The 144,179-nt window shown below is 47.3% G+C and overlaps 3 protein-coding genes and 1 pseudogene across 6 annotated transcripts; 1 reads left to right on the top strand and 3 right to left on the bottom strand.

Moving 5' to 3' along the window:
- The first annotated feature begins 67,363 nt into the window (after positions 1 to 67,363).
- LOC308256446 (ran-binding protein 3-like) lies at positions 67,364 to 69,131 on the top strand (annotated as a pseudogene). Its single transcript has one exon. The product of its transcript is annotated as a ran-binding protein 3-like (transcript).
- A 7,279-nt stretch (positions 69,132 to 76,410) lies between these two features.
- Positions 76,411 to 83,035, bottom strand: CHCHD5 (coiled-coil-helix-coiled-coil-helix domain containing 5). The gene is made up of 4 exons (XM_080684761.1): positions 82,218 to 83,035; positions 81,495 to 81,635; positions 81,090 to 81,255; positions 76,411 to 76,589 (listed from the first exon to the last, which is right to left on the bottom strand). Coding segments are annotated over exons 1-4 (333 nt in total). The 5' UTR covers positions 82,220 to 83,035; the 3' UTR covers positions 76,411 to 76,565.
- A 2,150-nt stretch (positions 83,036 to 85,185) lies between these two features.
- Positions 85,186 to 113,681, bottom strand: POLR1B (RNA polymerase I subunit B). 2 transcript variants are annotated; one of them, XR_013961439.1, is made up of 16 exons: positions 113,409 to 113,681; positions 112,254 to 112,421; positions 111,646 to 111,792; positions 110,452 to 110,584; positions 109,795 to 109,931; positions 108,822 to 109,045; positions 107,921 to 108,092; positions 106,475 to 106,646; positions 105,202 to 105,483; positions 103,489 to 103,622; positions 98,109 to 98,279; positions 96,847 to 97,003; positions 90,464 to 90,660; positions 89,774 to 90,027; positions 86,295 to 87,697; positions 85,925 to 86,221 (listed from the first exon to the last, which is right to left on the bottom strand). XR_013961439.1 is itself a non-coding variant. In XM_080684497.1 (15 exons), exons 1-15 carry the CDS (start codon positions 113,583 to 113,585, stop codon positions 86,815 to 86,817), a joined length of 3,408 nt encoding a protein of 1,135 aa, XP_080540623.1. In that variant the 5' UTR covers positions 113,586 to 113,681; the 3' UTR covers positions 85,186 to 86,814. The 2 variants fall into 2 exon arrangements, 1 of the variants encoding a protein (XP_080540623.1); XM_080684497.1 differs by having other exon boundaries at positions 85,186 to 87,697.
- A 5,699-nt stretch (positions 113,682 to 119,380) lies between these two features.
- TTL (tubulin tyrosine ligase) lies at positions 119,381 to 143,559 on the bottom strand. 2 transcript variants are annotated; one of them, XM_080684514.1, is made up of 7 exons: positions 143,266 to 143,559; positions 140,431 to 140,509; positions 133,016 to 133,248; positions 130,625 to 130,760; positions 128,974 to 129,243; positions 124,874 to 125,017; positions 119,381 to 122,809 (listed from the first exon to the last, which is right to left on the bottom strand). In XM_080684514.1, exons 1-7 carry the CDS (start codon positions 143,420 to 143,422, stop codon positions 122,695 to 122,697), a joined length of 1,134 nt encoding a protein of 377 aa, XP_080540640.1. In that variant the 5' UTR covers positions 143,423 to 143,559; the 3' UTR covers positions 119,381 to 122,694. The 2 variants fall into 2 exon arrangements, with proteins under 2 accessions (XP_080540640.1, XP_080540641.1); XM_080684515.1 differs by having other exon boundaries at positions 119,393 to 122,809; positions 128,974 to 129,240; positions 143,266 to 143,546.
- Positions 143,560 to 144,179: the final 620 nt, after the last annotated feature.

Genomic DNA, 144,179 nt, shown 5'->3' with positions numbered 1-144,179 from the left:
TGGCTCAGTACCCACTCTGTCTCTGCAGAGCTCCCAGGAGGACATCATTGAGGTGCTGGCCCAGGGACCCGACTACACCACCTACGGGGTCAGGGTGCAGGTGCACCAGGCTGAAGACACAGTCCAGTGCCTGTCAGAGGTGAGAGCTGGCCTCGAGGATCTCTACACCCACAACCCCAAGACGACCTGGCAGTGCCCAGACACACACTCAAATCTGCGGAATCCCCGGGGTCCCTCCCAGGGCTCCCCCTAGACTGACCCACAGCCCCATGACAATGGAATCCGACCCCCACTCCTCCCTCCAGCTACGTGGGAGGGTAGAAGGACACTCCTCACATATTTGTAGAAATAGGAGAGAGAGAAATGTGGTTTGACTTCACAGTAGACTCCATGAGCGCTTGGGCATTTCGCTGATTTTGTTGTTTAAACTACCCTTGCCACTTAGCTCCACAGTCCTTGCAGACCTTGTCCAATAGCGGATGTCCTCCCCGCAGCGCTGCAGCCCTTCAGTGCTGTTGGACATGGGCCTGATTCAGTGCAGCTGCCATGTCAGCAGGGCTGCGTGGAACACTGAAGTGTGTGGGAATGGACTGTGTTAGGTTGCTCGGGCTGCCATAACATAGGACCACACTGGGTGGTGTCAGCAGCAGACATTCCTTTCCTCACTATTCCGGCGGCTAGGCGTGAGAGAGGAGGCAGTCAGCAGGGCTGGTTTCTCCTGAGGGGTCTCTCCTCAGCTTCTAGATGGCCGTCTTCTCTCTGTGTGTCACATGGACTCCCCTCTGCACTGCCATGTGTCCTCCCCTCCTCTTCTAAGGACACTGGTCAGATTAGATTGAGACCCACACCACTCAATTCACTTTACCTTGATTACTTGCTTGAAGACTAACACTCAAATGCGGACACATAATGAAGTTCTAGGGGTTGCAAAGTCATGGGGTCAGGGGATCACAATTCAGACCACGGTACATGTAATGTCCTCAGCTGGAGATGGACGCCCACGGCTGGTGGAAGGACGTGCACATGTAAAATTTTAACGGCTGCAGGCAGATTCCAAACCCAAAGGGCTGTAGCAGGGACATAGCCAAAAGCAGTTTCTGATGATGGCTGCTGCCTTGCTCCCAGCCTGGCCCGGGGATTTCTCACTCATTGAAATTTTCACCTGTCCGCTGTCAGGTTGTCCAACTCAATCACAGTGTTCCTCCATTGGCAATTGCCTCATGGGTACTTTGAGTCACCTGTCACTTTTCAGCCACCACATACATTTGCTCCTTCCCGAGTCCTCTGCTCAGATTACTGCCTGGTGATCACCTTGCTCCAGTCTGCAGTCTTCAAGCATTTGCCACCTTGCGGAATCTGGGATCTCCATAATGAGGGTCTTAAAATGCCCTTTAATGTAAAAGGATGAAACATAACTTTCTCCTTTGAAGTCAATGGTTTTCATAGGCCATGTCTACCGTGTACACTGTTCCCACGCTGGGGAGGGACAAGGTTCCCACACCCTCTCCACCCATGTCGGGAGCAGATAAGTCTCCAGTACCTGAGAGGGAATGTCATGCAGGACAGTTCCCAGTTCTGACCTGCATGCCCTTCACCAGACATTTGATATCCCTCGGCCTCTGTGTTCTCATCTCTATAACGGGGAGGTTTCTAGAGGACTCACAGGGCCCGTGCTCTTCATATACACTGTTCCTACGAGGGGGTTTGTTGTTCCTCAGCTAAGAAAAAGAAGGAGAAAATATGGTGAAAATTGTATGAACATGCACAGAACTTCAGTGGCACTTTGAAGACCTAGAACCTCGTTCAGCTTGGGCACTCCTGTCCCTCCTCTTGCACACGTCCCTGTGGGGCTGGGACCTCCCAAATGGGCTCCTGACCTCAATCCTTGTGGGATTCACGGTCATGCCACTGAATGGATATCCTTCTTTGTCCCACCCAGTGCACGGCTGAGGTAACTGGTAACCTACCTGAGTCCTGCAGGATGCAGGACCTCCATGAAGGCACCTTGGAGCAAGTGGCCACATCCATGGTCCCAGCTTTCCCGGGGGGAAACGTCCCCCATGTCTCCACCCTGGCCTTCTCCAGAGCCCAAGAGTTCCTAGACGAGCTGTTAACTAGGTGAGCACACACTTGTGACTCTCCTGACTGCTAACTGTGAGTCTTGAAAATGTCACCACATCTTTCTGAGTCTCAGTATGCTCCTCTGAAAAGTGGGGTGCTTGGGGAGAAACCTCATAGCACTGCTGCGGGGACAAGCCATGGCAGGTCCTACCTGCTCCCTGGCTCTTCGCACAGGGTTGCTGGCCTGCGCCGGTTGTTTGTGGCAATTATTTCACTCTGTCCCATGGAAAGAACGCTGACTCACCCCATCAGCGGCCTGTGGCATCGGAGTTAGGAAAAGCACATGGAAAGCAACCTGTCAAGCAGTTGGAGATTTCACCTCGCTGCTCCTAGGCCTTGGTGTAGCCACATTGGGTATCTCCGGTGGGTAGCAGGGACCCCGAGCCCACTCAGATGTATGGGATGGTGCTGGCTGGAGTTTATTTACTCGACAATGTGTATTAAGCTCCTACTACAGGCAGGCACGTTTGGAGACACTTAGCCTGACTCAAGGAATGAAGCAGACACAATCCCTGGGCCTCAGTTCTAGGCAGTGGGTCCAGCAGTCACGCTGTCCATCATTCACAGGGCCTGTCCACCATCCATCAGAGCCGAGGCCATCAAGGTGTTTGCTACATCTGGAGGCACACCTCCTTATAAGGACCGGGGTGACACACCGCAGGACCAAGCAATAAAGTGAGTGGTCTCTGCGTCCAGAAGGAGGGCCCCCTGTGTCAGCAGAGTAGGGACTGTGAGTTGGGGGAGTGCCTTGCAGAACCCTGACCTTACACATCTTCTGATTCCCAAGAAAGGCCCGAGCTCCAGTGGCTTCTATGCCAGGAGGACATGAGTCAAAGAGGACAGAGGATGGGGTCCCTGGTCTTGTAGACCCAGAGTGGAGGCTGGGCTGAGTTGTCCCTCAGAGTCTCCTTCCCCCCAAGACCCATCGCGCTCTGCCTGCCCCTCTCTCCATCCACCTCCCCTGACCACTGTGGCCAGGCTCAAACAGGATTGTGGTGAGCAGGCTGCTCAGGAGTCTGTCTCAGTCCTCAGCCCAGATGCCCAGGGGCATGGAGGGCTGGGGTGGGCAGTGTACACGACCTTCAGGAGAGCTGCCAGTGGGAAGAAGATTCTCACACAGACTCCGTGTTAAACCTGCCAGATCCCACACCTGCTACAAACAGAACAGCCACACAGGGGCTGGGGGTGGCGTGGGGCTGTCCCCTGGATGTGGAGGGGACTGCACAGAGGCTCAGTCCCAAACGAGAGTGCCATGGGAGGGCAGAGTGGAAGGAAAGACCGGGACTCTGACTTTACTGCCCACCTGCCTCTCCCCAGGGCCATTGCTTCGATGGTGGGGACCTGGCTGGACCAGGTCCAGGGTTTTGGGCAGCCCCTTCCTGTTGCCTGGTTCAAGGTGGAGCAGGCCTTGGTGCCCATCAACTACCCTCCCTCACACCTGGAGGGCCACGCCCAAAATCTATGGGTACAGCTGGAGCATCTTGAGCCCACCGAGGCAACTCAGGAAGGTGAGGGGCACTGATAACCTGGGCAGATAATCTGGGGAGGGCAGGCTCATGGGCTAGAGTTCCCTTACAGGCAGAGGCATCTTTCCTGTCTGTGGAAAGTCACAGGAAAGCCAGGTGTGTGAGTAAATCTATCTCCTTCTCCTGTTCCAGGTCCACACCCAGAGCTCCAGAGCTCTCCAGAGCCAGAGGAAGGGCCTGCTCAGGGGCCAGAGCCTGGTCCGGCGAGGGGCCCCGCCCTGGCCTGGCCTGGCCTGAGGCAGTACCTGAAGCCATTATGGAGCCAGCTGCTGGCGGCGCTGGGAGCCTTCTCTGGTGCTGTCCTAAGAGTTCTAGGCGATTATCTTAAATAACTAAGAGGAATACACCCCAACTGTATATTTATAATAGTAAATAATGATAATTTCCAATAATATCTAGCTATTTATGTAGGCAATAATCCATTAAGTTAAATACTCTTTTGAATAAATAGAAATAAAGTTGTTGATTAAAAACACGTGTAGACCTTATCTATTCATGTACATATACATAAATTCATATATATATATATATATATATATATATATATACACACACACACACACTCACACACACACATACACAAACATACATATGTACACATATATGCTGACATGGAAGGATGCTCGCTGTATAATACAGTTTTAAAATAATTTCTGAAACATTTAATTTTTTCTGATAATTAAGTATAAACTGAGAAAACGGAGAAATAAAAAATGGAAATATATGCATCAAAATGTGAACACTAGTGAACTGGAGGAAGTGAAACTACTAGAAGTGACAGTTTCTTCTCATTTTCTTATGTATAGTTCCTGGTTTTACACAAGGATCATATATCCAAAATATATTAACATACAGTAGAGAGAGGAATGGGGAGGCAGAGAAACAGCGATGAAAGGTGGATCGGCTGCCTCCTCCCCATCCCCGAATGGAACTGACCGCAAAACCCTGCCAAGCGCCCTAACTGGGAACTGATCCGGAAACCTTTCAGTGCAAGGGGAGATGCCCATCCAAATGAGCCACATCAGCAAGGGCTAGACTAAATATGCATTTTAAGAAACATACTTTGATTGATTTCAGGGAGGGCGAAGGAGAGAGACAGAAACATAAATGATGAGAGAGAATCATTGATCGGCTGCCTCCTTCACGACCCCTATTGGATATGATCCAGTCTGCAACCCGGGCATGTGCCCTGACCCGGAATCAAACCAAGCATGAACTCCTGCCTGGTTCACAGGCGATCGCTCGACCACTGTGCAACACTGGCCAGACTCAATAATATCTTTCCAAACTTTCCCAAGTGCCAATTTATATCTTGAAATGCTCTCATTAAAAGCCAAAATTACTTAATGGGCTGCATTCCACTTCCCTCAGTGTTTAGCTTGATCTGCTATTTGAGCAGCAACAACCACCAGGCTAGCTGTTAACAATATTTAAAAGCACTGGGGATAGAAAGAGCATTGCTTTGGTTGCAACAGGAATGATTCAAAACAACTCCCTCGCTGAACACTTCCTTAATCATTTTCCTTCCCCAGTGAGCCCAGAATTTCACTCACCAGTCAAACTCATCTTAGCAAGAGGCAATGGTTCCACTGGCACAGGACGGTACAGAAACAAGGTACACAGCCCTGCTTTCTACCGGAAGGGCCATAGTTCACTGTCACCACTGGAACAATCTATAATTAAAATTAAAACCATTATGTCAAAAAGTTTTAAGCAGAAAAGGAAAAAGGAATGCCATTAGTAGGTGAGTATTTCAAAAGGAGGCATGCCTTGCAAGAGGGATCCATGCAGTGCTGTGGCCCCATCATCCAAAGCTCATCATTCTCACGTGAACACTCTTGCTCTGAGGGGAGACACATTCCCTTTCTTTCATTTCACACTTGCTTTCAAGGGAAACCAGCTCGTCTATACACCAAGCCAACACTCCTCCGTGGGTATCCAACAGGAGAAACCTAAACGTCTACGTGAATTTTAATTTTTACTTAATTTGAATTAATAAAAGTTTAATTTTAAAAAGTTATGTGTGGCGGCCAGGCTGGTGTGGCTCAGTGGTTGAGCGTCAACCCCTGAACCAGGAGGTCCCAGTTTCATTCCCAGTCAGGGCACATACCTGGGTTGCAGTCTAGGGGCTTATGTGATCAATGAGGCTCTCTCATCATTGATGTTTCTCTCTCCCCCCACCCGCCTCTCTCTCCCTTCTGTTTCCCCTCCGCCCTCTGAGATCAATAAAAACATGTATTTTTAAAAAGTTACATATGGATAATATGGGCCCTATTAGACAGAATACTTCAAGACACTAGGAAACAGACTTGAAACAGTCATCCCTGAATCTCGGGACACCTTTCCTCCACACGTCCACACAGAAGAAATGTATGGGGCCATTAGTGTTCACAGCAGAAACAGGAAACTCACCATCAGACACTTCCCAACTGCCCTTCCCCTCACCTCCTCCTCCTCCTGGGCTGAGGCACCTCCTTCAGGAGCAGTCTGCCACTAAACTACCCCATGTCCCTTGCAATTTGGCCTGTTCTGGCCAAGGGCTCACGCAAGAGTCTCATAATTGATTTCTGAGACACTATTTTCCTCCCTGATAAAAAGCACAATAGCCAAGAGAGAACTTTTTTCCTCTCTTCGATGCCGGGAGCTGATGCCGCCACTTCGTTGCTGGCAGCTTACCCTGATATCATCGAGCAGCTGAACCCAATATTGGATCCACCTACCTGTGGATTGGTTTTTTGGTGAGAAAAACAAATCCCTACTGTTAGTTTCATCAGTATTCTGCTGCTTATAATTCTCAGCTTCCACACTGAATGAGATCCTTAAAACTCCTGAGGGTGGACAAGGTTGTAGCATTTCACGGTACAGCAAAAAAAAAGCATGGAAGCAGAGAGGAGGACAGAGGAAACATTGGAGATGCCTGAAAGAACACCAGTCTTCCAACGACTCCAGAGGGAAACGCTGGGACACGGGGCATGGCACAGCTCTAAGCTGGGCTGGGAGAGTGTGATGCCAATGAGGATCTCCAAAGGGTGACCAGAGAAAAAGGGTGAGGGGGAGACAAGCCTGGAAAAGAGGCTAAGGTCACATGATGGAGGGCCCGGACGGACACACTAAGGATTCTGGACTTATTTCTAAAGGCCATAGGAAACCAGTGTTAGTTTCCATAAGAGACGTGATCACATTTACATTTTCAAAAGATCCTTCGGGCTGCCGGTTGAGAATGGTTAGGGACCCAGCGATACTAGAGGTTGACAGGTCAGAGAGAACACATGGTATCAAGAGGCTCTGAGGCCAATGGGGCTTAGTACTCTCGGTGCTAACCCTGATGGCTTCACACTAGAATCCTTGTATCAGGAATGTCAAGGTTGGACGCTACCACACTCGTGGGACTTGACAGGTTATGTCTAGAAGTTATCATAAAGTAGCAAAATATGCCGTATCTGTTCTCAGACCAAGAGACTCTGAGAACAAAGGGGAGAACTTAGCAAAACCAAGATTTACGAAAGTGGTAAGGAAAAGGGTGTGGACTCAGTTTAAAGACAGAACAATAGTCCAGTGGCACAGACAGAGACGCACGTACAGAGAGAAAGTGAGAGAGAGGCTGAGAGGAAGGAAGGGACGGACCTCAAGAATGAGAGCACGAGAGAAGTGACAGGACCTGACATCCCATCACCTGGGCTGTACGCTATGTTGTTCAGAAGCCAGTTAATGAGCTCTCAGCGGACACACAAGGCTGTTCCTACCAGGAGGCTGGACTCACTCGAAGCCTCTGTGAAGGCTCCTTAACACCTGGGCACACATAAGGCACTGGGTCTGATGCTACGTGTAAAAAGACACCACTGCGAGGTTTTAGGCCAGTGAGTGACAATATCTGAATTTCCTGTCATTTCAAACCCTTAAAGGTGCAGACTTGAAAATGAGGCCGACATGAGCAGTGACTTCCCTGAGATCTCAGGCTGGACCTCAGGCCTGTTTTGTCTAGTGTTCCATGCTGTGTCCCACTCATGCTTGTCACGCTTCCACCTCTACGTTTGTTCATCAGATTCATGGGACACCAGCCCACAGGGGTTAGGGGCCTTGTCTCATCCACACCTGATGACTTCCTATGGAAATGGTGTCTAGCATCATCCTCATTGGGCAGCTCGGCAGACTGGGGGACACCCTGGGAGGCACAGGGGCTTCCTCAGGGCAAAGAACAAGTAAGAAAAAGGAGGTGTGAACACAGCTTTCTCTCCCAAGCCGGGGTGCCTCACACATTCCCAGAGAGCTGGGGAGAGGGCTGTGTTGGATACTGATGTACAGGTATGGAGATAACATGGGCCAAGAGGGTGAGAGGCCAACAGCCCACATGGTCCTTTGGGTGCCTCTGATTGGAGGAAGGGGCACAGGTCATGGAACGTTGAAGGGGTGACCTCACTTCCTTGGTGAGAGAAACTGGAACCGTGGTAACCAGGTACCCACATTCTAGAGACAACTGCCTTTCCAGCTCACTTGAGTGGAGGGGGTCAGGAGACGAGGATGTCTCTGTGTTGCTTCCCGTTCTTCCGAGGCTCTGGGCAGAAGAAAGCCCAGGCTGAGAGATGTTTCTGTTGCTGTAGAAATAGGCGCAAGCGCCACCACCGATACCCCTCGCCCTCTGGCAGGAGGCACCCACAGGTAACCGAGGGCAGCCCAGGCCAGGCCCATCCAGGCCAGGCGCCAGCTGGGGTCACACCTGGGGAGCCCCACACCTCTTGCCCCTCATCCCGGGTATGTGTGTGTGTCCGGGATGGTGAGGGACAGCGTGGGATGAGGGACGCACATCCTGTGCAGGAGCAGGTTGGTGGGTGTCAGAAGCCTGGAGGGTGTGTCATGTGAGTGCTGGGGTCGGAGACCTGCTACCCGCTTGTTAGGGTGGGGCGGGGGTACTCAAGGGGTCATCAACTTCACTCCCTGCATGGAGGTCTTTGCAGATGCCCCTCTCTGCCTGATCTGGGGAGCAGAATGGGTGGCGGGCATCTCCCCCACTGGCACTGCACAGGCAGGCCCCTGATGCCTCCCGGTCCGGTAGCGGGCTCTGTCTTTGCAGAGCTCCAACAAGGACATCCTAGAGGAGCTGCCTGACAGGTTCACTTATGCCATCAACGGGTACAAAGGACAAGTGCGGCAGGCCAGGAAAACCGTCCAGTGCCAAACGGAGGTGAGAGCTGGCCCACACCCAGGACCCTGAGGTGACTGGGGTGGGACCAGAAGTCAGACTCCAATCAGGGGCCTCAAAGATCTCACAGACCCACTCCCAACGAAACCTGTACCTTCAATGCTCCCGACCGGGTCCCTGGTACGGTAGAAAAGCAATCTTTCTTCATCTGTTTGTTGGGATCATAGAGAAAGCATTTGTTGCTGTCTTTGCCTTATGCTCCTTTCAAGTGATTAACTCCCTGCCCCAAGTAACCTGTGGACCAGACCCAGCTCCACTGTCCTTGTAGACCTTCCCCAAGCCTTAAACATCATCCCACTTGATTGTGCTGTGTATTATAAAAAAATAAAAAATAAAAAATAGCGTTGGGGGTAAGGGAGGGATTAAGGTCCTGAATACTGTTCTCTGCGACCTATCATCTCACAGAGGACGACAAACCATCGCAGTGCGGCCAGGTCAGGAGCTGTGGCCTTTCCCAACTCCATATCATCCCAACAAGGGCACAGTTTTCATCAGTGATTCAGGCTTTCACTGTTGCTAGACCTTGACACAAATCAATGCTTGCTGGCTCAGCAGGGCTGCCAGGAACATCCTCACTGTGTCCTGATAGATGAGGCCTGCCATGACACAGGACCCCAGATTGGGTGGAAGGTTCCTGGTGCCTCCTGGCTCAGTACCCACTCTGTCTCTGCAGAGCTCCCAGGAGGACATCATTGAGGTGCTGGCCCAGGGACCCGACTACACCACCTACAGGGTCAGGGTGCAGGTGCACCAAGCTGACGACACAGTCCAGTGCCTGTCAGAGGTGAGAGCTGGCCTCGAGGATCTCTACAACCACAACCCCAAGACGACCTGGCAGTGCCCAGACACACACTCAAATCTGCGGAATCCCCGGGGACCCTCCCAGGGCTCCCCCTAGACTGTCCCACAGCCCCATGACAATGGAATCCGACCCCCACTCCTCCCTCCAGCTACGTGGGAGGGTAGAAGGACACTCCTCACATATTTGTAGAAATAGGAGAGAGAGAAATGTGGTTTGACTTCACAGTAGACTCCATGAGCGCTTGGGCATTTCGCTGATTTTGTTGTTTAAACTACCCTTGCCACTCAGCTCCACAGTCCTTGCAGACCTTGTCCAATAGCGGATGTCCTCCCCCAAGCGCTGCAGCCCTTCAGTGCTGTTGGACATGGGCCTGATTCAGTGCAGCTGCCATGTCAGCAGGGCTGCGTGGAACACTGAAGTGTGTGGGAATGGACTGTGTTAGGTTGCTCGGGCTGCCATAACATAGGACCACACTGGGTAGTGTCAGCAGCAGACATTCCATTCCTCACTATTCCGGCGGCTAGGAGTGAGAGAGGAGGCAGTCAGCAGGGCTGGTTTCTACTGAGGGGTCTCTCCTCAGCTTCTAGATGGCCGTCTTCTCTCTGTGTGTCACATGGACTCCCCTCTGCACTGCCATGTGTCCTCCCCTCCTCTTCTAAGGACACTGGTCAGATTAGATTGAGACCCACACCACTCAATTCACTTTACCTTGATTACTTGCTTGAAGACTAACACTCAAATGCGGACACATAATGAAGTTCTAGGGGTTGCAAAGTCATGGGATCAGGGGATCACAATTCAGACCACGGTACATGTAATGTCCTCAGCTGGAGATGGACGCCCACGGCTGGTGGAAGGACGTGCACATGTAAAATTTTAACGGCTGCAGGCAGATTCCAAACCCAAAGGGCTGTAGCAGGGACATAGCCAAAAGCAGTTTCTGATGATGGCTGCTGCCTTGCTCCCAGCCTGGCCCGGGGATTTCTCACTCATTGAAATTTTCACCTGTCCGCTGTCAGGTTGTCCAACTCAATCACAGTGTTCCTTCATTGGCAATTGCCTCATGGGTACTTTGAGTCACCTGTCACTTTTCAGCCACCACATACATTTGCTCCTTCCCGAGTCCTCTGCTCAGATTACTGCCTGGTGATCACCTTGCTCCAGTCTGCAGTCTTCAAGCATTTGCCACCTTGCGGAATCTGGGATCTCCATAATGAGGGTCTTAAAATGCCCTTTAATGTAAAAGGATGAAACATAACTTTCTCCTTTGAAGTCAATGGTTTTCATAGGCCATGTCTACCGTGTACACTGTTCCCACGCTGGGGAGGGACAAGGTTCCCACACCCTCTCCACCCATGTCGGGAGCAGATAAGTCTCCAGTACCTGAGAGGGAATGTCATGCAGGACAGTTCCCAGTTCTGACCTGCATGCCCTTCACCAGACATTTGATATCCCTCGGCCTCTGTGTTCTCATCTCTATAACGGGGAGGTTTCTAGAGGACTCACAGGGCCCGTGCTCTTCATATACACTGTTCCTACGAGGGGGTTTGTTGTTCCTCAGCTAAGAAAAAGAAGGGGAAAAAATGGTGAAAATTGTATGAACATGCATGGAACTTCAGTGGCACTTTGAAGACCTAGAACCTCGTTCAGCTTGGGCACTCCTGTCCCTCCTCTTGCACACGTCCCTGTGGGGCTGGGACCTCCCAAATGGGCTACAGAACTCAATCCTTGTGGGATTCACGGTCATGCCACTGAATGGATATCCTTCCTTGTCCCACCCAGTGCACGGCTGAGGTAACTGGTAACCTACCTGAGTCCTGCAGGATGCAGGACCTCCATGAAGGCACCTTGGAGCAAGTGGCCACATCCATGGTCCCAGCTTTCCCGGGGGGAAACGTCCCCCATGTCTCCACCCTGGCCTTCTCCAGAGCCCAAGAGTTCCTGGACGAGCTGTTAACTAGGTGAGCACACACTTGTGACTCTCCTGACTGCTAGCTGTGAGTCTTGAAAATGTCACCACATCTTTCTGAGTCTCAGTATGCTCCTCTGAAAAGTGGGGTGCTTGGGGAGAAACCTCATAGCACTGCTGCAGGGACAAGCCATGGCAGGTCCTACCTGCTCCATGGCTCTTCGCACAGGGTTGCTGGCGTGCGCTGGTTGTTTGTGGCAATTATTTCACTCTGTCCCATGGAAAGAACGCTGACTCACCCCATCAGCGGCCTGTGGCATCGGAGTTAGGAAAAGCACATGGAAAGCAACCTGTCAAGCAGTTGGAGATTTCACCTCGCTTCTCCTAGGCCTTGGTGTAGCCACATTGGGGATCTCCCGTGGGTAGCAGGGGCCCCGAACCCACTCAGATGTATGGGATGGTGCTGGCTGGAGTTTATTTACTCGACAATGTGTATTAAGCTCCTACTACAGGCAGGCACGTTTGGAGACACTTAGCCTGACTCAAGGAATGAAGCAGACACAATCCCTGGGCCTCAGTTCTAGGCAGTGGGTCCAGCAGTCACGCTGTCCATCATTCACAGGGCCTGTCCACCATCCATCAGAGCCGATGCCATCAAGGTGTTTGCTACATCTGGAGGCACACCTCCTTATAAGGACCGGGGTGACACACCGCAGGACCAAGCAATAAAGTGAGTGGTCTCTGCGTCCAGAAGGAGGGCCCCCTGTGTCAGCAGAGTAGGGACTGTGAGTTGGGGGAGTGCCTTGCAGAACCCTGACCTTACACATCTTCTGATTCCCAAGAAAGGCCCGAGCTCCAGTGGCTTCTTTGCCAGGAGGACATGAGTCAAAGAGGACAGAGGATGGGGTCCCTGGTCTTGTAGACCCAGAGGGGAGGCTGGGCTGAGTTGTCCCTCAGAGTCTCCTTCCCCCCAAGACCCATCGCGCTCTGCCTGCCCCTCTCTCCATCCACCTCCCCTGACCACTGTGGCCGGGCTCAAACAGGATTGTGGTGAGCAGGCTGATCAGGAGTCTGTCTCAGTCCTCAGCCCAGATGCCCCGGGGCATGGAGGGCTGGGGTGGGCAGTGTACAGGACCTTAGGAGAGCTGCCAGTGGGAAGAAGAGTCTCACACAGACTCTGTGTTAAACCTGCCAGATCCCACACCTGCTACAAACAGAACAGCCACACAGGGGCTGGGGGTGGCGTGGGGCTGTCCCCTGGATGTGGAGGGGACTGCACAGAGGCTCAGTCCCAAACGAGAGTGCCATGGGAGGGCAGAGTGGAAGGAAAGACCGGGACTCTGACTTTACTGCCCACCTGCCTCTCCCCAGGGCCATTGCTTCGATGGTGGGGACCTGGCTGGACCAGGTCCAGGGTTTTGGGCAGCCCCTTCCTTTTGCCTGGTTCGAGGTGGAGCAGGCCTTGGTGCCCATCAACTACCCTGCCTCACACCTGGTGGGCCACGCCCAAAATCTATGGGTACAGCTGGAGCATCTTGAGCCCACCGAGGCAACTCAGGAAGGTGAGGGGCACTGATAACCTGGGCAGATAATCTGGGGAGGGCAGGCTCATGGGCTAGAGTTCCCTTACAGGCAGAGGCATCTTTCCTGTCTGTGGAAAGTCACAGGAAAGCCAGGTGTGTGAGTAAATCTGTCTCCTTCTCCTGCTCCAGGTCCACACCCAGAGCTCCAGAGCTCTCCAGAGCCAGAGGAAGGGCCTGCTCAGGGGCCAGAGCCTGGTCTGGCGAGGGGCCCCGCCCTGGCCTGGCCTGGCCTGAGGCAGTACCTGAAGCCATTATGGAGCCAGCTGCTGGCGGCACTGGGAGCCTTCTCTGGTGCTGTCCTAAGAGTTCTTGGGGATTATCTTAAATAACTAAGAGGAATACACCCCAAATGTATATTTATAATAGTAAATAATGATAATTTCCAATAATACCTAGCTATTTATGTAGGCAATAATCCATTAAGTTAAATACTCTTTTGAATAAATAGAAATAAAGTTGTTGATTAACAACACGTGTAGACCTTATCTATTCATGTACATATACATAATTTCATATATATATATATATATGTATACACACACACACACACATACACAAACATACATATGTACACATATATGCTGACATGGAAGGATGCTCGCTGTATAATACAGTTTCAAAATAATTTCTGAAACATTTAATTTTTTCTGATAATTAAGTATTAACTGATAAAACGGAGAAATAAAAAATGGAAATATATGCATCAAAAAGTGAACACTAGTGAACTGGAGGAAGTGAAACTACTAGAAGTGACAGTTTCTTCTCATTTTCTTATGTATAGTTCCTGGTTTTACACAAGGATCATATATCCAAAATATATTAACATACAGTAGAGAGAGGAATGGGGAGGCAGAGAAACAGCGATGAAAGGTGGATCGGCTGCCTCCTCCCCATCCCCGAATGGAACTGACCGCAAAACCCTGCCAAGCGCCCTAACTGGGAACTGATCCGGAAACCTTTCAGTGCAAGGGGAGATGCCCATCCAAATGAGCCACATCAGCAAGGGCTAGACTAAATATGCATTTTAAGAAACATACTTTGATTGATTTCAGGGAGGGCGAAGGAGAGAGACAGAAACATAAATGATGAGAGAGAATCATTGATCGGCTGCCTCCTTCACGACCCCTATTGGATATGATCCAGTCTGCAACCCGGGCATGTGCCCTGACCCGGAATCAAACCAAGCATGAACTCCTGCCTGGTTCACAGGCGATCGCTCGACCACTGTGCAACACTGGCCAGACTCAATAATATCTTTCCAAACTTTCCCAAGTGCCAATTTATATCTTGAAATGCTCTCATTAAAAGCCAAAATTACTTAATGGGCTGCATTCCACTTCCCTCAGTGTTTAGCTTGATCTGCTATTTGAGCAGCAACAACCACCAGGCTAGCTGTTAACAATATTTAAAAGCACTGGGGATAGAAAGAGCATTGCTTTGGTTGCAACAGGAATGATTCAAAACAACTCCCTCGCTGAACACTTCCTTAATCATTTTCCTTCCCCAGTGAGCCCAGAATTTCACTCACCAGTCAAACTCATCTTAGCAAGAGGCAATGGTTCCACTGGCACAGGACGGTACAGAAACAAGGTACACAGCCCTGCTTCTACCGGAAGGGCCATAGTTCACTGTCACCACTGGAACAATCTATAATTAAAATTAAAACCATTATGTCAAAAAGTTTTAAGCAGAAAAGGAAAAAGGAATGCCATTAGTAGGTGAGTATTTCAAAAGGAGGCATGCTGTGCAAGAGGGATCCATGCAGTGCTGTGGCCCCATCATCCAAAGCTCATCATTCTCACGTGAACACTCTTGCTCTGAGGGGAGACACATTCCCTTTCTTTCATTTCACACTTGCTTTCAAGGGAAACCAGCTGGTCTATACACCAAGCCAACACTCCTCCGTGGGTATCCAACAGGAGAAACCTAAACGTCTACGTGAATTTTACTTTTTACTTAATTTGAATTAATAAAAGTTTAATTTTAAAAAGTTATGTGTGGCGGCCAGGCTGGTGTGGCTCAGTGGTTGAGCGTCAACCCCTGAACCAGGAGGTCCCAGTTTCATTCCCAGTCAGGGCACATACCTGGGTTGCAGTCTAGGGGCTATGTGATCAATGAGGCTCTCTCATCATTGATGTTTCTCTCTCCCCCCACCCGCCTCTCTCTCCCTTCTGTTTCCCCTCCGCCCTCTGAGATCAATAAAAACATGTATTTTTAAAAAGTTACATATGGATAATATGGGCCCTATTAGACAGAATACTTCAAGACACTAGGAAACAGACTTGAAACAGTCATCCCTGAATCTCGGGACACCTTTCCTCCACACGTCCACACAGAAGAAATGTATGGGGCCATTAGTGTTCACAGCAGAAACAGGAAACTCACCATCAGACACTTCCCAACTGCCCTTCCCCTCACCTCCTCCTCCTCCTGGGCTGAGGCACCTCCTTCAGGAGCAGTCTGCCACTAAACTACCCCATGTCCCTTGCAATTTGGCCTGTTCTGGCCAAGGGCTCACGCAAGAGTCTCATAATTGATTTCTGAGACACTATTTTCCTCCCTGATAAAAAGCACAATAGCCAAGAGAGAACTTTTTTCCTCTCTTCGATGCCGGGAGCTGATGCCGCCACTTCGTTGCTGGCAGCTTACCCTGATATCATCGAGCAGCTGAACCCAATATTGGATCCACCTACCTGTGGATTGGTTTTTTGGTGAGAAAAACAAATCCCTACTGTTAGTTTCATCAGTATTCTGCTGCTTATGCTTCTCAGCTTCCACACTGAATGAGATCCTTAAAACTCCTGAGGGTGGACAAGGTTGTAGCATTTCACGGTACAGCAAAAAAAAAGCATGGAAGCAGAGAGGAGGACAGAGGAAACATTGGAGATGCCTGAAAGAACACCAGTCTTCCAACGACTCCAGAGGGAAACGCTGGGACACGGGGCATGGCACAGCTCTAAGCTGGGCTGGGAGAGTGTGATGCCAATGAGGATCTCCAAAGGGTGACCAGAGAAAAAGGGTGAGGGGGAGACAAGCCTGGAAAAGAGGCTAAGGTCACATGATGGAGGGCCCGGACGGACACACTAAGGATTCTGGACTTATTTCTAAAGGCCATAGGAAACCAGTGTTAGTTTCCATAAGAGACGTGATCACATTTACATTTTCAAAAGATCCTTCGGGCTGCCGGTTGAGAATGGTTAGGGACCCAGCGATACTAGAGGTTGACAGGTCAGAGAGAACACATGGTATCAAGAGGCTCTGAGGCCAATGGGGCTTAGTACTCTCGGTGCTAACCCTGATGGCTTCACACTAGAATCCTTGTATCAGGAATGTCAAGGTTGGACGCTACCACACTCGTGGGACTTGACAGGTTATGTCTAGAAGTTATCATAAAGTAGCAAAATATGCCGTATCTGTTCTCAGACCAAGAGACTCTGAGAACAAAGGGGAGAACTTAGCAAAACCAAGATTTACGAAAGTGGTAAGGAAAAGGGTGTGGACTCAGTTTAAAGACAGAACAATAGTCCAGTGGCACAGACAGAGACGCACGTACAGAGAGAAAGTGAGAGAGAGGCTGAGAGGAAGGAAGGGACGGACCTCAAGAATGAGAGCACGAGAGAAGTGACAGGACCTGACATCCCATCACCTGGGCTGTACGCTATGTTGTTCAGAAGCCAGTTAATGAGCTCTCAGCGGACACACAAGGCTGTTCCTACCAGGAGGCTGGACTCACTCGAAGCCTCTGTGAAGGCTCCTAACACCTGGGCACACATAAGGCACTGGGTCTGATGCTACGTGTAAAAAGACACCACTGCGAGGTTTTAGGCCAGTGAGTGACAATATCTGAATTTCCTGTCATTTCAAACCCTTAAAGGTGCAGACTTGAAAATGAGGCCGACATGAGCAGTGACTTCCCTGAGATCTCAGGCTGGACCTCAGGCCTGTTTTGTCTAGTGTTCCATGCTGTGTCCCACTCATGCTTGTCACGCTTCCACCTCTACGTTTGTTCATCAGATTCATGGGACACCAGCCCACAGGGGTTAGGGGCCTTGTCTCATCCACACCTGATGACTTCCTATGGAAATGGTGTCTAGCATCATCCTCATTGGGCAGCTCGGCAGACTGGGGGACACCCTGGGAGGCACAGGGGCTTCCTCAGGGCACAGAACAAGTAAGAAAAAGGAGGTGTGAACACAGCTTTCTCTCCCAAGCCGGGGTGCCTCACACATTCCCAGAGAGCTGGGGAGAGGGCTGTGTTGGATACTGATGTACAGGTATGGAGATAACATGGGCCAGGAGGGTGAGAGGCCAACAGCCCACACGGGCCTTTGGGTGCCTCTGATTAGAGGAAGGGGCACAGGTCATGGAACGTTGAAGGGGTGACCTCACTTCCTTGGTGAGAGAAACTGGAACCGTGGTAACCAGGTACCCACATTCTAGAGACAACTGCCTTTCCAGCTCACTTGAGTGGAGGGGGTCAGGAGACGAGGATGTCTCTGTGTTGCTTCCCGTTCTTCCGAGGCTCTGGGCAGAAGAAAGCCCAGGCTGAGAGATGTTTCTGTTGCTGTAGAAATAGGCGCAAGCGCCACCACCGATACCCCTCGCCCTCTGGCAGGAGGCACCCACAGGTAACCGAGGGCAGCCCAGGCCAGGCCCATCCAGGCCAGGCGCCAGCTGGGGTCACACCTGGGGAGCCCCACACCTCTTGCACCTCATCCCGGGTATGTGTGTGTGTCCGGGATGGTGAGGGACAGCGTGGGATGAGGGACGCACATCCTGTGCAGGAGCAGGTTGGTGGGTGTCAGAAGCCTGGAGGGTGTGTCATGTGAGTGCTGGGGTCGGAGACCTGCTACCCGCTTGTTAGGGTGGGGCGGGGGTACTCAAGGGGTCATCAACTTCACTCCCTGCATGGAGGTCTTTGCAGATGCCCCTCTCTGCCTGATCTGGGGAGCAGAATGGGTGGCGGGCATCTCCCCCACTGGCACTGCACAGGCAGGCCCCTGATGCCTCCCGGTCCGGTAGCGGGCTCTGTCTTTGCAGAGCTCCAACAAGGACATCCTAGAGGAGCTGCCTGACAGGTTCACTTATGCCATCAACGGGTACAAAGGACAAGTGCGGCAGGCCAGGAAAACCGTCCAGTGCCAAACGGAGGTGAGAGCTGGCCCACACCCAGGACCCTGAGGTGACTGGGGTGGGACCAGAAGTCAGACTCCAATCAGGGGCCTCAAAGATCTCACAGACCCACTCCCAACGAAACCTGTACCTTCAATGCTCCCGACCGGGTCCCTGGTACGGTAGAAAAGCAATCTTTCTTCATCTGTTTGTTGGGATCATAGAGAAAGCATTTGTTGCTGTCTTTGCCTTATGCTCCTTTCAAGTGACTAACTCCCTGCCCCAAGTAACCTGTGGACCAGACCCAGCTCCACTGTCCTTGTAGACCTTCCCCAAGCCTTAAACATCATCCCACTTGATTGTGCTGTGTATTATAAAAAAATAAAAAAAAAATAGTGTTGGGGGTAAGGGAGGGATTAAGGTCCTGAATACTGTTCTCTGCGACCTATCATCTCACAGCGGACGACAAACCATCGCAGTGCGGCCAGGTCAGGAGCTGTGGCCTTTCCCAACTCCATATCATCCCAACAAGGGCACAGTTTTCATCAGTGATTCAGGCTTTCACTGTTGCTAGACCTTGACACAAATCAATGCTTGCTGGCTCAGCAGGGCTGCCAGGAACATCCTCACTGTGTCCTGATAGACGAGGCCTGCCATGACACAGGACCCCAGATTGGGTGGAAGGTTCCTGGTGCCTCCTGGCTCAGTACCCACTCTGTCTCTGCAGAGCTCCCAGGAGGACATCATTGAGGTGCTGGCCCAGGGACCCGACTACACCACCTACAGGGTCAGGGTGCAGGTGCACCAGGCTGACGACACAGTCCAGTGCCTGTCAGAGGTGAGAGCTGGCCTCGAGGATCTCTACACCCACAACCCCAAGACGACCTGGCAGTGCCCAGACACACACTCAAATCTGCGGAATCCCCGGGGACCCTCCCAGGGCTCCCCCTAGACTGTCCCACAGCCCCATGACAATGGAATCCGAACCCACTCCTCCCTCCAGCTACGTGGGAGGGTAGAAGGACACTCCTCACATATTTGTAGAAATAGGAGAGAGAGAAATGTGGTTTGACTTCACAGTAGACTCCATGAGCGCTTGGGCATTTCGCTGATTTTGTTGTTTAAACTACCCTTGCCACTCAGCTCCACAGTCCTTGCAGACCTTGTCCAATAGCGGATGTCCTCCCCTCAGCGCTGCAGCCCTTCAGTGCTGTTGGACATGGGCCTGATTCAGTGCAGCTGCCATGTCAGCAGGGCTGCGTGGAACACTGAAGTGTGTGGGAATGGACTGTGTTAGGTTGCTCGGGCTGCCATAACATAGGACCACACTGGGTGGTGTCAGCAGCAGACATTCCTTTCCTCACTATTCCAGCGGCTAAGAGTGAGAGAGGAGGCAGTCAGCAGGACTGGTTTCTCCTGAGGGGTCTCTCCTCAGCTTCTAGATGGCCGTCTTCTCTCTGTGTGTCACATGGACTCCCCTCTGCACTGCCATGTGTCCTCCCCTCCTCTTCTAAGGACACTGGTCAGATTAGATTGAGACCCACACCACTCAATTCACTTTACCTTGATTACTTGCTTGAAGACTAACACTCAAATGCGGACACATAATGAAGTTCTAGGGGTTGCAAAGTCATGGGATCAGGGGATCACAATTCAGACCACGGTACATGTAATGTCCTCAGCTGGAGATGGACGCCCACGGCTGGTGGAAGGACGTGCACATGTAAAATTTTAACGGCTGCAGGCAGATTCCAAACCCAAAGGGCTGTAGCAGGGACATAGCCAAAAGCAGTTTCTGATGATGGCTGCTGCCTTGCTCCCAGCCTGGCCCGGGGATTTCTCACTCATTGAAATTTTCACCTGTCCGCTGTCAGGTTGTCCAACTCAATCACAGTGTTCCTTCATTGGCAATTGCCTCATGGGTACTTTGAGTCACCTGTCACTTTTCAGCCACCACATACATTTGCTCCTTCCCGAGTCCTCTGCTCAGATTACTGCCTGGTGATCACCTTGCTCCAGTCTGCAGTCTTCAAGCATTTGCCACCTTGCGGAATCTGGGATCTCCATAATGAGGGTCTTAAAATGCCCTTTAATGTAAAAGGATGAAACATAACTTTCTCCTTTGAAGTCAATGGTTTTCATAGGCCATGTCTACCGTGTACACTGTTCCCACGCTGGGGAGGGACAAGGTTCCCACACCCTCTCCACCCATGTTGGGAGCAGATAAGTCTCCAGTACCTGAGAGGGAATGTCATGCAGGACAGTTCCCAGTTCTGACCTGCATGCCCTTCACCAGACATTTGATATCCCTCGGACTCTGTGTTCTCATCTCTATAACGGGGAGGTTTCTAGAGGACTCACAGGGCCCGTGCTCATCATATACACTGTTCCTACGAGGGGGTTTGTTGTTCCTCAGCTAAGAAAAAGAAGGGGAAAAAATGGTGAAAATTGTATGAACATGCACGGAACTTCAGTGGCACTTTGAAGACCTAGAACCTCGTTCAGCTTGGGCACTCCTGTCCCTCCTCTTGCACACGTCCCTGTGGGGCTGGGACCTCCCAAATGGGCTCCAGACCTCAATCCTTGTGGGATTCACAGTCATGCCACTGAATGGATATCCTTCCTTGTCCCACCCAGTGCACGGCTGAGGTAACTGGTAACCTACCTGAGTCCTGCAGGATGCAGGACCTCCATGAAGGCACCTTGGAGCAAGTGGCCACATCCATGGTCCCAGCTTTCCCGGGGGGAAACGTCCCCCATGTCTCCACCCTGGCCTTCTCCAGAGCCCAAGAGTTCCTGGACGAGCTGTTAACTAGGTGAGCACACACATGTGACTCTCCTGACTGCTAGCTGTGAGTCTTGAAAATGTCACCACATCTTTCTGAGTCTCAGTATGCTCCTCTGAAAAGTGGGGTGCTTGGGGAGAAACCTCATAGCACTGCTGCGGGGACAAGCCATGGCAGGTCCTACCTGCTCCCTGGCTCTTCGCACAGGGTTGCTGGCCTGCGCCGGTTGTTTGTGGCAATTATTTCACTCTGTCCCATGGAAAGAACGCTGACTCACCCCATCAGCGGCCTGTGGCATCGGAGTTAGGAAAAGCACATGGAAAGCAACCTGTCAAGCAGTTGGAGATTTCACCTCGCTGCTCCTAGGCCTTGGTGTAGCCACATTGGGGATCTCCGGTGGGTAGCAGGGGCCCCGAGCCCACTCAGATGTATGGGATGGTGCTGGCTGGAGTTTATTTACTCGACAATGTGTATTAAGCTCCTACTACAGGCAGGCACGTTTGGAGACACTTAGCCTGACTCAAGGAATGAAGCAGACACAATCCCTGGGTCTCAGTTCTAGGCAGTGGGTCCAGCAGTCACGCTGTCCATCATTCACAGGGCCTGTCCACCATCCATCAGAGCCGATGCCATCAAGGTGTTTGCTACATCTGGAGGCACACCTCCTTATAAGGACCGGGGTGACACACCGCAGGACCAAGCAATAAAGTGAGTGGTCTCTGCGTCCAGAAGGAGGGCCCCCTGTGTCAGCAGAGTAGGGACTGTGAGTTGGGGGAGTGCCTTGCAGAACCCTGACCTTACACATCTTCTGATTCCCAAGAAAGGCCCGAGCTCCAGTGGCTTCTTTGCCAGGAGGACATGAGTCAAAGAGGACAGAGGATGGGGTCCCTGGTCTTGTAGACCCAGAGGGGAGGCTGGGCTGAGTTGTCCCTCAGAGTCTCCTTCCCCCCAAGACCCATCGCGCTCTGCCTGCCCCTCTCTCCATCCACCTCCCCTGACCACTGTGGCCGGGCTCAAACAGGATTGTGGTGAGCAGGCTGCTCAGGAGTCTGTCTCAGTCCTCAGCCCAGATGCCCAGGGGCATGGAGGGCTGGGGTGGGCAGTGTACAGGACCTTCAGGAGAGCTGCCAGTGGGAAGAAGAGTCTCACACAGACTCTGTGTTAAACCTGCCGGATCCCACACCTGCTACAAACAGAACAGCCACACAGGGGCTGGGGGTGGCGTGGGGCTGTCCCCTGGATGTGGAGGGGACTGCACAGAGGCTCAGTCCCAAACGGGAGTGCCATGGGAGGGCAGAGTGGAAGGGAAGACCGGGACTCTGACTTTACTGCCCACCTGCCTCTCCCCAGGGCCATTGCTTCGATGGTGGGGACCTGGCTGGACCAGGTCCAGGGTTTTGGGCAGCCCCTTCCTTTTGCCTGGTTCGAGGTGGAGCAGGCCTTGGTGCCCATCAACTACCCTGCCTCACACCTGGTGGGCCACGCCCAAAATCTATGGGTACAGCTGGAGCATCTTGAGCCCACCGAGGCAACTCAGGAAGGTGAGGGGCACTGATAACCTGGGCAGGTAATCTGGGGAGGGCAGGCTCATGGGCTAGAGTTCCCTTACAGGCAGAGGCATCTTTCCTGTCTGAGGAAAGTCACAGGAAAGCCAGGTGTGTGAGTAAATCTGTCTCCTTCTCCTGCTCCAGGTCCACACCCAGAGCTCCAGAGCTCTCCAGAGCCAGAGGAAGGGCCTGCTCAGGGGCCAGAGCCTGGTCTGGCGAGGGGCCCCGCCCTGGCCTGGCCTGGCCTGAGGCAGTACCTGAAGCCATTATGGAGCCAGCTGCTGGCGGCACTGGGAGCCTTCTCTGGTGCTGTCCTAAGAGTTCTTGGGGATTATCTTAAATAACTAAGAGGAATACACCCCAAATGTATATTTATAATAGTAAATAATGATAATTTCCAATAATACCTAGCTATTTATGTAGGCAATAATCCATTAAGTTAAATACTCTTTTGAATAAATAGAAATAAAGTTGTTGATTAAAAACACGTGTAGACCTTATCTATTCATGTACATATACATAATTTCATATATATATATGTATACACACACACACACATACACAAACATACATATGTACACATATATGCTGACATGGAAGGATGCTCGCTGTATAATACAGTTTTAAAATAATTTCTGAAACATTTAATTTTTTCTGATAATTAAGTATAAACTGAGAAAACGGAGAAATAAAAAATGGAAATATATGCATCAAAATGTGAACACTAGTGAACTGGAGGAAGTGAAACTACTAGAAGTGACAGTTTCTTCTCATTTTCTTATGTATAGTTCCTGGTTTTACACAAGGATCATATATCCAAAATATATTAACATACAGTAGAGAGAGGAATGGGGAGGCAGAGAAACAGCGATGAAAGGTGGATCGGCTGCCTCCTCCCCATCCCCGAATGGAACTGACCGCAAAACCCTGCCAAGCGCCCTAACTGGGAACTGATCCGGAAACCTTTCAGTGCAAGGGGAGATGCCCATCCAAATGAGCCACATCAGCAAGGGCTAGACTAAATATGCATTTTAAGAAACATACTTTGATTGATTTCAGGGAGGGCGAAGGAGAGAGACAGAAACATAAATGATGAGAGAGAATCATTGATCGGCTGCCTCCTTCACGACCCCTATTGGATATGATCCAGTCTGCAACCCGGGCATGTGCCCTGACCCGGAATCAAACCAAGCATGAACTCCTGCCTGGTTCACAGGCGATCGCTCGACCACTGTGCAACACTGGCCAGACTCAATAATATCTTTCCAAACTTTCCCAAGTGCCAATTTATATCTTGAAATGCTCTCATTAAAAGCCAAAATTACTTAATGGGCTGCATTCCACTTCCCTCAGTGTTTAGCTTGATCTGCTATTTGAGCAGCAACAACCACCAGGCTAGCTGTTAACAATATTTAAAAGCACTGGGGATAGAAAGAGCATTGCTTTGGTTGCAACAGGAATGATTCAAAACAACTCCCTCGCTGAACACTTCCTTAATCATTTTCCTTCCCCAGTGAGCCCAGAATTTCACTCACCAGTCAAACTCATCTTAGCAAGAGGCAATGGTTCCACTGGCACAGGACGGTACAGAAACAAGGTACACAGCCCTGCTTCTACCGGAAGGGCCATAGTTCACTGTCACCACTGGAACAATCTATAATTAAAATTAAAACCATTATGTCAAAAAGTTTTAAGCAGAAAAGGAAAAAGGAATGCCATTAGTAGGTGAGTATTTCAAAAGGAGGCATGCTGTGCAAGAGGGATCCATGCAGTGCTGTGGCCCCATCATCCAAAGCTCATCATTCTCACGTGAACACTCTTGCTCTGAGGGGAGACACATTCCCTTTCTTTCATTTCACACTTGCTTTCAAGGGAAACCAGCTGGTCTATACACCAAGCCAACACTCCTCCGTGGGTATCCAACAGGAGAAACCTAAACGTCTACGTGAATTTTACTTTTTACTTAATTTGAATTAATAAAAGTTTAATTTTAAAAAGTTATGTGTGGCGGCCAGGCTGGTGTGGCTCAGTGGTTGAGCGTCAACCCCTGAACCAGGAGGTCCCAGTTTCATTCCCAGTCAGGGCACATACCTGGGTTGCAGTCTAGGGGCTATGTGATCAATGAGGCTCTCTCATCATTGATGTTTCTCTCTCCCCCCACCCGCCTCTCTCTCCCTTCTGTTTCCCCTCCGCCCTCTGAGATCAATAAAAACATGTATTTTTAAAAAGTTACATATGGATAATATGGGCCCTATTAGACAGAATACTTCAAGACACTAGGAAACAGACTTGAAACAGTCATCCCTGAATCTCGGGACACCTTTCCTCCACACGTCCACACAGAAGAAATGTATGGGGCCATTAGTGTTCACAGCAGAAACAGGAAACTCACCATCAGACACTTCCCAACTGCCCTTCCCCTCACCTCCTCCTCCTCCTGGGCTGAGGCACCTCCTTCAGGAGCAGTCTGCCACTAAACTACCCCATGTCCCTTGCAATTTGGCCTGTTCTGGCCAAGGGCTCACGCAAGAGTCTCATAATTGATTTCTGAGACACTATTTTCCTCCCTGATAAAAAGCACAATAGCCAAGAGAGAACTTTTTTCCTCTCTTCGATGCCGGGAGCTGATGCCGCCACTTCGTTGCTGGCAGCTTACCCTGATATCATCGAGCAGCTGAACCCAATATTGGATCCACCTACCTGTGGATTGGTTTTTTGGTGAGAAAAACAAATCCCTACTGTTAGTTTCATCAGTATTCTGCTGCTTATAATTCTCAGCTTCCACACTGAATGAGATCCTTAAAACTCCTGAGGGTGGACAAGGTTGTAGCATTTCACGGTACAGCAAAAAAAAAGCATGGAAGCAGAGAGGAGGACAGAGGAAACATTGGAGATGCCTGAAAGAACACCAGTCTTCCAACGACTCCAGAGGGAAACGCTGGGACACGGGGCATGGCACAGCTCTAAGCTGGGCTGGGAGAGTGTGATGCCAATGAGGATCTCCAAAGGGTGACCAGAGAAAAAGGGTGAGGGGGAGACAAGCCTGGAAAAGAGGCTAAGGTCACATGATGGAGGGCCCGGACGGACACACTAAGGATTCTGGACTTATTTCTAAAGGCCATAGGAAACCAGTGTTAGTTTCCATAAGAGACGTGATCACATTTACATTTTCAAAAGATCCTTCGGGCTGCCGGTTGAGAATGGTTAGGGACCCAGCGATACTAGAGGTTGACAGGTCAGAGAGAACACATGGTATCAAGAGGCTCTGAGGCCAATGGGGCTTAGTACTCTCGGTGCTAACCCTGATGGCTTCACACTAGAATCCTTGTATCAGGAATGTCAAGGTTGGACGCTACCACACTCGTGGGACTTGACAGGTTATGTCTAGAAGTTATCATAAAGTAGCAAAATATGCCGTATCTGTTCTCAGACCAAGAGACTCTGAGAACAAAGGGGAGAACTTAGCAAAACCAAGATTTACGAAAGTGGTAAGGAAAAGGGTGTGGACTCAGTTTAAAGACAGAACAATAGTCCAGTGGCACAGACAGAGACGCACGTACAGAGAGAAAGTGAGAGAGAGGCTGAGAGGAAGGAAGGGACGGACCTCAAGAATGAGAGCACGAGAGAAGTGACAGGACCTGACATCCCATCACCTGGGCTGTACGCTATGTTGTTCAGAAGCCAGTTAATGAGCTCTCAGCGGACACACAAGGCTGTTCCTACCAGGAGGCTGGACTCACTCGAAGCCTCTGTGAAGGCTCCTAACACCTGGGCACACATAAGGCACTGGGTCTGATGCTACGTGTAAAAAGACACCACTGCGAGGTTTTAGGCCAGTGAGTGACAATATCTGAATTTCCTGTCATTTCAAACCCTTAAAGGTGCAGACTTGAAAATGAGGCCGACATGAGCAGTGACTTCCCTGAGATCTCAGGCTGGACCTCAGGCCTGTTTTGTCTAGTGTTCCATGCTGTGTCCCACTCATGCTTGTCACGCTTCCACCTCTAAGTTTGTTCATCAGATTCATGGGACACCAGCCCACAGGGGTTAGGGGCCTTGTCTCATCCACACCTGATGACTTCCTATGGAAATGGTGTCTAGCATCATCCTCATTGGGCAGCTCGGCAGACTGGGGGACACCCTGGGAGGCACAGGGGCTTCCTCAGGGCACAGAACAAGTAAGAAAAAGGAGGTGTGAACACAGCTTTCTCTCCCAAGCCGGGGTGCCTCACACATTCCCAGAGAGCTGGGGAGAGGGCTGTGTTGGATACTGATGTACAGGTATGGAGATAACATGGGCCAGGAGGGTGAGAGGCCAACAGCCCACACGGGCCTTTGGGTGCCTCTGATTAGAGGAAGGGGCACAGGTCATGGAACGTTGAAGGGGTGACCTCACTTCCTTGGTGAGAGAAACTGGAACCGTGGTAACCAGGTACCCACATTCTAGAGACAACTGCCTTTCCAGCTCACTTGAGTGGAGGGGGTCAGGAGACGAGGATGTCTCTGTGTTGCTTCCCGTTCTTCCGAGGCTCTGGGCAGAAGAAAGCCCAGGCTGAGAGATGTTTCTGTTGCTGTAGAAATAGGCGCAAGCGCCACCACCGATACCCCTCGCCCTCTGGCAGGAGGCACCCACAGGTAACCGAGGGCAGCCCAGGCCAGGCCCATCCAGGCCAGGCGCCAGCTGGGGTCACACCTGGGGAGCCCCACACCTCTTGCCCCTCATCCCGGGTATGTGTGTGTGTCCGGGATGGTGAGGGACAGCGTGGGATGAGGGACGCACATCCTGTGCAGGAGCAGGTTGGTGGGTGTCAGAAGCCTGGAGGGTGTGTCATGTGAGTGCTGGGGTCGGAGACCTGCTACCCGCTTGTTAGGGTGGGGCGGGGGTACTCAAGGGGTCATCAACTTCACTCCCTGCATGGAGGTCTTTGCAGATGCCCCTCTCTGCCTGATCTGGGGAGCAGAATGGGTGGCGGGCATCTCCCCCACTGGCACTGCACAGGCAGGCCCCTGATGCCTCCCGGTCCGGTAGCGGGCTCTGTCTTTGCAGAGCTCCAACAAGGACATCCTAGAGGAGCTGCCTGACAGGTTCACTTATGCCATCAACGGGTACAAAGGACAAGTGCGGCAGGCCAGGAAAACCGTCCAGTGCCAAACGGAGGTGAGAGCTGGCCCACACCCAGGACCCTGAGGTGACTGGGGTGGGACCAGAAGTCAGACTCCAATCAGGGGCCTCAAAGATCTCACAGACCCACTCCCAACGAAACCTGTACCTTCAATGCTCCCGACCGGGTCCCTGGTACGGTAGAAAAGCAATCTTTCTTCATCTGTTTGTTGGGATCATAGAGAAAGCATTTGTTGCTGTCTTTGCCTTATGCTCCTTTCAAGTGATTAACTCCCTGCCCCAAGTAACCTGTGGACCAGACCCAGCTCCACTGTCCTTGTAGACCTTCCCCAAGCCTTAAACATCATCCCACTTGATTGTGCTGTGTATTATAAAAAAATAAAAAATAAATAGCGTTGGGGGTAAGGGAGGGATTAAGGTCCTGAATACTGTTCTCTGCGACCTATCATCTCACAGCGGACGACAAACCATCGCAGTGCGGCCAGGTCAGGAGCTGTGGCCTTTCCCAACTCCATATCATCCCAACAAGGGCACAGTTTTCATCAGTGATTCAGGCTTTCACTGTTGCTAGACCTTGACACAAATCAATGCTTGCTGGCTCAGCAGGGCTGCCAGGAACATCCTCACTGTGTCCTGATAGACGAGGCCTGCCATGACACAGGACCCCAGATTGGGTGGAAGGTTCCTGGTGCCTCCTGGCTCAGTACCCACTCTTTCTCTGCAGAGCTCCCAGGAGGACATCATTGAGGTGCTGGCCCAGGGACCCGACTACACCACCTACAGGGTCAGGGTGCAGGTGCACCAGGCTGACGACACAGTCCAGTGCCTGTCAGAGGTGAGAGCTGGCCTCGAGGATCTCTACACCCACAACCCCAAGACGACCTGGCAGTGCCCAGACACACACTCAAATCTGCGGAATCCCCGGGGACCCTCCCAGGGCTCCCCCTAGACTGTCCCACAGCCCCATGACAATGGAATCCGACCCCCACTCCTCCCTCCAGCTACGTGGGAGGGTAGAAGGACACTCCTCACATATTTGTAGAAATAGGAGAGAGAGAAATGTGGTTTGACTTCACAGTAGACTCCATGAGCGCTTGGGCATTTCGCTGATTTTGTTGTTTAAACTACCCTTGCCACTCAGCTCCACAGTCCTTGCAGACCTTGTCCAATAGCGGATGTCCTCCCCTCAGCGCTGCAGCCCTTCAGTGCTGTTGGACATGGGCCTGATTCAGTGCAGCTGCCATGTCAGCAGGGCTGCGTGGAACACTGAAGTGTGTGGGAATGGACTGTGTTAGCTTGCTCGGGCTGCCATAACATAGGACCACACTGGGTGGTGTCAGCAGCAGACATTCCTTTCCTCACTATTCCGGCGGCTAGGAGTGAGAGAGGAGGCAGTCAGCAGGGCTGGTTTCTCCTGAGGGGTCTCTCCTCAGCTTCTAGATGGCCGTCTTCTCTCTGTGTGTCACATGGACTCCCCTCTGCACTGCCATGTGTCCTCCCCTCCTCTTCTAAGGACACTGGTCAGATTAGATTGAGACCCACACCACTCAATTCACTTTACCTTGATTACTTGCTTGAAGACTAACACTCAAATGCGGACACATAATGAAGTTCTAGGGGTTGCAAAGTCATGGGATCAGGGGATCACAATTCAGACCACGGTACATGTAATGTCCTCAGCTGGAGATGGACGCCCACGGCTGGTGGAAGGACGTGCACATGTAAAATTTTAACGGCTGCAGGCAGATTCCAAACCCAAAGGGCTGTAGCAGGGACATAGCCAAAAGCAGTTTCTGACGATGGCTGCTGCCTTGCTCCCAGCCTGGCCCGGGGATTTCTCACTCATTGAAATTTTCACCTGTCCGCTGTCAGGTTGTCCAACTCAATCACAGTGTTCCTTCATTGGCAATTGCCTCATGGGTACTTTGAGTCACCTGTCACTTTTCAGCCACCACATACATTTGCTCCTTCCCGAGTCCTCTGCTCAGATTACTGCCTGGTGATCACCTTGCTCCAGTCTGCAGTCTTCAAGCATTTGCCACCTTGCGGAATCTGGGATCTCCATAATGAGGGTCTTAAAATGCCCTTTAATGTAAAAGGATGAAACATAACTTTCTCCTTTGAAGTCAATGGTTTTCACAGGCCATGTCTACCGTGTACACTGTTCCCACGCTGGGGAGGGACAAGGTTCCCACACCCTCTCCACCCATGTCGGGAGCAGATAAGTCTCCAGTACCTGAGAGGGAATGTCATGCAGGACAGTTCCCAGTTCTGACCTGCATGCCCTTCACCAGACATTTGATATCCCTCGGCCTCTGTGTTCTCATCTCTATAACGGGGAGGTTTCTAGAGGACTCACAGGGCCCGTGCTCTTCATATACACTGTTCCTACGAGGGGGTTTGTTGTTCCTCAGCTAAGAAAAAGAAGGGGAAAAAATGGTGAAAATTGTATGAACATGCACGGAACTTCAGTGGCACTTTGAAGACCTAGAACCTCGTTCAGCTTGGGCACTCCTGTCCCTCCTCTTGCACACGTCCCTGTGGGGCTGGGACCTCCCAAATGGGCTCCAGACCTCAATCCTTGTGGGATTCACGGTCATGCCACTGAATGGATATCCTTCCTTGTCCCACCCAGTGCACGGCTGAGGTAACTGGTAACCTACCTGAGTCCTGCAGGATGCAGGACCTCCATGAAGGCACCTTGGAGCAAGTGGCCACATCCATGGTCCCAGCTTTCCCGGGGGGAAACGTCCCCCATGTCTCCACCCTGGCCTTCTCCAGAGCCCAAGAGTTCCTGGACGAGCTGTTAACTAGGTGAGCACACACTTGTGACTCTCCTGACTGCTAGCTGTGAGTCTTGAAAATGTCACCACATCTTTCTGAGTCTCAGTATGCTCCTCTGAAAAGTGGGGTGCTTGGGGAGAAACCTCATAGCACTGCTGCGGGGACAAGCCATGGCAGGTCCTACCTGCTCCCTGGCTCTTCGCACAGGGTTGCTGGCGTGCGCCGGTTGTTTGTGGCAATTATTTCACTCTGTCCCATGGAAAGAACGCTGACTCACCCCATCAGCGGCCTGTGGCATCGGAGTTAGGAAAAGCACATGGAAAGCAACCTGTCAAGCAGTTGGAGATTTCACCTCGCTGCTCCTAGGCCTTGGTGTAGCCACATTGGGGATCTCCGGTGGGTAGCAGGGGCCCCGAACCCACTCAGATGTATGGGATGGTGCTGGCTGGAGTTTATTTACTCGACAATGTGTATTAAGCTCCTACTACAGGCAGGCACGTTTGGAGACACTTAGCCTGACTCAAGGAATGAAGCAGACACAATCCCTGGGCCTCAGTTCTAGGCAGTGTGTCCAGCAGTCACGCTGTCCATCATTCACAGGGCCTGTCCACCATCCATCAGAGCCGATGCCATCAAGGTGTTTGCTACATCTGGAGGCACACCTCCTTATAAGGACCGGGGTGACACACCGCAGGACCAAGCAATAAAGTGAGTGGTCTCTGCGTCCAGAAGGAGGGCCCCCTGTGTCAGCAGAGTAGGGACTGTGAGTTGGGGGAGTGCCTTGCAGAACCCTGACCTTACACATCTTCTGATTCCCAAGAAAGGCCCGAGCTCCAGTGGCTTCTTTGCCAGGAGGACATGAGTCAAAGAGGACAGAGGATGGGGTCCCTGGTCTTGTAGACCCAGAGGGGAGGCTGGGCTGAGTTGTCCCTCAGAGTCTCCTTCCCCCCAAGACCCATCGCGCTCTGCCTGCCCCTCTCTCCATCCACCTCCCCTGACCACTGTGGCCAGGCTCAAACAGGATTGTGGTGAGCAGGCTGATCAGGAGTCTGTCTCAGTCCTCAGCCCAGATGCCCCGGGGCATGGAGGGCTGGGGTGGGCAGTGTACAGGACCTTCAGGAGAGCTGCCAGTGGGAAGAAGAGTCTCACACAGACTCTGTGTTAAACCTGCCGGATCCCACACCTGCTACAAACAGAACAGCCACACAGGGGCTGGGGGTGGCGTGGGGCTGTCCCCTGGATGTGGAGGGGACTGCACAGAGGCTCAGTCCCAAACGAGAGTGCCATGGGAGGGCAGAGTGGAAGGAAAGACCGGGACTCTGACTTTACTGCCCACCTGCCTCTCCCCAGGGCCATTGCTTCGATGGTGGGGACCTGGCTGGACCAGGTCCAGGGTTTTGGGCAGCCCCTTCCTTTTGCCTGGTTCGAGGTGGAGCAGGCCTTGGTGCCCATCAACTACCCTGCCTCACACCTGGTGGGCCACGCCCAAAATCTATGGGTACAGCTGGAGCATCTTGAGCCCACCGAGGCAACTCAGGAAGGTGAGGGGCACTGATAACCTGGGCAGATAATCTGGGGAGGGCAGGCTCATGGGCTAGAGTTCCCTTACAGGCAGAGGCATCTTTCCTGTCTGTGGAAAGTCACAGGAAAGCCAGGTGTGTGAGTAAATCTGTCTCCTTCTCCTGCTCCAGGTCCACACCCAGAGCTCCAGAGCTCTCCAGAGCCAGAGGAAGGGCCTGCTCAGGGGCCAGAGCCTGGTCTGGCGAGGGGCCCCGCCCTGGCCTGGCCTGGCCTGAGGCAGTACCTGAAGCCATTATGGAGCCAGCTGCTGGCGGCACTGGGAGCCTTCTCTGGTGCTGTCCTAAGAGTTCTTGGGGATTATCTTAAATAACTAAGAGGAATACACCCCAAATGTATATTTATAATAGTAAATAATGATAATTTCCAATAATACCTAGCTATTTATGTAGGCAATAATCCATTAAGTTAAATACTCTTTTGAATAAATAGAAATAAAGTTGTTGATTAAAAACACGTGTAGACCTTATCTATTCATGTACATATACATAATTTCATATATATATATATATATATATATATGTATACACACACACACACATACACAAACATACATATGTACACATATATGCTGACATGGAAGGATGCTCGCTGTATAATACAGTTTTAAAATAATTTCTGAAACATTTAATTTTTTCTGATAATTAAGTATAAACTGATAAAACGGAGAAATAAAAAATGGAAATATATGCATCAAAATGTGAACACTAGTGAACTGGAGGAAGTGAAACTACTAGAAGTGACAGTTTCTTCTCATTTTCTTATGTATAGTTCCTGGTTTTACACAAGGATCATATATCCAAAATATATTAACATACAGTAGAGAGAGGAATGGGGAGGCAGAGAAACAGCGATGAAAGGTGGATCGGCTGCCTCCTCCCCACCCCCGAATGGAACTGACCGCAAAACCCTGCCAAGCGCCCTAACTGGGAACTGATCCGGAAACCTTTCAGTGCAAGGGGAGATGCCCATCCAAATGAGCCACATCAGCAAGGGCTAGACTAAATATGCATTTTAAGAAACATACTTTGATTGATTTCAGGGAGGGCGAAGGAGAGAGACAGAAACATAAATGATGAGAGAGAATCATTGATCGGCTGCCTCCTTCACGACCCCTATTGGATATGATCCAGTCTGCAACCCGGGCATGTGCCCTGACCCGGAATCAAACCAAGCATGAACTCCTGCCTGGTTCACAGGCGATCGCTCGACCACTGTGCAACACTGGCCAGACTCAATAATATCTTTCCAAACTTTCCCAAGTGCCAATTTATATCTTGAAATGCTCTCATTAAAAGCCAAAATTACTTAATGGGCTGCATTCCACTTCCCTCAGTGTTTAGCTTGATCTGCTATTTGAGCAGCAACAACCACCAGGCTAGCTGTTAACAATATTTAAAAGCACTGGGGATAGAAAGAGCATTGCTTTGGTTGCAACAGGAATGATTCAAAACAACTCCCTCGCTGAACACTTCCTTAATCATTTTCCTTCCCCAGTGAGCCCAGAATTTCACTCACCAGTCAAACTCATCTTAGCAAGAGGCAATGGTTCCACTGGCACAGGACGGTACAGAAACAAGGTACACAGCCCTGCTTTCTACCGGAAGGGCCATAGTTCACTGTCACCACTGGAACAATCTATAATTAAAATTAAAACCATTATGTCAAAAAGTTTTAAGCAGAAAAGGAAAAAGGAATGCCATTAGTAGGTGAGTATTTCAAAAGGAGGCATGCTGTGCAAGAGGGATCCATGCAGTGCTGTGGCCCCATCATCCAAAGCTCATCATTCTCACGTGAACACTCTTGCTCTGAGGGGAGACACATTCCCTTTCTTTCATTTCACACTTGCTTTCAAGGGAAACCAGCTGGTCTATACACCAAGCCAACACTCCTCCGTGGGTATCCAACAGGAGAAACCTAAACGTCTACGTGAATTTTACTTTTTACTTAATTTGAATTAATAAAAGTTTAATTTTAAAAAGTTATGTGTGGCGGCCAGGCTGGTGTGGCTCAGTGGTTGAGCGTCAACCCCTGAACCAGGAGGTCCCAGTTTCATTCCCAGTCAGGGCACATACCTGGGTTGCAGTCTAGGGGCTATGTGATCAATGAGGCTCTCTCATCATTGATGTTTCTCTCTCCCCCCACCCGCCTCTCTCTCCCTTCTGTTTCCCCTCCGCCCTCTGAGATCAATAAAAACATGTATTTTTAAAAAGTTACATATGGATAATATGGGCCCTATTAGACAGAATACTTCAAGACACTAGGAAACAGACTTGAAACAGTCATCCCTGAATCTCGGGACACCTTTCCTCCACACGTCCACACAGAAGAAATGTATGGGGCCATTAGTGTTCACAGCAGAAACAGGAAACTCACCATCAGACACTTCCCAACTGCCCTTCCCCTCACCTCCTCCTCCTCCTGGGCTGAGGCACCTCCTTCAGGAGCAGTCTGCCACTAAACTACCCCATGTCCCTTGCAATTTGGCCTGTTCTGGCCAAGGGCTCACGCAAGAGTCTCATAATTGATTTCTGAGACACTATTTTCCTCCCTGATAAAAAGCACAATAGCCAAGAGAGAACTTTTTTCCTCTCTTCGATGCCGGGAGCTGATGCCGCCACTTCGTTGCTGGCAGCTTACCCTGATATCATCGAGCAGCTGAACCCAATATTGGATCCACCTACCTGTGGATTGGTTTTTTGGTGAGAAAAACAAATCCCTACTGTTAGTTTCATCAGTATTCTGCTGCTTATAATTCTCAGCTTCCACACTGAATGAGATCCTTAAAACTCCTGAGGGTGGACAAGGTTGTAGCATTTCACGGTACAGCAAAAAAAAAGCATGGAAGCAGAGAGGAGGACAGAGGAAACATTGGAGATGCCTGAAAGAACACCAGTCTTCCAACGACTCCAGAGGGAAACGCTGGGACACGGGGCATGGCACAGCTCTAAGCTGGGCTGGGAGAGTGTGATGCCAATGAGGATCTCCAAAGGGTGACCAGAGAAAAAGGGTGAGGGGGAGACAAGACTGGAAAAGAGGCTAAGGTCACATGATGGAGGGCCTGGACAGACACACTAAGGATTTTGGACTTATTTCTAAAGGCCATAGGAAACCAGTGTTAGTTTCCATAAGAGACGTGATCACATTTACATTTTCAAAAGATCCTTCGGGCTGCCGGTTGAGAATGGTTAGGGACCCAGCGATACTAGAGGTTGACAGGTCAGAGAGAACACATGGTATCAAGAGGCTCTGAGGCCAATGGGGCTTAGTACTCTCGGTGCTAACCCTGATGGCTTCACACTAGAATCCTTGTATCAGGAATGTCAAGGTTGGACGCTATCACACTCGTGGGACTTCACAGGTTATGTCTAGAAGTTATCATAAAGTAGCAAAATATGCCGTATCTGTTCTCAGACTAAGAGACTCTGAGAACAAAGGGGAGAACTTAGCAAAACCAAGATTTACGAAAGTGGTAAGGAAAAGGGTGTGGACTCAGTTTAAAGACAGCACAATAGTCCAGTGGCACAGACAGAGACGCACGTACAGAGAGAAAGTGAGAGAGAGGCTGAGAGGAAGGAAGGGACCTCAAGAATGAGAGCACGAGAGAAGTGACAGGACCTGACATCCCATCACCTGGGCTGTACGCTATGTTGTTCAGAAGCCAGTTAATGAGCTCTCAGCGGACACACAAGGCTGTTCCTACCAGGAGGCTGGACTCACTCGAAGCCTCTGTGAAGGCTCCTAACACCTGGGCACACATAAGGCACTGGGTCTGATGCTACGTGTAAAAAGACACCACTGCGAGGTTTTAGGCCAGTGCGTGACAATATCTGAATTTCCTGTCATTTCAAACCCTTAAAGGTGCAGACTTGAAAATGAGGCCGACATGAGCAGTGACTTCCCTGAGATCTCAGGCTGGACCTCAGGCCTGTTTTGTCTAGTGTTCCATGCTGTGTCCCACTCATGCTTGTCACGCTTCCACCTCTACGTTTGTTCATCAGATTCATGGGACACCAGCCCACAGGGGTTAGGGGCCTTGTCTCATCCACACCTGATGACTCCCAATGGAAATGGTGTCTAGCATCATCCTCATTGGGCAGCTCGGCAGACTGGGGGACACCCTGGGAGGCACAGGGGCTTCCTCAAGGCACAGAACAAGTAAGAAAAAGGAGGTGTGAACACAGCTTTCTCTCCCAATCCGGGGTGCCTCACACATTCCCAGAGAGCTGGGGAGAGGGCTGTGTTGGATACTGATGTACAGGTATGGAGATAACATGGGCCAAGAGGGTGAGAGGCCAACAGCCCACACGGGCCTTTGGGTGCCTCTGATTGGAGGAAGGGGCACAGGTCATGGAACGTTGAAGGGGTGACCTCACTTCCTTGGTGAGAGAAACTGGAACCGTGGTAACCAGGTACCCACATTCTAGAGACAACTGCCTTTCCAACTCACTTGAGTGGAGGGGGTCAGGAGACGAGGATGTCTCTGTGTTGCTTCCCGTTCTTCCGAGGCTCTGGGCAGAAGAAAGCCCAGGCTGAGAGATGTTTCTGTTGCTGTAGAAATAGGCGCAAGCGCCACCACCGATACCCCTCGCCCTCTGGCAGGAGGCACCCACAGGTAACCGAGGGCAGCCCAGGCCAGGCCCATCCAGGCCAGGCGCCAGCTGGGGTCACACCTGGGGAGCCCCACACCTCTTGCCCCTCATCCCGGGTATGTGTGTGTGTCCGGGATGGTGAGGGACAGCGTGGGATGAGGGACGCACATCCTGTGCAGGAGCAGGTTGGTGGGTGTCAGAAGCCTGGAGGGTGTGTCATGTGAGTGCTGGGGTCGGAGACCTGCTACCCGCTTGTTAGGGTGGGGCGGGGGTACTCAAGGGGTCATCAACTTCACTCCCTGCATGGAGGTCTTTGCAGGTGCCCCTCTCTGCCTGATCTGGGGAGCAGAATGGGTGGCGGGCATCTCCCCCACTGGCACTGCACAGGCAGGCCCCTGATGCCTCCCGGTCCGGTAGCGGGCTCTGTCTTTGCAGAGCTCCAACAAGGACATCCTAGAGGAGCTGCCTGACAGGTTCACTTATGCCATCAACGGGTACAAAGGACAAGTGCGGCAGGCCAGGAAAACCGTCCAGTGCCAAACGGAGGTGAGAGCTGGCCCACACCCAGGACCCTGAGGTGACTGGGGTGGGACCAGAAGTCAGACTCCAATCAGGGGCCTCAAAGATCTCACAGACCCACTCCCAACGAAACCTGTACCTTCAATCCTCCCGACCGGGTCCCTGGTAGGGTAGAAAAGCAATCTTTCTTCATCTGTTTGTTGGGATCATAGAGAAAGCATTTGTTGCTGTCTTTGCCTTATGCTCCTTTCAAGTGATTAACTCCCTGCCCCAAGTAACCTGTGGACCAGACCCAGCTCCACTGTCCTTGTAGACCTTCCCCAAGCCTTAAACATCATCCCACTTGATTGTGCTGTGTATTATTAAAAAAAAAAAAAAAAAAAATAGCGTTGGGGGTAAGGGAGGGATTAAGGTCCTGAATACTTTTCTCTGCGACCTATCATCTCACAGAGGACGACAAACCATCGCAGTGCGGCCAGGTCAGGAGCTGTGGCCTTTCCCAACTCCATATCATCCCAACAAGGGCACAGTTTTCATCAGTGATTCAGGCTTTCACTGTTGCTAGACCTTGACACAAATCAATGCTTGCTGGCTCAGCAGGGCTGCCAGGAACATCCTCACTGTGTCCTGATAGACGAGGCCTGCCATGACACAGGACCCCAGATTGGGTGGAAGGTTCCTGATGCCTCCTGGCTCAGTACCCACTCTGTCTCTGCAGAGCTCCCAGGAGGACATCATTGAGGTGCTGGCCCAGGGACCCGACTACACCACCTACGGGGTCAGGGTGCAGGTGCACCAGGCTGACGACACAGTCCAGTGCCTGTCAGAGGTGAGAGCTGGCCTCGAGGATCTCTACACCCACAACCCCAAGACGACCTGGCAGTGCCCAGACACACACTCAAATCTGCGGAATCCCCGGGGTCCCTCCCAGGGCTCCCCCTAGACTGTCCCACAGCCCCATGACAATGGAATCCGACCCCCACTCCTCCCTCCTGCTACGTGGGAGGGTAGAAGGACACTCCTCACATATTTGTAGAAATATGAGAGAGAGAAATGTGGTTTGACTTCACAGTAGACTCCATGAGCGCTTGGGCATTTCGCTGATTTTGTTGTTTAAACTACCCTTGCCACTTAGCTCCACAGTCCTTGCAGACCTTGTCCAATAGCGGATGTCCTCCCCCCAGCGCTGCAGCCCTTCAGTGCTGTTGGACATGGGCCTGATTCAGTGCAGCTGCCATGTCAGCAGGGCTGCGTGGAACACTGAAGTGTGTGGGAATGGACTGTGTTAGGTTGCTCGGGCTGCCATAACATAGGACCACACTGGGTGGTGTCAGCAGCAGACATTCCTTTCCTCACTATTCCGGCGGCTAGGCGTGAGAGAGGAGGCAGTCAGCAGGGCTGGTTTCTCCTGAGGGGTCTCTCCTCAGCTTCTAGATGGCCGTCTTCTCTCTGTGTGTCACATGGACTCCCCTCTGCACTGCCATGTGTCCTCCCCTCCTCTTCTAAGGACACTGGTCAGATTAGATTGAGACCCACACCACTCAATTCACTTTACCTTGATTACTTGCTTGAAGACTAACACTCAAATGCGGACACATAATGAAGTTCTAGGGGTTGCAAAGTCATGGGATCAGGGGATCACAATTCAGACCACGGTACATGTAATGTCCTCAGCTGGAGATGGACGCCCACGGCTGGTGGAAGGACGTGCACATGTAAAATTTTAACGGCTGCAGGCAGATTCCAAACCCAAAGGGCTGTAGCAGGGACATAGCCAAAAGCAGTTTCTGATGATGGCTGCTGCCTTGCTCCCAGCCTGGCCCGGGGATTTCTCACTCATTGAAATTTTCACCTGTCCGCTGTCAGGTTGTCCAACTCAATCACAGTGTTCCTCCATTGGCAATTGCCTCATGGGTACTTTGAGTCACCTGTCACTTTTCAGCCACCACATACATTTGCTCCTTCCCGAGTCCTCTGCTCAGATTACTGCCTGGTGATCACCTTGCTCTAGTCTGCAGTCTTCAAGCATTTGCCACCTTGCGGAATCTGGGATCTCCATAATGAGGGTCTTAAAATGCCCTTTAATGTAAAAGGATGAAACATAACTTTCTCCTTTGAAGTCAATGGTTTTCATAGGCCATGTCTACCGTGTACACTGTTCCCACGCTGGGGAGGGACAAGGTTCCCACACCCTCTCCACCCATGTCGGGAGCAGATAAGTCTCCAGTACCTGAGAGGGAATGTCATGCAGGACAGTTCCCAGTTCTGACCTGCATGCCCTTCACCAGACATTTGATATCCCTCGGCCTCTGTGTTCTCATCTCTATAACGGGGAGGTTTCTAGAGGACTCACAGGGCCCGTGCTCTTCATATACACTGTTCCTACGAGGGGGTTTGTTGTTCCTCAGCTAAGAAAAAGAAGGGGAAAAAATGGTGAAAATTGTATGAACATGCACGGAACTTCAGTGGCACTTTGAAGACCTAGAACCTCGTTCAGCCTGGGCACTCCTGTCCCTCCTCTTGCACACGTCCCTGTGGGGCTGGGACCTCCCAAATGGGCTCCAGACCTCAATCCTTGTGGGATTCACGGTCATGCCACTGAATGGATATCCTTCCTTGTCCCACCCAGTGCACGGCTGAGGTAACTGGTAACCTACCTGAGTCCTGCAGGATGCAGGACCTCCATGAAGGCACCTTGGAGCAAGTGGCCACATCCATGGTCCCAGCTTTCCCGGGGGGAAACGTCCCCCATGTCTCCACCCTGGCCTTCTCCAGAGCCCAAGAGTTCCTGGACGAGCTGTTAACTAGGTGAGCACACACTTGTGACTCTCCTGACTGCTAGCTGTGAGTCTTGAAAATGTCACCACATCTTTCTGAGTCTCAGTATGCTCCTCTGAAAAGTGGGGTGCTTGGGGAGAAACCTCATAGCACTGCTGCGGGGACAAGCCATGGCAGGTCCTACCTGCTCCCTGGCTCTTCGCACAGGGTTGCTGGCGTGCGCCGGTTGTTTGTGGCAATTATTTCACTCTGTCCCATGGAAAGAACGCTGACTCACCCCATCAGCGGCCTGTGGCATCCGAGTTAGGAAAAGCACATGGAAAGCAACCTGTCAAGCAGTTGGAGATTTCACCTCGCTGCTCCTAGGCCTTGGTGTAGCCACATTGGGGATCTCCGGTGGGTAGCAGGGGCCCCGAGCCCACTCAGATGTATGGGATGGTGCTGGCTGGAGTTTATTTACTCGACAATGTGTATTAAGCTCCTACTACAGGCAGGCACGTTTGGAGACACTTAGCCTGACTCAAGGAATGAAGCAGACACAATCCCTGGGCCTCAGTTCTAGGCAGTGGGTCCAGCAGTCACGCTGTCCATCATTCACAGGGCCTGTCCACCATCCATCAGAGCCGAGGCCATCAAGGTGTTTGCTACATCTGGAGGCACACCTCCTTATAAGGACCGGGGTGACACACCGCAGGACCAAGCAATAAAGTGAGTGGTCTCTGCGTCCAGAAGGAGGGCCCCCTGTGTCAGCAGAGTAGGGACTGTGAGTTGGGGGAGTGCCTTGCAGAACCCTGACCTTACACATCTTCTGATTCCCAAGAAAGGCCCGAGCTCCAGTGGCTTCTATGCCAGGAGGACATGAGTCAAAGAGGACAGAGGATGGGGTCCCTGGTCTTGTAGACCCAGAGGGGAGGCTGGGCTGAGTTGTCCCTCAGAGTCTCCTTCCCCCCAAGACCCATCGCGCTCTGCCTGCCCCTCTCTCCATCCACCTCCCCTGACCACTGTGGCCGGGCTCAAACAGGATTGTGGTGAGCAGGCTGCTGAGGAGTCTGTCTCAGTCCTCAGCCCAGATGCCCAGGGGCATGGAGGGCTGGGGTGGGCAGTGTACAGGACCTTCAGGAGAGCTGCCAGTGGGAAGAAGAGTCTCACACAGACTCCGTGTTAAACCTGCCGGATCCCACACCTGCTACAAACAGAACAGCCACACAGGGGCTGGGGGTGGCGTGGGGCTGTCCCCTGGATGTGGAGGGGACTGCACAGAGGCTCAGTCCCAAACGAGAGTGCCATGGGAGGGCAGAGTGGAAGGAAAGACCGGGACTCTGACTTTACTGCCCACCTGCCTCTCCCCAGGGCCATTGCTTCGATGGTGGGGACCTGGCTGGACCAGGTCCAGGGTTTTGGGCAGCCCCTTCCTTTTGCCTGGTTCGAGGTGGAGCAGGCCTTGGTGCCCATCAACTACCCTGCCTCACACCTGGTGGGCCACGCCCAAAATCTATGGGTACAGCTGGAGCATCTTGAGCCCACCGAGGCAACTCAGGAAGGTGAGGGGCACTGATAACCTGGGCAGATAATCTGGGGAGGGCAGGCTCATGGGCTAGAGTTCCCTTACAGGCAGAGGCATCTTTCCTGTCTGTGGAAAGTCACAGGAAAGCCAGGTGTGTGAGTAAATCTGTCTCCTTCTCCTGCTCCAGGTCCACACCCAGAGCTCCAGAGCTCTCCAGAGCCAGACGAAGGGCCTGCTCAGGGGCCAGAGCCTGGTCCGGCGAGGGGCCCCGCCCTGGCCTGGCCTGGCCTGAGGCAATACCTGAAGCCATTATGGAGCCAGCTGCTGGCGGCACTGGGAGCCTTCTCTGGTGCTGTCCTAAGAGTTCTAGGCGATTATCTTAAATAACTAAGAGGAATACACCCCAAATGTATATTTATAATAGTAAATAATGATAATTTCCAATAATACCTAGCTATTTATGTAGGCAATAATCCATTAAGTTAAATACTCGTTTGAATAAATAGAAATAAAGTTGTTGATTAAAAACACGTGTAGACCTTATCAAATTATGTACATATACATAATTTCATATATATATACACACACACATATATATATATATATATACAGACAGACATATGTACACATATATGCTGACATGGAAGGATGCTCACTATATAATACATTTTTAAAATAAGGTTTGAAACTTTCCATTTTTTCTGCTAATTAAGTATAAACTTATTAAATTGAGAAATAAAATCTGGATATATATGCACCACAATGTTAACATCAAGATTTACTAAAGTAGTATGGAAAAGGGTGTGAACTCAGCTTAAAGATAGAATAACAGGTCTGTGGCACAGACAGACAGAGACTCACATACAGAAAGTGAAATAGATGCTGAGAGGAAGAAAGGCACCTCAAGAATCAGAGTATGAGAGAAGTAACAGGAACTGACTTCCCATCACCTCGGCTGTACTCTACACTATTCAGAATCCAGTTTATGATATAGAGTCTAAACGTAAGATTAATACAAGCAAATGTCACTATACTGTTCACAAAATCTTTAATAACACAGATGCTTACCTTGATCAATTGTGCATATGTGTTCAATACTGTTCAGTTCTGAAAAGCACTGTGTAATCCCTGTATAATGATCTAAGTAAAACTCCAGTTTTAAGTCCCTAAAACAACAAGAACATATAAAATATAAATAACAAGGAAGGTGTTACAACGTTTTACCCCAACAGTTGGGATTCATCAATAGAATTTTCCAAGTTAAAAACTTACCTGTGAGAAAGAAGATAATCAAATCTAGAGTCCCTTTATTCTATTTCTGGACTTTCCAGTGCCCAGTATGATAAGTGCAACCTGAACTCCTTTGCTAGACACATTTTGTGGAGGTGAAACTACTGTAAACACACTGAGGTCTAGGTTCTCCTCCATTACTTATTAGCCATGTGATTTTCAGCAAACCATCTCTAGAACCTCAATATTTTCTTCCAGAAAATGGGGAAATACCAGTTAATTCACTGTGAAGTTTTAAAACTAAATAAGATCTGTGAAAAATACCAGAGCCGACGATTAAGGTTGGAAATCATTTCATCACAAAATAATTTTCATGATAATAATGATTTGTCCTAAGATAAATCAAAAAATTAAAACTGCCATGTCTCAGAATTCTACTTCAGTATCTCAAGGAAGATAACAAAAATTAGAAAATGTGCTGTAATCTTAACTCAGATGTTGACATTTTTATTTCATTCAATTTTCTTTATTATCAAGGGTCACAACACCCAAGTGTGTGACCTTTAGAATTCAGTGCCAAACAGGGTGCTGGCAAGGCTGTAAAAGTGCAGTGTTAGAACCATCTAAATGTAGATCCACTAGGAGCCTGAAAGACACAGAAGGCGACAGCACAAGTGCAGCAGAGAGCCCACAGCTAGCCAAGCGTCATGGTCTTGGAAACACACTCGGACAGGCTTTCTCATCACTAAATGGGAATCATGACTCCCTGACCTTGTTGACAACTTATGTAGCTAAACTGCAATTCTCTGAACTGAAAGCACTATTTGAAGGTAGGTATTGTTACAGCACAGCAGGTATTGTTATAGAATTTCTACCACAGTGCAGCCAGTCAGCTTGTCAACATGAAATGCTCTGCGGATCACCCCCAGGGTTTAACATGTTTCCTGACTTCCTGCTGATCTTAGGACAAAGATGACTCACAGGCCCTTACATAGCCAATATCTTCAAACAATTCTGTGTTTTAAAAAAATGCTCTGGGTTCTTAAGAAGGCCAATTTCTGAGTCACCTGAGCACTCCTGGAAGTTTTCACTCTACACACAGTATTTACCTTGCCAATTGAACAAGGAGGTCAACAAGTGAACGAATTCCTTCTCCCACCAGAGTATTCAATTCAGGCTCCTCAAAGACCTGGTGAAGAAGAAAAAAGATTGCAGTTATGTGAGAGAAGAGAAGTGTAGAAGAATCCAGACTGAGATTCTGTGACAAGTATTCATCCTTCATCTGAGAAACTTTCCAAAGGACTCAGACATAAAGATCTGTTCAAAAGGTGAGGCTCAACCTTCTGGTGGTAGACTGAATTCAGTAAATACTCCCAATCCCGAGAAGAAGAAACAGATACTGATTTTTAAAGCATGCCTCCTTGTAATTAGGGGGGTGAGAGTGATCGGGGAGGGGTCGACGGGGTTGGAAAAGGAGACATATGTAATGCTTTAAACAATAAAAAAATTCAATTAAAGCAATTCAAGTTCCATTTTCACATTAAGTTAATCTAAGAATATAGAAAAAAAATCACAATGCTGGCCCAGCAGGTGTGGCTCAGTGGTTGAGCATCAACCCACTGAGGTTGATGGTTCAATTCCTGACCAGGGCACATGCCCAGGTTTCTGGTTTTATTCCCACGAGGGAGTGTGCAGGAGGCAGCCAACAGATGATTCTCTCTCATCAACGATGGTTCTATCTCTCTCCCTCTCCCTTCCTGTCCCTGAAATCAATAAAAACATTTTAAAAATTAAATAATCGAAGGAGAAACCAAGATGGCGGCATAGGTAAGCACCTTAACTGCTGCCTCGCACAACAATTTCAAAACTACAACTAAAAGACAGAACGGACACCATCCAGAACCAGAGGAAAGCTGGCTGAGTGAAATTCTACAACTAGAAGGAAAGAGAAAAGCTCACAGAGAATTGGAGGTACGGCAAAGGGTCTTTGTGCGCGCAGAGAGGAAGGGCGGCTGAGAGCCTGGCTGACTTTCCCTGGCGGAAGGGGGAAGGAAGCCCCCGACCGCACTGAACCCCAGTTCTGACTGCACTGAACACCAGTTCCGGGCGAGCCCCTGGGGACCCACACTCTTGTGGGGGGAGTCTGGACTCTCGGGCAGAGACTTGGGAGTCGGGGAAGGCGGAGGACTGAAAGCGCGCGCGTGCCAGTGTGCACAAAGGCTGCGGAGGTTGCCACAGGCTTTCCCTAGTGGAAGGGAGTCGGAGGCTCCTGACTGCACTGGGCCCCAGTTCTGACTGCACTGAACCCCGGTTCCAGGCGAGCCCCTGGGGACCCACGCTCTTGTGGGGGGAGTCTGGACTCTCGGGCAGAGACTCAGGAGCCAGGGAAGGCGGAGGTCTGAAGGCGCATGCGCCAGTGCGCACAAAGGCTGCGGAGGTTGCCACAGGCTTTCCCTAGTGGAAGGGAGTCAGAGGCTCCTGACTGCACTGAGCCCCAGTTCTGACTGCAGTGAACCCCAGTTCCAGGCGAGCCCCTGGGGACCCACGCTCTTGTGGGGGTAGTCTGGAATCTCGGGCGGAGACTCGGGAGCCGGGAAGGCAGAGGTCTGAAGGCGCGCACGTGCGCGCAAGGGCAAGGCTGACGGGAAGCCAAGACTGAGACTCCACCCCATCCAAGCTGAGCACAGAGGCTATTGCAATTTGGCAAGTCTAATCCTATAAGGCTGTCTCCAGCACCGAACTTCTCCCAGCATAGACACAGCTGATCCTTACAGCCAACTGGCCTGGAGGTCAATTCTTCCCAGTGATACCAACAACAATCAAGACTTAATTACAACAAGGCTGTACACACAGTCCACAAAGGGGTGCACCAAGAGTGTCCACCTCAGGTTAACTGGGGAGGCAGACCCACTGGGCCATATTGGAAACCTAGCACACAAATCTACCTTACCAACTCAGGGAAGCAGTGAAAATGCGGCGTCAAAGAATCAGGTCACAAACGAAAGAAATGGAGGAAAACAAACGACTGGATATAGAATTCAAAACCACGGTTATAAGGCTTTTTAAGAATATCCTAGAAAAGGCCAATAAATATAACGAGACCCTCGAAGATATGAAAAAGGACCAACTAGAAATTAAACATACACTGACTGAAATAAAAAATATTATACAGAGACCCAAAAACAGACAAGAGGAACACAAAAATCAAGTCAAAGAATTGAAATACAAAGAAGCAAAAAACACTCAACCGAAAAAGCAAAAAGCAAAAAAAAAAATCCAAAATGTTGAAGATAGTGTAAGAAGACTCTGGGACAACTTCAAGCGTACCAACATCAGAATTATGGGGGTGCCAGAAGAAGAGAGAGAGCAAGATACTGAAAACCTATTTGAAGAAATAATGACCGAAAACTTCCCCCACCTGGTGAAAGAAATAGACTTACAAGTCCAGGAAGCGCACAGAACCCCAAACAAAAGGAATCCAAAGAGGACCACACCAAGACACATCATAATTAAAATGCCAAGAGCAAAAGACAAAGAGAGAATCTTAAAAGCAGCAAGAGAAAAACAGTTAATTACCTACAAGGGAGCACCCATACGACTGTCAGCTGATTTCTCAACAGAAACTATGCAGGCCAGACGGGAGTGGCAAGGAATTTTCAATGTGATGAATAGCAAGAACCTACAACCAAGATTACTCTACCCAGCAAAGCTATCATTCAGAATTGAAGGGCAGATAAAGAGCTTTACAGATAAGAAAAAGCTAAAGGAGTTCATCACCACAAAACCAGTATTATATGAAATGCTGAAAGGTATTCTTAAAGAAGAGGAAGAAGAAAAAAGTAAAGAGAAAAATTATGAACAACAAATACATATCTATCAACAAGTGAACCTAAAAATCAAGTGAATTAAAAACCTGATGAACATAATAATCTGGTGAATATAATAGAATCAGGGGCATAGAAAGGGAGTGGACTGATAATTCTCAGGGGGAAAGGGGTATGGGGGGGTTCAGGAAGAGACTGGACAAAAATCATACACCTATGGATGAGGACAGTGGGGGGGAGGTAAGGGCAGAAGGTGGGGTGGGAACTGGGTGGAGGGGAGCTATGGGGGGAAAAAGGAGAAACAATTGTAATAATCTGAATAAAGATTTATTAAAATTAAAAAATATATATAAAAAAATAAATAAAATAAAAATTAAATAATCACAATGCTGAAAAATGAAAGGAATATCAAAACACCTACGTGATTTCAGTGATATTCTAAATCCTCTGTTGTCATTTCCACAGTCTCCGCAGCACCTTCTCCACGAGGAGATGTGGGACTCTCCCTTTGTGTCATTCCCACAGTCTCCGCAGCACCTTCTCCAGGAGATGTGTGACTCTTCCTTTGATGAATAATATTAAAATGCTTAGACAAAACCACCATTACTCATGGCTCCTTATTTTGAACAACAAAACAAGAGGTATAAATTTAGAATCAAAAAGTTCAATAAAATTCCAAAAAGAAACTTACTCTAGGCTTTTTCAGACTTATCCTGTGATATAATGAATGCCTAAAATTAAAACAAAATGCTTATCTAAGAAAATTGCAGCTAAATAATAGCCTATTAAAAAATAGTATCTAAATAAGAATTATGGTGAGCTAGAAGGGGACAATAAAAAAAAAATGAGGGACATCTATAATACTTTCAAAAAAAGATTTTTAAAATAAATAAATAAATAATTACACACACACACACACACACACACACACACACACACACACACTCCTCACCAGCTCAACACATGCACCAGGGGAACAAAAAAAGCAAGGTAAAGTAAAATTAGACAAATTAATGATAAATATTATAAGAAAAGATACACTATGTGTGCAAATAAATTTTATGTAGACAAAAATTTAAAAACCTACCAGATAGAAGCCTTGCCACAAAAGTGACCTCAAACAGCAGCTCAACCTGTATCGACCCTATGTTCTGTATAAAACTAAAGATTATCAGAAGAGCTATTTCATAACCTACCGATTTCTTAATGATCTTATCATTCTTAGACTTCCTAGACTCACTTCAGAAAAAATCTTTAGAAAAACTAAACTTTTCCTGTCATCTTGCAAAAATATAAACTAGGAAATGCCATTCAGCTTTCACTAGCATGCCTAACAATCACTTACTTGAAATTATTTAATGGTATTTTATGGGTTTTTCAATTGTGGTTAAATATACATAATGTAAAATTTACCATTTTAACCATTTTGTGGTATACAAATTCAGTAGCATTAAGTACATTCATTCATAAAGTTGTGCAACCTCATTGCTATCCATTTTCAGAATTTTTCCATTATCCCCAACAGAAACTACCAGTTCAACAATTCCCCATTTCTCCCTCCCTCAGCTTCTATTGTACTTGCTATCTTTATGAATTTGCCTATTCGAAGAAAAGTACCCCATGAAGGTGGAATTATACAGTATTTGTTATGTTGGGTATAGCATCCTCAAGGTTCATCCATATTGTAGCACATCTCAGAATTTCCTTCATTTTAAAGGTTAAATATTTCATTGTAGGCATATACCACATATTGTATATCCAGTCATTTCTCCATACACACTTGGGTTGTTTCCAATTTCAACTATTGTGAATAATGCTGCTATGAACACTGGTGTTCGACTGAGTTCCTGCTTTAATTCTTTTGTGTATATATACCCACAAGGGGAATTGTTGGATCATATGGTAATTCTAGGTTTAACTTTTTTTCCCCCTAACTTATCTTCAAATTTATTGTTGAAAATATTATAGGTACCCCCTTTTATCCCCCATTGATCCCCTTCACCGTGCCTAGGTTTACCTTTTTGAAAAACAGCCAAATGGTTTCCCACAGTGGCATTTTTTACTTCTGCACCAGTTATCACAGGGTTCCAGTTGCAACATCCTCACTTATTTTTTTATGTATCAGTCATCCCAGTAGGTATGACATGGTATCTCACTGTGGTTTTGATTTGCATTTGCCTAATGATTAAACATGCTGAGCACGGTTTCATGTGCTCATTGGCCATGTGCATATCTTTAGAGAAATGTCCATTCAAGCCCTCTGTCCGGTTTTAAATGGAATTGTCTGTTCTGTCGTTGTTGAGTTAGGAAGAACCAGCATTAGAGCTGCACTCCCACCTGAAAGTCCAAAATCTACACTGTAGCTACTATTGACTCAGCTTCCTTTCATGAAATCCCATTCTCCCACTCTGTAAAAGCAGATAGTATTTTATTTTTTAAATCTTTATTGTTGAAAGTATTATATACTTCCCCCCACCGCCCCATTAATCTCTCCCAGCCCACTCCCATCCCCATCCCAATAGTATTTTCACACTCTCCCTTACTCCTGATGTCTCAGACATCACTAGCCACTTGCACATTCCCTCGGCTCTGTCTCTCATCTGGGTCTTCTCTCTTCAGAGCCAATATTTTTCCCCTGAACTATCATAAAACAGTATCCTTGACAACAGTCTCTCTACTCTCCAGCCAATCCTACACATTGCCACCAAAGTCATATCTTCTCAAAATACAGAACTGAAGATGTACTTTCCATTTTAACATCCTTGATAGGCTCCTTTTGTGTATAGTTTAAATTACAACTTCCCAGGTACAAACAAGGCCCTTCAGTTTGGATCCACTCAGCACCCGCAAGCATCTCTCCACACCCAAACCTTCTGTACATCCATTCTGAACTTAGAAAACATCATGTTTTTCCATAAATCATGTGGCTGATTCCCTCTGCCTAGAATGCTTTTCTTTTCCCAACTTCCAGTTCAATCAGCAACTTCTTTGAGAAATCCTTCCTTCAGAGCCAGTCCCCCTGTCTCTCACTACACTGTGGACACACAGCTATTATATGGCACTTTAATTTATCTGCATACAGAATTTTAGTTATGTTTAATTTGTTCAACTAAATCTGAATCACATATACCTGGTATTGATTCCTAACCAAAATATAAAATATCTTCCTCCATATAGTAAGAAGTCTAAATAACAATATGTTTTCCAGACCAAAAGGACTGAAATTAAAAATCTTATTGTTCTATTTACAAGCAATCTTAAGGTAAAGGAGACAAAAGAGAATTCATCTAACTGCACATACATGGAATCTAGTAACCATGCAATCATCCCTTGGAGAACTTAAGATGGAAACATAGAAGCAAAGAATTAGTTTGAGCCTGGCCAGCACGGCTCCATGGTTAAGCATCGATCAATGAACCAGGAGGTCACGGTTTGATTCCAGGTCAGGGCATATGCTTGGGTTGCAGGTTCCATCCCCAGTGTGGGTTGTGCAGGAGGCAGCCAATCAATGATTCTCTCTCATCATTGATGTTTCTATCTCTCTATCCCTCTCCCTTCCTCTCTGAAATCAATAAAAATATATTTTTAAAAAAGAAAAAGAACTAGTTGGATATCGTCATGCCACTTTCACAACTACACTAACCATATGGTTACATGGGGGGAAAATATCATCAAAATGGTCACTGGCTTCAACACTCCTGGACAGAAATGCTTTTACACATGCCCTCAAGTTTAGGAGTAATTCAGTTTATCGTTCCCAATATATTGTTAGAAGGGTACAATGTTCATCAGGAAACAGTTAATGGGGGAAAACACAAAAAAGCAATGTCCAGGTACCAAGATTTCAGTGCTTCCCACTAAGGAATTTAACATTAGTCGAAAAGTCTTGAAATCTCTTGTCAATAGCCCAACAATTAATTCAACTGCTATAAATATATTCTACTCTCCCCAGATGCTTTTTATTCTAAAAATATTCAGTAAGAAAAGTTGAAGTAATACAGTGAACACCTGTTTATCTAAATCTAACAGTTATTAAGGCCTAGCTGGTTTGGCTCAGTAGATAGAGCATCAGCCTGCAGACTGGTCCTGGGTTTGATTCTGGTCAAGGGCACATATCCAGGTAGCGGGCTCAATCCCCAGTAGTGGGCATGTAGGAGGCAGCCGATCAATGATTCTCTTCTCACCACTGATGTTATTGATGTTCCTCTCTCTCCCTCTCTGTTCCTCACTAAAATCAATACAAGTATGTTTTAAAAATAAATAAATAAATCTAACAGTTGTTAACATTATGCCCTATCTGCTTATGTGCATGTGGGGGATTTGAGTAGGGGGTGCTAACTACCTGAAAATCCCCCACATCATGACTTCATCATGCATTTCCCCAAAATAAATATTTTCTCCTATACACCACAAAACCACCATCTTGCCTAAGAAAAAAATTTTCTAACATCACCTAATATTCAGTCCATTTGCGACTTTTTCAAATTTTCCCCAAAATGTTTTTTTAGACAATTTTCTAGAACCAGGACTCAATCAAAGTTCATTCAACATGGTGCAAAAAATATTGCATTTGGTGATGTCCTTTAGTGTCTTTTAACTTAGAACAGGCCCCACCTTTTTTCCCCCTCCATGACTAACTCTTTAAGGAGACCAGAATGTAGACTATCCCATATTCTGGATTTGTCTAATTGTATCTCATAGTGTTTTTTTCTTTAAGTTTTTATTATAGAAAATTTCAAATATATACAAAGTAAACAGAGTAACATAATAAATCCCCAACAGCCAACTTCAATAATTCTCAATTTCTGGTGGTTCTTATTTCATCTATATCTCCACCCATTCCTCATCTCATTTTATAAATTGATCCTCTATATTTCCTTTAACTGGAAGTTAGGTCTACATATTCATGTCAAATATTTTAGAGAAGAAAACTGAGTAGATGACATCATGTCTCCATGCTACATTACAGCTGTAGGTATAAAATAGTCCTCTGTCCCCTATTAGTGATGGTACACCCACCGGGTTATTGAGGTGGAGAACAATATGCAGCTTCAGAGTAGAGATGTATTTGTTTCTTCACTTTGGGTGACACCTTGGTGCCATGATAAATAACTTTCACGCAATAGCATTACTATCCCATTTACAATCCTTGTCTGAATCAGAGGTTACACAGAATAGTGATTTTCAAATTCTACCATTCCTTCTATATTTATTAGCTGGTATTCTTTTTTAAATAAGCGTTTTCCTTTATTAACTGGAGATGAACTTTAAGGCTTCCTAAAAAGGCAGGGCAAATGCTTAATTACTAATTTTTATTCTTTTTTAAATCAGTTAGAAATATATAGTTTTTTATATATAAATATACATATAAATTTATATATAAGTTTATGAATTATAAATACATATCTATATAATAATAAAAGCCTAATATGCAAATTGACCGAATGGTGGAACAACCAGTGGAACGACTGGTCGCTATGATGCACACTGACCACCAGGGGGCAGACACTCAATGCAGGAGCTGCCCCCAGCCTGCAGGCCCCAGGCCAGGCAAGGCGGGTGCCAGTGGGGGCCCCCGATTGCCCCGCCGGTCACCCCACAGATCGGCCCTGATCACCAGCCAGGCCTAGGCACCCTACCTGTGCATGAATTTCATGCATCGGGCCTCTCGTCTATATAATAAAAGCCTAAGCAACCATTACAGCAGAACGACCAGAACACTGGTCACTATGATGCGCACTGACCACCAGGGGGCAGACGCTCAACACAGGAGCTGCCCCCTGGTGGTCACTGCACTCCCACAGGGGGAACGCCTCTCAGCCAGAAGCCGGGCTCACAGAAAGCAAGCGCAGCAGCGGTGGCGGGAGCCTCTCCCACCCCTGCAGTAGTGCTAAGGAGCAGCGAGCCAAGCGGTAAGGAGCACTGAGCAGGCAGGTGGTAAGGAGCAAGGGGTCCCGGACTGCAAGAGGCCGCAGGCCGGGCTGAGGGACCCCCCTCCCTCCAGTGCACAAATTTCATGCACCAGGCCTCTAGTATAAATATATTTTTATTGACTTCAGAGAAGGATAGGTAGAAACATCGGTGAGAAACTTTGATTGGCTGCCTCCTGCACGCCCCCTACTGGGGATCAAGCCAGCAACCTGAGCATGTGCAATGACAGCAAATTAGATTTTTTTTCCTTTCCCTTACTCTCTGAGTATTTTTACTATGAACCTAATTTTTATTTATTCAACACTTTGCATCCAAATATAATCATGTGTTAATATATTCTTACTAGAGGCCTGGTGCACAAAAATTCATGCACTTGGGGTGGGGGGTGTCCCTCAACATGTCCTGTGCCCTCTTGCAGTCCAGGCCCCCCTTGGGGGATGTCCACCTGCCAGCTTAGGCCCACTCCCCTAAGCCATTAGTCGGACATCGTTAGCACTGCCACAGAGGCAGGAGAGGCTCCAGTCACTGCTGCTGTGCTGGCCAGCCATGAGCTGGCTTCTGGCTGAGCAGTGTCCCCCTTGAGGAAGCACACTGACCACCAGGTGGCAGCTCCTGCATTGAGCATCTGCCCCTGGCGGCGAGTGTCATAGTGACCAGTGGTTCCTGGTTGTTACTCGGTTAGTTTGCATATTACCCTTTTATTATATAGGATACCCTTAAATATAAGTCTTATAAAATTTTTTTGACAATAACTAATTGAATTATTCAAGTTTTTAAACATTACCATGAAATTGACAAAGGACAGTGTAAAAAAAGTGATAATATAGAAAATAAATTAAATGTTTATTTCCCTACCATTATCTTCACTACATGTTAAAACATATACCTAGCTACTGGGATCATTATACTTTTTTTAAATTATTATTTCTGTTAAATTTTAAGATAAAAGCTTTTTTTTTTTTTTTTAATTATTCAAGCCCTGACTGGTTTGGCTCAGTAGATGGAGCGTTGGCCTGCGGACTAAAGGGTCCCAGGTTCGATTCCAGTCAAGGGCATGTACCTTGGTTGCAGGCACATTCCCAGTGGGGCGTGTGCAGGAGGCAACTGATTGATGTTTCTCTCTCATTGATGTTTCTAACTCTCTCTCCCTCTCCCTTCCTCTCTGTAGAAAATCAATAAAATATATTTTTAAAAATTATTCAATAGTTAATCAGATACTAAAATTCAAATAAACTCACCTGTTGAACAGGACTATCAACTGTAAAGGCCTTGTAAACAGCCAATGCCTGGCTTTTACTTCCTTTGCTCCAGATCACCATATTTCCAGCCACATAGAGTTTCTCGTCATAAACCACTTCTCCAATTTCACTTCTGCCTCTCCTTAACTGCCAGCTTTCCTTAAAAATTTACCTACGTAAGACATGTTTAAGCACTATTTTTATTTCTTTTGCAACAGTATGGAGCAAGATTTATTAATTAAAATTGAACAGCAATCCAGATATAAGTCTCCTACTCTCTGTGGAGTAGGACTCAGTTCAAGTCCAACTCTTAGGTTTGGTGCCACTGATTAACAGAGGAGGGGGTGTGGGTGTATGTATTATACTGTATCTTACAGGATTTCAAAAATGAGAATTTACTCAAGAATTCTCTATATTAAGTATTGTATTATTACATGACCATTTTATGCTGCCAAAAATATAAATAAACAAAAATTAGACCTTACCTACATATCCAAAAATTAAACCAACATTCTTGGGAGACTAAAAAGACGTATTAAGCGTATGGGGGGTGATGCAGAGGGAGCAGTGAAGTGCACATGGGTCACTGTGGGAGCTTACCCACCATGCAGATTTCCATGCTTCAAACTGCATATACATTCACCTTCCTGCCCTTGTCCCAACAGTCAAAATGAACAGGGCAGAGAAAGGTTTAGATTCCTAACTACATAGACTTCCACTTCCGGAAATTTTGGTATCCCAAAAGGGATACAGAAATGGAATTAAGATGAGAAAGATTGACTGTTTAACAAGCACTTACTTTTCATTCCCCTATTTAAAAACTAGTACCTTATCTATTTATGTGGCATTTCTTTTCTCCTATAGAAACTAAGTTTTTGGCAGCAGGGACCATTGCTAACTCTACTATCTAACCATCAAATAACATGAAATCTGGTCCCCACATACTAAGTGAAGAAAGAGGTTTTAAATGGACCATAATCATAGTGATTCTCATTATAAATCCCTGAGTTATATGTCTAAATAAACAGCCATGACACTATAATACAATAAGGTCATTATTTTTAGCTTTGATAAAAATTACCAAATCTTAATTTGTACCCTGGAAATAGCATTTATACTCATTTCTCAGTTGCATCTGGGTAGCCTTAAATTACAAGTAGATCGCATCTCTCTACATTTCAAAAACAAACTGAGAATCTTAATAAAACCTTCTGTTTTTCGTGGATTGTAACCTCCTGCAGGGATCCCACCAAGCCAGCAGCCCCATCAGACGACCATAACTCAGAGGCTGGCTGCAGCTGCCGAAGCTGAAGGTTCAAAGCGTTAGGGTGGTGTTTGCAGTGGTCTCGACTGAAAGGAACAAATTCCTGCAAATCCCCAGCTGCAATCATTGTTGCCCTTTCTTCAGAGAAGTTCGACATGGGTTTCAGATATCAACACTATTTCTGTATGAATTCAAACACATTCTGGTCAGCTGTTGGAATCGAAACCCGAAGAAATTTATCATAAGTTTACAAAAGAGCCATTAATCTTTAGATGAGTGTCACACAATCCTATCACATTGTAGGTGTACAAGTAATCATAACATCAAAGGGCATTCCAGATCTGATTCTTTCAGGTAATTACAGTTATCATTTTATAGTTACCTTACACTATCAGTACATAATTAACATTTAGTTGCTGACAAAATCAACTGTAGGAAACCATTGGGCTGAGAGACAAGCACTTAAGTCCCACAATATTTATCCTACATTTCCTACTACTACTCAACTAATTTCTCCACATTTCACATTTAAGGATTTAGACAAGTTTTCTTTATAGTAAATGGCTCTCAACATTTAAGGACATTTCTGTTCAAATGCTGGAACAACATTTAAAAAGCACACCTAACAGATCACTGGCATATTGAAATGAAAGAAACAAAAACATATCATTTCTAATTGATCAAAAGTTGAACCGCTTGTGCTTTAAGAAACTATTAAATGTCATCAGTAATTTTGAGCCTGATTCCATCTAAACATATAATTGCAAGCAATTCCAATTTCTGGTGCAAACCCAAAAGACCAAGGCATGAATAAAATAACTGGCAATGGATCAGTCAGGCTGGTTTGCAAACTTAACAGTTCTAGCTTTAAATTAACATAATCTACTCAGTTCAGCTTATTACAACAAAGAAGTGGATGAGCTGTGTGTGGAAACAGCCCTCACCCCTTCCAGGACATTTCTACAAACAGTAACTGGCAGCCAGTCAAATTCGGACACTGTATAAGGTGGATGCCCGTTCTGTCTCAGAGACAACACTTACGTGAAAAAACGGTTTTGTGGCATCACGGTTAAGCTGCAATCCTCAAAGACAGGAATCAAAACAAACCTTCATGTCAGCACTAGATAACCTTTAAAAACAGTGTTTGAAATGGCATTCACATCAAAAACAGTTTTGACTTCGTTTCTCCTCTGAGGTCTTTTTGGCACCAGCAGCTTTCTTGGCTGAAATATCTCAGAGCCTGTGGTTGCCATGCAGCTCCTCTAGAGCAGGGGTCCTCAAACTTTTTAAACTGGGGGCCAGTTCACTGTCCCTCAGACGGTTGGAGGGCCGGACTATAGTTTAAAAAAAAAACTATGAACAAATTCCTATGCGCACTGCGGGCCCAGGACGAGTCGGCTGCTAAGCAGGACAGGCAGCGGCACCCAGCGGGCCGGATAAATGTCCTCGGCAGGCCGCATGTGGCCCGCGGGCCGTAGTTTGAGGACCCCTGCTCTAGAGTTTCAGTTATGTTTTCTGTGAATTAAGTGTTATTCCTGAGAGAACGATTATGTCACATTCATGACACTTTTTTCTCCTTCTGATAAGTCAGTTTTGAGAACACTTAAACATGGGACATGACTGAGATAGTGCCTGCAGGAAGCCACCCATTGTCTTCACTAGCAGAGAGGTGTGGACAAGGAACCCAGAAGGCTGGTGACCCTTGAGCTCTGGCAAAGGTCAGAGCTGTACACCCACTGTTTAGAACAGACAATGGTAGCTGAAGCAACTTCCCCACCAGACAGTCATGGAAATCCTTACTTAAAGATAATCTGCCTGTTACTGGAAATTGCCTGCCTAAGGGCTAGGTGTATCCCAAATTGAATAAAAGGATGGTGAGGCTGTTGCCCAAGCGGAGTCCTTCCTCTTGAGCTGGGCTCCTGCCAGGTCCCCCAATATTTCCAAATTATTTCTTGTCTTGTCTCTTTCATTTGCGTGCGGCCCCTGCCTGGTCCCCCAATATTTCCAAATTATTTCTTGTCTTGTCTCTTTCATTTGCGTGCGGCCCCTCTTCCAGAGCTCGAACCCTGAACCACACGGGACATGGGACTTCACAGAGTACGCCGGAGGCAACCACGAGGCGGCTCAAGAGGAACCCAAATGCACACAGAAGGCACCTGGCCTGAGTCTGGGCAAAAGGGCAGCTTCCGGGGCCCCTCAGGGTTCGGTGAGACCCGCAGGCTGAGCCTGGGCCTCACAGTGCGCCGTCCGAGGGGCGGACACCGCGTTCAGCTCCGAAGGAGGCCGAGGGGCGGCGCGGGAAGGGGCGCCGCAGAGCCCAACCCCCAGGCCACGCCGCCCGGGGCTCCGGGCCGCCCTCTGGCCCCGCGCCGCCCGCTGCGGTCGGGTGCGGGGTCAGGGACACGCGGCGACCAGCAGCGCCGCCGGCCGGGTCCTCCCCTGAGTAACTCGGGACGCGTCAGGCGCGGGGGGGCCGGCTGCGCCCCCAGGGCAACTGCGGAGTCGGACTTCTCCGCCGCGGCAGCTTTTCATTTCCTCTCCGTCCCCTGCTCCTGAGGGAGAGCGAGCGACAGCTGAGGACCTCAGGCGTTAGCTCCCCGCTCTAAAATCAAACGGAGGTTCCCCATCTTAGTGTCCCGTCCTGCTTTGCGCAGGGCCCGGGGGCAGGGCCTTGAAGGACCAGATCTCGCGGGAGGCGCAGCAGCCTGCGGGCCCGGCATCTGCACTCATCGTGGGGAAGGATGCTGGAGTCCGCCCGGCTGGTACCACCTCCTTCCCCAGCGCAGCTAGAGCGCAGAAGCAGGACCAAGTCAGCCAGAGTCTGTATTGTGACAGGACCTTCCTGGCTTCTACATCTTCTCCAGGTCATGTCAGTACGAGCCTGAACTGCCTCCTAACTCTGAACTACCACACTTTCAGGCTGGTTTTGCTCACTCCCCCAGTGGGATTGGGGAAATGAGGGGGCATGCTGATTTTCTCTCTTTGCTAGGGCTCTTTAACCCTGTAGGGCCAGACCCTTGGAAAAGTTGAGGAAAGACATGGAGGCCCTCACAGAAACATTGCATTCAATTTCTGAACTTCACAGACACCCCCCTAGGTGATCCCTAGACTGGATTAAGAACCCCAGCTTTATCCTGCCCGCCCCCCGCCGTGGATTTAACTACAATATCACATTGATGGAAACTAGAAAACTTTCTTGAGCTCTACTCTCCCATTGTGTGGGATCTCTAGGTTAAAAATATCAATGGAGCCCTGACCCCATTGTTCAATTGGTTGAGCGTCCTCCTGTACACCAAAAAAGGTTGTGAGTTTGATTTCCAATCAGGGCACATACCTAGGTTGCAGTTTGATCCCAGGTGAGGGGGCATTCAGGAGGCAATTGATTGAAGTTTCTCCCATCAATGTTTCTCTCTCCCTTCCTCTCTCTAAAATCAGTAAACATATCCTCAGGTGAGGGATATATATATATATATTTTTTTTTTTTTCAGTAGACAACTTATGGCCTAAGAAATGAAGTTCAAATCTTTATCCTGAAATATAAAATTGGCTGAAACCTTATGTCTACACTAATATGGTCTCCTGAGAGTCCCAAAACACTCCTTGCACTTTGTGGTCTTGGTATCTGGGTACATCCTTATTTCTTTATTTGGAATGCCAACCCTCAGGGTTTAGCTCAAATGCCTCTTCTCAGAAGACTTCAATCCAAGGAGGAGCTTACTGAGAGGACTGAATACTTGTGCCCCCCTTCCCCCCGCCCCAAATTCCAATGTTGAAACCATATGCTGTATGTGATGGTGTTTGGAGGTGGGCCCTTCAGGAGGTGCTTAGGTCATGAGAGTGGAGCATTCATAACTGGCATTAGTGCCCCTTCCACAAAGTGAGGACCCAGTGAAGGGAAGGTTGTCAATGAGCCAGAAAGCAGGCCCTGAGCAGACACTGAAACTACCAGCACCATGATCTTGGACTTCCCAGCCTACAGAACTATGAGAAATAAATTGTTGCTTATAAGCAATGCGGTTTATGGTATTTTTGTCATAGTAGCCCAAACACACTAAGACAGAGTCACTCTCAGAACTTTGAATGGCCTGCCTTTCTCTGTGGTCATTTCCCTAAAACCAAAATATCCACATATTTACCTGGCCTAAGGATAAAGGGGGCAAAGTTTGATCCATAAGAACAGGGCAGGAAGGAGCCATTTAAGACTCATTTCTTCTCCCTCGGGTGCACTGCTCTGAGGCATGTTTCTCCACACAGCCTGTCAGGAGATGTGCCATGTGACTGAGTGGGCACACTTGCCTCGCAGGCGACTAAGGTTCTGGCAGCCTATGGTGATGCAGTGCCAGTGCGGGGCTTCTCATCTTTCCCTGCTTCCTTCCCTGCCCCTCGTCCTCTCTATCTGCTGCTAAAGCTTCAACGCTCATCAAACGTGGCCCCAGCTATGGTTTCTAGGGACCTGGAGGCACAATCCACAAAGAGTGACTTTTCCTGCTAATCGTCCCACCTATGAGGCAGCTCTCCTCTGGTGTTCCCTTGTCTGCCCATAAACCCTCTCCAGATGCCTCTCTGTGAGGACCCCAGTCTGTGCTGGCAGTTCCCCCCAGTCCTCCCAAAGACCCCCGTGCTCAGGTGCCAGAGCAGTGCTGCCTTCCCCGCATAACGTGTCGCCCTGCCACCCTGCAGCACTCCAGTGGCACTGACAGCACTGCCTAGACTCACGATCTGACAAAGTCTCTTAGGAAAACAAATCCTTCTGCTTCTGCCATGACCCGCTCTGCTCATCAGGGCTCATACCTCACATCCAGTGGTTTCAGAGAACAACCCTCTCCTGTTTTCTCCATCCTCCTCCCATCCTCTTCTGCTGCCACGTGAGGCATCCGCTTCCTCAGAGCACAGAAGTCCTGGCATGGACACCTGCAGGCCACCAACTCGCTGCTCTTGCACTGTGCCTGCAAACAGGAGCAGTTCACTTCAGGGCCCCTGAGGTTGTGTTTTGGATACAGACACAGATATGCCCAATACGATCACATAGACCTCTTTGGTTGCTGTACTCATCCCAGTTGTTAGCAAAACTCTCCAGATATAATCACTATGCAGAGAAAATTTAAATAGATCAAACCCTTAATTCTCACTTTTAATGTCTGTGACAAAATATACTGGTCTCTACCTTAGAAGCTATTGCTGCATAACAATATCACAATAACAGGTTTGTTATGTCACAGTTTCCTTGGGCCAGGAGTCCAGGCCCAGATGGGTCTTCTGCTTAAGGTCTAAGGAGGCTGCAACCAGGGCATTGCTTGGGATTTGGGGCTCGTCACAGGTTATGCTGGAGACAGTTCTGCTTCTGGGCTTACACAGAATTCAGTTTCTTGTGGTTATAGGACTAAGGGCTTCAGTATTTTTCTGGCTGTAAGCAGAGGCTTCCCTTAGCAGCGAGAGGCCACCCACCGCTTCTTGTCACGTGGGTTCCCCAACATCATCAAAACATACAAGGCAAGAAGGCAGCAGATAGAGTCTACTAGCAAGAAGTCAGTCACAACACTGACATGCTGTGGGGGCCCTAACCAGAATACGCCAGAGGTTCAAGGCATACTCCCCATACATATGCGTGTAGGCAAGGACACGGCAGCATTACTATGTTAAAGGCCCCTTTGCCCTACTCGTGCATGAGGGCAATGACTCAGCAGTAGCAATGTACATACTGTGCAGGCACACCCTTATATAACCTGCTTATGTTAATGTAGCACCGATGTCACTAATTGGCATGAGACCTCTTTTGTTAGAGCATGTATACACTGAGTGGCCAGATTATTATGATCTCTGAATGCATAATAATCTAGCCACTCAGTGTGTGTGTGTGTGTGTGTGTGTGTGTGTGTGTGTGTGTGTGTGTGTATACATATATATTAGAGGCCCGGTGCGTGAATTCGTGCATGGGTGGGGTCCAGACAGCCTGGCCAGGTGGAGGGGACATGGGTGGTTGGCCGGCCTGCCTGCTGGTCGAATTCCAGGTCAAGGGGACAATTTGCATATTAGCCTTTTATTATATAGGATATATACTGAGTGGCCAGATTATTATGCATTCAGAGATCATAATAATCTGGCCACTCAGTGTAAAACGCAATGTCTTCTCCATTTCAAACTTCTGGCTAGCCTGGCTGGACCACCTTTCTGTCTCACAAGATATTTATAAAATCAGTTCCAAGATTTGGGGCAATTTAGAGCATTAAACACATAGAAGTCTAAAAATCTAGGAAATTCCTGGTTTTATTAATTTAATCAAAGCTTGTCTTATCTCATAGAGGAAGTTCATATTTCTGATTTAAAATTTTATTTCTTCTCAAAAAGAGGGTTTACAACATTGTCAGTGCACAATTGAAGTGTTACATTTTCAAACCTCAATAACCCACTTTTCCCAAGAGAAACACAGTTTTAGAGAGCTGTGATCATATTGAGAGAAGGTGGCATGTGGAAACTAAATATAAGATGGGATTCCCATGTCTTCTTAGGTAGAAAACTCTGAGGTGAGTTTGATTAGTACCTTTTTATCAGGTTCTTGCTTACTGATTCTGACTTTAACCATCAATTCCTCCTGTTTTAAGCCTCTGAGTCCCTTGCTATTGTACAATTGCTAAGTTAGTAGACAACAAGACTTGAAATAGTGACTGCAATGGACTCTGAGACAGCACCGTGAAGATATTGTCATATGGGACCAAATGGAAGTATAGCTACAAATAGCACCAGGCAGTCATTCTGTGGGAGGGACAGCAGCCTGGTCATGTCATGAGCAACTGATAAGGATAAATGCTGGAGGCAAATTTCAGCAGGTTATAAATGCAAGAAGTTCATCAAAAGGTTGATGAACCTTGGGGCTTCAGCAGGGCTGAATCATATTACCTGCTGCTGGAATAGCTGAAAGCATTTCCTCAACCTGAAAATCTGCATGTTATTACCTGCTGCTGAACAGCTGTAGGCATTTCCCCAACCTGATAAACTTTTTACTGTTTATCAAACCTTGCCTTTGATATGTATATCTGCTTTGCTCTAAGGCAAAATGTGTTAATAAAAAGTGAGGGATCCAGAGATTCCATAAACTTAGTTACTAGTACTACGCCTCCTCTAGCTCCCCCAAAATGCCTTCCAAATTCATATTTCTTCTCTAGCCTCTTTATTAATTTACTCGCAGCCCCTTCTCCAGATTCCTGAACCCTAGTAGATGCAGGATAACACCCTGGCAGATAAACTTCCTAAAATCCCTCCACAATAAAAATAATCTTAAGTATTGTTCATGCCAAACTAACCCTAGGTGTTGTGCCTGAGATTGGTAGAAATGGAGTGACACTGTGTGCTGAGGGGGAGGAATGGCAAGGCTCAAATTCTCTCACCTAGTCAGTAGGTTCAGAGGTCACTTTGTATAATATTTGCATTTCTACCTTTACAAATAAATGTGTTTTCCAAATTTTCTACATAAGTATGTGCTGTACATCATTCTCAATTGCTTCTTCAGAATTCTGAGGAGTCTGACCCTGCCTGCCTGCCACAGTCCCATGAATGCTAACTGATTCCATCAAACTGCTGGGTCAGAAAGAAAGGAGAATCTTTATGACATAGCAGTAGAGTATCACCATTTTTGTGCCAGATCTCTGAACCCCAAATCCCATGTGAAGATGGCCAGGTGACGTCTGCATACACAGTGGGTGGCATCACAGAAAATGAACAGTGAGCTTAGAAAATCCATGTCTTTAATAATGAGCAGCAAGAACATCTGTCCTTGGCTCAAAGGGAGACCTCATCTCCATCTCCTAGGGCTGAAAGCAAGCCTGCCCTTTGTTCCAGGGGCTGACATACTCTTCCAAAACTGTTTTCTACACACAAAGGAACAAAGGCAGACAGTGCCCCGTGCAAGACAAGCAGAACCATGGAAGACCCCCACAGAACTGTCTTCCATCAAGGCAACATGTAACTTTCACTTTTAGGAAACTGTGTTATGAACGAGCACTCTCTCCAATAGGAAGTTTCTTCTAAGATGGGGAACCCGATTTGATAAAGGATGCGGCATAGTCATTCCTTGCTGTTATCACTAACCTAGTGACAGTACACATTCTTGGCTACCTGACAGCTTCTGCAATCAGGAGCAAGGCATGGCGTAAGCAGTTCCTTTGACTCGGGGCTCACAAGACCAGGGTTTTGGCTGAGACTGTGGTCTTCCCTGAGTGTCTGGGAGGAAAGGAGACGCTTCCAATCTCACCCTGGTTGTGGGAAGAATTTGGTTTCCTGCAGGTATAGGACTGAGGAGTGGGTTTCTTGTGGCTGTGGCTGCAGGTGTCCTCAGCTCCAAGAGGCCACAGGGAGCTTCTTGGATGGGGTTGACTGGCAGACCTTGAGTGATGGATGAATGATTACTCTGACACATGTTTCTGTGAAAGAGAGGGCTAAGGGACTGCTTAGTTATAGTAACCAAACATGGTTACTGCCTGTTCTCCTGCCTCCTTAGGATTTTATTGTAGCAACAGCTTGAACTAAAATTTACTTCTAGATACTATCAGCAGGGTAAGTAGCCTTGAGAAGACACATGCATCTGCAGTGTCCTTTAAGCAAGGATGTCTAAAGACTAAACATAAAGATTCCAGTAAACACCCAGGGGCTCAGACCTGTTTGGAAAAGTCAAGGCAGGGGCTGCCGCCTTCAGCATGGTCCCCCTAGAGGCTCCTGACCTTTCAGAGATTCCTCCTTACAGACTTTCCAACCAAGTCCTGTGCTCCCTCACACTTCTTGAACTGTGGGCCTCCCCAGCCCAGCCACTTGCTGCTGCACAGCCAACAGAGCAGAGAGCCAGCAACTCCAGCAGAATGGGAGCTGCAGTCTGTGTGAGGAGAGATTTTCAAGAGTTTCCAGCACCAGAACACTATGCCCAGTTGAAATCCAAACTGGTCAAAGCAGAGCTGCTCCATAGAAATGGGAAAGGGGCCCAGGTGACCAACATGAGAGCCCTGCGCCAGTCCCACAGAGACCTTCCTACTCAGAGGAACCCAGTGATACCCTCACCACGGCAGTTTGAAACATGAGATGGTCAAAGGAATTTGCCCTTAACCTGTCTCCCCCATCTTTCCTAAACATGTCTTTCCTCTTTCCCTCCCCTCAGTAGGAGCACAGTTACAGTGAAAAAACTGTGTAAGGAAGACAACTGACTGAGCAGGGAACAGTTCATCAAGGTAGAGCGAGGTTGGAGGTCTGTAGAGAGGAGGGCGTGAGAGATGGGGGGACTGCACAGGATGTGGCTTTGGTAGTTTGTTACTTAAAGATTCTCTGAAAATATTCACCCTCTCAGTCCTGATTACCAGGAAGAGGGATCCGTTTGGTCCATGGGCAGGTGAGGGGGGCGGGGAGCAGTTTCAAGGGCAAGAGGCCCTGGTCATGGCACACAGGGTGGTGGCTGGGCTGTTCCATGATGGGATGCAGAGCTGGCACATTGAGCGGGTCTCTGGCTTCCATGTTGGTCCCTCCTGCAGGCCCTTAGTTTCTTCCAGGCTGTCAGGTGAACAGGTGGGTGGGGTACATTTCTTCCCCAAACCAGCCCAGCCTGTCCTCAGGATGCCAGGGCCCTCCTGCTCCTTCTGTCTTCACCACACCTCCAAGGGGAGTGCCTCCTTCCTGCCTCAGGGATGGGGATTCCCACGGGCCAGGGGAACAAAAGGGCTGCTTGGCCTCAGGTCCCACTGGCTGGACCAGAGACAGAGAGGTGTGCATTCTGAGACTTCCCACTGTGCCCCTATAACACTCACTGCCAGTCAGTCTCCTCGTGATTGACATGGAAGGGTGACCATCCCGTGCTACAGGCCTCACAGGGTGGTCATGAGTTCAGGGCAGGAAAGGACTGTGCAGATCTCCCTGCCTTGTCCCACCTGGAGGGCTGAGGGTGAGAACAATGATGACAGTAATGACACCAAGTCCTCAAAAGAACCTGTGAGCTAGGTGGACCTCTCCCACTTTCCAGAGGAGGGAATGGATCAGGGAGGCCAGGCCCAGGCCTAAGGTCACACACACCGAGTGAGTGTCGTAGCTGGGAGCCATCCAGAATCAGAGCATGCTGGAGTCGGGATGGCACTGGTACCAGCTGACTTGGGTCAGATGTCCAGGGTGTGAGGGCAGGGGTGGTGGGGGGAATGGGGTGAGGTGAGCATGACCTCAATGACCCTGTCCTCCACCCTGGCGGAAGCAGCCCCCCAGGTTTGCCTCTCTGATGCTCTACCTCCGAGGAGCCAAGAAGAGGCTGCAGAAGAAGGTGAGTGACCCTGTCTGGGGGGGTGCTCCAGGGTCAGAGGAGAGGCAGTTTTGTCCTCCCAGCTGGAGGCCTCCAAGTCAAGAGAGGGAGGCTTTCCTTCTCCATCCCCACATCCTGTGCCCACAGAACCTGAAACCCTCCCTTAGACGTGACCAAGAGGAGGCCCTGGAGGAGCTGGGTGCAGGATGGATATAGGGTGGGGCTGGCCCGGGAACACAGACCCTGTGAGTTGCCAAAAGGAGGTCCTGGGAGCTGATCAAGAGGGGTTCCTGGAGAGTGAGGGAAGAGGCAATTGAGTGGAGGCCCTAAGGGACCTGGACTGCTCCACATGGGAACCCTGGGGTGGTCAGGAGGCTGAGGGTGGAAGACTTTCAGGGGAGGGTCTGTGGGCACCTGAGAGCAGGGTCTCATCCCACCCTCACCCTGTTTGCCCAGTGTGTTCCCTTTCTTGGCAAATTTCTGACTGACCAAAAGATGCTGGACAGTAGGATGGAGGATTATCTGGAGGTGGGTGACCTTGGGCCTCAGCTGGGGTGACCAGGATTGGCTTTTGGGGACAGAGTGCCCCCATATTGAATCCTGAGTTCTAGGCACAGCCGCCCCTGGGAGCTGGAGTGACAGGCCCATCATAGTGATTCATATTCCCCCTCCTGTGGAGCCCTGAGCCTGGCCTGGGTCCAAGTTCTGTCTTTCCGTTTCCTGCCCCCTCCTGGGACCTGGTGGTAGTGCATCATAAGAAGGGTGGGCATTGGGGGCTAGTCTTTTTTTTTTTTTCATTTTAATTTCTTTATTGATTGAGGTATTACATATTTGTCCTCATCCCCCCATTACCTTCCTAACCCCCCCCCCCCACTCATGCCCTCACCCCCCTGTTGTCTGTGTCCACTGGTTAGGCTTATATGCATGCATACAAGTCCTTTGGTTGATCTCTCCCCCTTACCCCCACCCTCTCCTACCTTCCCTCTGAGGTTTGACGGTCTGATTGATTCTTCCCTGTCTCTGGATCTGCTTTTGTTCATCAGTTTGTGTTGTTTATTATTTCCCATAGATGAGTGAGATCATATGATATTTATCCAGGGAGCTCTTTCTGATGGACTTTGGATATTTGCCTTCCAGGGGAATCAGATCAACCTAGAGAGAAAGAAGGTGAGCAGCTGTGGCAACTCCTGGGGGGCAGAAGAGGAGAATGAGAATCAGAGATGCCCTGGCCAGCACACTCCTGGGCTCCATCCCCTGCATCTTCCATTTATTGGGAGAGTTGGATAACAGAAGTGGGAGACCCCTCCAGTTGATGGCTGGGGGTAGGGGGTGGCATCAAGGATAACGTCCTGGAGGAAGGACTGTTGATGCCCATCTCTGAGCCCAGGAAGGGCCTGATGGAATTAGGGGGAAGGAGGGTGCCCCTGTGTGCAAAGACCTAGGACCGGTCCCCTGCCCCACTCCTTACCCCCACTCAGGCAGTTCCTGCAGCCTCTCCTTCCCTCTGGGCCCAGGAGCAGAAAGTAATGGAGGAGATAGTGCTGCTGCAGGAGGCGGCACAGAAATATCAAATACAGCCCAAGGAGCTATTCGGGGCCTGGTTCTGTGCCCTGGGGCGGCTCAGAGACAATGAGAAGTGAGGCCTGGCAGGAGTTGGGCAAGGGTAGGGGTGGACTCTCCCTGCTGGTCAGTCCAGAGAACCAGTGTCCATGGCTCCCTGGTCAGCCCCAGACCTTGCTGTGTAGCAACTCCTGGGGCTCCTGACACTCGGAGGGACACCTGAGGTGTGGCTCCTGGCAGCTCACAGGTGCCACTCTGTCCTGCAGTAACATCCAGTCCTGCCAGCTGGAGCCCCGGTCCTAGTTGGCCAGTGGAACACTCAGACCTTTATTCTGAGGCAAAAGGAAGCAATTGAATGATTGACAGCAGAAGTGGAAATGATTCTTAATATGATCTCATTTTCATGGACTTTGTCCTCATGGAAAACATGTTTGGATACAAAATCTCTCTTTGTGGATACTCTTAGGTTTTAGGTAAAGGTTTATTGAAGACAATACAAAATATTCTTCTTAAGAGTGGCACAGCAAATACCATATATTTTCCTGGCTATGTGTACATTTCCACAGGATGAGGAGGGACACCTCCAATGCTTGTTGGAATGATAGAAACTAGGAAGATGATAATGATAGAACTGGCTCTCTGGGACCCTCTCTTCCAAGACAATCAAGAATAGAGGGAACAGGAGCGGCGGCCAGCGCGGAGCCTTGTGGGAGGGCTTGAGGAAGTAAAATGGCGGACCTGGCAAACGAAGAAAAACCTGCCATTGCTCCACCCGTCTTTGTATTTCAGAAGGATAAAGGACAAAAGAGGTCAGCTGGAGGCTCCAGCCCTGAAGGTGGTGAAGATTCTGACAGAGAAGATGGAAATTACTGCCCTTCTGTCAAGCGAGAAAGGACGTCCTCTTTAATCCAATTCCCACCTTCACAGTCAGTATCAAAAACAATGTTTTTATGCCATCAACCTTCTGCGAGCCATCTGCAGGCAATTCTGACTCAGAACCAGAGGAAAAGAGCAGTGGGTTCCGGTTGAAGCCACCAACACTGATCCATGGCCAGGCACCCAGTGCAGGTCTGCCAAGCCAGAAGCCCAAGGAGCAGCAGCGGAGTGTGCTTCGCCCGGCAGTGTTACAAGCCCCACAGCCAAAGGCACTCTCACAGGCCGTTCCAAGCAGCGGCACCAATGGGCTCAGTATCCCCGCAGACTGCACAGGAACAGCGACATCGACATCGCTCGACAACCCCACACAGAGAAGTCCACTTGACGAGGCGCCAGCACCTGAGGAGAAAGAGCCCCAGAAAAATGAGTCTAGCAGTACTTCTGAGGAGGACAGCTGTGAGAAAAAAGAGCAAGTTGCACAGCAAGCGTTTGTATTTGGGCAGAACTTGAGGGACAGAGTTAAGTTAATAAATGAAAACACTGAAGCAGCTGACATGGAAAATGCCGGACACCCCAGTTCAGAAACGCCAACTGCGACCAACTATTTTCTTCAATATATCAGCTCCTGTTTAGAGAACTCGACCAATAATGCCGATGCCACCAGCAACAAATTTGTATTTGGCCAGAACATGAGCGAGCGCGTATTGAGCCCACCCACATTAAATGAGGTCACTTCAGATGCCAACAGGGAGAACTCAGCTGTCGAGTCTGGGTCCAAGTCTTCATCCCAGGAGGCCACCTGAGAAAGAGTCCCTGGCCGAATCGGCAGCCACCCACACCAAGGCAACAGCGCGCAAGTGTTTGTTGGAAGAAGTGGAAGTCATCACTGGGGAGGAGGCAGAGAGCAACGTGTTACTGATGCAGTGTAAGCTGTTTGTCTTTGACAAGACCTCGCAGTCTTGGGTGGAGAGAGGCCGGGGACTGCTGAGACTCAACGACATGGCATCGGCTGACGATGGGACATTACAGTCCCGACTAGTGATGCGGTCCCAGGGTAGCTTGCGGCTGATCCTCAACACCAAGCTGTGGGCCCAGACGCAGATTGACAAGGCCAGTGAGAAGAGCATTCGCATCACAGCCATGGATACCGAGGACCAGGGCGTGAAGGTCTTCCTGATCTCGGCCAGTTCCAAGGACACGGGCCAGCTATATGCCGCTCTGCACCACCGCATCCTGGCCCTTCGCAGCCGCGTAGAGCAGAAACAGACCAGAACACCTGCCCCCGAGGCTGGCGTGGCCCCATCCAATGAGGATGACAGTGACGATGACGACGTCTAGCTCCGTCAGGGGCCACAGGAGGCGGCGCTGACAACGAAGGGGGCGGGCAGACAGCTGGGAGCACATAGCACCTGGAGCTGGCCACCCGGGAGCCTGCTGCTTTGTCCGTCTGTCCACCCACCCGCTCGCCCCTCTCAGGCTGCGTCGAGGTGCGGGGCCCCGGGAAACACACTCCCCGCTGGGTTGGCCACAGTCCGGATCTGCAAGGCCCGTTCAGAAGCAGACTTGGGAACTGCTTGAATGTGGTTTGGGACACGAGACCTCATCATATTGATGAGCAAAACAAAAAGAACATTTCTTCCCTCCCTCCTTTGAATTGAAATGGCACATTAAGACTTGTCACGGCTTCTCACTGGGACTGGGATGCCTGGTTTCTTCACCCCTCTCATGCCGCCACCATACCCGTGGGTTCCTGCCACCTGCCCAGGCTACCAGGTCTGCTCCCACAAGTTAAACACTGGCCCTGCTGGATATTCTGCTACTATCTTTATCTCTCCTTCCCCACCTTCTGATTTGGGGTATATGTTTTTAGGTTTCTTTTCCCCCAAGGCTTTGTTTTTGGTTTCTTAGATTTAAGGTGCTCCTGAGTGTTGAGCAGGCACAGCTCCAACGTCCTCGTTCTCCCTATGGTCATGGTTTGTGTGCTGGGGCCTTACTGGGGAGCTTGGGGTGCTCTGAAGGCTCCCACTTGTTCCCCACCTGGGGCTCCTCCAAGCTATGAAGGAGTGTTGAGGGGTAGGCCTCACAACTAGAGAGAGCTTATCTAGAAAAGGGTCACTGGATCTAGGAGTGTACAAGGGGGCTGGTTTCTTAGATCCCCTTTCACCCATTCCCGTTGCCTAGAGGGTGATGTCTTGGTGTAGAGGCCTGGCCCTATTGGATGAGGTGCCTTCCAGAGTGGGGACCTGACAGTGAGGCCACTGCTTCCCAAAGGAGTTGACAAAGAAGGGGACGTGCATAGCACCCCTCCCTCTTGATTGTCCTCATCATGTGGGTCACCCATCATCAGACACCCAGGCACACACCTGCTTTCTACTGTTGGCCATTCCTTGCCCAGCCCTGGATGTCACCGCTCCCAAGACCATCCAGGGCCGGGGGCCTCCATAATAGGTAGATGGGGTTCCTAGCAGGGCCTATGAGGAGTGGCAGGGGACTGGTTCCAGACTACAGAATGCTGTCCCAACACTCACAGCACACACAGGGGTGGGTGCTGTGCCCACCCCAGAGAAGGCCAAGACCCCAGCTGGGCACCGCCCCCCTTGCAAAGAAGGTCCCTGTTCACAGGGCCCCAGGGGGGTTTAGAAGACATTATCCAGCCCACTCATAGGGAGGGAGAAGGCTTGGTCTCCATAGCTGTGCCACCCACACATTGGGATGACTGTTTGCAGCCTGAGCCTGAGCCATGGGAAGACACCAAAGCCCTTCCCTCACCCCTCCTCCCACCCCCAGCAGATCTGGCTACATTTCTCCGCTTTAAGCCTTAGCCAACTAGTGACAAGTAAAACCAGATAATGCCCATGTGTTTTGGAACATTTATGTAAGATTGTCATATGAAATGTATTTGGGAACTACATTAAAACTTTTAACTAAAAAAAAAAGAAAAGAGGGAACAACAGTTGTGCCAAAAAAGGCCGCAGCCATGTGCAGCCTATTCGCTGCACCAGCTGCGCCTGATGCCTGCCCAAGGACAAGGCCTTTAAGAAGTTCGTCACTGGAAGCAGTAGAGGCCACAGCCATTAGGAACACTTCCGAAGCGAGGGTCTTGGATGTCTGTGCCATCACAGCAAGGAGTCAGGATCCATTCTCACTATCTCTGGAAGGACCGAACACCCCCACCCAAGTCAGACCTGCAGGGGCTGCTCCAGGACTCCCACCAAAGCCCATGTAAGGAGCTAAGTCCTTAAGGACTGAAGAAACATTATCTGGAAAAAATTAAATGGAAATTGTACTTTACAAAAGAATGATAGAACCAGAGGCAAGTCTTCTGAGATACACTCCATAGTGAGGTGATAAAGGGAAGGTAGAAGACTAAAAGAAGGTAATGTGAAATTTAAAGATAAGGTGAAAAAAATTAAGTAAAACATTTAGTACAAACATTAAAAAACTGTAAGAACTAAAACCATTTAAGAAGTTGTGACTTTTTATATGATATTAAAATAGATTTTTTTTTCAACTATGTGAGAATGAGATTTTAAAGAGAAGAAAATCAAAGAAAACGGAATAGCAAGAAGCTTAAAGAATGGACAGATGAGGTTGAATAGAATGGAAATTGAAATAAATTTGTCAGCAGAGAGCAAGGCAATTGAGATTCCTAAAACTATTCTGAGAAATGAACAAGGCAGAATAGACCTATCTAGAAACCAGAAAATGTGTGTGGGGATGAAGGAGGGAACAAAACTGAGATATTTGTGGGTCTGTGTTTTGCTGCATTAATGTCTGTGATACAATTAGTCAAGTGCATGAACTTCTGAATCGTGGCAAGACACTTGATTGCTAGTCATGGGATTTATCTTTAGAAGCACAATTTGGTTCAGACAAGAAACAACTGCTAACCTTTAGGCAAAACCAAACCAGCTCATCTTTCCAGGTGGATTACACTGGACATACTTCTTTATCACCACCTTCAATACTCAAATACACACACAATTTAAATCCTGAGATCAATCTTCTTCATCTTTACAATAAAGAAATTGGATTAGGTTCTATTTTTTTCTTTTTAAAAATAAAAGTAGATTATTATAAAAATAATTTGTGATTATAGGTAGAAAAAAAGTTTAAAATAAGTGATCACCCACATACTAAATTGGAAATAATTACACATATTTTTATACATATCCTTTCAGATATGCTAGTCATATATGTAAATATATACTTATCTATATTTTTAAATCATATTTTATTTCTGTTTGATAATATATTCTACTACAAATGTTGAAAATGTTTCTGAAAAATAACATCTTCTAGTATCTTTTTCTCCTGCTATGTCATAAATTATATAATTACTTCTAATTAATGGATTTGACATTATTTTGTTTTCTGCTTTATGAATAATTCTGTGACGACCTCTGAACATTTATTCAATTACTTTCTCTCCCCTTTTTTTTTAAAGGGCAACGACTGATAAGGAATCTAGAGTTTCTTTTTTTTTTTAATATATATTTTTGTTGATTTCAGAGAGTAAGGGAAAGGGAGAGAGTAGAAAACATCAATGATGAGAACCATTGATCAGCTGTCTCAAGCCTGCAACCCAGCCATGTTCCCATGGGAATCAAACCATGACCTTCTGGTTCATGGGTCCATGCTCAACCACTGAGCCACTCCAGCCGGGTTTTGAATTATTTCCTGCGAATAAAATTTGTTTCAAAAGATACACATATTCTAAATTTTAGTATGTATGAATTTTGAATCATTTGATCAAATTCCCTTGGAATTTTGATTGGGATCTCATCAAATTTATAATTGGGTTAAGAGGAATTCATTCATTGGCTCCTTTATCAGGTATGTATTGAGCGCCTCCTATGGGCCAGGCACTAGAAGCACAGTACTCAATCAAAGAGCATGTCCTGATGGCAGGTTTGCATGAGTCAAACCAGCCAGCACATGCATAACGTGAAGTCAGGACGTGCTGCGTGCTCTGAACAAAAGGTAAAGTGGAGAAAGAGACAAATCGTGACATGGTAATGTTGTGTATAGGATGATATGAAGGTTTGTGGGATTGAGGTGATAGTTGAGGCCGATTTGGGAATATGCATAGATGACCAGTAAAGTGTCAACATCCCAGCTGAGCCCCCATTTTGGGCTCTGGTTCCAAAGTGCTCTAGGTGGCTCCCGATCCGAGAGAGAAAGTGTATCCAGCCTCATTATTATTATTTTTTTTAATTCTCACCCAAGGATATTTTTCCATTGATTTTTAGAGAGAGGGAAAGACAGAAATATCGATGTGAGAGAAACACATCGATTGGTTGCCTCCTGCATGTGCTTTGACCAGGGGCCGGGCCTGGGAGGAGCTTGCAACGTAGGTACGTGCCCGTGACTGGAATCAAACCTGGGACCCTTCGGTTCACAGGCCTATGCTCTATCCACTGAGCAAAACTGGCTAGAGTTCCAGCCTCATTCTTTAATAGAAGGAAGGACAAAGCACCCAGCCCCTGGCCTCTCTGGACCCCTTACCATGAATTAACCTTTCATTGTGGTGCCTATTCTTACTTCACTGCTGTTCCAATGTGTGCGCTTCCTGTAACAAACTGTAGGCAGCAGGTATTTCTGTTTAACTGGCCCTTAGCTATACAAGGGCAGTGCACACTGTGATTAATTCCAAATTCTAAATGGGCCACGTGACCTGCAAAGGAGCCATCCACCTGTCTGCCCAGTTCGTGATCCCACACACTGAATGGGTCTCTCCCAAGCATCACATATGTTGCCCAGGAAACTAAAATTGCTTGTGCTTCCCTTGAGATTTAGGGCATTTGAGTTGACTCTCCTATAAGCACCATCCCAGCCCCCAGCACACTGCAAGATCTTGGCTCTTTTATTTCCATCATGCTGCTCCCACACTGAATGGAGGACAAGAGATCTAAGGGCTTAGAATCTGTAGTGTTGGAAGGTCATTACATGGTATTGAACCAAGAATTATGACAAAGATAGTGTGAAGGGGCTGCCAGTGATGCAGATACTGAAATTGTCAAAGATAAGAGAGGGACCTAGGGGTCTGTGGATGACCACAGCCAGCTGGGCTGGTACAATTTGAGAACGTAGGATTCAAAGCGGGAGACATTGGGGAGGAGGGACAGAGAATAGTCTTAGGCATCAAGGAGAAACCCACCTCCAGGTTCTGGGGCAGGAGCGCATGGTGACTCAGCAAAGGAACTCCAGGGTGCGATGACTAGAGTGCCGTGTAATGGCTCCTGGGTGGGTGAGAGCCAATGTGGTCCTGGCCTTGACTGGCACTAGGGTCCTTGATGGAGGCACCATGCATTGGTTCAGTGACATGTCCCAGGTGCTAGTCTTATACATGGAATTCAGAAAATGCACAGTCAGTCTCGATGGAATGATAAATGAATGCATGGCCCTCTGGCCCTGAAACTGGGATGAGGCCATTTTTCGGCACACTGTCCTTCACAACGTATCCTGGAGCCAAGCCAGGTGTCTGAATATTGGGCAGTCTGCACTAAGTCAAAGTGGATGGGAGGAAGCCAGCTCTGAATTGGGGATTCATATGGAAGACTGGAGGCAGGAGAGGAAAGCAAATTACAAGCCACAGCTAGGGACAAGGCTGAAAGGGACAAAATGGGTTGGGTGGAAGGTGGTCACTTTGTAAACTGAGTCAAGCATTTTGAAGGCATTCTTGTTATGCCAATACCTCCATCGATGGTGGCCGTGATGGACAGTGAAGAGTGGCAGCAGTGACGGCAGCACAGGTGGTTGAGGTGATGTATGGCAGCTGCTGATGAGGCAGCCATAACAGGCTTAGGCAATGGCAGCTATGGCAATAGATAGTGGCCACCGAAGTGAATGACCACCATGGGGCCACCATTGATATGATCCCAGGAAGTGGCAAGGACTTGAAACTCCAGCCTCCAAAGTAGCCTCGACAAGGTGACTGATGGGGGTTAGTGTATAAAGAGCCCGCACCTTGAGTGGGAAGTATGTGTTCTCAACTGTCCCGAAGAGTAATGCTGCTGCCCACAGTGATAACAACTGCTTGACCATGTGCCCGAGGTGCTGCTTTCCTTGCCTGTGTCTCTGCCCACTGCCCTCTAATGCAGTTTGGGAGCATCTCTCAAATCCTTGTTCCCAAGTCTGGTTCTGGGAGAACCCAAGTTAGACAGTGCACCGTGAACCAAGGATTATTCACAAGAGTTACCATATTCCCAGCCATAAAGTCTCCACGTTTCAAAAAAATGGAAATCACGTAAAACATGTTTCCATCCCAAATGCAATTGAGCAAGATGAGTAGAAAAATTCCCATATGGTTAGAAATTAAGAAACACAATTTTAAATTTCTGTATCTGAGATAAATAAAAAAAGCAAAATAGAAAGTCATCCTGTGTGGGAAATTTAAGTGCATGTATTAGAAAAAGACTGAAAATCAGTGAGCTAAACAATCACGTCAAAAAGGCAAAACAACAACAAAAAAACCCATGCCCCAAAAACAAAACATTAAATCCAAAAAGGAAATAAAGAGAAGAAAATTAAAAATATAAAAAATAGAGACATCAACAAAGCCAAAACCAGATTCTGTGAAAAGGTTAATAGAATTGAAAGTCCTGTCAAGATGATGAAAAAAAAAAAGTTACAAATAACCAACATCAGAAAGGAAAAAGGGGCTTTCACTAGATTCTGTAGACCTTAAAACAAGAGTTATGATATTCTTAACAAACTTATAGCAATTTGAAAATTCCTATCATGTGAAAAATCTTATAAAAATAGTTCACCAACACCCAGGAATAGAAACTATGAAGTTTTTATGGTAGTTTAAACACAGGCAAAAAGTCTTTGCAGCTAAATGCCATCGAGAGATGCTGTCCCCTCCAACCCCCCGCCACTCCTATCTCAGGTCTTGCTTTGACCAATGGTGTGTGGTACAGGTTTAAGGCTTCCATTTGGCTCCCCTGGGCCCCTGAGGTCACCACGTGGGGAGTTGATCTAGCCTACTTGAAGATATTCTGAAATGTAATCTTGATCTTGTCTTGTCTGTTATCACACTTCTCAGTTACATGGAGCAGAACCCACTCAGGCAAAGTGAAGTTGGCCAAAAACATGCACAGAAATTGGAGGGATCAGTCTACAACCCAAGGAAACTGGAGCTGGAAACAAACGCCACCAGATCCCCCCAGCCCTTCAGGGACTGCATTGCTCCCCCCACCCTGACCACTTGGACTTACACCTTAGCTCCCAGGCCAACTGCCTTTGTCTTAAAGATCATATCCCCAGGACACAATCTAGCTCATTTTTTCCAAGCCAGGGCACAAGCCTCAGGTTTCAAATGGCCAGTCTAGTCAGCAATGGCAAGTCACTTCCAATTTCTGGAGATTTGGAGTCACCTCCAGGGGAGCAACAGTTCTGAATGGTAAATCTGGGTGCAGCCCCAGGCATGCAGAGCTCAGCACTCTGGGGTCCCTCTCCTGCAGACCTGCCCTCTAGGGCCTGTGGAACCTGACACCCTGAGGAAACAGGAAGCTGCAGCAGCCACTGCCTGGGTCCATAAGGCACTCCCTTCTGTGTGCTGAGTGCTGCTCAGGACTCTTCTGATGGCAGGAGCCGCTCAACCCCACAGTGCAGGCCGAAGTGCTAGGTGGTCAATGCCCACAAAAACAGCCCTCAGTGACAGACGGGAGTTGCCCCTTGGAGAGTGAGGGATGTCCTGTGTGGTCTTCTGGAAGTCCCAGAAGGGAGTCTAGGGCCCTCAAGTGCTGAAGGCAGGAATCAAAGCCTGATGTACACAGTCTTTATTTATTGAGTTGCGATGTCCAGAGACTGGGCCCATATCCAGGGCCCTCAGAATAGCATCTGGTCACTCACTCTTCAGGGCTGGGGGCAGTAAGTGGCCAGTCACTCCTGTCCAGTTTTCACATGGTCCAGAGTCCTCAGGAGGCAGGAAGTGGCTGTGCCTGTGGAAAAACATCATCATCTCCCATCGTCTGTGCCCGGCCCTGGGGAGATTGTATAGATAAAGCAGAGGCTGCCTGTAGAGCCCATGAATATGGGACATAGTGAACTGTCACTGGGAGCAAGGAAGGCAGCTTTGCTGCATGCACTGAGCACCTATTGTGTGCCTGGCACTGCTACAGGTACTGGGGACCCAACACTGGACGCAGGCAGGCACAAGTCTCCGACTTGGGAGGGATAGACAAGTGAACAAAAATATTCCGACTGGATATCTACAAAGAAAACTAGGTCAGGGTAGAGAGAAGTGTGTGTGGGAGATGTAAGTGGCACTTTAAACCGTACAGCATACTTTATGAGATGGGGACAGGCTTGTTGCTTATCTCGGAAGGAAAGGAGCAACTGGTCCTCAGATGGGAAGGTGGGATTTTTACTATTCAGATGCCCCAAAATCTTGGAAGACTTAAAAGTCCTTTCTGCTGGGAGTTCTTGGGGCCTGAACTTTTCACTTATCCTGCCTCAAGAAAACACAAGACTGAGGTCCAGGTGACAGGGCTTCTGCCCCAGTTTCAGCAAGAACTTCTCTGAAACAAGTGATGGGAAGGCAGTGGTTACAAAGCAGTGGCATGTAAGCCGTAATTAGGGAGTCAGGGACTGTGGGAGCCCGGCATAGGGAGGGGCCATCACAGAGGTTTTCTGAGGAAGGTGAGCAGGACTAGGTGGCAGTCCAGGCGGAAGGAAACAGCTAGATAAAAGCCTGGCAGCAGGATAGACATGAGGTTGAGTAAGTTCCCATTCCCTGGGGCTGGAACCACAGGACTGGAGGAAGGGGGAGGGCCTATGGGCAGCACCGAGTTGAGACCTGGTCTATGGAAAGGGTTTTAGTAAATCAGAACCCTGTCAGACTCGGAGACCATCACAGAAAATGAATGGTTTGGAATGACTGAAAGGAGCATGGAGGCCAAGAGAAAGCTTCTCCCCTGGGAGCAAGAAGGGAAGACGGGGCTGCAGAAACAGAGCGGGGCAGATGAGAGTACCAGAAGGGCTGGTGAAGAGGTGATCTTTGTCTTTGGAGCTCCCATAAACATCTAAACCAAGTTTCTCAACCTTTTTCCAAAATTGCCCCACTAAGGAGTCTTTTTAGACATTTATTTTAAACTAGAGGCCTGGTGCATGAAATTCATGTATGGGTAGGGTCCCTAGGCCTGGCTGGTGATCAGGGCCGATCAGTCTCAGGGCCGATTAGTCGTTCTGCTGTTCAATTGATTTGCATATTAGGCTTTTATTATATAGGATTGTGCCCATCCATGAAATTTTTATTTAAAAAATATATATATTTTGAAAGAAACCAAGATGGCGGCATAGGTAAACACCTAAACTGCTGCCTCGCACAACAATATCAAAACTACAACTAAAAGACAAAACGGACACCACCCAGAACCACAGGAAAGCTGGCTGAATGGAAATTCTACAACTAGAAGAAAAGAGAAAAGCACATTGAGACTCAGAGGAGCTGCAAAAGGCTGAGGTACGGAGACTCGCACGTGGAGAGGACGGGCGGCTGTGTACACGGGCGGCTGAGTGCACGGCTGGCTTTCTAAAGCTGGAGGGAGAAGGAAGCTCCCAACTGCACTGAACTCCAGTCCCGGGCGAGATGCTGGGAAACCAGACTCATTCGGGGGAAATCTGGACTGTCAGGAAAAGAGAAAGCACACTGAGACTCAGGAGCTGTGGAAGGCAGAGGTACAGAGGCGCGCGTGCGCACAGAGAGCACTGACTGCTGAATGCACAGGAGGCTGAGTGCGCGGCTGGCTTTCTAAAGCGGGAGGGAGACGGAAGCTCCCAACTGCGCTGAACTCCAGTTCCAGGCAAGTTTCTGGGAACCCCGACTCATTCTGGAGAAACTGGACTGTCTGGCAGTGGGCGAAACTCGAGGGCAGCTTTCTCTCAGAGGTGCTTGCAGCGATTACCGAGGGACACTGAGACCCAGGGGCTTCATAGGGCAGGGCTGATGGGAAACCAAGGCTGTCAGCTCCACCCTGAAACTCCGCCCCATCCAAGCTGAGCACAGAGGCTTTTGCAATTTTGCAAGTCTTGTCTCATAAGAGTGTCTCCAGCACAGAAGTTCTCCCAGCATAGACACAGCTGATCCTCACAGCCAACTGGCCTGGAGGTCAATTCCTCCCAGTGATACCAACAACAATCAAGACTTAATTACAACAAGGCTGAGCACACAGTCCCCAAAGGGGTGCACCAAGAGTGTCCACCTCAGGTACCTGGGGAGGCTGAGCCACTGTGCCCTATAGGACACCTACCACACAAAGCTACTCTACCAACTCAGGGCAGCAAAAATGCGGAGACAAAGAAACAGATCACAAATGAAAGAAATGGAGGAAAACAAATGACTGGATATAGAGTTCAAAACCACGGTTATAAGGTTTTTCAAGAATTTCCTAGAAAAGGCCGATAAATTTAGCAAGACCCTCGAGGATATGAAAAAGGACCAACTAGAAATTAAAATATACACTGACTGAAATAAAAAATATTATACAGAGACCTAACAGCAGACTAGAGGACTGCACGAATCAAGTCAAAGAGTTGAAATACAAAGAAGCAAAAAACACTCAACCGGAAAAGCAAAAAGAAAAAAGAATCCAAAAATTTGAAGATAGTATAAGGAGCCTCTGGGACAACCTCAAGTGTACCAACATCCGAATTATGGGGGTGCCAGAAGAAGAGAGAGAGCAAGATACTGAAAACCTATTTGAAGAAATAATGACCGAAAACTTCCCCCACCTGGTGAAAGAAATACACTAACAAGTCCAGGAAGCGCACAGAACCCCAAACAAAAGGAATCCAAAGAGGACCACACCAAGACACATCATAATTAAAATGCCAAGAGCAAAAGACAAAGAGACAACATTAAAAGCAGCAAGAGAAAAACAGTTAATCACCTACAAGGGAGCACCCATACGACTGTCAGCTGATTTCTCAACAGAAACTATGCAGGCCAGACGGGAGTGGCAAGAAATTTTCAAAGTGATGAATAGCAAGAACCTACAACCAAGATTACTCTACCCAGCAAAGCTATCATTCAGAATTGAAGGGCAGATAGAAAGAGCTTCACAGATAAGAAAAAGCTAAAGGAGTTCATCACCACCAAACCAGTATTATATGAAATGCTGAAAGGTATTCTTTAAGAAGAGGAAGAAGAAAAAGGTAAAGGTAAAAATTATGAACAACAAATACATATCTATCAACATGTGAATCTAAAAATCAAGTGAACAGGGGGAAGGCAGGGAAGGTTGGGGTGGGGCTGTAAGAGATCAACTGAAGGACTTGTATGCATGCATATAAGCATAACCAATGGATACAAGACACTGGGTAGGGGGGGCAGGTAAAGGCATGTACTGGGGCGTAGGGGAAGCCAGGGGGAGGTCAATAGGGGGGGAAAAAAAAGGAGACATATGTATTACTATTTGTAATGCTTCAAACAATAAAAAAAATAAAAAATAAAAATAAATATCAAGTGAATAAAAAATCTGATGAACAGAATAAACTGGTGAATATAATAGAATCGGGGGCACAGAAAGGGAGTGGACTGACAATTCTCGGGGGGAAAGGGGTGTGGGAGGTGCGGGAAGAGACTGGACAAAAAGCGTACACCTATGGATGAGGACAGTGGGGGGGAGGTAAGGGCAGAGGGTGGGATGGGAACCGGGTGGAGGGGAGCTATGGGGGGAAAAAGGAGAATCAATTGTAATAATCTGAACAATAAAGATTTATTAAATTTAAAAAAAGATCAATAAAAAAATAAAATAAAAATAAATATTTTTTGTATTGATTTTAGAGAGAGGAAGGGAGAAGGAAAGACAGAGAGAAACATCAATGATGAGAATCATTGATCAGCTGCCTCCTGCACAGCCCTTACAGGGGATTGAGCCTGCAACCTGGGAATTGAACCTTGACCTCTTGGTTCATGAGTTGATGCTCAACCACTGAGCAACACTGCCCAGGCCCATCCATGAAATTGTAATATCATAGATATACTGTATCTGTTCAATTACCATATACATTAAAAAGAGTAAGACCTAAAAAAAATAAATAAGTAAAAAGAGTAAGACCTTTTACCCCAACCTCACACCTGCCAGCACAGCTGAGGGGCAGGGTGAAGGAAATTGAACAGTTAGCCTGGGGAAGACAGAAGCTGCCCAAACCTGGGGTTTTGTTCCTTGGTGTGAATGGGAAGCTGTTGAGGAACAATATCAAAGGAGTAATGTGACCAGTTCTCAGTTCTCAAGTGCTCTCTGGCCATTGTGCAGAGGCAGGTACTGTGGGGGGTTCACAGAGGCCAGGGGGACCACAGGACAGGTGTCCTGGAGGGCAGGTGGCTGGACTAAAGCAGGGGCTATGGATGGGGCAAGAGGTGAGAGTGTTGTGGATTCTGGATGCATGTGAAGGTCGGTGCTGGGAGGGTGGGGTTGAGGGTGATCTCAGGTCTTTACCTGCACAGTTGCAGGTGGGCTCGCTGGCTGCACCTGCTCAGCGCACTGCAGGAAGCGGCGCACCTGCTCCGCACAGTTGCCTGTGGCCGCCTCATTCTGCCGAAGACACTCCTCAAAGGCCTCAAAGGGCTCTGCACAGGCCTGGCGGATCTGACGGATGACTGGGCTGCAGGGAGGGCACCTCAAGCTCGACTTTCCTGGCACTACCCCACCCCACTGTCCACCCCCCACCCAATGGCCCCACCTCTGGTACTGCCTTGTCCCCCGAATTATCCACTCCTGCATTGTCTCCCTCCACTGCCCACCCCCGTGTTGCCCACCTCCCCACTGTTCCCCATGCTGCCTGCCCCTCCTGCACTCCCAGCCCCCTCCGAACTGCCCAGTCCAGGACTGTCCAGCACTCACTGGTTAGAAGTGCATCGAGCGATGCTCATTTTGAGGTGGTGACAGTCCCGTTGCCAGGACTCAGGCTTGGCGGCCACACACTGGCCGTACTGGTCCAGCTCCCGGCCGCAGTGGCGGGCAGTAACCTCCAGCGCCGCCTGCCTGCGGGACACGAGGGTAGGGGTGGAGGGTGTGGGGTGGGTCCCTGAGTCTGACGGTCCCACGGCAGGGCATGCGGGGTGCCGGGCTGTGGAGCGGGCCAGGGGCTTCGGGATTGATGGTGAGGATCCTTAAACAGATCTGGGGCATGATCTGTAAGCGCCAAGTAGGGCTGGGGCCCGGATTCGTCTGGGGGAAGGGATTCAATATACAAGTGAACTCTAGAGACAGGTCTGGAGAGCGGGGCAGTGTCCAGAAGGAGTCTGCCGGCCTGAAGGTCTGGGGTCCGGGGTAGATGCTTAAGACTCAAGAGAGAAGGTGGGGTGACCCGGGGGCGGAACGTGGGGCTCCAAGTCCAGGCCGGGACTGGAGTCCTGCGAGATGCCTGGGTGTGAGAGACCTCGGTTCCCAGGAGGAGGGGAGCGGGGCTTGGACGCGCGGGGAAGGGTGACGGCGCGGAGTCCGGAGGGTCGGAGGTTCAAGGAACAGAGGCCACCCCTCCTCCCGGATCCTGGCTTAGGTCCGGGTCACAGACAAGGAGAAGGTGTGCGCGGTAGGTAAAGGGAAGGTGCTCCTGCTACTCACATGTCGAGGCAGGTGCCAGGAGAATCAGTCCCGAGGAGCGTCCCGCCTTTTCCGGTGTCAGGTTGTCATGGCGGCGCCCTCCCTGCCTTGTTTATTCCGTTCACACAGCGGCCAAGCGGCCCTATTGCTTTTAGCGCCAATCCGTCAAAGCGGCGCCCTACCTCTGCTTCCGCCCGGACCTGCCATGGCGGAGCTCTGCCTCTGCTTCCTGCCCTGGCCTGCAATGGCGGCGCCCTGCTAGCCACTTCCGACTCCGGCCGGCTCGGTGGCCACAACCCTATTTCCGGCTTTTCCAGGCGACCTCCAGACTGCACCGGAAGTAAATAAGGGAAAGTACGGCGGTGCCCTAGCACCTAGGAAAGAGTGGCGCTCAGCGGTGCGAATCCCTGTAGGGCCGGACCCGACTGGAAAACTAGTGTCCCGCGCCTGCCCTTTGCTGCCGACCCTCAACTCAAGCCGTCCGCGGCTCGGCTGTCTGCCGTGTGCTGTCTGCCTTGGCCTTACGCAGTCGGTCCTCTCGGGCGCCTGCGGGGAGCCGGCGGGAAGGGGCGTCGCCCCAGAGCCGGGCCGGGTCTGCGCTACCTGCGTGCATGAACCCTGCTGCAGCTGAGCTCACGTGAGTTCCCACCTGGCTCCTCTGCAATCCCTCCCGGTGCGGTGAGGCTTCCGGGGAGCGAGGTGGGGCTGGACCCGCGACTCTGCGGTGGGCGGCTGGGCCTGTGTTCCAGTGGGGCGCCGTCCCGCCGGGAGCACGCAGAAAGCCCCCTGGCTCTGGCCAAAGGAACACACGCGTTTCAGAGACAGGCTGCCTGTGAGTCAGACAGCCGGAGCCTCAACGTGCTCGTCTCTGAAACTGGGGAGTGTCCGTGACACCTCCCCACGGGCATAGCCTGAGCCAATGCAGGAGCTGTTCCCGAGCTGACACCTGAGCTGGCCCCGTGACACAGATTTGGAGCCAGGCGCATCGAAAGAAAACCTTTCACCCTCCCCCACCCCACGTTCTCCTTCCCGCAAAACCTTCCTGGTGGCCTTTCGTGGGAGGACAGGGGGAGGAACACAGGACTCTTCTCTGTGACCTCAAATGTGCACCGAGTCCTCAGATGTCCCCACTGCCCCCACGTCCTGTCCCTGAATCTCATCCCGAAGTCCAGGTCACGTGTGCCCCACGGAAGGCATATGGCTGGGCTTCTAAGTAGGTTCCCTGAAGACCCAGCAGGGGAACTGCCTTGGGAGTGGGTGACACTTGAGCCCCCAGACTTCTGGCTGCCTTTTGGGCTGTAAGGGAGACGTAGGTTTCTGGGGTTTGGGGTGAAGCAGATCTGAACCTTGTATTGTCTCCTGGTCACTGATGGGTCCCCACTCAGTCTGGGGCAGGCAGAGGAATAGTGGACTGAATTCGCACAGGTTTGCTCTGAGGATAAGATGACACCCAAGCATCCCCTCCTATGGTATCTACTAAGTGCCACACATGTGCCAGGAGCTGTTTTAACTGCTAGGGCAGTGGTCGGCAAACTCATTAGTCAACAGAGCCAAATATCAACAGTACGATTGAAATTTCTTTTGAGAGCCCAATTTTTTAAACTTAAACTTCTTCTAACGCCACTTCTTCAAAATAGACTCGCCCAGGCTGTGGTATTTTGTGGAAGAGCCACGCTCAAGGGGCCAAAGAGCCGCATGTGGCTCGGGAGCCGCAGTTTGCCGACTACAGCTCCAACCAACAGAGGGCCCTAAATTATATTCTCATATAGTAAACTGGTGCTCTAGTGTGTAAAATGTTTCTGAGTTTTGTGAGCCATTCTAGCAAATCAGTCGAACCCAAGAAGGTGTTCAATTTATAGTTAGTTGGTCAGAAGCGCAGCTGACAATTAGGCCTGAGGGCTGCATCCCACCTAAGAAAGCTTAAGAATGCTACCGGAAACACTGAAGTAAGCCCTGGAGGTTGAAGGAAAATGCCATGAAGTAGAAGTGCAGTATATAAAGATCATCAGACATGGTAAATGTGATGCTATTAAGTAACTTATTTTATAAATCTCTTGAAAAGATAATTGACTGCTTAGAGCAAAGGTAATAATGTATTTTGGGGTTCATCACATATGTATAAATAAAATGGCACATGTCCTGCCAGTGTGGCTCAGTGCTTGAACGTCGACCTATGAACCAGAAGGTCACGGTTCATTCTAGGTCAGGGCACAAGCCCAGGTTGTGGGCTCAATCCCCAGTAGGGGGCCTCCAGGAGGCAGCTGATCAATGATTTTCTCTCATCATTGATGTTTCTATCCCTCTCCCTTCCTCTCTGAAAGCAACAAAAATATATTTAAAAAAAAAAAAAGGAAATGAGCAAAAGACACATTTCACTGAGTAGAAATAAATGCAGAAAAGCCCATGAAAAGATGATGTTAAACATCGTCAACCATTAAAGACATGCGGATTAAAACCCCAGGGAGACATCACTCACAAAGCTGTCAGAACAGCCTCATAAAACACAGGTGCACTATCAAGTGCCTATCAGGATGTGGAAGAAACGATCGATCTCATTCATTGCTGATGGGAATGTAAAATGGTCCGGCCACTTTGGAAAACAGTTTGGCAGTTTCTTCTAAGACAACACACCACCACCACATGGCAATTTCATTCTTAGACCTCTGTCCCAGATAAATGAAATGTATGCTCACACAAAAACTGTACATGAGTTTTCAGAGCAGCTTTATTTGTAAACACCAAAAACGTAGCAACCAAAATGTGCTCCTACAGGTAACTGGTTGAACACATTGGCATAGCCACACAGCAGCAAAAAGGAATGAATGACTGATACATGCAACAGCTTCAATGCATCTCAAGGCAATTACATTGAGTGGAAAAGGCCAATCTCAGAAGGTCACCAACTGTGCTATTTATATACTAGAGGCCTGATGCACAAAATTCATACATGGGTAGAGTTCCTAGGCCTGGCTGGCGATCTGTGGGGTGACCCGGCAGGGTGATTGGAGGACCCCTGCTGGCACCTGCGTTGGCCGGCCTGGCGCCACCGGCTCCTGGGCCCTGCCCCCTGCCACAGCCCTTTCGCTGGCCGGCCCCCTCCTCAGGGTGATCAGTGGGGCGATGGAGGGAGGAGGTGTGGAGGGGGCCTGCTGGCATCTGCCTTGGCTGGTCTGGGCAGCTCTTGTGTTTAGCGTCTGCCCTCTGGTGGTCAGTGCGCTCCCACAGCCAACCTCCCATGGCCAGCCCATGGTCCCTTCCCACAGCTGGCCCCCATCAGCCCCTGGTGCTAAACCATTCGTAGACAACCTGCTTCTGGGTCGGGGTTTGTACATAGCAAAGCAGCTCTCTTGCTCCCATCTATTGAAAGTCAGCCCTCTACACAAGGGTCTCTCACTCTAGTCCTCTCCCTTCCCTGGGGACTGCTGGGGCCGCCTGCTATATTTGGAGGCAGCGCAGGGGAGAGGGAAGGAGGAAGTGGGGAACCGTGGAGCAGCACAGATGGTGGTGGCGTGGTGTGGCGGGGCGCCGACGGCATCCATTCCTTCTGGCCCAGCGACTATTGCCTCCTCTTAGGGATGGGGAACGTGTGTGTGTGTGTGTGTGTGTGTGTGTGTGTGTGTGTGTGTGTGTGTGGCGGCGAAGGACACGGTCCCTTCCCTCCCGTGCACGAATGTCATGCACTGGGCCTCTGGTAATAAATAAATAAAAACAACCCCAAGGGGCACAGGAAGCTTTTAGAGGTGATGTTTATTACCCCAGATGGTGAACTATATACAATAAAGATGTGCAGTGTTTGTTTTCTTAAGTATGTTTTTGATTTTAGAGAGGGAGAGAGAGAAACATCAATCAGTTGCTCCTGCACACACCCCAACTGAAGATAAAACTTGCAACCTGGGTTTTGTATAATTATATTTCAATGAAGCTGTTAAAAATATTTCTACTTTTTTTACTTTAACATGGACATTAGAAAATACAAAATCACACACATGGCCTGCATCGTGTTTGGACACTAGATGGACAATACTCTAGAGCAGCGGTTACCAACCTTTCGGACCTGAACCACCAGTGGTCCGTGGACCACCGGTTGGCAACCGCTGCTCTAGAGCGGGGGTGGGGAACATTGGGCCCTCAGGCCATATAAGGCCCTCGAAATTGTTTGGTCTGGCCCTCCCAAGGCATTAGGGTTGAGTTAATTGTTTGACCAAATATAGCAGGCTAATTTTTAAGTTGATAATTTTGTATGGCCTGCAAATTATGTTATAAATATCCACATGGTTCTTGGCAGAGAAAAGATTCCCCACCCCTGTTCCAGAGGGACAATGAGTGATAGTCACCATCTACTGAGAGCAGCATACTAACACCCTGGGGTTGGGAACTTCCCTGTATATCTTATTCATCAATGTATCATTTTATTTTTAACAATGTGACATTTTTCAAAAAATAGAGTGAAAATCAATTTCAATAGTTATTATACCAGAAAGACTCAGAACCTTGAATTCTTAGTTGCCAGGTCTTAGTTGAGGGCTGTTAACAACCTTGAAAAAAATTTCAGGGTAACATCTTTACTGAAGTTATATTTTGTTTTAATCTGATCTCCTAACCCAAAAGGCCACATCAATTAAATGACATCCAGTTTTACTTTGATGTTCATAGCTGCCAGTTCAGCTACAAAATACCGAAAAACGTAAGGCACAGAAACAGTGTCAATAGTGTCACTGCGATTACACACAGCACAGTTGTACTTTCTGTTGCGCATGGCTGACCACGAAGGGGGTGGCTTCTCCAACAGTGGAGAGAGCAAACTGCCACACTTGACACACACATGGGCTACCGACCGGTCAGAACAGTTAAAGAGGCGGTCATGAAGGAGAAAAGAAGTTCCATGAGCTAAAAGAGCATCCCTCTCCATTTCCCCAAAACGGATCCCACCCTGGACATTTCTCCCCCCAATGGGCTGGTTAGTGACTCTGTCTCTGGCTCCTGTGGTTCTGACCTGGAATTTGTCTGAGACCATGTGGCGTAACCGCTGGTAATAAACTACGCCTATGAAAATATCTGCTTCCAGTTCTATCCCACTGATGCCACTGTACAGCCTCTCAGTGCCATAGAAGTTGTAGCCAGCAGCCTTCAACATCTCACCAAAGTATTCCAAGGCCGAGTTCTCCTCTGAAAAGGTGAAGGGTGTGGCATCATGGCAGAGACCATGCAGAGCTGCAGATTTGCCTGCCATGCTCTCAATTAACATACCAATAGTCATTCGGGACGGGAACCCATGAGGGTTGAACAGAATGTCTGGGACCATCCCACTTTCGGTAAAGGGCATGTCCTCAGTTGGCCACAGCCTGCTCAGGATGCCCTTCTGCCCATGCCGGCTGGCAAACTTGTCACCAATGGTTGGGTTCCGAGGGATTCTCATCGTGATGCAAACACACTTGAATTTTCCACTTCCAGTGTCATTACTACACACTTTGATGTTGTCCACAATACAATTTTCTTTACTCCTAGGAAAAATTAAACCATATAAAAGGTCAAACTATTTCTTTAAGTTTATAGAGGTATGTAAGTTTTATATATAATTACTGCTTTATAAAGGATTCAAAAAACAGTCTTACTTTTCTTTTCCCTGAAAGTATCTATGAATAGGGCTGCTGGTTATATTAACTACAGAACTCTGTTCCTCTGAACAACTATTATGAAACTACTAGAGGACTAGTACATGAATTCGTGCACAGGTGGGGTCCCTCGGGGTGGCCTGCAGAGATTGGGGCGAAACCAGCAGTCCAATGCTGCTTGCTGCTCCTGCCTGCCGCTCCCACTCATCCCGACCCGGCCGCGCCTGTCGTGGGCTCGCACCCAGTCAGTCACAATTGGGAGAGGCTGGCGTCACAGGAGCAGCGCTTGCCAGCGGTAAGCCCTGCATCTGGCGCCTGTCCCAAGGGGGTGGGGTGGGAGGCTGAGACGTGATTGGCCCTCTGGGTGGATGCTGGGACACCCTTGCCAGCCTGGAACTCAGATCTGTCCCACTGATGTTCACGCCAGTTGTGTGGAGTCACCTGGCAGTTGCTTTTATATCATTTCTTCTTTGCAGAGCATCTGGGGCAGGGGAAGCAGCCACGATGCCCAAGGCTGACTTTCAGGAGGCCTGCGGCACTGTCAGGATTGTGCCAGCGGCACCAGTCCATTGGTGCCTGGCCCATTCTCCAGAGATCAGACCTGCAGGACTACTGAGGGAGTGGCTGCTGGTGGGCTGGTGGGTCGCCGGGATGGGTTGGTCAGCTGAGCGGGAGCGCACTGACCACCAGGGGGCAGCTCCTGCATTGAGTGGTCTGCCCCCTGGTGGTCAGTGCACATCATGGCAACCAGTCGTTCAGTCGATTAGGCTTTTATATATATAGACTAGAGGCCTGATGCACGAAATTTGTGCAAGAGTAGGCCCTCACAGCCCCGGCAGCTGCCTTGGCCCTCGCAGCCGTGGCTTCATCCAGAAGGTCATCCAGACCATTGTTCCGCTGTTTGGCTGTTTGGTCGATTTGCATGTTATGCTTTTATTATTATAAACTAGAGGCCTGGTGCACGAAATTCGTGCATGGGGGAGGGGGGTGTCCCTCAGCCCAGCCTGCATCCTCTCCAATCTGGTAGGATCGGGCCTAAACGGGCAGTCGGACATGCCTCTCACAATCCAGGACTGCTGGCTCCCAACTGCTCGCCTGCCTGCCTTCCTGATTGCCCCTAACTGCTTCTGCCTGCCAGCCTGATCCCCCCCTAACCACTCCCCTGCCAGCCTGTTTGCCCCTAACTGCCCTCCCCTACAGGCCTGATCACCCCAACTGCCCCCCCTGCAGGCCTGGTCCCCCCCCAACTGCTCTCCCCTGCAGGCCTGGGTCCCCCCAACTGTCCTTCCCTGCAGGCCCGGTCACCCCCAACTTACCTCCTCTGCCAGCCTGGTCACCCCTAACTGCCCTCTCCTGCAGGCTTGATCACCCCCAACTGCCCTCCCTTGCAGGCCTGGTCCCTCCCAACTGCCCTCCCCTGCTGGTCTGATCGCCCACAACTGCCCTCCCTTGCAGGCCTGGTCCCTCCAAACTGCCCTCCCCTGCTGGCCATCTTGTGGTGGCCATCTTGTGTCCACATGGGGGCAGCATCTTTGACCACATGGGGGCAGTCATCTTGTGTGTTGGAGTAATTGTCAATTTGCATATTACTCTTTTATTAGATAGGATTATGAAGACCTACTGTTGAATCCACTCTTACAGATGTAAAATAAGCTAGAAATTTATTTTTAACAGGAGGCATAACAAAATTTTAGCTGGGAAATATTCCTAACATGCATGAGAGATGATCAAGTCTGAATAATATACTTTTAAAATAAGCCAGGAGAACTCTGACAAGTAGAAAAGCAAAGGCAGTACAACAGCAAACTTTGTCTCATTTTGTAAATGCCAATTCAGTTACGACTGAGTCAATAACTACCATTTCTATTTTCTCCAAAAATTCTCCTGTTAAAAGATTAGTTTCAGCAGCCCCCAGCAATTCACTAAGAATGGCCTTTAAAATTAGCACCTAGCACTGCAACTTACTTGTAGAACATCACAGAGCTCTCGCCAGTGTTGAGGTTTACATAGCTGTAATAGGGATCTCCATACTGCAGCTGTGCTCCAATAAACGGCAATCCATCCTCATCTAACTTCTGCACAGTCCGTGGGTCACCAGGTTTGACTCCAAACACCAGACTATCATCTCCTTGTTTAATTTTTTCAGAGAGATCTATGAACTCAGACTTGTAGACACTTCCATGGGCAAAACCTCGTTCCCAAGAAGCCTTATTCACAATCTACGAAGTCAAAGAATCAAGGGAGTGAAGAAAAACGAGGATTTTTCAAAATAAAATTGGTCATAATTATACTTGGTTTAGTTTACCTGGCATTTGAATGAAAAACTATCCACATTTTCTCAGTCACCTACACTAACTACTAACTACTAAAACCCAGGCGCTTAATTTATAATTAAGTAGTCCAAAACCCAATCATGTACAAACACAAAAGGTAGAAATATTCAACACTACTTTACATTCACTCAACAACACAGGCAATATGCATATCTGAATAGTTCATAACCCTCAAGGCTACCACTTTTCACTCAGAGTAGGAATTGACCATTTAACACAACACTCACCGAATACTAGGCACTCGAAGACACAGTGACCTCACAGTAAAGTTAAATATTAAAATTAAATATTAGAAGAATGAACTACTCTTGGTAAAACTTACCATGGCATCTTCCATATCGTAGCCAGTGTAAGAAATAACAGCGACGATGGCATTGGTCCCAATTGGATAGTTGTCCATGTCATAGTGATCATACATGCACGGCCTCACTAATGGGCTTTGTGGGGTCTGAAGACGATACAGCTTATTGTCGGATCGGTCTTGATAAGTGAGAAGTGGGAAACCCATAGTTTGTTTACCTACAAAGGGAAAAACACCTTAGCCTTTTGTTTTTCCCTTGATTATAAAGGTGATATTTAAAACTGGGAACAACTAAATATTCACCAATGAGGAATGAACAAATCAGTCATGGTGGTTATGCTTATAGTGTGAAGATGAACGGACCTGCATGTATCACAACCAGACCATCAAAACAGTGCTGAGAGGGAAGTGGACAGAAACTCATTTAATATGATACCATTTATGTATATTTATATAATGCACCCCAAATAATTCTATACCTAGTTTATGGACACATATATAATAAAAGGGGGATGTTACTGGGGAAGAGTAAGGATATAAGGGGAGAGTAACTATTACCTAATAACTTTTTTAAAAAATGTATTTTTTTTATTTGAGAGGAAAGGAGAGGAAGAGAGAGGAACATCACTGAATGGCTACCTCCTGCACGCCCCACAATGGGGATCGAGCCCGCAACCCAGGCATATGCCCTTGACTGGAATGCAACCCAGGACCCTTCAGTCCATAGGCCAATGCTCTATACACTGAACCAAACTGGCTAGGGCTCTAATTACTTTCTTACACACAAAGCAAAATGTCACTATTTGTTAATTCTGGGTATTGGCATACAGGGGGTAGGTAAGAGTCTTCTTTATACCACTTCATAGGACAGAGTATCAATTCAACACAAATTACTTTTTTTTTTAAAGATTTTTAAATTGATCTTTAGAGAGAGAGGAAAGCACTAGGAGGGAGAGAGAGTAACATCGACGTGAGAGCAAAACATCTATTGGCTGCCTCTTGCAAACCACCTACTGTGGATTGAGCCCACAACCTGGGCATATGACCTGACTGGGAATTGAACTGGCAATCTTTGGGTTCATGGGACAACACTCAACCAACTAAGCGACACCAGCCAAGGCTCAACCAAAATGATTGTAAAAACTAAAATAAATATACATGCATAGTGGAATTCTTTAAAATATAGAAAAGGAGACTTCCAGCTTCCAGTTGTAGAGGGTACCTTCTTCACAACCACCCTCAGCACATAAGACCCAGAAAGAAAAAAAAAAAAGTAACCACAAACAAATATACACACCACCTGAAAGTACTGTAAAGTAACCAAAATCAGTCAGAAACTAGAGAGGAATTTACATTCGGGCAAAAGAAACTGCAATGGGTGAATTTCCAGGTCAGGCTTTGTTCTGTGGTTTGTTTTTTTGCCTAATGGCCCAGTGTAGTGGCTAAAACTCAGATAGAAACCCATAGTCTGACTGGCTTTATGAACCAAGAAACATGGAGTTCACAGCACTACAGCAACTAAAAACTGGGGGTAGGGGGTAGGGGGTGAGGGGGGGATTTCAGAAAGGAGAGAACCACACAGGGAAAGCCTTAAATTCTGCATATGAACTAATCCCAGATCTTTGGTGGAGTCCTGAATTATACATGCACGGGACATTTCCAAGCAGCCCTCAAAAGTGACTTCAGCTGCTGTGTTCCTAAGTTATCTACCAGTTAAATCTAAAAACCAATCCTCTTCAAAGGAACATAACAGAATCCATGGTCTTCAAAACATATCATTCGTTCACAATATCCATGATATGATCCAATATTACTAGATATAAAAGACACAGGGAATCATTACCCATATTCAAGAAAAAAATGCAGTGGAGACATCTTGAGATGACCAAGACATTGGAATTAACAGACAATGATTTTAAAAAACTGGTTGTATAACTGCTCAAAGATGTAAAAGGAAATATGTTCACAATGAAGATGAAATTCCAGAGAAAATCAAAACTATAAAAAAGAAACAAATGGAAATTTTAGGCTAGAAAATGAAATATCTGAAATAATGCAGTGGTTCCATGGTGTAATGGTTAGCACTCTGAACTCTGAATTATAATAAAAAGTCTGAATATGATGATATATCAATAAAAATGATTCAATGTGAAGAGAAAAAGATAAAAGAACAAATGGTTGATGGGACAGCAATAATTAACATACAAGGTGCATAACTGAAAACTCAGGAGACAAATTTAAAACATTAAAACAGATTTAAGAAGGCCAGCAAATGCAAAAACAAGACAAACACAAGGAACATTACTATATGTAGGCATACTAGAGTCATTCTGCTACAAACCAAAAAATAAAGAGAAAATCTTTAGGACAGAGGAAAGATAAAACTTAAAAACAGGGAAACAGCCTATAACTGATGACTTCTAATTAGAAATGAGAGAACAAGAGTAGACAGCTAGTCCTGGCCAGATAGCTCAGTTGATTGGAGCGTTATCCCATACACCAAAGGTTGCAAGTTTGATTTCCTGCCAGAGCACATACCTAGGTTGCGAGTTCGATCTCTGGTCAGGGTGAATACAGGAGACTGCCTATTGATGTTTCTCTCTCTATAAAAACATCCTTCTGTGAGGATTAAAAAAAGAGTACACAGCTCACACAGTATTTCATGTGCCAGAAAAAATCCTGTCAAATCTGAATTGTATACCTAGTTCCTTCAAGGGAAGAGGAAATAAAGATATTTCAAAGAAATAAAAACTAAGAAAATTTGTAGCCAGCAACTGGCAACAGTGACAAATGCTAAAGAAAGTTTTCAGGCCTAAGGGAAATTACACTCCAGGAAAATGAAACCAAGTTTTTGATACAATTATTCAAGTCTGAATAAGCACTACAAAATAGTACGGTAATATCAGGTAGGAATAAACAGCACTGGAGAGATAATGACATGGACAGCCTGTAGTTGTCAAAAATGGAATCTCAAGATCTCAGACAAACCCAAGTTGTTGAACATTTTACAAAATTAGCTTTTTCTTCAAAAGTGTCAATAACAAGAAAGACAAAGAAAGACTAAAGTTATGTTCTAACTTAAAGAAGACTAAAGAGACAAGACAAAGGAATATAATGTATGATTTTGGACTAGGTGCTACACAGAAAAAATTGCCAGAAACCCTATTTATGGCCAGCCAGTGTGATTCAGAGGTTGAGCATCCTATCTAATAAAGACAGAATATGCAAATTGACCATAACTCTGCAACAAAGATGCCCACAGCCAATAAGGAGGGAATATGCAAATTGACGCAACAAGGCGAGAGGCGCAAGGCGGCTCTGGCCGGAGTGAAGGCGGTGTGGGCAGCCAGGGGAAGGAAGGCCTATTCTTGCACAAATATTCATGCACTGGGCCTCTAGTTGCCTTATAAGCCAGGAGGTCACAGTTCGACTCCCAGTCTGGGCACATGCCCAGGTTGCAGGCTTGATCCCCAGTAGGAGGCGTACAGGAGGCAGCGGATAAATGACTCTCTCATCATTGATGTTTCTATCTCTCTCTCCCTCTCCCTTCCTCTCTGAAATCTATAAAAATATATTAAAAACAAAACCCCCCTGAGGAGAAACCAAGATGGCGGCATAGGTAAGCACCTAAACCGCTGCCTTGCACAACAACTTCAAAACTACAACTAAAAGACAGAACGGACACCATCCAGAACCACAGGAAAGCTGACTGAGTGAAAATTCTACAACTAGAAGGAAAGAGAAAAGCTCACAGAGAATTGGAGGTACGGCAAAGGGTCTTTGTGCGCGCAGAGAGGAAGGGTGGCTGAGAGCCTGGCTGACTTTCTCTGGCGGAAGGGGGAAGGAAGCCCCTGACCGCACTGAACCCCAGTTCTGACTGCACTGAACCCCAGTCCCGGGAGAAACCCCGTGGACCCAGGCTCATACAGGGGGAGTCTGGACTGTCAGGTAGAGAGAAAGGCACCCGGAGACTCAGAGACCCAGGGGAGACCCGGGGGAGCCCCGGCAGGCAGAGTTCTGGAGGCGTGCGCACCAGTGTGCACAAAGGCTGCGGAGGTTGCCACAGGCTTTCCCTAGCAGAAGGGAGTCCGAAGCTCCTGACTACACTGAACCCCAATTCTGACTGCACTGAACCCCAGTTCCAGGCGAGCCCCTGGGGACCCGCGCTCTTGTGGGGGGAATCTGGACTCTCCGACAGACTCGGGAGCCGGGGAAGGCAGAGGTCTGCAGGCGCGCACGTGTGCAAGGGCAAGGCTGACTGGAAGCCAAGACTGTCTGCTCCGCCCTGAGACTCCACCCCATCCAAGCTGAGCACAGAGGCTATTGCAATTTGGCATGTCTAATCCTATAAGGCTGTCTCCAGCACCGAACTTCTCCCAGCGTAGACACAGCTAATCCTTACAGCCAGCTGGCATGGAGGTCAATTCCTCCCAGTGATACCAACAACAATCAAGACTTAACTACAACAAGGCTCTATACACAGTCCACAAAGGGGTGCACCAAGAGTGTCCACCTCAGGTTAACTGGGGAGGCCGACCCACTGGGCCATATAGGAAACCTAGCACACAAATCTACCCTACCAACTCAGGGAAGCAGTGAAAATGCGGCATCAAAGAAACAGATCACAAACGAAAGAAATGGAGGAAAACAAACGACTGGATATAGAATTCAAAACCACGGTTATAAGGCTTTTCAAGAATATCCTAGAAAAGGCTGATAAATATAACGAGACCCTCGAAGGTATGAAAAAGGACCAACTAGAAATTAAACATACACTGACTGAAATAAAAAATATTATACAGAGACCCAACAACAGACTAGAGAAACACAGGAATCAAGTCAAAGAATTGAAATACAAAGAAGCAAAAAACACTCTACCGAAAAAGCAAAAAGAAAAAAAAATCCAAAAAGTTGAAAATAGTGTAAGAAGACTCTGGGACAACTTCAAGCGTACCAACATCAGAATTATGGGGGTGCCAGAAGAAGAGAGAGAGCAAGATACTGAAAACCTATTTGAAGAAATAATGACCGAAAACTTCCCCCACCTGGTGAAAGAAATACACTTATAAGTCCAGGAAGCGCACAGAACCCCAAACAAAAGGACTCCAAAGAGGACCACACCAAGACACATCATAATTAAAATGCCAAGAGCAAAAGACAAAGAGAGAATATTAAAAGCAGCAAGAGAAAAACAGTTAATTACCTACAAGGGAGCACCCATACGATTGTCAGCTGATTTCTCAACAGAAACTATGCAGGCCAGACGGGAGTGGCAAGAAATTTTCAAAGTGATGAATAGCAAGAACCTACAACCAAGATTACTCTACCTAGCAAAGCTATCATTCAGAATTGAAGGGCAGATAGAAAGAGCTTCACAGATAAGAAAAAGCTAAAGGAGTTCATCACCACCAAACCAGTATTATATGAAATGCTGAAAGGTATTCTTAAAGAAGAGGAAGAAGAAAAAAGTAAAGATAAAAATTATGAACAACAAATACATATCTATCAACAAGTGAACCTAAAAATCAAGTGAATTAAAAACCTGAGGAACAGAATAATCTGGTGAATATAATAGAATCAAGGGCATAGAAAGGGAGTGGACTGATAATTCTCAGGGGGAAAGGGGTATGGGGGGGTTCAGGAAGAGACTGGACAAAAATCATACACCCATGGATGAGGACAGTGGGGGGGAGGTAAGGGCAGAAGGTGGGGTGGGAACCAGGTGGAGGGGAGCTATGGGGGGAAAAAGGAGGAACAATTGTAATAATCTGAATAAAGATTTATTTAAAAAAAAAAACACAAAAAACCCTATTTTGGTACAACTGTTCAAAGTTTGAATCAGACCCATAAAGTAGTATGATAAGCCCTAGATGGTTAGGCTCAGTCGATAGAGCGTTGGCCTGCAGACTGAAGGATCCTGGGTTCAATTCCAGTCAAAGGCACGATCCTGGGTTCAATTCCAGTCAAAGGCACATACCCAGGTTGCAGACTCGATCCCCAGGGTGTACAGGAGGCAGCCAATCAATGATTCTCTGTCATCATTGATGTTTCTCTCACTCTCCCTTCCTCTCTGAAGTCAATAAAAATATATATTGTTTAAAAAGTGTAATACCAATGTTAAATTTCCTGATTTTAATTGTCCTTGTTTATACAAATGAACATCCTTATTTAGATATAGACACTGAAATAGTTAGGGGTAAAGGGGCATCAATTCTGCAACTTACCTTCAAATGGAAAACAATACAAACAGACCAAAATATTAAGAAAATGTAGGTAAAGGGTATATGGGTGTTCGCTGTACCAGTCTCACAACTTTTCTGAGTTTGAAATTATTTCACAGTAAAATAAGTAACAAACATGTCTTTTCTGTAAGTGTGAATGCTACCACCCCCATGCCACCTTACCCATCTGGCACTGGTACATGTTCCTTGGACTCTGGTTGTGATCAGAGAAAGGGATAAAGTTGGCGATCACACTCAGCAGGCTGTGAGGGAAGAGTTCCTGGTGGGTGGTCACTCCAGCAAAAACCTCATCCTCGAAGATGGCAATATTCATGAAGAGCTGGAGAGGAAGGATGAATGCTAACACATTATCTCTTTCTCTGAGTTCAGTACTCACAGACTTGAAAGGAACCTTCCCCACCTGGTATAGTGAACGCTGAAGAGACCAACAGGAAGCCTCAGTCAGAACTACCACTTGCCTTTCATACTTCATTATAAATCTACCCTAGACCAATTATGTAGAGGCATTTGAAGAAAGACATTTTAAATTTTTATTTTTTAAATACATATTCTTTTATTGATTTCAGAGACGGAGAGAGAGAGAGAGAGAGAGAGAAAGAGAGAGAGAGAGAGAGGGAGAGAGGGAGAGAGAGAGAGAGAGAAACATCCATGATGAGCGAGAATCATTGATCTGCTGCCTCCTGCATGCCCCCTACTGGGGATTGAGCCCAAAACCTAGGCATGTGCCCTTGACCAAAATCAAACTTGGGACCCTTCAGTCCGTGGCTGGTGTCCCATCCACAGAGCCAAACCAGCTAGGTAAAGAAAGACATTTTTGAAGTAGTACAAAGCACACAGCTTTGCAACTGCGAAGATGTAGGGAAAGACTGTGAGTGAGTCTAAGGAAATGGTTCAGCTTCAGCATACGAAGGAACTTGGGATGCAGGATGTTGGTAACGAGACACCAACTTTCTCAGGCTCAATGTGTGGGCGGAGTGATGGGACACATGAAAACTGCTTCCCTCTGGGCACAGAGGAAGCAGAAGTAGTTCTGGCTTTCTTTCAAATGCCAAATTGTTACTAAACAATAACACTTAAAGAAAGCAACGGTTGCCCTAGCCAGTTTTGCTCACTGGTTAGAGTGTTGAGCACAGGCCTATGGACTGAAGGGTCACAGGTTCGATTCTGGTCAAGGGCATGTACCTGGGTTTCAGGCTCAATCCCAAGCCCCAGTCAGGGAGCGTGCGTGAGGCAACCAATCGATGTGTCTCTCACATCAATGTTTCTCTCTCTGTCTCTCCTTTTCCCTTCAACTCTCTCTAAAAACCAATGGGAAAAATAGCCTCGGGTGAGGATTAACAACAACAAAAATAATCAACAGTGAAGTCTGTGGAAGTTGTATATGACACAATCACATATACCTACTAAACACACAGTCCACATACCTGCTCCATAGTTCCAATCAGCTCTTCTTTGCCTAATTCCAAGTTTTGCACAGGCCGCACCAGCCTACAAGGAGTGGTGAAAAGGAACAGTCCTGGGTATAGACTTGGTTTTCCTGTCATGGGGACAAGGGCCACCTCCATCCAGGGAGGAATTCTTTTTTCTCTCAACACCTGTTTCAACAAAAAGAAAGTTCAAACCAGAACAACTAATATGTTTTACATCTATCCTGACACCCGGGAAGCAGGCAGAATGGGGAAGGAGGTCAAATATGAAAAGTAGTATCTTAAGAATTTACATTCGTTTTGCAGGTAACAAACATAGTGCCTCATCTTCTCAGAGAATACCATTCACCCCACACCCAGAGTTGGCAAAAGCTCTACTTTCTTGGGGATTCAGCTTCACTATCAGGCAAACTGGGAATGAATTAAGACTGAGACTGTGGGAAAGGTAACTCAAGAATGTGCATGTAGACATACTAAACAAAATTCTGTTTTCTGATGTCTAAATTAGAGAGTTATGGTTTTGTTTTGTTTTAATCTTCACCCAAGGATATTTTTTCCATTGATTTTTAGAGAGAGGAGAAGGGAGGGAGGAGGGGGAGAGAGAAACATCGACCAGTTGCTTCCCGCATGCACCCCAAATGGGGCCAGGGACCAAACCTGCAACCGAGGCACCAGACTTTGACCAAGAATTGAACCCCTCAGTCTGCGGTTCAACACCCCAACCAGAGCCAAACCGGCCAGGGCTGGTTTTATTTTAAAATGTATTTAATGACAAGGCCCTTCTACCTGGGAACTAATAAGCAAAACAAGATCAAGCTTCTATTTATTAACTCCTGGGTGAAAGGAAAAATACAAACCAAAATTACAGGAAATTTGAAAAAATATAACAAGACCTATGTACTAGTATCAGAATTTGTGGGGATTCGCAAACACATTACCAATAAAAAATGAATGACCAAAAACGAATTAAATTCATAAATCAAAGTTAAGAAATCTCAATAGAGTTAGAAAGTTTAAAGACTGATTTCCACATTAGAAATATAGGTGTCAAGCCCTGACCAGTGTTGCTCAGTGGTTAGAGTGTTGACCTGAGCACCAAAGGGCCCTGGGGTTGATTCCACATCAAGGGCACATACCTAGGTTGCGGCTTTGCTCCCTGCCCCCGGTAGGGGCATGTGTGGGAAGCAACCAGTCCACGTATCTCTCTCACATCGATGTTTCTCTCTCTCTCTCCTCCTCCCACCTTCCCTCCCACTCTCTCTGAAAAGCAATGGAAAAAATATCCTTAGGTGATTAAAAAAAAACAAAGAAATAAAGATGTCAAGAAAGCACCCTCAAAGCAAGTACCATGACCAAATGATCTCACGGGAATTCTCGCAGACCTGCCACCAGGTGGCCCAATGTTCCCACACTGCTCCAGAGCATTCTTTACAAATGTTGATTTAAAAAATCTTAATAAATTATTGACATTTGAGAAAGTATCAGTACTTCTTAAATAGAGAAAATAACACAAATAATAGGGTGGTGAGTGCCTTGGGGGAATGGGGACAGGCTAGAAGGGATCAATGGGGGGAAAAAGGGGACATATGTAATGCTTTCAACAATAAAGATTAAAAAATAAATAACACAACATGACCAAGTGAGATTTATTCCAGGAATTTAAGACTCATTATTCATTGTTATTATTAGAGAATGATCATTATTAGGGAATGAATTAATACAATACACCTAATCTGTCTAAGGGGAAAAAAAATATTACAATTTTTTTCAAAGCTGCCAAAAATTAAACACAGAATCCCATATGATTCAGCAATTCCACTTCCAGGTATACACTCAAAAGAATTGAAAGCAGATTCAAACAGAAATTTGCACACCAATGTTCATAGCAGCATGATTCACAACAGCCAAAAGGTGGAAGCAACCCAAGTGTTTATGATGGATAAACACAATGTGGTTTATGTGGCTACCAGGAGCTGAGAAAGGGCAGATGGAAAATTATTGCTGAATGGGCACAAAATTTCAGTGTTGGACCATGCAAAAACTTGGAGGATGGATAGGGTGATGGTTGCACAACAACATGAATGTACTCAATGCCACTGAAAAAGGTTAAATTTTATGTATATTTATAAAAACAAAACAAAACAAAACCAACCCTACAGGGACCAGGGGGTCAAACCTGATACAATCTATAATATAAAAGCCTAAGCAACCGAATGACCAAACGACCAATCGCTATAATGCGCACAGATCACCAGGGGGCAGACGCTCAACACAGGAGCTACACCCTGGTGGTCAGTGTGCTCCCACAGTGGGAGCGCCACTCAGCTGACCAACCAGCGCCAGATGCTGGGCTCACGCTGGCAAGCACAGTTGCGGCAGCATGAGTCTCTCCTGCCTCCACGGCAGCACTACTGAGTGGTGGCAGTGGCAGCAGGCTTAGGGGGGCCAGGATGAGCAGGAGCGGTGCAGTGCCTGGCCCCAGCCATTTCGCGCACTACTACATCCTTTGAGGGATGTTGGACTGCTGGTTTCGGCCCAATCCCCACAGGCCAGGCCATACGAGAGGGCGCAGGCCATGCTGAGGGACCCCACCAGTGCATAAATCCGTGCACCGGGCCTCTAGTATGAACATAAAAATAATAGTAACAGAATAATCACAAAATAAAACAAGTATCTATAAATCTGCTGATGTAAATAAATGAACAAATCAATAAATGGAGGAGAAAGGAAAGCTCTCCCTTACAGAATGACAACTAACAAACAGAACAAATGATAGGGTTAGAAAACAACCACTTGGCAACCATAACAGTAATAACATAGCAAAGACTCATCAATGGAGTAGTAATAGTTCTGCAGAGAATATAATACTAGATTGTGGGTGAAAATTTGATGAGGAAAAGAAAAGGGCTTCCAAATATTTCCCACAAATTACCGATGAGAGAAAATTTGTGACAGTACAGTAGATTAACCTAAAAAAACAGCTTTGAAGTGATTGATATTAACATCACTGGTCATGGGACAAGCCAACATCACATGCCTCCTGAAAATGGTATTGTGAATCTCGCCATGAGGAAGTGACACATGACCATAATTAAGGGACAAAATAGCTGGCCTTTACTCTTTTTTTTTTTTTAAGTTTATTTTTTACTAGAGGCCCGGTGCACGAAATTTATGCACGGTGGGGGGGGGGGGTGTCCCTCAGCCTAGCCTCCTCCCCTTCCAATCTGAGACCCCTTGAGGGATGTTGAACTACCAGTTTAGGCCCAATCCCACTGGGACTGGGCCTAAACAGGTGGTAGGACATTCCTCTCACAATCCAGGACTGCTGGCTCCCAACTGCCCTCCCCCGCAGGCTTGGCCCCCCCCAACAGCCCTCCCCTGTTGGCCTGGTCCCTGCCAACTGCCCTCCCCTGCAGGCCTGGGTCCTTCCCAACTATCCTCCCCTGCAAGCCTTGTTCCCCCCAACAGTCCTCCCCTGCAGGCCTGGTCCCCCCAACTGCTCTCCCCTCCAGGTCTGCCCCCTCCCAACTGCTCTCCCCTGCAGGCCTGGTGCCCCCCAACTGTCCCACCCCTGCAGGCTGGGTCCCCCCAACGGCCCTCCCCTGCAGGCCTTGTCCGCCCCCAACTGCCCTCCCCTGCAGGCCTTGTCCGCCCCCAACTGCCCTCCCCTGCAGGCCTGGTCCCCCCAACTGCCGTCCCCTGCTGACCTGGTCCCCTCTAACTGCCCTCCCCTGCAGGCCTGGTCCCCCCAACTGCCATCCCCTGATGACTTGGTCCCCTCCAACTGCCCTCCCCTGCAGGCCTGGGTCCCCCCCAACTGTCCTCCCTGCAGGACTTGTCCCCCCACAACTGCTCTCCCCTGCAGGCCTGGTCCCCCACAACTGCCCTTCCCTACAAACCTGGGTCCCCCCCAGCTGTCCTCCCCTGCAGGCCTGGTCTCCCCCAACTGTCCTCCCTGCAGGACTTGTCCCCCCACAACTGCTCTCCCCTGCAGGCCTGGTCCCCCACAACTGCCCTTCCCTACAAACCTGGGTCCCCCCCCACAACTGTCCTCCCCTGCAGGCCTGGTCTCCCCCAACTGCCCTCCTCTGCCGGCCTGCTCACCCCAACTGCCCTCCCCTGCTGGCCTGGTCACCCCTAACTTCCCACAACTGCCCTCCCCTGCAGGCCATCTTGTGGTGGACATCTTGTGTCCACATGGGGGTGGCCATCTTGTGTCTTGGTGTGATGGTCAATTTGCTTATTACTCTTTTATTAGATAGGATTGTTGACAGTATTACAGATGTCCCCTATTCTCCCCGTCCTTTCCCCCAACATCTGTCCCACTCCAGGCCATCATCACACTATTGTCTGTGTCCATGTGCTATGCATATAAGTTCTTTGGTTAACCTCTTCCTGTTCCCCCCTTTCCTCCTAGATCTGTCAGTCTGTTCCATGCATCCATGCCTCTGGACCTATTTTGTTCATTAAATTCCATATAAGTGATATCATGTGATATATGACTTTCTCTGACTGCTGGCCTGTACTCTTAAAAAAAGTCAAGACATGAAAGGCTAGGAACTGTTCCAGAATAAAAGAGAATAGAGACATGACAACTACATATAACACCTGATTCTGGAGTGGGTCCCATACCAGGAAGAAAAAAATAGCTATAAAGGCCATTACTGAGGCAACTGGTGTCATCTGAGTGTCAGCTGTGGATTCTAGCAAACTGACCCTCCCTGAATTTGGTAAGTGTACTGTGGCTATTAAAGAGAAAAAGTTAGAAAAACACAATGAAATTTTTATGGAAATGGAGACATGTCTGCATGCTACCCTCAAATGGTTCAGAAGAAAAAAATATATACATATATTTATATAGAGCACACAAATGATAATTGGTGGATCTGGGTAATGGGCATATGGGAATTCTCTGTGCCAAGACTCTTGTTAGGAGGAAATTCCAAAGAATGTCCTTCTCCTTGATTTTTAAAAAAATGTATTTTCAAGACCCAGACAGCAACAGGATATGTATGACTTATATATCTTGCATATCTTTAACATTACTTGAAATATAAAGTTCATATTTTGATGTCCCCTACATGCCACTAGAATTTCCAAAGAAAAGTTAAAATTGGTTAGGTTAGCAGACGAGGGCCTCAGTTAAACTACTAAAAAAAAAAAAAAGGAAAAAAAAAGAGTATGGGTGAAATATCTATCACTGACCCCAACCCCTGAGGCTATGAGGTCAGTAGCAGGGGATGTCAGGTACTCTTGGAATGAACTTCTGACCCCAGGCCTAGGAGCACTCTAGACTGCCTGGGACTACCTCATCAACTAGAAATGGACTGAAACCCAAGATCCAGGGATAGAGCAATTCACAGAGACTCACGGTCACCTTAAAATGCCGGAGAGAAGCTGCAACACTAGCAGCAAGCTCCTTATCCACCCAGCCAACCATGACACCGTCCAGCAGGACAGGGTAACACTCGGCGTATGGTCGGTGAGGCGTTCCATCAACTGGCGTAACCCCTGGGGAAGGAACAGACAGGGTCATCACATCAGGATGCCTTTTCCAACTTAGAAATTCCCTCCAGACAGGTCTGCAGCTGTTCCAATCATTTAGATATCTATAGTTATCTTGTCTCTAAACCAGAATGTTTTTCATTTAAGTTTCCAAATCATTTCGGCAAGGACACACAAGAACTAGTGACCTGGCCTGTGGGGAGAGCAGCAGGGACAGGAGTGCAAGGAGGCTTTCACTGTGCACCTCTCCTATTTTTGTTTCTGAGCCATGTAAATATAACCTTTCCCAAAAATCTAGTTACACTTGATAGCCATTATTCAGAGATTCCCTATCTGCATATTTGCCTACTGGTTAAGATTATTTGTAACTCCAGTATCAACAACTCAAGGCGCTTTTAGGGCCACTCGGTGAAAAATCTGCAGCACCTATGCACAGGCTCCCAGCTATGGTCATACTGTCTTCCTGTCTCAGCTCAGACTGTCAACAAGTGTCCTCTGGGCAGCCTGCTCAGTGCCACGTGGACTGCATCCTTGTGCCTTCTGTTGGTGGTTTCACTGTTTAATTGACCTCTGGACGCAGAGCTGGCCAGTGTGGCTGAGACCTCGATGATAGTGAATCACAACGTTAAATGAGGTGCCCCTGGGAGCAATGGCTCTTCCCTAAATTTGGGGTTAGTTGTGACTTTATAGAACAGAATACCACAAACATCAAGAACCAACTGTAATTAAGTAAAAAAGAATACTCTTCCACAATCCATAATCCATCTGCTGAAGACAGCAAGTGTCTTACCAAGTTTACAGGTTACCCTGTTGGTATTAAGCATTTTCCCCAGAACCACAGCCCTTCCCATCTCTTCTGCTTGGGATACACTCTCCACCTCTCCACAGTTTTTCCTCCTTTCTACCCTTTCCTGCACTCTGACATTTTAATCACTGGTGGCAAACAAAACGATTTTTTTCCTTGTGGACAGAGGACCTGCAGTTTACACTGATTATGACCTCTGAATCTCGAGTAATTCTGAACTAGTTGGACTCCCTTCTGAAAGGCCACGATCTAACTGGCAGGAATACTTTTAAGCAGAAATTTCCTGGCTCCTGACTCAATGCCTTTGGAATGCCTACCACCTGAATCCCATGAACTGGATTCCAGTGGAGACCCCACTCCATACCAGCAAAGACACAGAAAACTCTGTCTCCAGATCCCAAAAGAATGAAGAATGCCCAAAGAAAGGGCATCATTATGTGTGAAGGTAAACCTAAACCCAGCATCACACCTAAAGAACAGCACGCAAGACAGCCTTCCAGCAAAAGCAGAGAGCAGCCACCAGGCTCCCAGGAACAGAGTGGACAACCTCCTTTTTAACTGTCTTCCTGCAAAGTGACACTGCTCCAGCTTAGAGCAGTGGCCTACCCAACAGGTGCAGGGAGAATGACCCAAAGGTTACTTCCCCATTAAATGCTGTTTGAAACCAGCCCAACTCCTGCACAGATGAGTAAAACAAATTCCTGCAGGAATTCTCTGCTCAGCCCCCAAAGCAGCATAACTGTGAAAACGCACACACGAGAATGTTACCCTGTCACGTACCCAGGTTGCAGAGCAGAGCTGGAATAGATGCTGTGTACACAAACTGCGTGACCACCTCACATATGGCAGTTAAGTGGTTCATCAGACCGCAGGGCTCCCCATCAGGAGTGTGCACGGGACAAAGGAAACCCCACGACTCGGGCAGCAGCCTGCGCACTGTGGTGGTCCTCATCTTGGCAAAGTCAGCCCCTCTGTGCACACAGCGGAAATGGGAGAGATAGCGGATGAAGTTCAGCTTATCAGCCACGACACAAAGTCCAGAATTTTGCAGGAAGCCAAGACCTTAATAAAACAAAAGTCATTAAAAAATGGGCTCAACTTTAAAAAAAAAAGAGTATATTTTTATTTGAGGCTCTGATGAAAAGCCTCAGAGCACACTGTAAGTCATGGAGTGGGTGATTACAAAGTTCACTAGCTCAGATGAGCAGGAATACTTTACAAAAGGTAGTAAAAGTCTCCAGATTTCACAAATTGTATCAGCCTTGACTGGTTCCCTATCTCCTCCACATCCTCCACTGTGGGAAAACCGTAAATAGAAAACAAAATAGCAAGTAATTAAATGGGATTCATCAGACAGGCTGATTAATACACAAGCAGCTATTAGTTCTAAAAAAAAAATCTGTATCAGTAGTAGCATCTATTTAAAAATGCAGATTTCTGGGCCCCCAATCGCCACAGTTGAGTTTTCTAGGTCAGTGGTTGGCAAACCGTGGCTCGCGAGCCACATGCAGCTCTTTGGCCCCTTGAGTGTGGCTCTTCCACAAAATACCACGGCCTGGGCGAGTCTATTTTGAAGAAGTGGCATTAGAAGAAGTTTAAGTTTAAAAACTTTGGCTCTCAAAAGAAATTTCAATCGTTGTACTGTTGATATTAGGCTCTGTTGACTAATGAGTTTGCCGACCACTGTTCTAGGTCATTCTGATGCAAGTGGGTTAGGGCTGGGCCCATATAAGAACCCTCTCAGACCACCTGTCCATGTGACTTTCCTCAGACATCTTTAGTTAGACAAAACTCTGAGCTGTCTTTAGTTTTATAGGAGGCATAGGAAATGTGTAATCAGAATAAGATTTAAACCATTCAGCACCTTGTCGAAAGCCCTTCAGACTGAAACATACTTGTCAAAACTTGTAATGTGAAATGTCTTTAGTGAAAGGGAAAAGTTCACTTTTAAACAGAACCTCTCTTAATGATATAAATCTCGATGAAGCAAATAATTTGAAAAACACAACTAAAATGAAGATTATTTTTTCAAAGCCTATCTATTTAATTTCACCTGTTTTGGAACGCAGATTCCCAGTAGCAAGAAGATACTCAAATGGTTTTGTAAGGTCTATTCCCAGACTTAAAATCTTCATCAAATTTTCACTATTTATAGACATATTGGTCTTCTGAGCCTTCTTGTCTAAACCTATTTTAACAGATACTAACCACGCCTCCATTTTTTCCTGAAATGAAAAAATTTAAATTACATGTTTATTTGAAAGGCTATATTGAAATTACCAATAACAGAAAACTTCTGCCTGACATTCATTTTTATCAGGGCAATTCTAGGCTGCTGAAAATTTTCAATCTAATTTCATGGCTAGAGCAGACAGAAAAGTTTTTATCTTTCAGTAAGAATTTAAATAAGAATTACTGACTAAATGAGGAATTAGGAGATTTTTACTTTAGTCTTCTCCATCTTTCATCCCACTATGTTATCTATTAGATTAAATCATTTTAGGGATAATATTCAAAATATGAAATACCACCAAATCAACTTACTTATGAAATGATCTATGCTATGCCAACACTCTCTCCACACACACACAGCTCTCATTACTGACAGTAACTATGCTCTTTAATGTTGCTGTGAACACTGAATTAGCAGGTAATAAGCCATTGCTCCTAGGTACAGACAGGATTAGGTTCCTCCAAGTCTCAAATCACAGCATTCTCACCAACTGACAAATACGTAAGCTGGTTTTATGTGTGTTTCTGTTGAAAGTTACCTTGTTTATGTTGCTGATGTACTACCATCGACCTCACAGCCAACAGCACTGTAACTCGTGACTGACAAAGCTCATCTAATGCTCGTGTGTTCTCATAAGGCACATCCAAGCCTTCTTGTGCTCAGCAACCTCACACAGCACTTCAGCACTATGCTTGTGGGCCATTTTTAAACAACAAAATCACCAACAAAAACACAAAAATGTGAAAAATATGGTACTAAATAAAAAGACTCTTGTTCACAGTATGAGCTGAAGCAAGGCAGAGCATCACCTCCTAGACCTCAGCTGGGAGCATGGGTATCAGGACACCCCAATTATTACCCCTCCAAGCACATCTGCAAAGGACCAGGAAAACTGTGAGTACTGTTACTGGGCTTACAAGTAAACCTCAGTGAGGAGGTGAATTGTAACAGGGAGTCTGCAGAGGAGGGCTGACGGTCACTCCTTTGTATACAGGCCACTTACACTTTATCATCAATGTCTGACCAAGATTTGATGTTGTCTTTACTCAGTTTACATGAAAATATCAGACATTTCTAAACCTGGTACAAGCTAGGATGTTTGATTCTGTACCTTTCTGCTAGGCAAACAAATAACAAATAGAAAAAGAGATGATGTACACTGCCAAAACAAGAACTTATGAACATGCACAAAGCACCATCTTGGGGTGTCATCCCTTCCATCCACAGAGGTACAATGGGGCCCGGGTGAAAGCAATGTGCACCCACCTTCAGAAACATGAGGAAGAGCTGCCCGGGTGTGAGCACTTCCTGATTCACTAAACTATCAGGATTCTCCTCCATGCACTCTCCTTTGGCCAAAGCAAACAGCTTCCGGGTCATGAGACAAAGTATGTAAAATTTCTCAGTATTAGATTTCAAGTGGATACAGATGCACTGGCTGTCAAAATAGAAAGAAAAAGCTTAAAATGATTCAGCTGCTATGACTACTTGCCATTCTACTAACCAAGGCCCCCAATTCATTTGTCCTTAAAAGTCCTTACTCATATTCAAAAAATCCCTTTTCATCTTACAGCAGTATCAGCAAAAGAACAGGATATAGTCTCAAACAAGGACTACAGCGGTGTTGGCCAACACGGTAGTGACAAGCCACAAGGACTATTTTAAATATTAAGTAAAATGGAATAAAATGCAGAATTCAGTTTCTCAGTTACACTGGCCATTCAAGCACTCAACATGGCCCACAGCTATATACTGGACCATGTTGACCTACAGCAGGTCACAAAAGACAGAGCCCTTGTCTTGGGAAAATAAAGGGACATGATGCCTCCAGCTTTCAAATGACCAGAAAGAAAAACATTTACCATGTGCAGACAAGTAAAGCAAATACAGTAAAAGTGTTAACAGTCAACATGAGTGTACAATGTACTATCTTTGCAGCAATTCTGGAAGTTTGAAGTTATTTCAAACTAAAAGTTAGAAAATACATTAGAATAAAACGATACTACCTAAAACCAGAGAAAGGTGAAGATGGCCACAGAAACAAAGCTAGCCTGCTTCGCCAGACCAAAATTCAACCCACATGACTCACCAGCGCCAACTACATCAACACAAAGAACCAGTGACACCCCCAACCCCCAGTAAGCAGTGTAGGCAAAAGCACGCATACTTAAACAGAAACTCTGCCGCTTGTTCATTTGAATACCAGTCAGGGAGACTGAGCTTTACTCTGAAGCGTTCACCTAGGTAGTTCAGGACCTGCTTCTGTGTTGAACAACCTTCATCCATCACCATCCTTAACATCTGAGTAACAGCATTTCTAAAGAAAGAGTTGTCCTCTTTTCCTTTGATGAGTTCCTGAAAAATCTGGTAATCGGAAAAGCTGACAAGTGCCTAGAATAGAAAAGAGATTTTTCTTTGTCATTGGTAGTAATAACTAAGCCATCCAATTCATTCAGTAACAAGTGTCTCCTTTTTTATTTAATACCCAAGAAAAACTAGCATTCCACTATTGTTAAACTGAAGTGAATTCTCCAAAGTAAGGGCCTTGCTTGGAAGACAGCACCAAGATGGCCCCAATGATCCTTGCCTCCTAGAATTCACAAGCTTGCATAACCTCCTCCCACATCAAATCCGAGCCCGTGGGACCAAGAGAATATGGCGAAAAAGTTGACACCCAACTCTCAAGGCTAGGCTACAAAGGGCACTGCAGCCTCCCTCCCTCCCTTCACCTGGCTAACTCTCTGGGGAAGACGGCTGCCCCAAGCAGCCTACGGAGGCCACTGGAGGGGAACTGAGACCTCCTGCCGACAGCCTGTACTGACTTGCCAGCTGAGAAGGAACCGCCTTGGAAGGGATCCTCCAGCCCTGGCCTAGCCTTCTGCACAGCTGCAGCCCCTGCGACATCGCTCTGCAACCTCTGAGACCCCAGCCAGACCTGCCCACCTTCCTGCCCACAGAACCCGTGAGGGAGAAACGTCCACTGATGTGTTTTAAGCCACTGACTTCCGAGGTAATGTGTTATGGAGCAGTAGATAACTAGTACAGCATGAACTCTGATAAGGAGAACCTATTCATTCTGCATTGGACACGCTTCCAATCACTCTCTTCATAACAAAAGAAATATATTCAGCAAGTCACACCTTAAGTGCGAATCCCAAAGGAAGAAAAAACAGTTCTTTCTGGTAAATAAAGTTCAACATAACTGTGCCATTTTCCAAGTAGTGAAGGTTCATATTGACAGCAGAGTGTTCTTCCCTCACACAGTGCATGGACACTCCTGTTGAAACAGAACAAAAAGTCAAAACTCAGTAACACTATTAACTGCTTCAATCACTTCATTCTGAATTATTTTTACCTTCTTAGAAATAATTAAGAGCCAAATCACTAAGTTTAGCCGAGACTGGCAACCAAAAATGTCTCCAGACCTTGCCAAATGTCCCCCGAGGTGCAAAACCTCCCCCAAACAAAGGCCAGGTGGCTGCCAGCCCGAGACCTTGAGGGGAGTGCCAAGGTACCTGAACCAGAAGACTTCTGGGGCCCACACCCACCTCTGGCAAAGTCAGGCCGGCCACCAGCCTCAGACACACTAACATATATACACGCGTTCTTTCATTTTGAAAGATATCAGAAAGTAGGTCTGCTACTATGAAATCTTAACACAGAAATGCTTAACAGAAAAACAAAATTATATATACATATGAGAGAAAAACGACAGACTCTATTTAAATGCATCCACTTTTTTAAAAAATGACTTAAAACTTTTCTAAGAGAACATTCTAAAAATCACTAGAACTTACCATATTGAGTGTAGCCAGGCCCTCTAGCTTTCCATTTTGGTCTTATCATTGCAATAGGGAAATTTCTCCGAGGCATAATCAACATTCGGATGACCTTTTCAATGCCATTGATTATAAAATAGCCTCCCATTTCCTGCCAAAGAGATGAATTCAGTGTGTAAGTCTTCTCAAGTACATGAAAAGGTTTAGGGACCTGGAAGTATGGAAGGAAGTCAGGGTACTTTCTCTACCAGACAAGTCTGATCTAATTTGCCTTTCTGTCCCCCTAAATGACCTCAGTCTTCAAATGACATTAATCAAACAAACACCTTATTTCAAAGAAAAGTCTGCAAATGAAAATAGCAACCATTTTGCCTCCAGACAAGTATGATTTCCCAAATACGTTAAAAAAAAAACTGATGACCATATGAAATCTCTTAAAACCAGATATTTAAAATTAATAGGAAAATTATTTTAATTGCTCCCGTCAATATCACATTTCTGTAATAAAGAGCTACTATGAAGCAGGCATATCATATCAGGTGCTCTATGTTATCCTAACATTTAATCCTCAAAATAATGGGTAAGGTAGCTATTGCGCCCATTTTTAGCAGAGGAAACAGGTTCAGGAAGATTAAACTTCCCAAAGCCATACAACTAACTGATAAGTACAGCAGCTGAATGTCAAACCCAGATCTGACACCAAACCCTCGTCCCACCAGGTAGCAGTCTCTATTACAGACAGTCTGTAATCATGATTACTTCAACTCAATGCTGCAAAGCCACCTGACACAGCTAAAAAGAAATGCCAAAGGGAAAGCATATAAAGCACTTCATATCCTCACAGAATCACACTGTTCGGTAAAGCAGACATCTTAGAAAGTAGTTTTGTGGTTTAAGATGGCTTTAAAAACAGAAATCTCTCTAAATTTATACCATTCAGAAAAATTAGGGAAAAACCTACCAATTATTTCTCCATAATAATAATATCCTCTAATTGCACAGCCAGTTTTTCATACATTGCTTCATTTGAGACTCATTATGAGCCGTGCACAGTAGGCAGACAAGAGATCAATGCTCCATGTTATCTATCCAAAATGAGAGGCAGAGAAAGAAACACTGACTCCCACAGGCAAGCTTCATATCTTTTCACTCCCAACTCAGGCCCTTTCTATTGTCACCTGCCCATTCAGTGCCCTGCACCCCTGAAATTACCTCTGGTTCCTCATGGTGCTCAATGAGGGCTTTTGGAGGAAGGTTGTATAAGTTGCAAAGCTTGGACTTCACCATGATGGGAACATAGCCAAGAAACTGCTTAATGGTTCCTTTAGAGATTCCATTTACTGCCCAGGTGATATCGGCCTATATGAAAAAAATTAGTTACAAAAAAACAAAATATCTGGAGCTACAAGAACAAATGAGTATTTTTTTTTAAATATATTTTATTGATTTTTTACAGAGAGGAAGGGAGAGTGATAGAGAGCTAGAAACATCGATGAGAGAGAAACATCGATCAGCTGCCTCCTGCACACCTCCCACTGGGGATGTGCCCGCAACCAAGGTACATGCCCTTGACCGGAATCGAACCCGGGACCCTTCAGTCCGCAGGCCGACGCTCTATCCACTGAGCCAAACCGGTTTCGGCACAAATGAGTATTTTAAAAGAGGAAAAAGACCATATACTAGATAATTTTATGCTTCAGATTTAAAAGATGAGATCTCTTGCGTGACAGTACTAAGCAGAATTCTGGTTACATTTTATTGGACACCAATATTCTCAGACATGTCCAGTGTTTGAGTCGCATACTGTCACTTGTACTCACTGTCAACTTTCCACGGTAGGTGCTCCTCCTGCCCCGGCATTCTGCAGGATAAACATTGAGCTCTTTGCAGATGCTCCCTTTGGGAACTGTGGGGGCGCTGATGACAGCATCCACAATAGTAAGAGAGATCCGCTCATCTTTGAAAGCAAATTCAAAGGGAGGTATAGCCTGAAATACAATTCACAGTATTAATTGCCTGCATGTCCAAGGTAATTCTTCACTAAGACTCTTCCAAAGCCCGTGAATTTTCTACAAACATCGATGCCTATGTTAATGTAGCATTAAAAAGACAGTTAAAGCTACATCCAGTCTACTCACACCATCACTAAGTACCAAAAACTATAAGGCATTAACTCGGACATCTGAATGTCTACCATGTGTCAGCTTCTGCAGCAGGCTAGGGTGACCACTGTGTACATAACAAAGCTGTCCTCTGAATCAAGAGCCTGCCTTCTCTCTTCTTACCTTGTAGCTTCTGCATGGGTAGTAAGACTGATAGGACTGCTAACAGAGCAAAGTTATGGAAGCATCTCCTGATTCAGGACCGGACACTCTAATGTCATCCTTTAGGCTGATATTTGTACATTCCATTCCACGTGGTCTCATACATGTCAAGGGAAAGGTGGTACCACCAGGTTCCTCCCTCCTCCCTCCTTCCCCCCTTCCCAGCATTTGCTTTTCTGTACCCTCCCTCTCCCCCGGGAAAAGCTCCGCTGTTCCACTGAGCTCTCCTCATGTTAACTATGAACAATGTATTACTGTCGGGAAGCTCAGCCCACGCGGGCCACTTCCTCCCTCTCACAGCACCTACTGTCCTACAAAGCACTACGGTTCCCAATCCCATAAAAATCCAGGAACGACAAACACATCTTCCCCTAGTCGACTTGAGCTCAAGCCCCGTGTTGCGGCTGGCACGATCAAGAAGCACAACTATTTGGGATTACACTGTGACCTCCAGCCATCTAATCTGTCTGGGACCCTGTCCCCGGCCAGTGCCCCACTCACCCCGCCTCCTGGGTCTCCCCATCCCCCGTCTCCCACCCGCCGCCCGCCGCCCGCCGCCCGCCTCCAGCCCCACGGGGCCCTTCTCCTCCACCCGACCTAGCAGCGCCAGCGAGCGCCGAGCTGCAGGGAGCCTGGAGGAGCCGCACTCACCTGCACCGCGTGGCTGAGCCCCTCGCGCACCGCGTAGTTGAAAGACTCGACGTGCGCCTGCGTCAGCTCCTGTAGCGCCGGCTTTTGCTGCTCCCGCGGGACCCCGTAAGAGGGATCCGTCAAGTGCTTGAGGCTGGGCCCGCTGGGCAAGCCCTGCCACCGGCCGCCGGAATCCATGCAGCCCTGCACGCCGGCTGCCAGCGAGCCTCTGCAGCGCCGGAAAAAGGCGCAGAGCCCACGGTCCGCTAGGAAATGCAGCTCCTCTGCTTCCACCGGGTCTCGGTCCGTCATTTATAGGGTCGACTTGGAAACGAAACCCTGGCGTCAACTGTACCGAGCCAGAATGCGCCCTGCCCAGCTCAGCATTGTCCTCTGGTTCTCGTTCGCTCCATGGCCCGAGGAGAGCAATCTTCAAAAGTTCCCTTACTACCCGTGACCGCTTTCGGATCGTTGCTATTGCTGAGGCTTCGAGGGAATAAATCGCTGACTGCTCTCTGCCCAATTCGAGTTGTAAAGGCTCCTTTCGGGAGGGTCAAGAAGGGAACTTGACCCTCGCTGCCTGCTCCCCTCGTCCTGCAGGCCGGGTCCTGTAGGCCGAGGGATGGCAGCGTCCAAGGGCCTCCCAGTCTTAAAATCCTTTAGTCTGACGCCTAGTAATCACTTTCTCTGAATAGGGATTTAGCAGGACCTTCAGGTGCCTCAACTTCGTGTGTTTAACAGCTGCATTTGGTACTTGGGTAAAATCAACAGACAATAAATCACACACTCTTAAATTGTACCCGTTGGTAAGTTTCGACATGTATATATACTTACTAGAGGGGCGGGCAGTCACGGGGTCCCGTGGCCTGGCCTGCGGGGATCGAAACCTGCTCTCCGACATCCCCATAAGGGGTTGGGATTGTGAGAGGGCACAGGTGAGGCCTACGGACCCCACAGGTGCACCATTGGGGCCTGGCGGGAGGGCTCTAGGGTGTGTTTGGCCCCACTAGCACACTCCTGATCTGGGGGACCCCAACAGCAAGCTAACCTACCGATTGGCACGTCTGCCCCCTAGTGGTCAGTGCATGTCATAGCAATCATTTCTCTTGGGATTTATGTATCTTCTATAATTGAAACTTTGTAGCCTTGAGTGGAGGCCTAGTCCCACAAGGGCAGGCGGAAAGCTTGGCTTCCTCCATTGCCGGGGAAACCCAAGCCTCCCTCCTGCTCTCTGTGGCTGTAGCCATCTTGGTTGGGTTTATTTGCATATTCGCTCCTGATTGGCTTATGGGCGTGGCTTGTGGGTGTAGCAGAGTGATGGTTAATTTGCATATTGCTCTTTTATTAGATGAGATATATATATTAGAGGCCCGTTGCACAAAGATTCATTCAATAGGCCTTCCTTCCCCTGGCTGTCGGCACCAGTTTTCCTCTGGCACCCAGGACCCAGGCCTTCGCTCTGGCTGCCGCCTTCCATCTTCGCTCCAGCTGGAGCCTTCAGTTTTTGCTCCAGCCGGAGCACCACTCCTGTAGCTCCCTCCACCCCCGCCCTCTCCCTTTTAGCAGGTGTCCCGCCCTGCCCGGCCACTCTGTGCCTGCATGCATACTGCCCAGAGGCCTGGAGCGGCTGGGGGGCGGGGTCTCCGCCATCTTTGTCAGGTTAATTTGCATACTCACTCCTGGTTGGCTGACGAGCATTGCGAAATGATGGTCAATTTGCATAATTATCTTTTATTAGTATAGAAATGACACCATCGCTACAATTAAGATAAGCAATTAAAATACCACTCCCAAGTTTTCCTCTGGTCCCTTTGGAAACTCTCTCTATTCGATTTCATTTATTTCCTAAGAGATAATTGTTCTGTTGTTTGCTTTTCTTGTGATGCTTTTGGTTTTGGTATCAAGAGTATTAACAGAGAATGACTTGGGAAGTGTTCCCTCCTATGTTTTGTAAGAGTTTGTGAAGAACTGGTGTTAATTCTTTTTTAAACACCTGGTAGTGTTCACCAATAAAGCTATCCTGGGCTTTTCCATTTGGGAAGATTTAAATTATTCAGTCTCTCTACTTATTAGGTCTATTTATATTTTTTCTACCTTGTTGTGTCAGTGTCACCAGTTTTGTGTCTGTCTATGAATGTGCCCATTTCATATAAATTATCTAATTTGTTGGCATAGAATTGTGCATAGGATTCCTCTATAATCCTCTTTATTTGTGTTGTAGTAATTTTAGTAATTTGAGTTATTTTTTTTCTCTTGGTAAGTATAGGTAAAGTTTTGTGTATTTTGCAGGTCTTTTCAAAGCACCAACTTTTGGTCATGTTGATTTGCTCTATTGTTTTTCTATTTTCAATTTTGTTCATTTCCATTCTAATCTTTATTTTTTCCCCTACTTTTGGGGGATTTACTACGCTTCCTTTTCTAAGGTGGGAAGTTTCTTAAGGTGGAAAAAACCTAATGGCTATTGATTTGATATTTTTAATGTAGCCATTCAAAGATATAAATTTCCCTTTACACAGAGCTTAACTGCATTCCATAAATTTTGGTATGTTTTCATTTTCATTTATCTCAAAGTACTTTCTAATTTCCCTAGTGATTTATTTATTTGACCCATTGATGTTTTAGGGCTGCATTTTAAAATTTCCAAATATTTATGATTTTCCCAAATTTCTGTTAATGATTTCTAATTTATTCCATTGTGGTCAGATAACAGATGTAGTATGATTTTGATCATTTAAATCTTACTGAGGCTTGTTTGTGGCCTAGTATATGATTCATTCCAGAGAATGTTCCATGTGCACTTGAGAAAAATGTATATTGTTAGGTGGAGAGTTCTACAGATATTTGTCAGATCTAGTTGTTTATAGTGTTTTCTATTTCCTTGTTGATATTCTGACTAGGTGTTTTATCCATTTTTGAAAATGGAGGATTGAAAGTTCCAACTAATATTGTTGAATTGTCTATTTCTCTCTTCAGTTCTGCCAGCTTTTGCTTTCTGTGTCTTTGGGCTCTGTTGCTAGGTGCATTATGTTATAACTAGTGGCCTGGTGCACGGATTCGTGCACATTGAAAGGAAATTAATTAGAATAAATATTTTAATATCACTATTTGCCCTTTCTCTATAATAGAAGTATCAACCAAATTCATGATTGACAATGGCAGATCGAAATGCATGCATGTGATTGGCACCAGCAAGAGCTTTATATGTATGGCGCATGTGTGAGTCAATTTAGCCTTTTATAGATATAGAATATACTTGCTTAATTAGACCTGCTTTCTGATGTAGCTAAACTTTTTCCAGCCCAGTGAAGCACCCCAACTTCTCTTTCAGGTAATTGTCAGCAACACAGCAGTAAATATCAACATGAAGAGATTATTATTGTAGATCATGCAGGGAGAACAAAGGGTAAAATATTTAACTGCAGCAGTGTTTGACTATATTCTGTGCAGTGAGAAAACCTAAAGTCATTTTCAAGGTCCACCATTTCTTACTTCTTTTCAGTCACGTCAAGTTTCTAAACTTTCTAAATCTCCATTTTCCGGCTAATGAAAAGAAAATAGGATTCTACTGAGTCTCCTATTTCCTACTCCAGGACTTCTGTGAGGATCAAATGAGATGAGGCACTGGAAAACGCTTCACAGACGTTTGGTTAAAGTGTAAAATGTTTGCACCTGGCTATAAAGCAACTCATGCTCCTGGGCTGAAGAAACTCCAAGGAGGCTAGTCACTAGGGAGAGGAAGCCAGGCATTGCTGCATGACATCATTACCTGGCACCCACAGCAACCATTTCTGGGCTGGGCTGGGCTGTGGGCTACATTTTGCACCATGGGGTCTTAGCAGCATTGGCTGCGATTTGGTGGGGTGTCGCTCTGGGGTGGTGGCAGGGCCTGTGTCCTGCTTGGGGGAAGCCAAGTGTTGGTTTGTTGGCGCCAGGTCCGTGGGGCTGTTTCTTTGTAAATGGCTAGTGCACATCATGGCAGCTCCTGCATTTAGATTTTTTTCTATCTTGTTGTGTCAGTGTCACCAGGTCAGTGCATGTCATAGTAACTAGTCAAATGGTTGGAGGGACACTTAGCACATTAGCCTTTTATATTTATAGATTGTTGTATCTTCCTGATGAATCACTCCCTTTATTATTAAAAAATGTCCTTTGCCTATAGTGACAACTTTGTTTCTTAAAGCCTATTTTGTCTAATATTGTATGGCCACTCAAACTCTCTTTGAATTACTATTTACACAGTATATCTTTTTTCATCCTTTTACTCTCACCTATTTGCGTCTTTAATAGATTGCAGAGGTGCATCATGGTAGTTTTGGTTTTCTTTTTTAATGCATTTTGCCATCAGTGCCTTTTGTTTGAAGTGTTTAATCCATTTGAATTTAATGAAACTTCTGATTAGGTAGGATTATGTGTGCCATTTTGCTATTTGTTTTCTGTTTGCCTTATACCTCCCCTCATTCCTTCATTACTGCCTTCACTTTTGTTAAATAGTTATTTTTAGTGTAATATTTCAGTTCCTGTCTTTTTTTTTTGCTATAATTAAAGTTATTTTCTTAGTGATTAATGTGTATTGATGTGGATCTCTTTGAGTCTATCCTACTTGAAGCTTGTTGAATTTCTCACATGCATTTTAATGTTTTTCACCAAAGTGGGAAAGTTTTCGGCCACTACTTTTTCCACTGTTTTCTGCCCCTTTCTTTTCTAGGACCCATGTTATATATATGTTGGTATACATGCATGTCTCTGGACAGATCTCTAGAGCGCTATTCTTTTTTTTTTTTTTTGGTTCTGCAGCCTGAATGATTTCAACTGACTTCAGATTCACCGATTCCTTCTTTTTCCAGCTCAAACCTGCTTTTGAACACCTGTAATGAATTTTTTATTTGTATGATTGTACTTTTCAATGCCATTCTTCTCATTTAGTTCTGTAAGCACACTTTAAAGAGCTGGAGTTAAAGTCTGTGTGTGTACTAGGTCTAATACCTGGGCTTCCTCAGGGACCATTTCTATTGACTGCCTTTTCCCTCCATGGCCATACTTTCTTTTTTCTTTGCATATCCCATAATTTGTGTTGAAAATTGGAAGATTTTAATGATATAATGGGCCAACTTTGGAAACCAGATACTCGCCCCACTCCAGGGTTTATTGTTGTAGCTATCTAGTGACTCTCCTGAGCTAATTCTGTAAAACCTGTATTCTTTATTATGTGTGGCCACCAAAGTCTCTGTTCAGTTACCTTAGTGGTCAACTGATTGCATAGAGATTTCCTAAATGTCTGGAACAAGTAAGTCTCCTAGTCTTTGCCCAGGGACTGTGTGTGTTTTGTGTGTGTGTGTGTGTGTGTGTGTGTGTGTGTGTGTGTGATGCCTTCATGCTCAGGAAGGCAGTTACAGCTCTGCCTTAGTCATCACTTCTTGCTTGTGAAGATCCTCCAAGTCAGACAGAGGTGAAAGCTGAGGGAATTCAGGTCTCCCCTGGGCACACACACAGCCCTACACATGTGTGGCCTTCTATATTCGTTTTTAAGAAATTTATCTTTACCCCCTTCCCCCCCATGGGCTCCCTCCACCCTATAATCCTCCCCCCACCCCCCACACACACAAGGCCCAGGCTTTCAACACAATATTGTCTGTGTCTATTGTGGCCTTCTATACTCTTAGAACTCTGTTGAAGGTTTTCAAAACCTATGTACATCTCAATTACAAGGGACAATCTTTTGGGTTAGTATTAGACGACATGCTGGGTTAAGCCAACGATGGCCACGTTTGGTTTATTTTTGTATGGCCTTTGAGCTAAGAGTGCTTTATATATTTCCTAAGAGTTGGGGAAAAGGCAAAGAAGAAAATGCATCAGAGACCCTGCTTGGCTTGCAGAGCCTGAATATTTACTGTCTGACACTTTACAGAAAGTCTGCCTGACAGAGTCATGGACTCAAACAACCGATGGTTGCTAGGACAGTCAACACAAACAACAAGATGACAGAACCAAAGGGACAAGAACACTTGAAATATGATTACTTCACTTTAATGCTCCAGGCATTTTAAATATTCATAACATCACCTTATTTCAGAAGTCATTTCCTCTTAGGTACAGAGTCCTGTATCACTGAATTTTCTTCACAGCTCCCACATGCTGTGGGACCACTCAGGGGCCTTGTCTTCTCCAGTAGAGTCCCCACTCCCCGCCCACCACATGCACCGCAGCCTGACACAACCTCAACAGTTAAACACATTTTGTAGCTTCATTCCGCTGCGGGTGCTGTGGATCCCGTACCTTCCCAGCACTACTGCTCACTCCAAGTCTGCGGTAAACATCCAAGGCGCTGGGGAAATACCATGTCTGTGGTAAGTATGCCAGCACCTGCTCCACTATACCACACAGACACTGAGGCACTTTCATGTTCTGGGTAAAACTGAGCTCTAAATACCACAGGAGTTAAGTGTGAGGAAAGGGGCTTTTCTCTCAAGAATTAATAACCTTAATGCCTATTTAGCAGATTTATAAATTCCTGTCTGTTTACATTCGTTGCCAAGTCTTCACAGACTGTGTAAGTGGATGAAGGCATGTTTGACAAGAAGCAAAGAGAGAACTGCTTAGACAGCACTGGTAGCATGAATACACATGTCAACACCTGGTCCTTCTGAAAGAAATGCCTATTCTTCCAAAAGGAACTTTTTAAAAGCCCTGGGCCCTACTGGATTCTTTCCAGGTAATAGGAATGTGTTTTCCCTTCCTCCTCAAGCAGCGGTTCCAGGCATCGTGGAGCGCACTGCTGCCCGAGGTTCTGATTCAATCGCCGGGGTGGATGGAGGGGCACAGTGTGGACCCCAGCCCTGTCAGGAGTGGTTCCAGCACACAGCCAGCATTAGGAGTCTTGGTACAGAAGGCTCCTGAGTCTTCCTAATCTCACTTGTCCTCACTAAAGCCTGTGAGGTAGTCCCAGGTCTGGCAACAATCTCTTCTGTGAGACAAGAAACTAAGGCACAGAGAGGTTACATCTCATCCAACACTGAGCAGCCAATGGCAGAGCCAAGACTGGAGTCGACATCTCCAATGAATAGCATCTCTTCCCCAGCAATTGGTGACACGGACATGGACAAGCACAGGAAGACTGACTGGGCACCTGTGCCAGGACAGCATGGAGGGGATGGAACAGTTCCGAGGCAACCACCCCCTGATCAGAAGTAAAGATAAATAGACATTTATTTGAAAACATGTGAGGAATGAGGTATCATTTTCTTTTTAGAGCCTCACTTCCCTCATACACATGCTACTGATTCAGGCTTCTTAGAAAATCCATCGAGAGCCAAAGACTTCCTAACATCTGCATTCTTAGCTTTGTCACTGTAGCAGCTGGAAAACTCTCTAACATTCCTGTAACTTAGGTCCAAAAGGTCATTACACATCTGTGTTCACATGGGACAGCCCTACCAATCTTCCACACGTTCCCCATTACCAGCTCGCAGAACCCAGTACCCCACGCTTTCTAAATGGGTGTGCACCTGGCCACGCACTAAGGACCCAACACCAACCCAGCAGCCATGCTGGGCCTCCAGGAGCGACTTTAATCACTGACAGTTTCATTGTGCTCTGCATGAAAACTTCACGATCTGTCCTCTGAGCAACCATGACATTATAATTCCAATTCTCCATGCAAGCTCACCCAGCCGTGTCTTTTTCCTCTCCACTCAACATCACACCTTCACATCCTCTGCCCACATGTAAGCTCCCACTTCTCATCATATTTTAGGAACAGTTGCTTTTTCTTCTCTTTTTAAAAACGTCTTCCCAACCTGGCGGGTTCGGCTCAGTAGATAGAGCATCGGCCTGCGAACTGAAGTGTCCTGGGTTCGATTCTGTTCAAGGGCACATGCCCGGATCATGGGCTCGATCCCCAGTGGGGTAAGTGCAGGAAACAGCCAATCAATGATTCTCTCTCATCATCGATGTTTTTCTCTCTCCCTCTCCCTTCCTCTCTGAAATAAAAAATAGTTTTAAAAAGTCTTCTTGACTGCAGACCTGCTTTTTTGTGTGCAAGGAGGACGAGTAACGGAGCACACATACACACGAAGGAAGCACACACCACGTCCCGAGGCGGCGGGGCCTTGTCCGTGGGTCTGCTGGGATCCAGCGCTCTAAGAAGGGCCTGCTCACTCGGCTCAGTGAACACATGTGGCATCTTGTTCTTCCCACTGCGAGTGGCATGGCCTCCTGAAAAGCCTTGGAGTATACTCCCCGATCCAGTCAGTGAAAACCACACCACACCTAACAGGACACAACTGCTGACCTACAAGATGCCGTGTGAAGTTCTAAAACCACATCTTTCTCATTCTGGGAGACGCTCCCATTCAGGCAGACAGACACTCACTGAGATCCTCTCCCTGAGGCAGAGCCTCCTCACTGGAACAACACCCCCTCCTGCTCCCACAGCAGGTGCTGGGGGAGAAGAAGGAGATGGTGAGAGCTCCCTGCGTCAGGGGCAGGACCACCTGGGGGGAGAGGAATTCTGCCTTCTCCTGACCCCCAGGAACTTCACAAAAGTGCATGAATTCCGGTTCAAACAAAGATAACAGATCCATCATATTTCAAGGACACCCAACTATGAAGTCAAGCAAGGCATTGTCTTTTTTCTCTCATGCTTTTTGATGCTTGCAGGCTTGTGGCAAACTTGCTGCTCGGTTTCTAAAACATGCAGAGAGCAGACTGACAGCAGTGTTTGCTATATTGGTGCCCAGCCCACACCCACCCCGACCGACCGGCGACTGACCCAGTGCCTTCAGGAACAGGACGAGGACAGCACCCTGCCCTGCGAGGCAGTGCACAGCACGGAACCGAGGGCTGCGTGCCTGCTGGTCCAGATTCTCACAGGCAGAGTGTCAGCGGGGACGAGCAGGGACACACGGGACCGCCCAAATGCTCTAGCATCAGTCCCTGCACGGACAGAGGTTGCAGCTGGGCACGGAGCTAAGGCACGAGGGCTGCAGCAGACGGAGACAGCACGCGCGGGTCCCTGGCCCTGGGAGGAGAGGCACTGCTTTCACACGGCCTTAGCATCGAAACCCGCTGCTTTCAAGGACGAGAATAGAAAACAACCAAATCCCCGTGTTTCCCCATAGAAGAACGTTTTTCTCGCCCCTCGTGGAAACGCGTTGCAGTTTTCAAGTCTGGGTAGCAGTGCAGAGAGCTCTACCAGGAGCCCCTCGGGGTCACCTTCGCTCTCGCACTCTCTCCTCCTTCACAGCCTTGCGAGCTGCCTCTTTCTCACTGTGGCTTCACGTGGAGCCATGGGCATCTCCGCGTCTCCGGGTCACAGCCTGATGAACGCAGCCGGCTGGCTCTGCTGCTGCTCGGCATCGGGGGGCGGGAAGACGCTGGATATGGCTATGTCCACGATGCCCTGGCACAGTTCTGCATAGAGCTTCCTGAAACAGGTTCAAAAATATGTTACCGAGGAAGTTCATCAAAGTGCAAGTGAGAAACCAAAGTCTTTTTCACTAGGATTTGCCCTGGAAATCCCATCCCCTGACCACATTTACACAACTGGCCTCCGCTGTCCACACAAACACAGCGGGAGGCGCCGTGGGAAGACGAAGCATCTGGAAGGCCTTGCAGGCGCAACGACAGAGAACCCCACTCTGAGATAAACCGCAGGGGAGATGGCAATTCCAGTGGAGGGTACGGGCCCTCCTGCTGTCTGTGCTGGGGACACGGAGGGCAGGCCTCCCCACAGAAAGCATCCCCTCCTTGTGGTTGAGGGGACTTTAGGAAAGACTCCCCATGAGTGTCAGCTGAGCTGAGGCCAGAGGAATGAATGACGTCAGAGAATGGGGACAGGGTGGAAAAGAGGATGGAGGAGGGCAAAGACAGGGACAAGGACTCGGAGGAGGGAGGGAGGGGAGAGGGAGAGTGAGCTGGGTGGGAGAAGAGGCAGCGCAGTGAGAGGAGGAGCAGGGAGAAAGTCAGGGCGTTGGGGAGGTGATCAGCGCAGGTTGGAGCTGCAGCCAAGACACTGGCCCGGCCACATCGGGCCTGGAGGCCACATCCGGGCTCTGGACTTAATCCAGGCAATGGAAGCACCAAATCAGAAAAGCTAAGGAGGAAAACTTCAGAATAGTGATGAGGCCCTCCACCCCTGCTATTCCTATAGGAGGCCTGCCTGTTTCATGGGGCAGCTCACGAGGCTGAGACTATCCCGCAGGACTGGCTCTAATGCAGGGTAAACCAGCAGTGTGTGGTCCCAAGAAAAACTCACTTCTGATTATGCTCTGGGCCACCTGACCCAGGAAACCAGAGGTCTTTACTTTCCTGCTTCCCAATTTCCACCAGGAGAAAGCCTCACCGTCTGGTTCTCCCCTCCCAATGCAATGGCAGCCCTGCCGTCACCCTCCTTATCACAGGACCTTCTCCCCTCACCCCATTCCTTTTCACTGCCCTAAGGTTCTATGTTGCAAACCACACAGCCTCCCGCCTATAAGGAACAGTGACAGGAGGCGTATGAGGTGTGATGGTTGTTACTAAAATTGGGGCTTGGCCCATCCCCTGCCCCTGGACTCTCAGGGTGGCTGGGGTCCCTCGTGGCTTCCAGGCCACCTTACTGTAAGCCCCACCCCCAGTCCAGAAGTCCTCCCCTCTCAAAGCCATGCACCTAAACCACAGAACCTACTGACTGTCTATTGTAGACTTGTAACAACATGACCCCACAGTAATTACTCGGGCAGTGTCTGTCCGTCTCTCTCCTGCAGCGGACCACCCTGAGCACACTCATCTTTGTGGAACTTCCTGCTGACCCTTCAGAAGATCTGTTTCTCCAGGATGTGGACATGGAGGAAAAGATGACAGTGGATCTCGGAAGGACCGATGCCTTTAAGGATCAAGTCCAATGCCTTTCCCTCACATTGCGGCGTTCCCCGGAGCAGTCCTGACCGGCGTCCCCTCCGTCATTCCTCACTACATGACACCGATGCCACCTGCAGCCGCTTCCCCCAACGCAACAGGAGCTCCCCCGGAGGGCAGGTTCTGCCCACCTGTGCTCCTCCCAAAGCCTGGCAATGGGCAAGGTTCCGCTGGTGCGTGCCCCTTCCTGAAGGCTCTCCCTTCTCCCTGGGCACACGCCACACCTCTCAGTGCCAGCTCCAGCTCCACTGCACCTCCGAGGCTTCTCCGACCACTTGCTGCCCGAGGAACCCGACCTTCTTGGTCGTCACCGTCTCCACTCCAGGACCCTGCTCCCTCATCTCCTCCCACTCGTCTCCCCCACAGCCTCTAGCTGTGTTTGAAACTCTCCCTGCAGGGACCACCCGCCTGAGCAGTCTAACCGCTCAACACACATGGGGAAATGGGAAAGGAAATGCCTCCGCAAAGCCCCTGCCAACTCCTGTCCTGCCACTTCCTCCCTGACAGCGGCCAAGGGCCACGGGAGCGCGCGACCTTGCTGAGACAGGTCATCCCAACTTCCACCTGTCACAGCCCAGTGGTGTGAGGCTTACTGAGCACATGCAGGGGCGCCATTGACCTCGATGAGCCAGACCTTCAGCTCCTCGTCCACCATGAAGTCGAAGCCAAACAGCTGGAAGCTCTGGTAAGGGAGATGCCGGGTGCTGATGGCGGGCTCCACGCTCAAGAGGCAGCTCCTGCGGGCAGAGGGAGAGCTCGCTGAGAGCAGGTGCGAGGGCGAAGGGACCGGAGAGGGGCCAGAGGACTGCCCATGAAATGTGCTGCCATAAATAGGCTTTGACTTCATCCTCTCCTTTCAAGTTGTTACCGACAGATTATTCAAGACAATGCTACTTATCCAGCAACTTGTTAGGAGACCTGTAACCACGCATGTCTTTACAAAAACTGGCTGCTTTCCCAGCTCCGAGCTGTCACCCTGGCCCCTGGAAAGGTGGGTCCCTCCCACAGGACGGCTGCTGCCACATCTTGTTTATAATAAGTAAAACACATTCATGTACGTTTTCCAGAGAAAAGAAGTGGGCCAATGGTCAACCAGTGAGGGGAAGAATTGGCACAAAAACTATTGGCCTCATTCGTTTCTTTTGCTTGTTCCAGATCTGTTGCCAAATTGTTACTAATTAAATGATTGAAGAGCTACATATATTGAAACTAAATATCGAAACAGAATAATTATTAGCATCAACTACTGTTTCAAAAAATTGGGAAAACAGAAAAATTGATTATGCACTATAAAATATAAAAATTTGAAAAAATACATAAAATTTGAAAGTGAAGCTCAGAAACATAGTGAATAAGTAAGTGAGGTCAGAGATCAGGCTGCCAAGGCCAGAATTTTGGTCAATGTTTTAACCTCTTGGAGCTAAGCTTTGATTTCCATAAAGTAGGAGGTAAAGTAATACCTACTCCTGGTGCTGAGATGGTCTAACGAGGTAATTACACAGGAGCTTAAGAATAATAAGCCACTCTCTTCTAATACAGCCATCCCAGAATACGTAGGCCTTTTCTGTTTTATGAAGATCTTCCCTGATTTTTCCCTAACTGAAAGTTGGGACAAATCCCTATCTATAATAATAAAAGCGTAACATGCTAATTAGACCGGACAGCCGAACGACCTTCCTGACAACCTTCCTGATAACCCTTTCAGGCGAAACTGGGGCTGCGAGGGCTGAGGCAGAATTTCGTGCATTGGGCCTCCAGTCTTAGTAATAAAATATGTTATAACTCTAAGATGACCACAGATAGCTGTCCTTATACTCAACTGTGCAGTTAGAAGGGAAACTATGCAGGCTTCCCTGGGACAAAAGCCATAATTGAAAAAATAATGACCATGAATATTCCAAGATTCAAGAAGCACTATGAATGTGTACAAAGAAATGTGTACAAAGAAAACTATACACATCTCACAGTAAAATTTATAAAATAAAAATCTTAAAAACAGAGAAAAAGGTCATTAAAAGCAATATTAAGATTTCAGTTGACATCTGAGAAGAAAAAAATGGAAGTCAGAAGATAATGGTGTCACCTTCAGAGTGCTAAAAAAATATTAACTGCTGACCTAGAAATCTGTTTCCAGAGCAAATGTCCTTTAAAAATAAAGACAAAATAAATATACTAATAAAAACGAGTCTAAAATACATGGAGCATTAATGACCATCCATGTACCCACATCCATACTTTCAGGCCTCCTCCTTGGGTCCCTCCTGCTTTTTCTCCAGAGAAAATCACTATTTTGAATTTTTTGCTTTTCTCTTTATTTTTACCACATATGTACCGTCCTCTAAATAATGTATTTACTAAACTTTGCTTGTTTTTCAGTTTATATGAATAGAATCAATCTGTACGCATCTTGTATACAGCTTTTATTTTTTTATTTTTTGATTGGCATTATGTTTGTGTAATTCCAGTGAAAACACCCTTCAGGAATAAGAGAAATAAAGACTTTTTCAGATGATGGAACATTAAGAGGACTTATCACCAGCAGAACGGCTCTAAAAGAAATGACAAAGTCTGAAGGGAAACGATACCAGAGAGAAATCTGGAACCTCGGGACTAAAGGAAGAGAAAAAAAAGGTAAATATCTGGGTGAATAAAAATGTCTTTTCTTATTTTATATTTAAATGTGTTTCTTATAGACAGCATCCAGTTTGGCCTTATATTTTTTAAAAACCAAACTTGACTATCTACATAAAAAAATGTAATTAATGGTTGATACCAAAAATTATAACATTATGTGGTAGAGATTTCAATGTATGTGGATGTAATACACATGGCAACTGTAACATAGAGAGGGAGAGTCAAGTGATCTATAATGTTATGTCTGCATTTTATGTGAAGTGGTGAATTGTTAACTCTAAGAAGACCGAAATATGAGATACATATATTTTTTAATCCCTGGAATCACCACTAAAATATAGACAGATAAAGAGAGCCAAATATTCAACAGGAAAATTAAGATAGAACTCTGAAAATATTCAAATAATTCTAAAGAGATTAGGAAATAGAGACATGAAAGCAAATAAAAACAAAGAAAGAGGGAACATATTGACCAAATAATAAAATGGTAGATATAAATCCAACCAAACCAATAATTACATTAAATTTAAATGGTATAAACACACCAATTAAAAGACAGAGATTATTATATTGGATTCAAAACAAAACAAAACAAAACAAAAAACCCAACTCTACGTTGTCTACCAGAGTCCACTAGAATAGAATAGAATAGAATAGAATAGAATAGAATAGAAGTAAAAGAATGGAAAGAAAATACAACTAATCAAAAGAAAGCTGGAGTGACTATAGAAATAAAAAATCAACTTTAAAATAAGAAATATTACAGAAATAATGATAGATATTACACAATAATAAAGTAGTCAATTTTCCCAAAAGAGACAACAATTCTAAATGTATATGCACCTAACAATAAATCTTCAAACTATATAAAACAAAAACTGGTAAAACTAAAAAGAGATGTAGAAAAATACAAACACTTGGAGACTTTGATTTTTTTCTCTCTCAATAATAAACAGTGGAACAGGAAAACAGCAAGGACATAAAAGACATGAACAGCACTAGCAACCACCTTCACCGAAGTCGCATTTATAGAACACAGCCTAAGCAGAGCAAGTAAATGTTATTCTGAGAGCACACGGAACAATCACAAAGATCGACCATATTCTAGGACATGAAACTAACACATTTTAAAGACACAAAACCATACAAACGATATTCTCTGACTACAATGAAATTATAGTACAAATCGGTAACAGAAAGATATCTGGAAAAATCCCCTAATATCTGGAAATTAAGCAAAAGTTTCTAATAACACATGAGTCAAATATAAAGTCACAAGAGAAACTAGAAATTATTTTAATAAAATGAAAAAAAAAACACACAACATAGCAAAATCTGGAGGTATGGCTAATGAGTACTTAGAGGGAAACTGATAGCATTAAATACTTATATTTTAATTTTTATTATTAAAAAAACATATCTTTATTGATTTCAGAGAGGAAGGGAAAGAGATAGAAAGATCAATAATGAGAGAGAATCGTTGATTGGCTTCCTCCTACACACCCACTACGAGGGGATCAAGCACACCACATGGGCATGTGCCCTTGACCAGAATCGAACCTGGGACTCTTCTGTCCGCAGGCCGACGCTCCATCCACTGAGCCAAACCAGCTAGGGCAAATTCCTATATTTTTAAAAAATGAAGTCTCTCAAATCAATGATCTAACCTTTCACAAAGAAACTAGAAAAAAAAATTAAACACCTCCCAAAAGCAGAAGGAAATAATAAACAGCATAAATCAAAGAAAACAAAACCAAAAAACAATAGAGATAATCAGTCAAGCAAAAAACTGACTTTTTGAGAAGATTAATAAAACTGATAAGCCTTTAGCCAATCCAATTAATCCAAGAAATAAAGAGAGAAGATATAAACTACCACTATAAGGAATGAAACCAGTGACATCATTAGAGATCCTACAAATATTAAAAGGATAATAAAGAAATATTACAAAAGAATTTTGTCTTTAAATTAGACAACTTAAATGGAATAATTCCTTGAAAGGCACACACTCCCAAAGCTTCTCAAGACACATATAACTAAAAAGATACACTTAGGTTACCTTATAATATGTTTGATTTGTACTAAGATAGCATTCTCCAGGGTAATGTTCAAAGCACTGGTCAGGTACTGATTGAACTCCTCAAAGAACATTTCATTCCCTTCTTCATACTTCCCATAGTTCTTTGAATATTCCTTTTGGATGCAGTGATTGGTCAAGTGGCAGGTTTTGTCTTGAAAATTATCAACATGATACGGTTCTGACGCAGTCCGCAGCACGCCCTCTCGATAGAGGTAGATATTATACTGGTGATCCACCAAGACCCAGCTTCTGCAAGTCAACAAAAACAGTTACTCAAGTCCTCCCAAGTTCCTTCACATTAGATATCTATATCATCCCCACTCCTTGGTTTTCTTGGCGGGAAGTAGAGGAAGAAGGTAGGTTCTAAATTATGCAAGGCAGGCCACAACAAGTACCTGAGACAGTGGACTAGCACTGTAATGATCAAACCAAACATGTCACCACCAATGACAAGGGGATGCTGATCCATTCAAGAGCCAGCATTTTGAAGAGATTGGATGGGTTTGCCTTAAAGGTTGATCTGTGAAACCTCCATTTGCCATGTTTGGTAATTTTAAATAATTTTAAGAGGAAGACTGTCCATCCTAAATCTGACCTGACATAAAGGCAGCTGAGACCAAGTCCTTTCTGAAGAGCCAACAGCAAGGCCAAAAGCAGGCGGGGCTGAGGGTCATGCCGCTTTAGAAAGCCCCTCACGTCTTCTTGCCAGGCTCTTTGCTCAGAAAATAAAGTCCACAAACCTGAGATGTGTTCATGAAATCCTCAAAAGGTAGGACATAAATAAAGCCAGGAAATATTATTTGTCAAGGTCACATGATCTGTTGTGTCTGAATTACAAGTTCCGTGTATATCTCTCCCATTGTAAAGCCCATTTATGTATGTATGTATTATTTTTTATTTATTTATTTTTTAAAATACATTTTATTGATTTTTTATGGAGATGAAAGGAGAGGGATAGAGAGTTAGAAACATCGATGAGAGAGAAACATAGATCAGCTGCCTCCTGCACACCCCCCACTGGGGATGTGCCCACAACCAAGGTAGATGCCCTTGACCGGAATCGAACCTGGGACCCTTCAGTCTGTAGGCTGACGCTCTATCCACTGAGCCAAACCGGCTAGGCTGTATTATTTTTTAATCCTCACCTGGGAATGTGTTTATTGATTTTAGAGAGAGGAAGGGAGAGAGAGAAAAAGAGAAACACCCATGTGAGAGGGAAACATCAATTGGTTGCCTCTTGTATGTGCCCCAACCAGGGACAGAACCTGCAACCTAGGCATGTGCCCCGACCAGGAATTGAATCCTCAACCTTTCAGTGTAAGGGAAGACCAACTGAGCCACACCAGGTACAAGGCCCAGATGTTTATGCCCTTCCTTTTGGATCCACAGTCATTTTCATGAAAGAAAATAGTAAACAAACAAACAAAAAAACCTCCATAATCTTAGTAACATTTTTTAGGAAGAAAATTATTGTGGGAAAAATAGAGAATTAGATACAGAAGCTCAGTTTCATTCAGCTGTGCTCAGTGTTGGTAACGTATTAAACACAGTCAAACACTTCCTCACATTGCACCTCATCCTCCTCCTCACACACCACTGCATTTCCTTCAGATGGACATGGATGCATTACCTAATGTCAAACTTGCGATGCCCCGGCTCCAGCAGCAGAGGGCGCTCGAGGTATTTCTGGATCACGTGCACCTGGCCCTGGTTGTCTATGAAATCCAGAAGTTCAGCAGCGTCCGAGGAGATGAGGATGCCTTCACCTAACCCGTAAAATTAAAACGAAAATTAGTGCAGTCTGTCCCAAGAGGCACGGCTCCCTGCAAAGCCAGGGAGGAAACACTGACAGCAGTAAAACACAGACAGGAGGCTCTGGTCGGCCTACTCACTCTTCTTTTCCACCCTTCCCCGGTCCAATCTCTCATACTCTTCCCCTCCACCCACCAAAGCACCAGGGTCATTCAACTTTTCCTCCATACAGGGTTGTAAACACTGTCTTGGCCAGCTGCAACCATGAAGTTTCACTTCTAAAGACACTGTAAAGGTCCAAGCACCCTAAATAAATGCCGCTGTCCTGTGGATCACTGTCTGCTGTGATAAAGACGATGTCCTGCCTGTGACCACGTCAACACCCTATCTTATGGAAACGCCAGGAAGGTTAGGGCATAGAAACAAAAGGGCAAGTGGATTCCCTGCAGTTCGGTAACAGAAAAAAATGGCTACATTCGACGTATCCATCAACATTAAACAAATGATACAATATCATTTTTAACAGCTTCACTGATATAACTTACATGCCATAAAACCCACCCTTTTACAGAGTACAATTCAATGGTTTTTAGTATATTCCAGTAATTATCATTACAACCTTATTTTAGAACATTTTCATCACCTCCTGAAAACCCTACATCCATTAGCAGTCATTCTCCATTCCTTCCTCACCCCAGCCCCTGACAAACACTAATCTACTATAGATTTGCCTGTTCTAGATGCTTCATATAAATGGAATAATCCAGTATGTAGCCTTTTTGTGTCTGGCTTTTTAAATTGAGCATCATGTTTTATTTTTTAAATATATTTTTATTGATTTCAGAGAGGAAGGGAGAGGGAAAGAGAGACTGAAACATCAATGATGAGAGAACCACTGATCGGCTGCCTCCCACAGGCCCCCCAGTGGGGATTGAGCCCACAACCCAGGCAGAGCATCATGTTGTTAAGGTTCATCCATGTTGCAGTATGTGGCAGTGCTTCATTCCTCTCTATGACAGAATAATATTCCATTGTGTGAATATATCACATTTTGCTCATTCTTTCACCAATCGATAGACATCTGAATTATTTCTACTGTTGTTTGGCTCTTATGAATAATGCTGCTAGGAAAATCTGCATAAAAGTTTTGTGTGGACATATATTTTCAATTCTCTGGGGAATATACCTAGGAGTGGAATAATATAGTAATTTTATGTTTAACTTTTTAGAAACTACCAAACTGCTTCCCAAAATGGATGCACCATTTTACATTCCCCCAATATATGAGAGTTCCAATTTTTTCACATTCTTACCAACACTTGCTGTCATCTGTCTTCATAATTATAGCCATTTTAGTGGGTGTGAAGTGGTATCTCATTGTGGTTTTGAGTTGCATTTTCCTAATGCTTAATAATGTCAAGCATGTTTTCATGTTCTTATAGACTATCTTATCTGTATGTCTTCTTTCGAGAAATTTCTATCTAGATTCTTTGCTCACTTCTTAATTGGGTTATTTGTCTCTTTGTTATTGTGTTATACGAGTTCTTTATACATTCTGGATGCAGATGCCTCATAAGAGACATGATTTGCAAGTATCTTTGTCCATTTAAACAGTTTCATTATTGCATGGATCCCTCAGTTTTCTTTTAAAACCACAACTGCCTCCCTCCCCATCGCACCCTCCAGACAAGCACTAATATGTTCTCCATTTCTATAGCTTTGTCATTCCAGAAATGTTATATAAATAGAATTATACACTATGTGACCTTTGGGAATTGGTGGTGTTCTTTTTTTTTTCACACAGCATAATTCCCCGCAGGTTCAACCAAGTTGCTGATTTTAGCAATAGTTCATTCCCTTCTATTGCCGAGTAGTATCCTGTGGGATCGATTCACCCAAGTTTGCTTAATCTTTCACCTTTTGAAGGAATCTGAGTTGCTTCCAGTTTGGGGCCATTATGAATAAAGCTTCTGTGAACAATCACACCCAGGTTTTACACGGACATGTTTTCTTTTCTCTGGGACAAATGCCCAAGTGTGTGCAACTGGATCCGGAGCTTACAGGAAAACACCTAGCGGGAGAGTACATGTGTGGAGATGTACATGCAGAGTCTCCAGCATGTAGATTAATATTTAAGACTTTATAACTAACTGTGCTAGCTACCCTCAGGATTCAGATGAGAAGAGTCACTCATCTAAACACATCATTAACGTCTAGCGTACGACTGCACAAAGCACTGGGAACCTACGGGACGGCAATGCCAACTCACCTTTGGCACCGGAGGATGACTTCGCAATCCAAACATTGCCCTCTCCATCTTCCTTCTTTTTGTTATAAGAAGCCAGGAAGAATTCCCTTTCGTCCGTCCTCGAGCTAGGCATCGGTGGGTGGATTCCATTCTGCGCGGGAGCAGCTGGGGTCTTGAGATTAGTGGGGTAGATCACATAGGACTCGGGGAACCATGAGCAGGACTCAGCCAGTTCTGGGCTTGTCTTGATTAGCCTGGCAGATGACAGAGGGTCAATCATCTGTCACTCTCTTCAGAAAAGCCAGTGCTACCTCCAGAGCTCGTCAAGGAGGCAGTGTGTAACTAGGGACCAGGCCTGGTCTCCTCATCCCAGTCTTTACTCTTCCCTCCCTGGACCGATCTGTAATGCACTACAGATCGCACACAGCTATCCATGCAACCTTAAAGGCATGTGTCAGTGGGGTCAAAAGGGACCCAATGTCCAGAACCTCGGCTCTTTTTAAAATGTATCTCCAGCCCTACCTGGTTTGGCTTAATGGGTAGAGCACTGACATGCGGACTGAAGGGTCCCGGGTTCGATTCTGGTAAAGGGCACATGCTGGGGTTGTGGGCTCAATCCCCAGTGGGGGGCGTGATGGAGGCAGCCAATCAATGATTCTCTTTCATCATTGATGTTTCTATCTCTCTCCCCTCTCCCTCATCTCTAAAATATGTATATATAGCCTATATAATAAAACCCTAATATGCAAATCAACCGAATGGTGGAACAACCGGTGGAACGACCAGTCGCTATGATGCGCACTGACCACCAGGGGCAGATGCTCAACACAGGAGCTGCCCCCTGGTGGTCAGTGCGCTCCCACAGGGGGAGCACCGCTCAGCCAGAAGCCGGGCTCATGGGTGGTCAGTGCAGTGGCCATTGCGGGAGCTTCTCCCACCTCCGCTGCAGGTGGACAGTAAGGAGCAAGGGGTCCCAGACTGCAAGAGCCCTGGACTACGAGAGGGATGTCTGACTGCTAGCTTAGGCCTGATCCCCCAGGGCCTAAGAGGGATCAGGCCTAAGCTGGCAGGCAGACATCCCCCAAGGGGTCCTGGATTACAAGAGGGTGCAGGCCAGGCTGAGGGACCTCTATCCCCCAGTGTACAAATTTCATGCACCAGGCCTCTAAAATACACACACACACACACACACACACACACACACAGCATCTCCAAGGAAACCTAACTTGAAATATTCCTGAGCCAACACTTTCCTGGCTTCAAGACAGACTAAAGGAGGAATCTTTCTAATGGGACACTGGACGCCAGTGGTCATAACTACACGTACCTCCTGCCCCCAAATAACATGACATGACAGAAGATAAAGTCAGGCTCTGGGTGAGGCAGTTAATAAACAGTAGGGCTTGAGAAGGGCTTCCCACCGCATCTACTCTCCAGCTGGTCCCTTGAGGGGGAGGCACCAGCATCTCAGTTCATAGATCAGACACTGGGCCACACAAAAGTGAGTACATTTCCCAGCATCACTCAGGTCGTAAGACACAGGCACGATGCAAGTCCCTAACTCCCAAGTCCTAACTCTGCATGGCACTCCCTCCCCAGGTATCAGAGACAGCCAAGAACCAATCATGGGCCTTCCCTAAGATGGGCTCATCTTCTATAGAACTGCGAATATTAAGCTTCCGTTAAAATTCACCTGCAAAACCCAGTGTATGCATAAATGGCAGAAATAATGAAAGAAAAATTAAAATTGAGATTTAAAATAAAGTTATTTTACAGTTCAAAACAACAGGATTTGAGTTAAACTTAAAGGAACAAATACATTTCTAATTCACTGAATGTTCAACTCTCTCTGCACTGTCCAATAGGGTGGCCACTAGCCACATGTGGCTTCTGAACACTAGAAATGTGGCCAGTGTGACACATTTCAAGTGCTCAGAGGAACTGAATTTTAAACTTAGCTTAGTTTTAATTAAAAAACCAAAGCATTGTAAAATATTTGTCCATTAAGCACAACTTCATTGTTTTGGCAGGAGGACATTTCACTTTAACCACTGCAGGACCTGACGTGCTGTATCGCGGCATGCACTGCCAGGCGCACTGCCAGGCGCACTGCTGCATCACCATAAACACACCACTGTTCCACTCAGGGACAATGGGCTGACTCAGTCCATGTGGGCTTTTCCCATGTGATAATGAAACATTGTGATGCGTTTATTATGAAGACAGCATGCGTTACAGTGATAGCTAGATAAATCATAATTGGTAACTAAAGTAAAATGTAACATTTGTCTAGTTAAAAAAATAAATACGGACAATTTTAAAATTTAAAATAATGTTAAAGTACAGATGCAACTGAACTGAACAGAGACACAGAAGCTAGAACTACAACCAGAACAGTAAGAAGTAGGGGGGCGGTGGTGGGGAGCACTAGCAGAAGGTATGACACAAATTTTACAACGAATGACAAACAATTACAATTTGTTGTGGCAGAATGACATGAGACATTTTTAGCAAATACATAATGAAGTTGATCTTCCTCTCAACAGTCAAAAAAGAATCAATGAAATTAGTGACTGAAATTCAAATTAAATATTCAACAAAATAATGTAAACAAATGTTTAACAGAATCTGTGCTTGTAACTTCGGTCAGCTATAAAATGACTTGGATTCTACACAAAAAAGAAAGCACTTCAGATAAAAATGTGGTAACAGAAATTATTTTGAGGAAATAAGACTAAAAAACATATTTTACAGATAGTGAACAATCTTTAGTAAGCCAGTTAAGTAATTGCCCACAGAGTATAAAACATTTTTAACAATAAGGATTGATTCAAAACTTGAAAATTAAAAAAAAATTGTTTTTAGCTTTAAATAAGTGGTGTGACATAAGAGACTGCCCATTTAACATGTTGGGTCTGTTTCCTCAAAGGATTTACAAATACATGAAAAAAAATTGTCAAATTGAAGCCTAAAAATATCAAGCTCGCCGTGTGGCTCATTTTTAATCATTTACATCTGTCAAAGACGAGTTCCACCTACAAGCGAAAAATCAGTGTCTGTCACGACAGACAGTGCGCCAGCCGGCTTGAGTTAAAATTTGGATTTACTGGGATTTTAAGACTGATATTTCCTTTATTACTGTATTCTACTGTCTGATGCATGTTGGAAACATCTGCACTGTTTTCTGAAGCCCACTCCATGGAAAGTATCATGGGTACAGCTCTTACACTGGTTCAGTATGTACTTGCCAACGCTACCATGACTCACCAGTACAGACCTGTTGCAAGAAACAGAAGACAGTGTTTAATGATGCTGTGTTCTTTGCCAGGGATGGTCAGAGGGAAGAGTTTTGTAAAGTCTTAGTGTACAGTTAAAACACTAAATAAAAGGAATTTCTTGAAATAAAAGGAATGCTTGCTAAATCATTTTTTAAAATATATTTTATTGATACTTTACAGAGAGGAAGGGAGAGGGATAGAGAGCTAGAAACATCGATGAGAGAGAAACATCGATCAGCTGCCTCCTGCACACCTCCCACTGGGGATGTGCCCGCAACCAAGGTACATGCCCTTGACCGGAATCGAACCCGGGACCCTTCAGTCCGCAGGCCGATGCTCTATCCACTGAGCCAAACCGGTTTCAGCTAAATCATTTTTTAAAAATATATTTTTATTGATTTCATAGAGGAAGGCGGAGAGGAAGCGAGAGAGAAGCATCAATGATGAGAGAGAATCACTGATTGGTTGCCTCCTGCATGCCTCCTACTGGGGATCAAGCCTGCAACCCAGGCATGTACCCTTGACTGGAATTGAACCCAGGACCCTTCAGTCTGCAGGCCAATGCTCTATCCACTGAGCCAAAACGGCTAGGGCTAAATCATCATTTTCAATAATTCATTATTTCACCCAATAACCAAAGGTTAAAAAATGGCAGTGTGATTCTCACACTGCTACAAACAAGCTAATTTTAAAGTTCAGAAGAAGGGAAAAAAAAACTTTACTTATGACCCAGCCAGATAGGTATGAGAATTTATGTTGGGACTTTAGAATACAAGTCAAAAATAATGGTTTTCCATATTTTTATAACATGCCTTAATATGCAGAAGGTTTTTAACTGTAACAGACAGCGAAGTATCTGCAAAAACTAAGGGAAATTTTGGAGAACACTTGGTTGAAGTTAATAAATTTAGAGTTCTTTTCAATTTATTCAATACTCTTTTGAATTTGATAGTATACTACTGAGTTAGCACAAGAGTTGGTGAATTTATTTAACTTGGACATACTTTTGAAAATGTTATACCTTTGCTTTAAACCCAAGTTAATTCTTCTAATAAAACCACCCTGTTTTGTCATTGTGCATGTGATTATTAAAGCAAAATGTTTACTTGGTATCTGATTCAGTTATTGAAAATTTTTTACATAGGTGGGAGCAAATTGGGTATATAAATCTTTTTTTAAGCATAATTTTTTATGAAATCTAAATACAGCACAATGGGATTGCAATAAAAATTTAGTGCCTGAATTAAGATGTGCTGGAAATGTAAAATACACACCAGATTTTGAAGACTCCGTATAAAAACAAAACCTGAAATACATCACTCATTTTTAAAATATTAATTACATGTCAGAATGAAATTTTGGATTATTTGATTAAATAAGATATATGATTAAGATAAACTGCACCTGTTTCTTTGTACTAGTTTTAGTGTGGCTACTAGGAAACTTAAAGTCACAGGTGGCTAGCATTCTATTTCTGTTGGACAGCGCTGGCCCTCAGGATCACCTTCATTTCCTGTAGGAAACCAAGACCAGTGTCTGCAGAAAGTTCTTTGCATTTGTCCCATTTCCTCATAAGCCCGTTTGGAAAGAAATCATGCCTGAAGCTTATTTACATCTCCAGGGGAGAAATGTTCACAAGAGGAAAGGAGAGTCCGTAACCTGAGCCAGAAGAAAAGCCCTTCAGGGCTCTGAGTCTATGGCCTTGGGCCGCGATGAATCTCTGACACTCCCAGTGATGCGGGAAGTGCCTGGAGTCCAGGGCCAGGGTAGGATCCTAGTAGAAACCCTCTGGGGGCTGCCCAGTGGCACTGTCCCTGGTCCTCTGGGTACAGGCTGGCATCATCCTGGCTCAGCTGTGATGGCCCTGCACAATTCAGCAGTCCTCTGTGGGCTGCCATCTAAGATGCCTTTTTTTTTTTTTTAAACTCTCTGAGCCCTTCCAAGCCATGCAAAATTATGGGAAAGAGACAAAATGATAAAGGGAACCATCACCTCCTGGAATGACTACCCTCCCTCTCAGGATACCCGAGAGAATAAAGGGCATGTGTGAAGATGAGGACAACCCCAGTCTGCATAAGTCAAGACGTCACAGACTGTGTCGCATGCCACCAAGGGGCAAAGAGCAGGTGTGATCAGCATTAGCCCCATTTCACAGATGGCCCGCTGGGAGTCAGCCTGGCGCTGTCCAAGGTCCCAGAGAACAGACACCTACTCAGACCTGGTCATGTAGTCCTGTACTTCGCACTCATCCTCAGTATAGTAGTTGCTGAACATGCAAATACTCAGAATAGTTTCCTACAGCATCCTCTGTTCTCACTCATAAAAGCAAAATTCTAACTTTATCTTTATAGGAAAAAATTACAGTAGAAAAAATATTAAATAAGCATTTTATATTAATTTCTAAATGAATAATCTAGACAATCATGTCTCACTTCTAGTTCTAGTTAAAGAATCTTTTGCATCTAACATGTAATAAATGTGTAATCAGAAGACTTCAGCCCTAGACGGTTTGGCTCGGTGGACAGAGCGTCCGCCTGTGGACTGAAGGGTCCTGGGTTCAATTCTGATCAAGTGGACATGCCCGGGTTGCAGGCTCGATTCCCAGTAGAGGGCATGCAGGAGGCAGCCTATCAATGATTCTCATTACTGATGTTTCTATCTCTCTCTCTCTCCCTCTCTGAAATCAATAATTATATATATACTAGAAGCCTGATGCACGAAGATTCGTGCCAGAATGGGCCTTCCTTTCCCTGGCTGCCAGCACCGCTTCCGCTCTGGTCTGGAGCTGCCTTTCTACCTTCCTACACTGCGCAGAGGCCCAGAGCAGCGGGGGACCGGGAGGGACGTCTGGTGGCCTTGTATGCAAATTAACCGCCATCTTTGTTGGTTACTCACTCCTGATTGGCTGTGGGCGTTGTGAAGGTACGGTCAATTAGCATGTTTGTCTATTATTTGGTAAGATATATATATTTATAAAGAAGACTTCAGAAAGCGTGTTTCCCTTAGGAGTAGCCAGCAAACTCCCTCACCGAGAGAAGTGGATACTAAGTCACTGGGGCCAGTGAGTCTGAACAAAAAGAGGGGCATATTCCTATGAAGACTGCACCTTTAAATGTCTAGAGTCCAGAAAGAATGTGAGCGGGGAAAGAGCAGGTGCAGTGTCATCCACCCGAGCGACTGTTTGGCTGCGCACACACGTTCACTCAGCGTCACGGGAAGGACAACGGAGACCTGCCAGAGCAGCCCTGATTTGAGGGGCCATACCCACCTTCCCTATAGAAATGGTAACAACCGCAGTGATGACCACAACAGCAGCAATAACAATAACCTTTCATTTATACAGAGTGAACTCTGAGGCAGGCATTATTCAAAGCTTTCACACAAATTAACTCAATCCTGACAACAACCCCGAGGCAGTTCCTATTATTGTCCCTAATTTACGGAGAAGGCAACTGAGGCACAGAGTCACATGCTCCCTATAAAGCCCTGTGCCCCACACTTTACACGCATCACTTTTATCCATCCTCAACAACCACCTATGAGGGACATAGTGGGACTTAGAGGGAGGAGGAAATTTACCTCAACTAATCCGAGGGAAAGCTGAGATCACAAGGTCAGCGGATAATATCGCTTCCTCTACCTTAGGACACTGTTCTTATGACACCTGCCATCACCCAAGCTCGCAGAGAGGGGCAGTGCAGCAGATGCAGTTCCGCCCTCCAGGTGTCCTTTCTAAGGGGACCCTGGCTGCCGTGAGCTGCTGCCAAGGTCTTGTGCATGCCCCTTCTCCAGGGACCAGCTGTGCCCAGAAATGCCCCACTTCTCCCTATAGCCAATGGCTGACCGATCCTGGAGTACAAAATATATCCCCAATCCATCACTTACACAATAAACCTATCCCAGGCTCTGCTTTTGGGAGCCTCACTCAGAGACAGACAGACAGACAGGCTCCGTCAAGTGCTAGATGGCAGAATTCTGGGTCGCAATCCAAGTAGCTTAGAGGAAGCACCAGAACAGATATGTGTTGGCTTTTTAAATAAAAAGTATTTTGCCTTTTAAAAAATAACCCCACATTCATTTCTTCCTTTTAGTGCTTCATGATGAAAGCGAACACCATTTATGTAAAAAAAAAAAATCAAGGTTTTAAGGAACACTTACTTTACTAAAGAAGCTTTGCGACACAGTTTGTCCGCCCCCCTGTAGTAGTTCACCAACTGCACCAGCCCAGGCTCGTGACCTGTGGAGGAAAGGGAGGCTCAGAGGGGGCCAGGCCCGGGTGGCACCCGGCTCAGGAGAGGGAACAGCTGTGTCACGCCCAGTGTTTTCTCCCTTCCAGGACTGGGGGTTGGAAAGGAACGATTCTGCTGCCCTACACCGGCAGGGCCCCTGCCTCAGCATCCCACTGGCCCACTCAGCCTGCCCGTGGGGAAGATTATAATATCCACATCCCAGAGCTGCCAGAGACCACTGCCGCCTGTTTGTCCTTCCATTTCACCTCTCCAGGATCCCCTCCCTGGCTTAATACACAGATAAGTTATCTCTGTTGAGTTAGGACGTCAGCGGAGTCACACTCCTGACCTCCCAGCCTTTTCCCTACAGCCATCAGGGGAGGCAGCAGAATGGACACTCCTGCTCTCCAGCGCGTCTACCTCTGCGGGCTCCTAAGAAAGCCACCAGAAGGCGAGAGGAGGCAGTGGGAAGGCCACATCCACAAACTCTAAAGCCTGAGGATTTTCCTCTGTGCATCACCCCACAGGGAAACAGATTTTCACTAGCTCTTAAGGCAAGTCCCCTCCTCCATCAAATTAGAGCAGAAAGGATACAAATAAAAACAAAAGCCTGGATTTAGTTTAAAATCCTAACCAAATGCACTGAATTTCTAGACAGGCGTCCTCAAACTACGGCCCGCGGGCCACATGCGGCCCGCCGAGGACATTTGTCCGGCCCGCCGGGTGCCACTGCCTGTCCTGCTTAGCAGCCGACTCGTCCTGGGCCCGCAGTGCGCATAGGAATTTGTTCATAGTTGTTTTTTTTTAAACTATAGTCCGGCCCTCCAACGGTCTGAGGGACAGTGAACTGCCCCCCTGTTTAAAAAGTTTGAGGACCCCTGTTCTAGCAACAAAAACAAAAGTAAAACCAAAGAAGGGAGTTTGAGTTGACGCTGCCAGAGGTATGAATAATTGCTCTGAGAACAGTAGACAACTGAATACAGTTTCTGGCGCTGCCTGGCTGTTACCAGCTCCCTGGATCACACCTGGGCTGCCTACCCTCTCCCCCCTTGGCCCAGGCATCTTGAGCCTTTACCTGATTTTTCCTCGGGGTTTGTGTGGTGCACTTTAAGGAAAATATGCCTACAGTGAAGGCATAAAACCATGTTGGTTGTGGGATGCTGCTTGCTTCCTTTCCCACAAACACCAGACATTTCCTGCTCACCTGCGACTTGGTGGACCTGCTGGGTGGTTTCTGCTCCTTCCTAGACCTGAGCACCACAGCAATGCCATCTACCTGCTTCAGCCCTGGCAGAGCCACGTGTGTTTTTAACACGAGGATCCCAGCTAAGCTTTGACAGCAGGCACTGCAGACAGGAAGTCGGGCAGGCGGGGAAGTGGACGGAGCAAGGAGGAAATAAGCATTCCCGACTGTAAGCAGAGTTTCTTCTCCTTTGAGGGAAGGTTTCCCTGTGCAGGGGCTTCTGGGGGAGACAGTTAACAGGTGATCTCCAGGCAAATTGCCCATATTCCAAGATGTCTGGGGGTTAGAACCAACCCTACCCTGCATCAAAAACTTGTATAATCATTAAAAAGTGGGGGTGGGGACAAAAAAGTGGTTCATGGTCCATACCAAAGAAAGAAATGTCAGTAAAGGCGGTGTCGCTACACCCTTCATTCCCCGAACCACAGACTGCACAGTCCCATGCAAACGCTCCCAGCTCAGGCAGCCAGCTGGGTCCTGAAGGCCTGTTTCAGTCTGTGTCCCTGCACCCTCCCTACCCTGACCACACCTATTTCTAGAAACTGTTTCCTCTCTTGGACACAGAATACTGGCGGCCCTCCAAAGCAGTGATGGCTTTTCTTCATTCTCGAGTCTCTGCGTTGGTCTTTGGCCTATGATTTGGCCCCCACCGCAGGGGATTTGGGCAGGGAACATGGCTACCAGGGCAGAGGCTGCAATTTCTGGTGACTGCATGGAGGAGAGGCCATGAGGCCACACGCAGGTCCCCACCACCAGAGTCCCTGCACAACTTCTGGATTACATCATCTGAAGAGGAGGGGGTGGTCCACGCCCCACCCCCCTCCACAGCCGGCAAAGTGCACCTGGTGGTGCCAAGCCAGCCCCCACCGCGTGAACTGAAGCAGGGCAGAGGGAGAGCCCAGCGCCGTGTAAAATGTGCGTGCAACGCCCGCTGTGACCCACACTTGTGAACACGCGTTCTTTGGGGAAACTAAAGGACGCGCTGGAATCCTACGTCCCCGCCCTCCTCTGGGCTCCGGTCAGAAGCTCCTGCTTTTGGAGTTCAGGTCTTTCCCCGGCCCCTGGCGGGTCATCTGAGCCCCGGGGAGCGGGATCCCTCGGGGTTTTCACCACACAGTGCACCTCGCGCACCCGCACAGGCTGGAGCAATTCCCAGACAGATGTCACCGGCTCCGAGGAGCTCCCAGCCCCGCCCGATGGGGCGCCAGGCGTGGGGATGCAAAGAGGGGGCGCGCGGATCCCGGATAGGGGGGCGTCTGGCAGGAGATGGGTGGGGGTCCCACCTGACGATGGGGGCGTCGGCCCGAGGGATGTGCAGGACCGACTGCGGTGGGGGCCGCGCGGTGACTCGGGTCCAAATCCATCCCGAAGACGGACATTAAGAAGGATGGTTCAGACCTGTAGGGTCCGCGCCTGATCTGCCGGGTGAGCGAGGGGGGAAGCTCTGTGGCCATAACACAAAAGCGCCGGTTCCAGCGGACCGGCCGGGGCGGGCCGGGGCGCGGGCGCGGGGACGCTCACCCAGTCTCCCGAAGGGCAGCCGGTTCCGCTCGCCCAGCATCAGATTGAACCTGGGGTTGTCCCGCCGCAGCCTCTTCCAGTGGCCGGAGGCGACCAGCAGCCGGGAGACCTCGGCGTAGACGCTGCTGTTCTCGTCGCGAACCACGAAGGTGAACATGGCGAGGCCGCCGGCGCAGGGCGCGGGGACCAGCGGCTCCGCGTGGAACCCGCCGCACAGAGCCCAGGCCCCGGCCCCCGCGTCCACGCCAGGCACCAGGGTCCCCGCCCCGCGCGCAGGCCCCGGCGCCGCAGCCTCGCCTCGCCCCGCCCCTCCCGGGCGCCGGAGACTCACAACTCCGGCCACGCCCCGGCCCCGCGCGTCCCCGCTTTCCCGGGGCCGGGTGCACAGGCCCTCCCGCGTTCCCGCCCAGCGAACAGGCCCCGGGCCCGCGCACAGGCCCCCACACTCCGGCCCCCACACTTCGGCCGTGCTCCGCCCCCAGGGGTCCCCACCACCAGAGTCCCCGCCCCGCGACTCGCCCCGCCCCTTGCGTATCTGGGGTCCCCGCCCCCGCGCGGTCCCGCCCTCGCCCCAGGATCCGTCTGGGCGGCTGGAGGGGCAGGGCGTTGTGTGCCCGCGCAGGGCCTGCAAGGGGCGTGGGGAGGTGCGCTGAGAGGAACCCGGGACAGGGCCGCGTCCTCCGCAGCCCAGGGTCACAGCTGGGGGCGGTGCTTGCAGAAGAGGGATTCTCCACTACTATTTTATTTTATTTTTTAAATTTATTTTTATTGTTGACAGTATTACAGATGTTCCCCATTTCCCCTCTTTTGCCTCCCCCACCTCCACCCCAGGCCTTCACAGTACTATTGTCTGTGTCCATGAGTTATGCATTGTAAAGGCTGTCCCAAACCATGTATACACACACTTTGAATAG

This window comes from Plecotus auritus (assembly GCF_963455305.1).
Source record: "Plecotus auritus genome assembly, chromosome: 8".
Lineage (NCBI taxonomy): Eukaryota > Metazoa > Chordata > Mammalia > Chiroptera > Vespertilionidae > Plecotus > Plecotus auritus.
This window is presented reverse-complemented; position numbering and strand designations above follow the sequence as displayed.

What these genes read in the sequence shown, in the direction of transcription:
- TTL (XM_080684514.1), bottom strand. Translation starts at nt 143,422, where the DNA reads ATGTTCACCTTCGTGGTTCGCGACGAGAACAGCAGCGTCTACGCCGAG. An exon ending in GTCATCCTCCGGTGCCAAAG is followed by an intron (nt 130,761 to 133,015) that starts GTGAGTTGGCAT and finishes TTTACGGGTTAG; the next exon opens with GTGAAGGCATCCTCATCTCC. An exon ending in CAAATCAAACATATTATAAG is followed by an intron (nt 125,018 to 128,973) that starts GTAACCTAAGTG and finishes CTCTGCCCGCAG; the next exon opens with GAGCTGCCTCTTGAGCGTGG.
- CHCHD5 (XM_080684761.1), bottom strand. An exon ending in GCTCGATGCACTTCTAACCA is followed by an intron (nt 81,256 to 81,494) that starts GTGAGTGCTGGA and finishes CCCTCCCTGCAG; the next exon opens with CCCAGTCATCCGTCAGATCC. An exon ending in GCCCACCTGCAACTGTGCAG is followed by an intron (nt 76,590 to 81,089) that starts GTAAAGACCTGA and finishes GTTTTTCCACAG; the next exon opens with GCACAGCCACTTCCTGCCTC.
- POLR1B (XM_080684497.1), bottom strand. Translation starts at nt 113,585, where the DNA reads ATGGATTCCGGCGGCCGGTGGCAGGGCTTGCCCAGCGGGCCCAGCCTC. An exon ending in GAATCTGCGTTCCAAAACAG is followed by an intron (nt 105,484 to 106,474) that starts GTGAAATTAAAT and finishes TGTTTTATTAAG; the next exon opens with GTCTTGGCTTCCTGCAAAAT. An exon ending in AGCTCTGCTCTGCAACCTGG is followed by an intron (nt 103,623 to 105,201) that starts GTACGTGACAGG and finishes TTCCTTCCCCAG; the next exon opens with GGGTTACGCCAGTTGATGGA.